At 37.9% G+C, this 144179-nt stretch overlaps 5 protein-coding genes, 1 long non-coding RNA gene, 1 other non-coding gene and 1 pseudogene across 16 annotated transcripts; 2 read left to right on the plus strand and 6 right to left on the minus strand.

Annotated features, from left to right (window-relative positions):
• The first annotated feature begins 6499 nt into the window (after nucleotides 1-6499).
• Nucleotides 6500-14701, plus strand: LOC147503194 (protein NLP5-like). Of its 5 annotated transcripts, XM_086607974.1 has the most exons (7): nucleotides 6512-6928; nucleotides 7029-7062; nucleotides 7219-7261; nucleotides 7497-8572; nucleotides 11475-11522; nucleotides 12021-12966; nucleotides 13591-14701. In XM_086607974.1, the coding sequence occupies exons 4-7, from the start codon at nucleotides 7652-7654 to the stop codon at nucleotides 14454-14456; spliced, it is 2781 nt and encodes a 926-aa protein (XP_086464100.1). In that variant the 5' UTR covers nucleotides 6512-6928; nucleotides 7029-7062; nucleotides 7219-7261; nucleotides 7497-7651; the 3' UTR covers nucleotides 14457-14701. The 5 variants fall into 5 exon arrangements, with proteins under 5 accessions (XP_086464098.1, XP_086464095.1, XP_086464100.1 ...); XM_086607972.1 differs by lacking the exon at nucleotides 7029-7062 and having other exon boundaries at nucleotides 6500-6928; XM_086607969.1 differs by lacking the exon at nucleotides 7029-7062 and having other exon boundaries at nucleotides 6503-6928; nucleotides 7452-8572.
• A 641-nt stretch (nucleotides 14702-15342) lies between these two features.
• LOC147503195 (U1 spliceosomal RNA) lies at nucleotides 15343-15504 on the minus strand. Its single transcript, XR_015194049.1, has one exon. It is a non-coding gene; the product is annotated as a U1 spliceosomal RNA (small nuclear RNA).
• A 1384-nt stretch (nucleotides 15505-16888) lies between these two features.
• LOC147503196 (uncharacterized) lies at nucleotides 16889-58139 on the minus strand. 5 transcript variants are annotated; one of them, XM_086607977.1, is made up of 40 exons: nucleotides 57999-58139; nucleotides 54493-54575; nucleotides 53552-53651; nucleotides 50458-50565; nucleotides 49148-49264; nucleotides 47840-47990; nucleotides 46576-46820; nucleotides 45943-46116; nucleotides 45265-45341; nucleotides 45065-45182; nucleotides 43631-43714; nucleotides 40057-40125; nucleotides 39833-39928; nucleotides 39573-39674; nucleotides 38766-38834; nucleotides 38551-38646; nucleotides 38375-38482; nucleotides 37441-37554; nucleotides 31748-31831; nucleotides 30724-30852; nucleotides 29625-29823; nucleotides 29402-29545; nucleotides 29239-29279; nucleotides 27652-27735; nucleotides 27476-27544; nucleotides 27320-27396; nucleotides 24503-24572; nucleotides 23965-24114; nucleotides 22005-22070; nucleotides 20925-21069; nucleotides 20546-20613; nucleotides 20412-20477; nucleotides 19615-19708; nucleotides 19420-19456; nucleotides 19265-19322; nucleotides 18376-18486; nucleotides 18182-18249; nucleotides 17553-17619; nucleotides 17406-17474; nucleotides 16889-17122 (listed from the first exon to the last, which is right to left on the minus strand). In XM_086607977.1, exons 1-40 carry the CDS (start codon nucleotides 58002-58004, stop codon nucleotides 17036-17038), a joined length of 3900 nt encoding a protein of 1299 aa, XP_086464103.1. In that variant the 5' UTR covers nucleotides 58005-58139; the 3' UTR covers nucleotides 16889-17035. The 5 variants fall into 5 exon arrangements, with proteins under 5 accessions (XP_086464103.1, XP_086464102.1, XP_086464101.1 ...); XM_086607976.1 differs by lacking the exon at nucleotides 57999-58139 and adding an exon at nucleotides 54771-54927 and having other exon boundaries at nucleotides 20546-20610; XM_086607975.1 differs by lacking the exon at nucleotides 57999-58139 and adding an exon at nucleotides 54771-54927.
• Nucleotides 25531-26460, plus strand: LOC147503197 (uncharacterized). Its single transcript, XR_015221925.1, has 2 exons — nucleotides 25531-25957; nucleotides 26043-26460. It is a non-coding gene; the product is annotated as an uncharacterized LOC147503197 (long non-coding RNA).
• Nucleotides 58004-62496, minus strand: LOC147503198 (Tetratricopeptide repeat (TPR)-like superfamily protein). Its single transcript, XM_086607981.1, has 2 exons — nucleotides 60023-62496; nucleotides 58004-58140 (listed from the first exon to the last, which is right to left on the minus strand). Exon 1 carries the CDS (start codon nucleotides 62350-62352, stop codon nucleotides 60127-60129), a length of 2226 nt encoding a protein of 741 aa, XP_086464107.1. The 5' UTR covers nucleotides 62353-62496; the 3' UTR covers nucleotides 58004-58140; nucleotides 60023-60126.
• Nucleotides 62497-62504: 8 nt separating this feature from the next.
• LOC147503199 (putative galacturonosyltransferase 3) lies at nucleotides 62505-66921 on the minus strand. 2 transcript variants are annotated; one of them, XM_086607983.1, is made up of 9 exons: nucleotides 66764-66921; nucleotides 66443-66492; nucleotides 66000-66060; nucleotides 65511-65564; nucleotides 65298-65435; nucleotides 65019-65156; nucleotides 64602-64936; nucleotides 63587-64532; nucleotides 62505-63004 (listed from the first exon to the last, which is right to left on the minus strand). In XM_086607983.1, the coding sequence occupies exons 1-9, from the start codon at nucleotides 66836-66838 to the stop codon at nucleotides 62729-62731; spliced, it is 2073 nt and encodes a 690-aa protein (XP_086464109.1). In that variant the 5' UTR covers nucleotides 66839-66921; the 3' UTR covers nucleotides 62505-62728. The 2 variants fall into 2 exon arrangements, with proteins under 2 accessions (XP_086464109.1, XP_086464108.1); XM_086607982.1 differs by having other exon boundaries at nucleotides 65511-65570.
• Nucleotides 66922-78258: 11337 nt separating this feature from the next.
• LOC147503200 (dehydrodolichyl diphosphate synthase CPT3-like) lies at nucleotides 78259-80193 on the minus strand. The gene is made up of 2 exons (XM_086607984.1): nucleotides 80025-80193; nucleotides 78259-79483 (listed from the first exon to the last, which is right to left on the minus strand). The coding sequence occupies exon 2, from the start codon at nucleotides 79469-79471 to the stop codon at nucleotides 78599-78601; it is 873 nt and encodes a 290-aa protein (XP_086464110.1). The 5' UTR covers nucleotides 79472-79483; nucleotides 80025-80193; the 3' UTR covers nucleotides 78259-78598.
• Nucleotides 80194-84481: 4288 nt separating this feature from the next.
• LOC147503201 (chaperone protein ClpC, chloroplastic pseudogene) lies at nucleotides 84482-85001 on the minus strand (annotated as a pseudogene).
• Between the last annotated feature and the right edge of the window lie 59178 nt (nucleotides 85002-144179).

Consider the following 144179-nt stretch of genomic DNA (forward strand, 5'->3'; position numbering starts at 1 on the left):
CACCTCTTTTTATAGGCGTAGATCTCCCTTTTGCGCTGTCTTGATGATTACTTTTACTCATTCCGTTACGAAATAATGATCTTTCATTAATGATGTTGTTGCCTAGTTTGCAGCGGTTACGTTTCCTAGGATGTTTGGACGACCTGACCTTAGGTCGTATGCACGACCTGCTTGTAGTCTGGACACGTGGTCTGCCATGAGTGGTTGAGAGTGGAGGGTACTGACATAACCCTTTCTTTATATCACTGTTTGTAGAATAGTGGTGTAAAGAAAGATAATAAAGGAGACCGCGTGTCTTACTTGGTTGAAAATGGAGATTGCTGTGAATTGAATTTTTTGTGTTTGTAGGCTGGATGTCATTTGTTGCTTAGAGCTTTGTTGGGAGTTGATGTGGTAGGTCCTATGTCGTAGTGCGCAGATCGTAGCTCGTAGTGTGTAGATTGTAAATCGTATGTCGTAGCTCGTAGTACATAGATCGTAGTTCGTAGGTTGGATTTGACTGATAATTAGCTTTTGAGTGGTAATTACAGTTGAATCAAGTTTAATCCTATCAGAGGCCTTAAGTTGTTTTGTGGTCCTTTTGGGGGTACCATGGATTGGATTTGACTGATAATTAGCCTTTGAATGGTAATTACAGTTGAATCAAGCTTAACCCTGGCGTTGGTGTTAAGTTGATTTGTACGCCTTTTGGGGGCGTCACTATGGTGGTTTCTCATTGAGCGTCCTTGATTGCGATCTGACATCGTAGTGTGTGGTTCGAACTTGATCCTTAGCAGGGCGTCAAGCTGATTGGTTGATAGCTAGCCTTTTGGGGGCACTATTATTGTCGTAGATGCCATTTGAGTTGGATGATTAGTAAGCCTTTTGGGGGCGTTACTATGATCATAGATGCCAATTTGGTTGGTTGATAGTAAGCCTTTTGGGGGCATTGCTAAGATTGATAGTTAGCCTTGAGATGGCGTGCTTATAGCTAGCCCTCAGTTCGTAGTAGAAGCAGCCCTTTGTGGGTGTTAATATTGTTTAGCCCCAGTGTTGGAGCTTGGTTGACATGTTTAGATAACAATAACTTGTCCCAGTTCGGAGATGGCTATGGCTAGCCCCTAGTTTGATTGGCTTGTAATAAACTGCAAGGGAGTGAGCTTCCATTTTGCAATTTGAGCGACTCATTGGTTTGTAATATATGCGAACTGTCGATGAGGGAACTTCGTGCTTTGGATTGTTATATCTAATTTGGGAACACTTGGATGCTTCTCGGTTTGGAATTGTTGACTCCTTGATTCGACAAAGTATTGTTTCCCCTTGTTTTGTCATTTAAATTGATGATGGATATGCTGATAACTTTTTGTGTGTGGTATAACTCCATGGCGAGTGAGCTTTTTTAGATTGATTGACATCATCGACGCGAGCTTTGCGGTGTGGTTAGTCTGGGATGACCTGGAATATTGATGTTTGTTCAAGCTCCAGTGAATTGATGACAACCTGTGTACAAGCTGAACTGACAGTGATTGTGTTCAAGTTGAACTGATAGTTGGAATATTGGTTGCTTCTTCTAGGTTGTAGACCTGCTTTGACCTGACTTGATCTGAGGACGACCTGACTGAGGAAGACCTGAGCTGAGGACGACCTGATCAGAGGATGAGTTGATCTGAGGATGAATTGACTTGAGGACGACCTGAGCTGAGGATGAGCTAATATGAGAATGAGCTGACTTGAGGACGACCTGACCTGAAGAAGACCTGAGTTGAGGGCGACCTGATCAGAGGATGAGCTGATCTGAGGATGACCTGACTTGAGGACGACCTGAGTTGAGGATGAGCTGATCTGAGGATGACCTGACTTGAGGACGACTTGAGCTGAGGATGAGCTGATCTGAGGATGACATGACTTGAGGACGACTTGAGCTGAGGATGACCTGAGCTGATGATGACCTGATCTGAGAATGACCTGACTTGAGGAGGACCTGATCTGAGGATAAGCTGACTTGAGGATGACCTGATCTGAGGATGAGCTGATCTTTAGCTAATTGGAGTAAGTCTGGACATGTTTTGGTATTTTGGCTATAACTTTGGCTACAGTTGTCAGAATCACGCGTGTGACCCCAATTCGGAAATATCTCGGCGGTGCGCACGTTGTCACCACCTAGCTCCGCTCTGTGGTGACCAGTTTCAAGGTTAAAATCCACTATTTCCTCTTGCAAATTCATATTTTTCTGTTTGTGTCCTGACCTGACGAAGACCATTTTTGAGGATGACTTAATCTGAGGATGACCTGAGCTGAGGACGACCTGATTAGAGAATGAGCTGATCTGAGGATGACCTGACTTGAGGACGACTTGACTTGAGGATAAGCTGATCTGAGGACGACTTGAGCTGAGGATGAGTTGAGTTGAGGCCGACCTGAGCTGATGATGCGCTGATCATCTAATGACGACCTAGTTGATGGACGACCTGGCAGAGATCTTTGCATGATATCTGGCTAAGGTTTTGATATAGTTCTGTGATGAGTTGTGCTGATGTGCAATTTTCTTCACTGATATAGGTCTATAAATTAGCATGCTCTGAAATTTCTGTTTGAGATTTGTTGAACCAACACCTTAGTTGACCTGGTAAGGAGTGACCTGTAAGCTGGATTCTTGGATCTGTATTGTCACCAATTCGCCATAAAGGAACGTGTGACATGGTGGTAGTTGTAGCCCTCGGGTTGGTATTGGATCGACTGCAAGTGATCTGTGAGTATGAAGTATATCTTGCAATATAGAGGTGTGCACATATTATCCTAACTGATCCAAAGATTAAAGATTATTATAAATGAAAGATAGTTGAATGTAGACTTATCTCTTAGAACACTGATTTTTCGCTTGCTGCCACTGATAGTTGGATGGAAGAATGCTGACTATTCTTCCATGGTGGTTTTACCAAGTTTTGTGGGCTTGAGAAAATGGTGTGAATGCTTTTTCTCAAGAAAATGAACTGGCAGATGGTGCCAATGTAGAGGTACATTTTAGTCACGATCTTACAATCTCGGAGAATAAGATTTGTATAAGATGTTTGACTGAACTCAGGTCGGTGTTCTGAGCTACCTACGTGTCCAATTCTCTGATGAATTGGAATCAAGTCAAACGTAATTCATCTTGAGTGATTGAGTTGGAGATAGAGAGAATTTGAGCCTCTCTTGAGAATGGAGAAGACGCCTCCTTTTATAGGTGTAGATCCCCTTTTGTACTGTCTTGGTGATTGCTTTTACTCATTCCGTTACGAAGTAATGATCTGTCATTAATGATGCTGTTGAGTAGCTTGCAGCGGTTACGTTTCCTAGGTCGTTTGGACGACCTGACCTTAGATCGTATGCACGACCTGCTTATAGTCTGGACACGCAAGGGCGGACCCAGGAGAGGGCTACACCAGGCTTCAGCCCGGGGTCCGTTTAGTTAAAAAAAAAAGTAGTATGTATCGCTCCAAACTGCCCATTAGCCCCAAAAAAAAAAAAAACCAAACGTGAATAAGCCAGTGAATAACAGATCTTTCTCCCTCGCGACTACGAACCCCCCCCCCCCCTCTCTTTCTCTGCGACTCTGCCTCTCTCTCTCTCTCTTGATTCTTCTATGATTATCATATATTGATTATAAGGCTCAAGCTTTTACACATTGACTCGTTCAAAGGTATGTTCCGCTTATTATTATTATTATTACAATATATATCATTGAAATTTTGAATTGCTTTTGTTTTTAGAGAGATTAAAAGTGTTATTGAATGGGAAGTGATGGAAAGATGGAGGAAGAGGATAAATGTTTAAAGCGTTCGTGTGATAGAAAAACCGAGCTGTTTGTTCAACTTGGGATTGAAAGCAAGTTGCCTGATAGTAATATAATTGTAATGTTGGGCTATGGTAGATTGATAGATGTCCTTGTAGTAAACAATGACTACTATATCTTTTCTGTCTTCTCAAGCATTATTTTTTATTGCTGAATGCTGATATTAAATTGGCATGGTTAATGTTGTAAAAGAATCGGAGCATCTCGATTGAGAAGTAAGATTGAGGATTGCAATGGGAATAGCATACTGTCTCGAGCACATTCATCAAATGAACCCACCTGTAGTCCATAAAAAATTGCACTCCTCGACTATATATTTGGCTGAAGATTATGCTGCCAAAATTGCACTCATTTCTTAGAAGGAAACAACCTTTCAAAGATATGGTAGATCCAACCCTGAAATCTTTCCAAGAGGATGACATTGAGAAACTATGTCAGGTGATAATATCTTGCATACATTCAGATCCAAACCAAAGGCCAAAAATGAGTGAGGTTACAACTCGGTTAAGAGAGATTACTTTGATGGCTTCCGATAGAGCAACACCGAGACTTTCTCTTTTTTGGTGGGCAGAGCTTGAGATCCTTTCTACAGAAGCGAGCTAATGGGTGAAACTATACTTTTACTGCAGTATGGTAAAAGTATTTTTCTAAGTGTTATGTGTGCAAAAAATTTAGTTGTTTGTAGGTAGATATTCCTTGTATCTCATGTGGGATGGTGATATGATACTTGTACATATCTGAGAGGGAGATGTTTTGTTTTCCTTTTACCTTTTCCATTTCTTTTTGTCCCTGAGTGTAAAGTGGATGCGGAAGCGTAACACTAAATAACTTACAATACTTGGAAACACAATTTCACCTCTCCTTTTAACGTTCATGATGTATGATGTCAGATGTTTAGCTCAGAGAGAGTTGAAATGCTGGGTTCGTCCTTGTGGATACGTGGTCTGCCACAAGTGGTTAAGTGGAGGGTATTGACAATATTAAAGTATTTTAGATGGCTCCCATTATTTGAAGTTGTGGCACTCACCATTCACTAACATCTCTATTAGGCCAAGATACATATTTTGTGGAAATAATCCTCGTTTAAACAAGCCAAGTGATCAGGGATGGAACCATGATTCAATGTCTGGGGGTGCAAGAGTATATACAATCCAGTAATTGAACTAGGTGGTGCGATAGTGGAGCTTTTGTAAAAACAAAATTGGAGGGTGCGAATACTTATAGTGTAGCAATTTTTCTAACAAATTACAAACACATTATGTGACTTTTACAAATCTTTGGGAGTGCGACTGCCTCCACACACACTCCCAAGATCCATCTATGCAAGTGATGCTGATGAATCTGCTATCACAACTTGCACAAGTTGGTGATTAATTATGAGCCATGATCTATAATGCACCCGCGTAGGCATTATAGTATTAGTGAATCTTAGTCCTTTTCAAGAGTTCGTGTGGAAAGCACGTACTAGAAACTATTTTTTAAGACGTAGCTTCTACATATCTGTTATATATGCAAATATACTAATCATGATTAAGCTAGAGTTGTGCAAGTTTTGGTCAGACAAATTACCTAGCTTCACAAATCACAATCACAATCACAATCACACAAGACTATGCACTACATATATTATACATCGTGACACTTTAACCAGGCGACTTGCATCCAACTTTAAAAAAATATATTTCCTCTATAAATTCATCATGGTGGGAATAAGAAACATTTTATTTCAATTTCATTAGCTATCTGTGTTCTGAAAATATATAGTTTTGGTTATTAAATTGGTCCATCCTTTTCGGCTTGCGTATGCAGTATGCTTATTAGCTAAAATACTAATTCCAGATCGGTGAGTACGGATAGTAAAACTGTTTGTACTTGGTGTGACCTTCATTCCAATCGACTGATACCACATGGTAGAATATCTTCTGGAAACAGATGAACCGTACCGACTTGCTAAGACGATGAAGCTGAGATCACTCATATCACCTATGATTTCTTAATATATATTCAGATAAACTTTTTTTTAATAATTCAAGTGATGTTAGTTGGTATGTGTTTCCCTGTAAGCAACATTTATCATATTATGAAAACAGTCTTATATTAGTAAGCAACAATGCAAGCTAACACTGGTTGCTAAGAGGAAGCTAGAATGCAAAGAAAATATTATCCTCCCAATGATTGTAGATATATAGTTGGAAATACGGTTTGAACTCGGTGTGTGGTGTCAAAATTCACCAAGTCAGCTCATATAATATGGAGATGGAGATCTAGATGTCCAACTATATGAAACCAGACTTAGCATGATGCCTAATTGATATGCGACTTGAGTCTTAGCTACCTCTCAAAAGAAAGCCAAGTTTTGTGCTGCAAGATCATGTGAAATCAATCAATATAATAAAGAAGATCTTCATTCATTGGCATGTGCATTCTTGGATGAAACTGATCTAATAAGCAAATTTAGAATTTCTCTTCTTTTATTTTACGTAGATGAAATTATATGCTTGCCTGCAATAGTCTATTGTGAATACCAAAAATATACTAGTCAGTTTCTCCCGAGTGTTTCCAACTATGTGTTCGATACACCGTACAATTACTACTGTAGCCACTATATTTATCACAGCTGGCACAAGATTCCTTAATTTTACTTTCACACACAATATCTATAAATTCTACCGGTAAAGAATCTTCGGACTAGAATAATTTAGAATCTATAATTGCAGACAAAAGCCAAACCCACTTGTTATATATGTCTTTGCATCTCCAAAAAGACAAAACATTATTTTTGTTCCGACAGACAAAAAAACAGACACAGCTTCATTTTACTATTTCCACCTCAATAACTGGCTAAGTAATCTGATACCTTGTTTCTCTTATTACTTAACATCCAGTTGTGTAGAAAAGGCCTTTGGTTTTAGATTTCAGCTGGGATTATTTCTCAAAAATATATATGGAGAGATGGTATAGCTTTTTTCTTAAGATATTGTACGTTACGTTGTCTCAAAGATATAACTGTGGATGAGTTTTAAGAGGGACCGATTGTCTTCTTTTATATTTCTTGGTCATGTTTGAGGGAACCAATAAGAGCTGCCCATCACAGATTCATTGAAGATTCTTTACAAAGTAAAGTTTCTTTCAGATTTGTTTGTTTAGTTCAATTAGTTATTACTGTTGTGATTGGCTGTGACTGAAGTTTAGATTTTTCAATTTTCATATATGTTAGGAAGATGGATGGTCGTTACTCTTTGTATTGTAAAGTGAGTTTTTTTTTTTTTGGGATTGTTTTAGGTCCTAGCTCACTTTTTGGTTGCTTCATAGAAAAATGAGTGGTCTGTACAAAACTGTGGTAACTGAGCTATATATTTTTCTTTGGTCTTTTTTTTCTTCTAATTCACTCTTTTTTGTGGTTTTAGTTCCTTTTTCTACAACTTTGATGGACTTGGCAGTCTTCTTGATGTGAGTTTTCAGCTGAACGTTTCTTACTAGTTTTGGTAGTTGTGCAAGTATCTTGAAGTTTTGATTTGTGAAAGATAGAGAAGATTTTATAGGAGCTTTTACTGTTTGATTCAAACTGGGGTTTTGTTTTACAATTTTTGTTGGGGTGGTGATGGGCTTTTTTCCCTCTGAAATGGTTTTTTGATTGCAGTTCCTGTAAAGGTTTTTGTTGACGATGTTTCTCCGACTCGGACAGATTGAATTTTTGAAGACCGGAGAAAGCAATCCATCTTGGAAGTTCCTCTTTCGGTTTTTCATCTTTTGCATTCTCTTGTGTTTTGGATCCTGAAAGTACACCTGCAATTCGAGTGCTATAGCTTTGTGTAATGAGATTGTAAATAAAATTCATCAATGGAAGATGGGGCTTTTCCCCAAGACAACGTTTTGGGGAACCTCTCAAATACTTCCATGGAGTATGATCTCATGGATGAACTCTTGTCAGATGGCTGCTGGTTGGAAGCTGCTGCTGGGTCGGATTTCTTGCAGCAAGATTCCTCTACTTCAAATGCGTTATTCAACCCCTCTTCATATTTCTGGCCTATTTCCGATAGTAACCATTACTTCTCAACCCCTGAACAACCTGAAAACAATGTGTTAGAGGAAAAGGAAAGATTAATTTTTCCAGACAATATGTCTTCCATTGAACTTGAAACCGAAAATTCCCTGGAACTTCAAGCCAATGTTTCAAGAACCACTGAAGTTGCAGAGTCTTCTGGCCGACCAGATTGTTACCAAGCTGAAGGTGTCTCTGAATTAAGCAGAAGTTGGTGGATTGGACCAAGGGCAAACCCTGGTCCTTTTGCTTCTGTGAGAGATAGGTTGTTCCAAGCACTTGGATATATAAAAGATTCCATTGGTAGTGAAGATGTTCTTATTCAGATATGGGTGCCCATCAATAAAGGAAATAAGCGTGTTCTTACTACCAATGACCAACCTTATGCGCTTGATCCAAACTGTCAGAAGCTTGCAAAATACAGAAGTGTTTCTTTGAACTACCAGTTTCCAGCTGAGGAGAACTCGAACGAGTCAGTTGGGTTGCCAGGGCGAGTTTTCTTGGAGAAGGTGCCTGAGTGGACTCCTGATGTTCGATTTTTCAGCAGTGAGGAATATCCACGGATCAAGCATGCTCAACAATATGATGTTCGTGGGACTATTGCACTTCCTGTCTTCGAAAGAGGGAATCGATCTTGTCTGGGGGTTTTGGAGGTGGTCACAACTACTCAGAAGATAAATTATCACTCTGAGCTCGAAAATGTCTGTCAGGCTCTTGAGGTTAGTTACTGAATTCTTGTGTTGAAATTGTTTAGTAGTTGGAATTGAACAGAAGGAGCCATAGTACATCTATTCTGTAATGACTCATTATCAAATAACATGATATAGTCCTTGTAGATAAGATCAAATGCGACTTTTTTATTTGTAGCAAAGGTTTGCTGCGAACCAATATGTGCTTTCTGGACTTCCTATTAGTAAAATTGTATCTATGTTAATGGAGAAGAAGTTTGGAGAGAAAGAGGATACAGCCTTATTAGATTTGGCCTTGTATCACGTCAATATATATATAACCCCAGTGGGCCACTGCACACAACTAAAGTAGCATTATCAGAGATGTCCGCTTTCGGCCCTAGTCTGCCACTCGGGAGATGTCCTCCTAAAACTCTTAACACTATTGCATGATACCTGTTTGTTGGAGAACACTTTACAAATATGTAGTTGTTGGATAGAAGGCTAACTTGATTTGGTTGTTTCCTGGTCTAGTGTTCTCAGTCCCATTCAAGAGGTATTTCATCAACATATAAACCTCGATTGAGAGTATTGCAACAGTTCAATTGTGTAATAGCTGACTTTACAACTTTTGGAGAAATGCTCCAAGATTTGTGGTTCTGCAAGGGTTTCCCTTTCTAAATAAAAAGCTAGAAACGTATACGGTGTTCATTCCAAGTGCCTTGTAGATTGTTTCTTTCACCTTGATGCTATTAAGGTTTTCTTAATGCAAGAATGATGTTTCCGTAAGTAGTTGTAGAGTATGCAGTTGATGTTTTGAGTGAAATACTTTTGATGTGATATAATCGGAGGAAGTTTCGATTAATCGATCCAACATTAATTTAATAGATAGAACTAGGGGTGCAAGTGGATATCCAAATATTTGAATCCGATTCGAATTCGTATTCAAAAAATCGGATATTATCCAAAAAATTTGGATATCGGATTTGGATTCGGATAATTTTTTATGTCCGAATTGGTTTCAAATACGGATTCGGATACTGCCATATCCGCATCCGATAATATCCGATCCGATTTAAAAAACTAATAGTTATTATATATTAATTAATTTATTCATTGTATAAACTATTATATAAAATCATAAACTAATAATATAAAACTATAATAACAAAATAATAATAATAAATGACAAATATATATATTTATACTAGTTTTTATAATGGTAAAATGAATTATTCATAAAAAAATAAAAATTTAATTAATATTAATTTTTGGATCGGATATCCGAAATCGGATTCGGATAGAATTTTTAATATTCGTCGGATTTGAATATCAGTAGAAATTTTCAGATTCGAATTCGGGTACAAGCATATCCGAACCTATCCGTTTGTACCCCTAGATAGAACCCTAAGTCACAATTAGGGAAAAGGGGAATAAACCCTAAAAGCATGAGCTTTAACACTTTTTCTGATGTGATCTAGGGTTCATAATAATTAATTAGGCTAGTTTCTTTTTAGTATATTTCCAATTACGAAATTAGGTATTGTTTTTAGTTTCTTTTTCCATTGGTTTCTAAATTGTAAGCTATCTAAGGCTATAAATAATCATGTAGGCCTTTAGCAATAGAGGTTTTGGATTGAATATAAATTGGTTTTAGTAGAGAATCCGTTGAATCTTTGTTCTTTGCAGTCGCATTATGAACCCCAAATCACATTATTTTCACTAATAACAAATCATCCCAATTCAAATCTAATACAAGCCCTCATTTCTTAACCTAGGGTTTGCTTGACAGCAAATCAAACCACTAGTATACGGACGCGTGGACCAACTAAATAAAAGTAAGAAAAACACCAACAGTAATAAATTAAAGACTTGGGTTTGACTTTGACAGCTCTTGTACGAATATAGAATGTTACACCTGGTCTTATGATAGACTAGCAATGAGTCCTAGTAGTTGCACTAGAGTCAAAATGTTTCCTACTACCAAATTGGATAATCCCTTTATCCACATTAATTGTGATCCAGAATTAGAGTAGTGTTGTGCTATGAAGCACCCATACGTCCCTAAGGGTGAAGTATCCGTGTCCGATACGTGTCCGACACGGATACGCCCTGATACGCGTCCGATACGTGTCGGATACGCGATTTGGAGTATTCGATTTTATAATTAATTTTTTAATTTCCGACACGCGGGGATACGCGGGGGATAGTAATCTCACACACACAAGAAATTTTTTTGGAACTTCAACAAAAAAAAAACAAGTGAAATAAAATCCAAGTTAAGAAGAGATGCAAGAGAAGAAAGATGAAGTGAATCCAAGTTATACATTTAAGTTGCTGCTTAATGTGTTTGAATTGGTCATTTTATGAAGTAGAATTGCCATTTTAATTTGAATTTGGTGAAAAATGCTCAATTATATAATATTTATATATATATTATTCAAACGTGTCCATGACATATCCGTGTCCTATATTTTTGAAAAATGTCGTGTCCGTATATCCGTGTCGCGTCGTATCCGTGTTGGGTATCGGTATCCGTGCTTCCTAGGTGTTGTGAATTGTGATTCTCTGTCTGATTGGTAATGTGCCTACTGCCTAATGTGGTAGTGTTCTATTTATTTTACTAGTAAACTACCCTTCCCCCCTTGCGTCACCCGAAAAAATATAAGTAAACATAAAAAAGATATTGAGGTAGTTGATATCAAATTGCATTCAGCTGTGTTTCTCTTCCAATCATTCTGAATCTAGTTCACTCTGAAAGGCGCAAAATGAGTTATGCCTTACCTTCCTGAGAGTGAGAGACCATATTACTTTCCGTTTTTTTCACATTTAGCAATACTGGGCGTTGCTCTTCTTTCCTTTCTTTGAGCAGACTTGTTAATGCCTAGTTGTGCAAAATAATGAACATTTTGTTCTTAGTTCTTTTTATTTAACAGATATTTTTCGGTTGCAGGCTGTTGATCTGAAGAGTTCCGAAGATTCAGTTAGACCCTTTGTGAAGGTAATTGATTTACAGTCCAATAATAATACAAAAAATTTTAGTTTATTTTCAATATAGAAAACACTCATACAGGGAATTACCCAATGCAAATTTTAAATTTTGTGATAATATTGTCTTTATTTAAATTTTGAGTGATCTCTGCCACAAACAGAACTTCTAATGATGGATGATGTAACACATCATATGTTTCATCGACTCTATGTTTTTACTTATCAAAACTTAGGTTGCATGAAGACTTATTTTTTCTTCATTTTATGTACTTCTATGTCAATTTGAAAGTGTTTAAATAAATAACACTCTTTATTGAGTATATCAATAAGAACCTGTGGGTTTAAGTTACGATATGAACTGTAGGAGGGTACTTAAGTTTCTCAGATTTCATGTTAAACAGCTTGTGAGTATGTAGGCACTAGACACGTGTCTGTGTGTTCATTCTCCTTAGGTTTATAACATTTAAAATTTTCTCTTTAAGTCATGATTGAGATTCTATTTTATCAGGCCTGCAGCGAATCCTACCAAGCTGCTCTACCAGAGATTCTAGAGGTCCTAAGAGCTGTCTGTGAGGCGCATAGATTGCCCTTAGCGCAGACTTGGGTCCCATGCATACAACAAGGTAAAGGGGGATGTCGACATTCTGATGAGAACTATACTCGCTGCATTTCCACCATAGATTCTGCTTGTTGGGCTACTGATTCCCTTCGTGAATTTCATGAGGCTTGTTCTGAGCATCACCTCTTTATAGGCCAAGGTGTTGTTGGAAGAGCATTCATGACAAATCAGCCGTGCTTTGAATCTAATATAGCTGCTTTAGAAAAGAAGGAATATCCTCTAAAACACTATGCGAGAATGTTTGGGTTGCGGGCTGCTGTAGCTATCCGTCTAAGGAGCATCTTTGCTGGAACAAATGACTATGTCCTGGAGTTTTTCTTACCTGTGGATTGCCAAGACATTGATGAGCAGAGAGTGATGCTTGATTCCTTGTCCGTCATTATACAACAGATTTGTCGAAACTTACGGGTCATCACTGATAAGGAGCTGCAGGAAGAGAGTAATTCAAGTGGGTTACCAACCATAGAAGAAATCCCAAAGTTGGGACCTGTTCTGTCAAAAGAGTCTTCTCAAGCATCTTGGATTACCAGCATGGAGGCCCAACAGAAGGGTAAACTTATCCAAAAAGAGGGATCCCCTGAAGGGTTCAAAGCAATAAATCAGTGGATTAAACCCGAGGAGGTATTGACCCATGTGCAAACAATCTCGAAGTTTCACCAAGTTGACAAGGGCAAGATCAAGGGTGATGTGGATTCTTCTTTTGGAGAAGGTAGCTTCTCTGGTGTGGCCAAAACGGTTGAGAAGAGGAAGACCAAGGTTGAGAAAACAATCAGCTTGCAGGTACTTCGCCAATACTTTGCTGGGAGCCTAAAAGATGCAGCAAAGAATATTGGTGGTGAGTGGATTCCCTCTCAAATATGATGATGTATACATGCTCTTTCTTGGTCAAGTGGGGTCAGTAGTTCTTAGTAGTGTCCTATATTTAAGAGCAAAACTTCTTCTTTTGTTTCTATATCTAGAAAATGAAAAGAGATATGCAAGTAGATATGAATTAGTGAAAAGAAGTTCATTTCTATTATAGCGAGCCATTGACTTTGATTTAAAAAGTTATTATCTTATTGTGGGGAATTAGAAAAATGTGTCATGCATCATAAGATTATTTGTGTATACAAGTGTACTTGCTACATACATATAGGGATGAGAAGACTAACACCTTGATATTAGCAATAAGTAACCAAGAACTATGCCTTGTCCTCAACACTCATAATTTGACAAGTCAGTGATTAATGTCCTGTACAGTGAAAATTGTTTGAATGCATCCTTGGGTGCTCTATGCAAATAGATAGTCAACATTCTGTTTTTTGTGTCAAGGATCGTGAAAGTTAGTTATGTTGCTTGAATAATGAGTAGTAGCACCCTACATTGTCAAGTTTTTTTTTTTTTTTTTTAATATTTATTTATTTTGTATCAGAATGGTAGCTTTTCTTACAGTGGTTGCCAACTTGGTTCTCATGTGCAGTTTGTCCGACCACTCTGAAAAGGATTTGTAGGCAGCATGGCATAAAACGATGGCCTTCTCGAAAGATCAAGAAAGTAGGACACTCCTTGCGGAAACTCCAGGTTGTTATGGATTCAGTTCATGGGGCCGAGGGAGCTTTCAAAATAGGGTCGTTGTATGCGAACTTTTCTGAATTGACTTCTCCAAATCAATCTGGAAGCAATCTGTTTTCCACATCAAAGGAGACTGATCAGCTGAAGCCGTTAAAAGCACCATCTGGGGGTCTAATAAATCAAGCTGTGGATGGTGTATTCAGCCCTCCAGCTGCTGCATCAAAGTCACCAACCTCTTCATGTAGCCAGAGCTCCAATTCGAGCCTCTGTTGCTCCAGTGCGAAACAGAAGCATCCACACATTGCCCAGTACCAATGTAGTGAAGATGCGTTGACAGTGGAAAACCTTGGTGGTGTACTGAAGAGAGCACGGAGTGAGGCAGAGTTGCACGTCTCAATTCAGGAAGAACCAACGCTTCTGGAAAGATCTCACAGCCACAAATCCTTCAGTGAAGATCATGGTCAAGTATCTCGTGACAAATATGCTTTTAGAGTCAAGGTCACTTACGGGGAAGAAAAGGTTCGTTTCAGTATGCCAACGAATTGGGGATATAAAGATCTACAACAAGAGGTTTCAAAACGGTTCCACATAGAATATATGAACAGAGTCGATCTCAAGTATTTGGATGATGACTCGGAATGGATCTTGTTAACATGTGATGCCGATGTGGAAGAATGCATAGACGTGTACAAATCTTCTCGGACCAATACAATTAAGCTTTCTGTCCACCAAGCTTCTCAGCCAAACTTGGGAAGTTCATTCGGTAGCATTTAGCCATCTTGATATACGTAGGAACTATTTTAATTCTTTTCCATGAACATGCAGCTTGGTGCTGTCAAATTGTTCTTGTAGTTCTTGCCTGAAGAGAGCTTTATAGTACAGTATAGTATAAGGTTATAAAGATTGAGCTGCACATATGGCAGTGCATGGAGACAATGATCAGTTGTCAGCTGCTTTGATTTGGAACTGTACAAACATTTTGTCAGCAATGATATCAGGAATAGCACAGTTAAATCTGATTTTGACCTGTTACTTCAAACAAATAAGGACTGGCAAGCATACCCTGCTTTATGAATGTTTACCTTCTGTTAATGTTCTATATTAAAATCAGCATTGTGCAGAATCTTAATGGTGCTTCTATGTTCGATGTAATGGTGTGCCAGCCCTGTGTGTTATGGGAGTAGAGGGTCCATCTTCCTCTCCGCTCACCCCCACTGCTTAGCAGTATACTAGTGTATACTTTCGCTGGTTTTAAGTTCTATAAGAGAGAACATCAATAGAAAGTTTGGCGGTATGCCGATCAAAATACTTTCGACCATTGAATTTAAAGTTAACAGTTAGTATGGAACAAAACAACTCGATCTCATCATTGCTAAACAAAATCAAACGATTATGTCACCCCCGTTTCTGGGTCTGTCAGTAGTTGTTCTTGTTAAATTGATTCAATATGGTGTCTTATGTTATGTATCACACCTGTAAGAATTAATTTGAGTTTTATTAAGTTGCACATCCATCCAGATCAAACGATGTAGTGGTCGGTAGAAATCTTACAAGATGACATCCCCTTCCAGATGAGTAAGGCAACCAAACAAGTACTTCAAAACTCTCAGTATTTACCATTTTATTGACCTTTAGATTAAAAAAGTTGATCTGATATTTGGCAGGGGCCGCGCGAACGCGTATCCCCCTCTACAACAAATTATAACGTAGACTATCCCACTTGGAGATATCTTAGGCGAGCACCCCTCCTAAGTGCAATGGAGGTCACTAGCCTAGGCCATAGACCTTCTTGATCGCCCATTGACCCCGTCCAGGTAAGTATGTTGTAATGTAGCTTTGCCTTCTTTATATATAGGCACATGTCTCGTTTAACTTCAGCTTGACCAGGAAATGTGGGACTAAAGAGATCAAGTCCTGTATGGGCTGTATGATATCTGCTGACATATGGTAGTAGCCTGAGGCTTTTCAATCTAACACCTCCAAATAACAACATTAACCAGAACCCGTACATGCTGCAGTTGCCAAGACGTCATTTACTGTAAATAGAAATTAATGTAGAACAGATTAGTAATGGCACTTGTGCAGTCTGAATGAAGACAATGACCAGCAAGATCAATCCTGATTGTGGTGACATGGTTTGTGCTCTATAAGCCTATATGATACCATTAAGCATCCCCAAATCCTTTGGCTAAAACGGCCAATGATGTCTATGTAGCTTGTGTGATCTTAGCAGTTTGTTAGGAAGATGAACACTCTGAAACGTGTAACTGCCATACGCTCATTACATTTTATTATAATCTGATATTTGCTGACACTGATTTAGCCCAGCTATTGCGAGTGATAATAGATGTAATTGATGTTTCCATAGGCATTAATGAATGATATAAATACAGTATATTGTTTTTGTTTAGCAAGTAGCATATGAAAGTGTTTGTATGCTCAATGAGAAAGTATGATTCTGTGCAGCATTTCCTTCTCTTTTTTAATAAATCTACAAGTAACTCTGCTATGCAGTTGCAGCTCCGATTAAAAATGCGACCACATCACAACGAGACTTAAAGTACTTGGGCTAATGCACTTCCAAAGTTTGATGAGAAGGCCTACATCTATAGACATTGAAGAAGAGAGGATGGAACTATGGAGGGGAGAGTAACGTGGTTGTCTATTCGTTTTCCTGAAAAGCCAAATCGGGAGGCTTATCTGCAAGCAAGATTTCTTAATTCACAAAGTCTTTCTTACAGAAATTTGGAAGGGAGTAGAGCTTTCATTTGGCTTGCTAGTTGCCACTGACTGGATTTTATTCCCAAACACCCCCACAGGATTTTGTCGACCTGGTTTGACCAAGGTTGCGTGACCGAATTATGTGAGAAATTGAGATTAAAGCGCCACAACTAGCTTTGGTCAACACCGGTGGTCTACTTTGCGCAATTCAAAATTTTAGTTGTCCTTTTATATTAGTAAAATCAAACCTGGCCAGTTCTTTGTATTTAGATTCAGATACATTAGGCTAGTAGAAAACTGCTGAAATGGAGTGATAGACTCCTGATTCCTCAAATTATATGGTGGAAATACCATCCAATTAGTGACGCTGTGAGAGTTTCTTAATGTAGGGAATACCGACACTGGTACTTAGATGTTATCGTGCGCGACATACTGAAACTGTGACCAGATTCCAATAGCAATTACAGTACAAAAATAACGTGATGGAGATTACAAATGCATCTTGGCATTATATAGAGTAAAATATAATTACAGTTGAAACTTATTTCATCTCATTTTACAATATACATAATGAAATAACGATACATAATTGCACTCACCCCAAAAATTAATTTGCTTTACAAATTGCTAGCTTATTGTGATGAAGCCAAAACTTGATCCTCTTGTCTCTCCTCAATGATGATGCATCTGGAAGGTGGACCACATATGCTAAGTACAACCTGCGAAACAAAGTCATCACATGCAAATGAATATCAACCAACATTATTTACTCTGTGTTCATGTGGCCTTTTACAGCACCTGCCTGAGATGATAGAAGAATTATGGATACAGAATAATTTTGCAGAATAATTTTGTGGACATACAACTATTTGCTGTCCACAAGTCCTCATGTGCTGATTGGTCTTATGGATACTATATCTACGGTGCATTCATAATTTCACATACTACAACCGCATCATGTTTTGTAATAGTCATAGCAATAACACATCAGGAGTAACTTACAGGCAAAAACACAAGTCCATGCAAAAATCCAATAAGAACCAATGCAAGGAACATTTGGAAGTAATAAACCTGCATTACCAAAGTGAAGGGTTTCAGACTATTGAAGCACACTACAGGATAGAATTGAAAGGTTAACTAATCAGAGACCACAAAAACTTCTGAATTGGCAAAGCGCAGGACAATCACTCCAACCAGTTTTGTAAGCGTGATCCCACTGCAGAAGCACAGTTAAAAAGAAATACTTGTTAGTGAAGCCATTACTCAGAAATATGAACACCCAATAACTATGACTTTAGGCATGCTGTATTTGAGGTTTTAAGGGCAAGTGAGTAACAGAGCTGTGATCAAGCGGCCTACTCTTTCTTTCAAATTTAGTTTCACATTTTATCATTGTGTTTCAACAGTTTGACTGAGAAAATAGGACTGCATTTAAGTACAATAATGGACACTCGTACTGGAGCATAACAGAGACACAGTTACACTTCCTGATCACAAGCATGGTACTGTAGTTAGTAGGGTAGATTGAACGAGCAGCACATCATAGGCCTAGAAAGTCGAAAAGATACAGTATGAGTACTGCAAAGCTCTTCATAAACTATATTTTGGTCGAAAACCATGTAAGTTTATCGTTGTAAGTATATCATGTTCATTAAATGTCAATGTGAAGAGTTAAATACATTCTCTCCTTCGACACAAAAGAAGGGGGTTCATAATAACTGAGATCAAATCCTGAACATTACCCTTCAATATAAAGAACAAATTGGATAGTAGCTAACCTGAGTACAGATGCCCCCATGGTATTTAGAGCATCCTTGGCTCGTTGCTCTCTATCCCCAGTGCTAACCTGTGAAAGAGCAGTACTGCATTAGAAAATTAAACCTGCAAAAGACTTGGGTAGTAGCAGTGTCCACTTCAAGCCATAACCAGTAGCTATCTAATGAATTCCAACCTCAAATGGGAACAAACTAACCGAAAAAGCATGTGTTATGTGCACACAGAACTCAACGGCTATCCCGATTGCCATTACAAGGTTTACAACTGAGACTGCGTTGAGCTGGATATTCAGAATTGCCATTACACCCTGTAGAAGTACATTTATTGAACAGAAGAATATATGAAACAGATACAATTAAATATCAAAAAGCATGACCCAGCAAGAGGTCTTGGTATTTATGTGGATTGAAAATTCCCCTTCACCCTAGCCTTGTAATATAATAAGGTTTAATTACAACATGAAGAGGCGCATCATACTGGATCAGATGGTCCGAAGTCGGAATGGATTAGAAAAGAATTGACTACATTATTTTGTTCACATTCTTGTTGGATATGGTTTCAGTTACTAGTATCTGCTATAGTATAATCCAATTAATTGTCTTCTTTGAATATAACAGTAAAAAGTAAAATAATTGGTATCTATATTATCTGTTAGTTTGCAACGAGTCAAAACACATTTTTTTAGCTTGTCTTAAATCCCACCATCAACACCCCTGTCTTAAAAGGTATTATTAGTTAAACTTAGCAGCCTAAATAGGATATTATCTGATGGCAATATTCACATATCAGAAAACCTTGAGTACCTTGTATTCAAGTTCAGTTCTCAAGTATTATTATTGGATTCAAATTCACATATTAGTTGGAACCCTTAGTTCAACCCATTGGGCGATTAATTGATAATACTGATGGATATGATTCACCATAGGTACAACACGCCGGTATATTACCAGCCATCATGAACATACTAAAATTTCTAAGTTACACAAGTGTGGGTTGCATTGCCAAGATATGACAGAAAACAGTTGTTTCAGCATCAGAAATTAAAACAGAAACGTAGAAGGATGCACATAGCTAGAGAAACCTACCAAAAGATCCACAACCATCATTGCCAAGACAAATAAAATGATAGCAGAACTCCATAAACTGCGATTTAAAATTGAAAGCAAAAAGAACATCACTTCCTCAACTCAGTTTATCATAGATTACAAATAAATCAAGGTAAAGAAGGAAGTATACACACCTGCATGTGATTAGCAGGCATACAACAAAAACAGCACCTGTTGAACCAAAGACCAAGAAATTTCAGTAAGCAGTCAGATGTGAATCACACTTCAAACTTAAGATTCTGTAAGATAGAAAGGACCACACTGCCCTTAGTATCTATTCTAAAATCTTAAATAATCAATTGACAAATTAAAGTTTTAAGAGTTCTCACCAAGAGCTATAGCAATGTTGATCAATGCTGTCCTCCATATATCCAGGTATTGTTCGAAAAATATGTAAAACACCGAATACGGATAAATATCCATCTACATCAGAAAGATAAAGTCAGGGGAACTACTGTCAAGGACTGCAGGATGCAAACGGCATCAAATTCTGTTAAATCGAATCTCTCAAAGCATTGGTAAAAGTAACATATAGAAGTCAACTTCCCTTTGGTTCATCAACTGTTCAGAACATTTACATATATTATTCTACCACCAATATATTCTACAGGGGCCCATTATGTTCCACTCTATCGGCTAGTACTTCATATATAATGCTAAAAGATGAACAGGGCATGTGATTATTTCACAAAAGATTACAGTTCTCTATTATCTTAATTAAACAGAAAAAAAACCAAACACAATAATCCTTGGTCGTTTTTTGCATGAAGTTGTCCATACTTCAGCAAGAAAAAAAACAAGCAATATCTTTAACAATGATCAACCTGTTTCACAGATTAATTTATTTCAACTTGCTTGTTTATTCACATAATCTTCAATATGATAGTTGACAACACACAAATGAAAGAACCAAGCAGCATGTATGCCTTGGATTCAACATATACAGAATATCTAGAGTTACAATTGTATTTTCAATATCTAAAATCCCTGGAACATTCTTCACCTAGATGAATAAAAACAAATCACAATTGGTCTTAAACAAATGCATGCAGACACCCAAAAATTATACAAAAATTTATTTACTAATGAAAAGAAAGTATGTCCTCTGACAAGCTTAAGAAATTACCCCCAATGAATCAGAAACCCTTGAACTAAACTCTCTTGCAGCCCGCATTGAATTGACAAAGTCACTCTGTAACACGAACAAATAAATATTGGGCAGCTAAAAAACATCACAATTTATCTAAAAATGTTGCTTACTTGCTTGTTAAGTGGCGTATGATATGTACGAAAGGCCGATGCTTGAATGATTCCACTGTCATAACCTGCTAATATTATGTAGTTAAGAAATATTTAGGCGAATTTTTTTTGACAATCAGATATAAATATAACCCCACCCAAAAGTTTCAAAATATTTATATACAGTAGATAGGCTGATAGGCTGATAGTTTCGAAATTATCTGATCTGTGTAGAGGACAAGAGGCTATTCTCACCAAAACACAAACTAGGACTCATCTCCACATATTACAAACAACAACAGAAATATTTGGTTTTCGCAACTGAAAATGAATCTTATTAGCACTATCAGGAATGAAATTACAGATCACACAAGAAAAAAAGAATTAAGTTACATCATACCATTAAGGTCCACATTGCTAGTGTAAGCCCCACGTCCACCCTTAGCACAGTCAGCAGAGGGTAGTGCACTGAGGAACCATGGAAGTTTTTCCTTAAACTGTGCAGTTGAAGGGCGGTCATTACTTAAATCCGAGTGGTGGAAGCACTGAAACCATTCCAAGATGTTAGGTCATAATATATCCTTTCAAATAGTATATTGTTCAGAAAATTACGACCACACATGATGGGGAAAAATAACATTCAGCAAATCAAATAAAAAGTAAATGTTGTAAACATGTCGCAGAAGGAAGAACACAGTTTACTTGTTTGACTTTCTTGGTTAGGTTTTTAATCTAGAAACCTAAATCTCTCCGAAGAAACAACATTCCAACACAAAGTACATGTTTCTCCCATAGAAACAATCTCAAGTTTCACAAACTTGTCAAAGTTCTCTAAATATAATCACTGATATGGTTTGTGGCTTTCAGCCATTTTTATAGAGTTGATACATGCTAGTCAAGTAACCATTCTCAACTAGGTATTACTTGCTTAACTAAACATTGTTGAGATTGATAATCCCACATTGGGAGATTAAATTCTACTCGATTCATTTATAAGTTCCTGGAGCGCTCCACTCATTGCCAATTAGTTTTGAGTTGGGTGGTATTAGAACAGGCTATTTTAGTGGGGGGCCAAATGGCCATCTTGATCCAGTTCGAATCATTTGGATGAAAAAATAATCATCAACTACAAATATCAAAGTCCACATGTTAGGCTCAACTCATGCCACAAGTGAGAGGGCGTGCTGAGATTAATAGTCCCACATCGAGAGATTAAAGCCTAGCTGATTAATATTTCTGGGACCGCTCAACTCATTGCCAATTGGGTTCGAGTTAAATGCTCCAAAATAAAGAATTCTAAGATACAAATTAGTAAACAATAAAACACTTAAAGTTGGAAATAAATAAATAGCTAAAACTTATGTGCCAACTACCCAAGATCCAGTGACTTCAGTTATACGCATCACGATGTGCCTCACATCAATAAAGAAAACCAAAAGGATATTTTTTAAGCAATAAGCAAACTCTAGAGTCTTCTTACCGTGGTACAATCTTTGCAAACTCCACCAAGGCCACAAGAACCTTGATCTGTTGAACAACAAGGAGGCTGCAGAGGTAAACAGTTCTGTTATAGAAAACTAAAATTGCACAAATTTATGAGAACAATAAGATAGAAATAAATTACAATAGCAAATTGACTAATTATAAAAATGAGTAACATGAAACTGAATCTCAAAAATGATTCAATAGCTACTGGATGATAATTGGCCTGGAAGGTAATCAGATACAGGCAAGCACTGTATATGTTGCCTTTCAATTTAGACATATAAATGACTTGCTTCTGATGTCTCACAGAGGTCAGTTTTCCAAAATTCCTTCTTCCGATTTCACACTTAAAAAGGAAAAAAAAAAGAAGTCTCACATTGTTCCGTCTTTCGTCTTACCTAATCCACTTCAAATTATGTTCAAGAATACTTAATTTCCTTTTTTTAACTGAAATAGGTTAAAGGATCTGCCACTCTAGTTGCAAGTCATCACATGCAGATAATAGATAATTTCTCGAACACACAAAAACAACTAAATAATAATAAAATAACATCATATTGTGGTGACACAAATCTAAGAAGGTAAAGCTAGATACTATTTCAGGAAATTTTATCAAAATCTGAGTTACATTCTTTATATGGTAAGTTGGACAACAACAAATATATGCAAATACCTTTTAAGTAAATTAGGACTAAAAAAACACCAAGGAAACCTCAGATTAAGGCGCAAGAATTAAAACCCTAAATGCATGTTCAAAGGCAGACTTTTCCTCATTGACTAACACTTTTTAGTCAGTGTTCTAGAAGCTTTTGAATGATATACGTTAACCAAAGGTTAAGATTTCAGTTCTAAATTGACACAAAAGGTAAGTTCCATAGGTTTCACTGACCCTACTCTTTTTGCCCAATCAATTACTTTCAGAAGTTTTCCAAGTGCTCAATTTTGTAGAAAAATCATAAACAAACAGGTAATTTTCTTGTGCATATGATTTTGATTGGGAAGAAAAGATCTCTAGAAACAAAGACCAAACAGGGATAAACAACAATGAAATGCAATTGATAGCGACTTCGGAATAAGGAGGATAATCTTATGTTGTTGTGAAGAACTTTTTCACAACGAAATAGTACAAAGAAAAGGCTTACAAAGAATATCATGTTTCCTATCACAAATCCCAATCCCAGATGTATGATATAATCAATGTCAATAGAAACAATACATTGAAAGAATGAACATTTAGAACATACAAACACAATCTATGACATATTAATTGTGGAATATCAATCCCACCATGTGGTACAATGCATGCAATTATTTGAGCAGTTAAAATGTAAACATGCTAAAATGCAAAAAGGTTCAAATAATTATCCTTAATTTTGATATTTAGGGAAAATTACATGTCATTTGACAAATGGTAGCATGACAATTATCACCCTTTAGTTTGAGCAGAACCATGAAGAGCATGCTAGACTATGCACTACATGTATATAGAAAAAACTGAAACAATGGACACATAATGGAGGGACACCCCTATGAACTTCAGGAGGCTAGAATCTCCACTGGTACATGTCAGCCAACAAATTCAAACACTGTTTCTGTTGTTGATTTAATACCAGGGGAAAAAAATAATTATGGATTAAAAACAAGCTAGAAGGAACATACAACACCACATTACTATGAGGAAAGAAGGACGAATCTAAAGACCAGTTTACCTATGTGCCATTCTAGAGAAATGAGGAAAAAACGAAAAAGTTTTCTCTTTTAGTAGATCATAATGACTCCCTCAACTGACATGCAGCACATTATCATGAGGGCATAGGTTGATCTCAGTTTAGAAAATGTATACTATGCAACTCTAGCCAGTTCCATTATGAATAAAAAACTGCTCATAGCATGACGACAACAGAATTGATTCAGTCTTAGTTTGAAATACAAGTAAGCACACTATAATTCTTGACCTGATCATCAGGTGGGCAGTAACTCTCATTCGTAAACTTCCTGCAGCAACCAAAAGCTTCTGGAGACATCCACACAAGATAATCATCGAGCCATGATGCTGCTGGCTTAGCAATGTAACTTGTTTCTGGTGTTAAGGATGCTCTTGCTATCTGCACAACAATAAACAGTTACCCATTTAAACCTGCAAAGTGACTGTATAGCAGAAGAATATAGAAAAACTATGATAACACATTAGGGAGCTGGTTACGTGGACTAATCAAGCAACTATTAAGCTGGTATCTTATTTCAGGGACAGAAAAATCAAATTAAGTTCGCTTTAGTTAAAAGAGAAAAATAGAAGATTAAGGGTTTTTTTTTTTATTGTGTGTTACTACACTCACCACACATCAGAGAGAGAGAGGAAAACACCAGTTCTTTTTACAGATTTCAGTAATTTTCAGATTTGCCTGATCATCTTGACTTGTAAGACAAATATAGGAAGTACCATCTGAAGCATGCGTATAGAAGGAGAAAAGGCTTCCAGCGGATAAGATGTACCTCATTTAAAAGAGATTTTGAATCACATTGACTGATAGAGCATAAGCGGTTGGTCTGTCTTGATTCCAAGCTGAGAATAAAGATAGAAGGAAATTCAAACAGACATCCCGAAACTTCAGCTCAACTATGAGTTGACATCACATTAAAACGATTTACATATATGTTTCATTCAATAATTCAATTGAATTTTGGAAAAATAAAGGGTTCAGAAATATTTGAAGTTACGCAAATAATGTCACACCTCATTCAACAAATTCATGAGGCCCTAAAAGGCACAATTGTCGTTATTGGCTTCTTGCTATTATGCATTCATGTGAACCCGATATTTAACACGTATCTTATTTTACAAAATGCAAAAAGTAAGTTTTTCGTTTATCTGGGGAAACATATAAATATCAACACGATGCTTTTTAGGTTATCTTGCAAATATTAGAGCTTGAAGAGGATGTAATAGTTTTGCTAGGAAGAGTCACCAATAAATATACACATCACTTAGGCTGTATTCAATAGTGACAGCCATAGGCCTAAATGAAGTATCTCCTGTAAAAATTATGCCCGCATCTGTAATAATTAATAGCTATCAACAGTCTACAGGCTACAGGTTATCATCCAATTTGAACCATTCATAGATAACAATTTAATGGAGGCAAAAGAATGCCTTGCATGAATTCCTAACTGAAGAAGTTCAGCAGTTCTTTGTTTGCCTTTCACAAGAGCATTTATGAGCATAAAAAAATCAATGGTGCACGAAAGTTTAACAATCTGCTGCAGTTTCAGCTTAAGTTAGAACCTAATTCTCAATTATCAACTAAAAGATGTATGATGGGGAAAAATCATTAATCGTAAAATTTATTCAATTTGGCTTTACAGTTACTGTGAAGTTTCATACATTTTCCAATATACAATTCTTAAAATTGAGTAACTGCACCATAATCAGTACATGCATGTAAAAATTTACATGACGCCTTATGTTTTAAGAACTGAAAGATTTTCAGAACAAAGATATGGCATGTTCTACCGAAGCCATACTCTCGATCTCTCTCAACAGTGAGGGAGTAGAGAAACCCTCTCCTGCGGGGAAAAGCAGCTCCTTTCCACCCTCTCCATCAATCCCCTCCCCTCCATTTCCAGATCTACCCACTGGTTTATACAACCCAAACCTCACTGTTTCTCTCCCCCCCATTGCCCAAATCCGTCCAATCTCAGTAGATCTAACCCCTCTGAGCCATGAAGAAGAAAAAGAAGAAAAAACCTCTCTTTTCTCCTCTCTCTTCTTAGTTTCCTGTTCACAGTTCAAGATCTATGCGTTTTTTGGCATGATTGGAGTTATGGAGGAGGGAATTCTCCGGAATCCTCTTCTTCTTTTGCAACTCCATCACTTTTGTAGTAGATATAATAGATCTTGGTCTTTTAGTGTTGGTGTTTTGGCTGGTGGCTTCAAGCCTACTCCTTGTTGTATGATTTCCCCTTTTGTGATCTTAAATCTCGGTTTGATTCGCTTGGGTTTGTCTCGCTTTTCCTCTATATTTTGTTTATGCAGGATCCAATCCTTCCTACTTCCCCATCCAATGCTATGGTGTATTGATGCCTTAGTGGATTACTTGATCAGGTCGCCGCGCTTCAACAACGCACATGGTGGGGTGTTTCTTTTGGGAAATACTAATCTGATTATTTGGACCTTCGGGTTCTTGTTATGGACCTTCGGGTCATTGTTCTGGACCTTCTGGTCTGTGCTCTGGAAGGAAGAGGGTTGTGGTTACTGTATCGACGGAGTTAACGCAGTTGAAGTTTGGTGGAGACAGGTGACGATTGCCGTGGATTCAAGATTCGACAGGGGATTGAAGCTGCCTGGAGAAATTGTTGGTTTTAGTTTGGTTATCTATGCAATGTATTTGCTATCTTTCCTTGTAATTTTCTTTGGCTGTGTGTTGTTTGTAAGTTCTGATTCTTATGAATAATATAACAGCAGTTCCTATCGGAAAAAAAAAAGGAACAAAGATACGGCATGAAAGTGCTAAACTTAAGAATCAATTCGAAAATAAACATGTTTTTTCATATATTGAGAGAACTTGTTCAAAGAACTTTAATTATTATTGTGTCACGGCCCAAGTCCCAGCCCGGTGGGGTAGTGAGGAGATCATGGATGCAAGTGAGGCCCAAGGAACTGAATAGTAACTTCAGCTAGCACTTTTGAGTGAGGGCCAGTGGTGTTACAAATGGTCAGAGCCTACCCGGTCCACTCTCATGTTGGTGTGTGCTAAGTTCCCAATTGGAGTACTATACTGTGGTGATCTACTCGATGTAAGCTTCATTGAGAATTATGAGAAGTTGGAAAGTGGAGTGTTCTACGTGATCTCCTACCTGGCAAGGACCAGTGACTAAACAGTGGGGGTCGAGAACCATAGTCCCACTCCCACATCGTTAGTGTAAGGGTGAGTGGGAAGTGGAGTACTGTGTATAGTCCTCTCCTGCCAAGGATGCGAGGGACCAAAGAGGGGGTCCCAAGACCATAGTCTGAGATCCGTGTAGTGTAATGGGGAGCAAGGTGAGTTAAAAAAAAAGAAAAGAAGAAAGGAAAAACAATGGTGGAAGCGGCGACATAGTGGTGACAGGTGAGGGAAAAGGGACCCCCACAAACATTTTGGGACAAGTAACTAACTTTCTTTTTAAATTTGGCAGCATACCACAGACTCAAATACACAAACGTAAATCAATCATACAGCAATTTAAATAGAATATGAAGACAACAGATGAGTAAAACAATAACAACAGGAAATAAATGAATTAAGAAAACACGGTATATATTTATATCCATACCTATAGTTGTAGTTTTTCACAACAAAATACAATGGTGGTCCTATTCTGAGATACTCCGAAATATTGTTAAAATAACCCTGCAATAAATGATAATATGTGTTGAGAGGCTGAAGCGAGGCCAAGAAAGAAAAGTTACCAGATAAAATACCAAGTAACCTGAAGATATGAGTCTTGAGGAAGAACAACTTTTTGTTCCAGACCAGGTTGAATTCTTGTGCAGAGTGCCTATATGGTTCAGAAAAATGTATAATTAGTTCAATATATCTAGGAAGATGTAAAATATATCCAATCACAAAATAAAACTGGAGAAACGTCATAAATGAGCAACTTACAATGCTTGCGAAACCAAAAGCAATGAAGACAGCAATAACAACTATTTTGACTCCCCAAAGTCCAAGAATAGGTGAATGGATTTCCTAAAAAGAGGAAGAATTATTATAAAAAATCATAATTGATCAGAAAAATGGAAAAGGCCAACGATAGTAATATTCATATGAAGGTAAGACCTCAACAAACCATTTTTGATATGCTTCTCACCAACAAATAAATAAAAAATATGGGGACGATTTTTTATTCTTCAAGCATAGCACCACAACATTGATCAAGCAGAGCTAGTAAGGACCATTTTTTTTTTTTTTTTTTTTAGTCTGATTGGAAAGATGAACCATATGTCCATATGTAATGCTGTTATAAACTTATGAACTAATGGCCCAGATCAGATTTCACCTGTGTTTGTCTTCTTGAAAAACCTAGAAACCAATCATTCTACTCAGTAACATTTTGTACCTACTCTTATCACCTAATCACACAGTTAATATGAACTCCATCAATCCGGTTTCTAGTTGTATGAATAAAAGGCCCCTAAGTCTGCTGCCCCACCTATCATAATTAATCAAAATTGAGCATACGCCATAGTCAGCGTACTAAATTTCCTTCACCAACACGTAAAGATAATCTATTCCCTTGGACCACCAAATGAAAATGGACTTTCAGGTCAGACTTATTCAATTGAACTACATTAGCCACTAGATATGGTTAATCACAACGGTTAGAGAAGAAATTTATTTGACCATCAATTGTCTATACACTGAGATACCCCTTGGCGTGGCCCGAGGAAGGGTATGTTGGAAAGGAGTCAAGCCCAACGAGGGCCAACGGTTTTGCCATGGTGAGGTTCCACCTAGTTTATGTTGTTGTCCTGGATCTTGGGGATATAGGTAATTATCCGACATATCCCAACGTCGAGGTCTTTTCAAGCTCAATTGGTTGCAGGAATGGTGAGAACTATGCAGTCAACTGCGTTCAAGGACGGAGCAATCCGAGGACGGATGACCTCCTGGGAATAAAACCACACAGTGCAGGCTGTCCGTTATGCATGGCTAAATGGGACAGTATCAACACGACAATATGGGGAGCAGCAGAAGCGTGGTCCCTTAACCCACAGGTCCCAGTATCGAAACCTGGCTCTCTACCACGTACCAACAATCGATACCGACCCACTTTGCCACCCAAAAGCCCAAGTCCAAAGTCTACCCATCTATGGTGTGGGGTATTAACTCAAAAGGTCTTGATGTGAGTAAGTGGTAGTGATCCAATATAACCTGGATCCAAGACAGCTTCCTGCCCAATGTGGGCTAAACCCAATCCAAGAAGAGAAAGTTCTATAACATAAGAGAAAGTGTTGAAATGAAAACAAAATCCCGAAGGGTATATCCAGTGATTCTAGACAAATTATCAAAACTTTCCGTACCATTTCATTTTTAGTGCTTTTTTTACAAGAAACATTTCATTTTGAGTGCAAAACCATAGCTAATGAATGGATTATCATTTTTTCTCTTAAAAAATAAAAAATAAGAAAAAATAATAATAATCAATTAGGATGGTAATAACCAGATAGATGAGTATTTATACAGACCAACCTTCATATAGCGAGTCAACAATCCTTCTCTCTGACCACTGCCTACACTTACAAATGACATTTTTCGGATTCAGGAAAAAGGGACAAAAAATTAGACACCGCAAAAGCATTCAATGTCTACAAAATGTTTCACATAATGCCAAGAAAATGTCCATCTAAGATACCTTTATCAGATTGATCGGAAGATACTGGAGTCTTTATGCAAGGAAAACAGTCGATCCTATGGTCCTCAGTCCGCAAGAAGTCAAAAACAATCAAGGCCACAAAAGCAGTGACTTGCAAAAGGAAGTCCAAAAGAACAGCCAATGCTGCGGAACAGCAAGAGAACCAAAATCAGCAAGAGAACTTTACACGATACGAGTTTCGAAAGTGGAGAAAATCTTCTACCTGCAAACATAGAAAATACCCGGCAAGCTGGCATTGGAATGAAACTCCCAACAGCAAATGCTAAAACCTCAGAAATACTAGCGAGAGTTATGGATGGCCCAACTTCAACCAATGCACTACTTATTCGTTCCTCCAAAGGCAACTCCAATGATTGTCGTTTGACAGCATGTACCAAAATACACATATTATCTACTCCGACCTGTACAACGCATATTGATACTGAGATTGTTTAGTAACAACTATGAAATTGTGCTTGGAGTTTATATAGCAATATCAAGATTTGTCAATAAAAGATCATAGTGCGAATAGATTGACAGAAATTTGGGCGTCTACAAACATTAACATTTCCTCACAAAAGGTCTGATTCATTAAGGAAAATTTTCATGCACCAAACCTTACTAATATCAAAATAAAATAAAAAGGAAATGATTAGACTTTGCTCAAGAAGTTGCGAAAACCATCAAAACACAACTCAGCATCGTGAGGAGCTCCAATGTTCAACCATTAGTATTGAAGTATTATGTGATGAGTTGCAGCCTTACACGAAAGATCATATGAGGCCGACTCTTTGTGTAAATTCAATTACTTTGAAGCAATACTATTGGTGTTTTTATCATGTACTATTGAAGATGGTGATAAGTGGAGCGGCCCCAGGATTTATATATTGATTGGCTAGGCTTTAGACTCTGGATGTGGGATTATAATCTTAACACGCTCCCTCACGTGTGGCATAAACTTGAGCCTAACACGTGGACAATTTTTAAACGGGGGAGTAGCATGGGCCCTTTGGACTAGAGAAATAGCCCGCTCTGATACCATATTAAAGATGAGCATCCAACTTAAAACCAATTGGTGATAAGTGGAGCGGTCCCAGGATTTATATATTAATTGGCTAGGCTTTAAACTCTCGATGTGGGATTATAATCTCAACCTGTAACAACAGCAGAATAGAGATTAGATTCCTCAATAAGCAATACCGATGATGAGGGAAAAGAGTGAAGACATCTGCTTCGTGCAAAGGAAACATTGCATTACAATCACTACTAACTTAATCGAAATAAAAACTGTAGTACAAATTATTTTTTTAAAAGGAACTTACAGCCAAAACGAGAAATGGGATGACTTCCATTATAATTAACGTGGATTTTACTCCAATTGCACTGAAAAATCCAACAGATCCAAGAACAGAGAGCATGACAACAAGAACTCCTGACAGACCAAGTAATACCTAGAAATCAATCCATCAACAGAAAACTATTAAGTGTCACCGATCGAACTGTTGTAAGCAAATGCAACAGAAGCATAGATTGGAAGAACAAATGAGTTGCCATATGCAAGACAGTAGAAACATGGTTTTGGCACAAAGAGAAACACGAGAATATCAAAGTTATAAACAGCTAAAATGCTTTTTAAAGAGCAATGTGGTCAGCAAATATGTCCTATACCAATGAAATGGATTTCAACAAAAAACCACAAAAGAATTGAACTTCAACCAAATATGAAAAAATCTAACAAAAATGACTTTGATACGATCCTGCTGTGTGCGCCTATAAAGTGTACCAATCTTGATTTACCCAATTCTCCAAGACGGGAAACAAATGTGGATTGGTATAATTGTAGGAGATGCAGCAAATTTCCTCAGTATATGATCATAGTGGAAAATCCACTCGCATTCTCCATTTTCCTTCAGAAACAGGGAATGCAAAAATTGCCTTCCGTAGAATACATATTTACTGATGATTTTGTTTACATAGTAAATTCAGCCGTAGTGTATAATCAATTATGGAAAAAGAATGCAAGGAAAAGACAACAGCGGAAAATTGTTACACTATCCCTGAAGGAAAATTCCACTATATGTTTGCAGCCGCTGTGTTTAATCATTTATGAAAAGAGAGTGCAAGGAAAAAGACAACAGAGATTTAACACTGTCCATGCAGGATAATTCCCACTACACGTCCAATACAGATGTCAACAAGAAAAAAGAACTACTAATGTTGCTCACAGAAATTTTCTGTGTACATGGTTCTCTCCCCCCCAGCAGAAATACATTAGAAACATTGGTAAATTATATCTTACCAAAATGAAGGAAACATGGAAAAGTACCATGAAGAAGAACTATTTACCTTAGATGAAATATAGAAGGAAGATAACTGAGGCGCATCTCCCAAAGTCAGAGATATGTAAGCAAACATCACAATATAGCTTATCTGAGATAAAAATTGAAAAAAAAGAAAAAGAAGAAAGAAAGAAAATGCATTAAAAGAATATTCCTGCATAAGAATAAATTAGCAGTGCCTATAAGAAAAAGGAAAAACCTAGGGTATAACCTCAGCTTCCCTATCCCCGACCGCAAAAAATAAGTAGAAGTCACTTAAACGCACACAAACGGAGATGTTGATCATCCATGAAAGAAACTATAAACAACCATAAAATTGCTATGCAGGCATTAGGCACTTGACTCTTTTATGATAATGCACGTTTCATAGGTAAAACTTGAACCAGTTATGTGGTTGACTATTGTAATATTAGTCCTATTGGGCCTATACTTGGGCCCAACCTATGTACACTGTAACTCTGTTATTATAAATAGAGGATGGGTCTCCCTTTGAGACCTAACTTTTACTGTCTCTCTTTCTACATGGTATCAGAAAAAACAGGAAGAGAGAAGTAAGGAGATCAAACCCTAGTCACTACCCTTAGCCACCACCCTAGCCGCCACCCCCTTCCTTCTTCCCTCGGCTCGGCAAATGACGATATTGCTACCGACCTGCCCATTGAGTCCGCTTCATCCGAAATACCGACTTGTGTTTGCCTCCTACTGTTTTCCGGTAGGTTTCCGCGCTTATCACACTTTTTTCCGTAGTTTCCTGCGTTTATCACATTTTTCCCAAGGGTTTTAAAGCGATTATAACTTTTTTCACATCAAGGTACTATTCTTTGCACTATATCCCTTATCATGACGGATAACGACTCTAAAGGTACGGATGATGTCTCCTTGTTGAATAATTTCTCTTCTTCGAAGAAAATTACTACCACTCTTCTTAATGGGCGGAATTTCCACTCTTGGACTCGTTCTGTTCGCTTATTTTTGGGGGCCAAAGGGAGGATGGATTGGCTTGTTCCCAACAAGATGATTTGTCCAATTAATATAGACCCTACCTACAATAGTTGGTCCATGACCAACTGTATGATTCTAAGTTGGTTGTTCAACTCTATGGAGCCTGATGTCTATGAGATGTTTACCTTTTATGAGACTGTTGATGGTTTGTGGGCTGCTCTCTCCGAAATGTATGCTACTACTTAACAATGAGGTTCGAATTTATGAGCTCTACCGTGAGTTAGGGTCGCCACACAGGGGGCTCTTTACGCCTTAGCTTACTTTGGGTACTTGAAGAAGTCACCGGAGGAGCTTTCTACTTACACTTCCCTATCCAGTATTACTGGTATGACACCTACTATTATGGCCGCTCTTCAGTAGCGTGAGGAGAAACAGAGAGTTCATCAGTTCCTTATTGGTCTTCACTCTGATTTTGAAGCCATTCGCACTCAAGTTCTCAATACTGCACCTCTTCCATCTCTTGGTGAGGCGTATGCCATTATTGAGAAACATGAGCGTCGTGTTCGGATTACTTCTTCTCCAGTGGTTTCTGATGCACCGTCTTCTCGCGATCGATGGCATTTGTTGCTACTACTTCGACCCCGTGGGTCTTCGTTGGCTTTCGTTCTCATCGTTCCATCCGGAACACTTTCGTGGGCGCTTTTGTGATCATTGCAAAGGCAAGGCCACCTTATTGATAGTTTCTATCGGTTGCATCCGAGCTTCGGCCCCAAGAGGGGGTCGAGGGGCTTAGGAGGCAAACAAGCCTCGTGATTGCGCCTATTGGCGATATTTCCGTAGTCATCATTCGTGGGGAGTTTCGAGGATTCCGGGACTTTTACCCAAAGACAGATTGATCGCCTTATGCATGCTATGTCTACGCGGGGGACATCTAGTACTTTTGCCATGATCCGCCACGTACACCTATCGCGTTCCATATTCGTTCCCCGCCTCCATCCGGTTGGGTCCTTGATTCCGAGTAAATGATCATACGACCGCGAAGTCTAGATTATTGTCGATAGCACACCCTTTTCACATCATGTCCGCGCCATGGATGGCTCATACACCACTATTACCCGTAGTGGTACTTGTTCGATTATCCCCTCGCTATCTCTTTAGAGTCGGGCCTTTACATGTTCCTCACTTAGCACTTAGCCCAAGTATTTGTTAGTCGCCTTGCTAAAGATTATCAATCGCTCGTTGTTTTCTTACCCCATTCTTGTTATCTTCTTAACCCGAAAGCACGAGGCAGATTTTTGGCGGGGCTATGAGCATCTTGACTATACTACTTTGGAGATCCCCCTTGTCCCAAAGACTGCTCCACCAAGATCGAAGTTTGCATGCTAGTGTGTTGCTCGTGTCGGGCCGTTATTTGTTTTCTCACCGAAGTCTTTGAAAAGTTGGCATGCTCGGTTGGGCCATGTCAACTTCAAGTATCTATGTACTTTATTTCCGAATTAATAAAAGCATGCAAAAATACTCTTTTTCATTGTGATACTTGTTCTTTGTCTAAACATGTGCGTAATTTTATATTCCTCGCATTTCTAGATCTCCTTGTATGTTTGATGTGATTCATACGGATGTTTGGGGCCCTTCTCCTGCGACTACCCTCTCGCCATAGGTACTACGTGACCTTTATAGATGACCATACTTCGGTGTACTTAGATCTATTTACTTCACAAGAAATCAAGTTCTCCCCTTTTTTCACTCGGTTTCTCCACTCATTAAAACTCGGTTCCAATATCGCGGGTTCGCGGACTTCGGTCCGATAATGCGAAGGAGTATGTTTCCAACGAATTTGTCGCCCGCCTTAACCAATGGGGTATCCTTCAAAGAATCGACTGTCCCTTATACACCGAAAGCAAAATGGTGTTCTTTGAACGAAAAAATCGGAGTCTTATGGATGTAGTTCGGTGTTTGTTGCAAGGTATGCATGTTTCTCAATCCCCATCGGCATTATCGCGGTTCTTACCGCCGCTACCTTCAAAACCGCGACACCCAAGTAGAGTTCTTAATGGTAAGGCCCCTTCAAGTCAGATACCCTACCGTGTTCTCGTTTCCCATTATTCCCGGTGTTTAGGTGGTTTGCTATGTTCATGATAAAAGTCCCACGCTGAACCAAATTTGATGATAAATCCATTCGGTGTGTCTTTCTAGGGTATTCCCTATGTCCGCGGGTATCGCTTTTATCATCCACCTAGTCGTCGCCTCTATCATACCTTGGATGTCACATTTGTCGAAAGTATAGTGCATATTTTGGTCCTTATACATCCGTGCGGGAACCTTTGTCTTCCCCAGGAGAGCGCCTTCCATTGCTTATCCTATTCCTATCTTTGATACTCCTCGGTGGTCCCTCCTACTAAACCTTTACAGTGTATACTCGTCGCGACTTCTCCTCATGCTCATGCTCACCCGGTTCCTCGGGTAACATTCCTTCACCTTCTAGTGATCTACCCATTGGATTGCTCCTACCGCTGACTCCCCATGATTGCTCCCCGGTGATTCTCCCGCTGTGTTGAGCCCCTCGATTTCCTTCCAGACCGGGCATCCCCCGCACAAATACGGTTTTCCCCACTAACCATCCTATTAGCGCAGGTTTGTCTCTTATCGTATGTATCCGCTTCTATCGACATATCCGACTTCGGTTTCCTCCATTCGGATACCGCGATCGGGTTCGAGGGCTCTGTCGATCCACATTGGGTAGCCGCTATCGCGGTGAGATGACGACCACCTCGAAAGAAATTAGACTTGGGAAATGGTTGCTTTACCTCCCAAGACTTCGCCTGTTGGATGCAAATGGGTTTTTACAGTGAAGTACTTGGCAGATGGTACAGTTGAACGATATAAGGCCCGTTTGGTTGCTAAGGGATTTACACAAGTACCTAGACGTGACTTTGGTGCGACCTTTGCTCCGTAGCTGCTAAAATCTGTTCACCCGAATCTTATGATTGGCCTCTTCATCACTGGATGTGAAGAATGCCTTCCTTCACGGAGATCTGGCTGAGACGATTTACATGGATCCCCCACCATGCTTTCGTGGTGAGGGGGAGTATGCTAGGAAAGTTTGTCGACTCCGTAAGTCCTTATATGGGCTTAAGCAGTCACCACGAGCCTGGTTCAAGATGGATTCAAATGAGGTTGGTCATTCTGAAGATGGATTTACCAGCCACACTCGCACCATACATTGTTTGTTCGGGCGAACTCACGGGGGCGACTTATCCGCTTGTATATGTGGACGACATTATTATTACAGGAGATGATGCATCAGGCATTGTACAAATTAAGGAATCCCTTGGGAAGTCTTTTGAGGTTAAAAACTTGGGTCCTCTACGTTACTTTCTTGGCATTGAGATTGCACGTAGTCCCAAGGGAATCTCTTTATCTCAACGAAAGTATGTTCTAGATCTTCTGACTGATACAGGGATGCTGGGTTGTCGACCAGTTTCTACTCCTATGGTGCCTAACAGCCGGTTAGTTGCAGACGATGGACCATTATTGTCAGATCCATCACTTATCAGCGCTTGTTGGACGTCTTATTTATCTAGTTAATACTAGACCAGACATTGCCTATGCTGTGAGCAGAGTTAGTCAGTTCATGCATGCTCCACGTCAATCTCATATGGATGCAGTGGAGCATATTCTGAAGTACCTAAAGTCTTGCCCTGGCTTAGGTCTCTTCTATGCAGCCGGTTCACAAGGTCCCTTAGAATGCTACACTGATTCTGATTATGGAGGTTCTATTGATGATTCGCTCCACTACCGGCTTACGTGCTTTTCGTGGGAATCACCTTATCTCATGGAAAAGCCAGAAGCAGTCTGTTGTCTCCAGATCATCTGCTGAAGCTGAGTATCGTGCCCTAGCTTTGGGCACTTGTGAGATATGTGGTTGCGATCTATTTTGGGAGAGCTTGGTTTTGCACAGTCTGGATCATCCGTACTTCACTGTGACAATCAAGCTGCCATCCATTTAGCTTCAAGATTCATCCTACATGAGCGGACTAAGCACATAGAGATTGATGTGCATTTTCTCGGGAGAAAGTTCGTCTCTGGGATTGTCTCCCCGTCCTTTGTTAGGACTAAGGCATAGATTGCTGATACTCTTACCAAACCAGTGGGACCTGCTGATCTTCGCTCTTCCATTGGCAAACTGGGTCTATTGGATATCTTCGCACCAGCTTGAGGGGGAGTATTGTAATATTAGTCCTATTGGGCCTATACTTGGGCCCAACCTATGTACACTGTAACTCTGTTATTATAAATAGAGGATGGGTCTCCCTTTGAGACCTAACTTTTACTGTCTCTCTTTCTACATTGACTGATGTTAAAATACAGCTGGAAACGGAATTTGTGAATCTACACTTAAAATAGCAATGACCTAAATTTTTATTTATTTCCTTGACGAAGTTCCCTAACCAAAACAACATGAATTTGCTTAATGCGTTAAAGTAAATGAACCTATTTTAAAAAATACTTGAGATTAGTTAAAAATTATTAATTAAAATGTGTGAGGAAATATAGAATGGGTGGACGAGACAAGAATTTTGGAGCACTTGGTTACATCAAAGATGAAAAATCATTACAAAGGAACCAATCTCTTAGTTCAACTGCTCCCCAAAAAAGACTAAAAAGGAAAGAAGCTGAAAATACTGTAACTCCTTCTAAGCAGATAGGAACACACAAAAGCTGTCAAAGGAAATCTGAAAAGACTCGCTCACTCACCAGAATGGTTATTACATCTGCAGTACTTTCTCTTTTCAATTCTTCCTGGACAGAGCTTTCAGATGAAAAGGAGAGTGTAAGGTTATGAGATTGCACCATTGTTATTAGCTCTTCCTGTCATGTAACTTGTTGTATCAGATACAATCTTAAAAGAACAGAGAATTCATAATGGAAAGTATATTCATGGAAAGTTCAATATGTGTTCAAACACGAAAAACCCCTGGCTGTTGTCACCCTTTTATTAATGTGATTTTAGATATAGAACTTACATTAATGTGCCCCATAATGTATAAACTCTAACTTATATAGAAACCCGCGGAATATGAAATTAATATTACAATATATTACTGCAAATACACTAATATAAGACTCAGAAAACCAAAAAGGAATCGACTAAAATTCAAATAAAATATAACCATGAAGCAAATCTAAGGCCCCTTACAGTAGGACAATGAGACACTGCAGTTCATATAATTGACTTTGTGTTGCAAACAATCTTTCCAAGAAGAGTAAATCATTGGTTGACTTTACGTAGTTCTCTATATTCTCTTAGGCTTCCTGTCTTCCTTCTAGTTCATGGTAAAGCTCATGGATAAGTATGGGCGGCCTATTAGGGAATAAAGATAATGGGGATTGCACTTGTCTGCTAATCTTGGTGATTACAAGCAATATTTAAGAAAACTGTGCCAAGATAATTGAAATTAGAGCTGCCAAGAGGATTGACCCTGATTGCATTTGTATCTTCTCTCTAGATTTTTTTGAGACAGAACCTACTTTTGACAACATTAGTAAGAATGAAAGCAATGAATCCTATCAAAATTTGTGAAAAAATGCCAGGAGTTTCAATAATAAATTGAGATTAAGAACTATTAGGATTTCTAATTTACTGACCTAATATCTTTCAAAATTAAGAACAGAAAGACAATAAACAAACCTTCACTAAATGAATAAAAGCCTTCTCCCAAGCTACAGCCTTTCCGTTCCCATTGCTTGTTTGGTCAATCTCATTGTTCACTGGATAGGTTATTACAAATGCGGAAGCCTGCCATAAAAAAGCTATAGTAAGTCACAGATACACTCCAATCATCATATCTAAGCCTATAATGTTACCTCTGAATAGTTATTCCCAGAAAAACCTCCTAATGCCGTGGTTGGGTCAAGTGGGCCCTGAAATGCACTCATACATGTAGTCGCAGATGTGTAATGCTGATGATGATGACAAAGCAACAAATGAAAGGAATAAGTACTTAGTAGAATCAGAAAACGTAAACACATATCAATAGAAGTCATTAACAAAGCCAAATAAAGAGAGAACTTGGATACACCTGAAAGCAGTACTCGACATGGTCAAGTCCTCCATAACCATCATAATTTTTTGGATCCATCTTAAAATACTGTCAAGAGAAAATAATTGTTGAGACGTTTAGTCCCACATGGGATATGTTAAGCCACACATAAATATAAATAATAAGTCTTGGGGACTATCCACTCCACTTATCACCAATTGGTTTGGTTTTAAGTTGGATCCCTATCTTCAATAATGAACACCTTATTACAGCTCAACAGTTTTATGTATAGTTAATGAAAAATAAGCAAAAGATAGAGAATTCCCAGCGGAAACCCAAGAAAAAGAAAAAGGATACCATCTTACATTCGGACAGCTGAGTTTATGTTTACCTAAAACAAAGGTGGGAGCCGCGTATCATGTTCCAAGCTTCACCCCCCCCCCCAAAATCCTAAGAATCTTAAGGAGAGAAGTAGATTAATAGATTATTCATTGAGTCTGTTATTTTTCGGAAAATTATAAATGGAACAACGTCCTTAATAGCCTTTTCTTTCTTATGAATCTAATTAAACGTTCCAGTTTTGTTGCGATTGAGGATTCAGTAATGCGTAGCTGTATCTGCTTGTATTAACAAGTATTGACACAATTTTTTTTCAATATGCCATGCCGATGTTACTCAGGTTAGGACATGTCCTAGATCCTGGTCTATCACATACTAATGTCAGGCATCTTGTGAGGAAAACCCCACTCCCATATGGGCCGTAGATATAGGTGACCAATTAGGAAAAGTGTCAGCAAGACAGTATTGTGAAATATTTATTTAAGAAAAAGAAATGAAGGACAATACCTGCAAAACACTTTGAGTTGCGCAATCCTGGCCTAGTGGCTTCAAGCAAATGTCAGTAAGAGACACAACTGATCCAGAATAATTTGCTTGAATTCCATCGACCTGCCACAATGAAGAAGCAAACTTTATTTTCAATTTTCATCCATGTCATATACAGAGTGCTTGTATTTAGCTAGTAGTTTATATAAATGACAACAAAAAAATTGCATCCTTTTCATCACGGGATGTTTTTAGTATGTAACATCATGTACTTGAAATACCTTTTTTTGTATTTCAAAGAGTAAATGGATGTTGTCATCTGTCACTATACGGGGTGACTTGCCATGCTCTGAATCTGGAATAGTTGCTAATATAAGCTGCAGAAACAAAAACAGAAAAGGGAAGGAAGATGATAATGAACATGTCATATCATTTGAAGTTGAAAATGACCAACATTGTGATATGAATAGAAAATTGGAACCAAAGGCATCTTACAAGTACAAACCAGTGAACAAATACGGAATGGTGATATGAACCTAGATGTTCCGAATAACGGTGAGAGAAGAATTTGCATCTGAGTTTAAGAGAATTAAGAGAATAATCAGGAGCTCTAAGGTTGACCAATAACCACACTCTTATATAGTCCTTACTTTGAAGGTGAAACCAGATAGAGTAACCGCTTAGCCTCACACCCACACGTGCATGCACACGAAGACTAGGCACAACAATACATGGTATTCCAAGGAAATCATAGTATATTCTGAAAATATTATGCCATAATTCCAACAAGTGACACTGTAGCATAATTATGAAGCGAAGATAAAACAAATACATTCAAGTAATTATGCATAAACTTCGCTTTAAAATATATTATTATGCGTTTTTCCAAAATAAAAAAGTACAGAAGTACTGAGATTATGAGTTGTGGAGATCTTCAAGTGTCAACGAGTGCATGGTAAATGTATTATTATTATCCAAAAACATACATGACAAAGACATATCTAAGAAACCTGAGTTACTATGTCATGGGCTATTCTTATATCCACGACATCTTTGTAAGCCAAGTGGGACCTACACACTAAGATCATTTCTTTTACGCTAGGTGCATTACCAAGACCACCTTGTCCTACAGATGGGACATCACAAATAGATACTTCACATATACCAATGCACTACCAACACCTTCGGTATGAGATATAGATATCACAAATGCTTTGACTTATCAACACAAAATTCAGCATACAAGGAACTGAATAGTTACTTCAAGCAGAAACTTTTAGTGAGGATCAGTAGTGTTACAAAAGGCGCTATATACCAATCCACCCCATATAACGATAGTACAATGTGGATTGTTGATGCAACCCCCATCTACTGACCCAGGCCGAAGTCCAAAACTTGGTTCCAGCAATAGATTACAGCTAGATATCCATGATTCCAGGGTTTATGACAGCTTCCTAACAATGCGGAGTTAAAGTTTGGTGCTACCTTCATCTCATGGCCTAGGTGCCTTACCGACATACCGTCATCAGGCTATAGTGCTATATCCATGGGGTATCACACCAAACTATATAATTCATACGAGAAATTTCTGAACGAAGATATGTAACTTTTTTTGTGTGGATAATGGGAGATGTAATTAAAACCTTATTCTCTAGGGCAAGGATCAAGGCCTAGTTAGTAAGAGTCAACCATTGAGTCAATATTCAAATGATAGTATATTCCAGTGTAGTAAAGGCGTTAAAGCACACCTAAGGCGCAACACCCTCCTGCCTTAGGGCTTAGGGCGGGCGCATGCTTTGATCGATCGAGGCGCCAGTAGTAATAAAAAAAATAGATATATCAAATAAAAAATAAAATAAATATTAAATATGACATGAATTATTACTGATTTGCTTAGCCAAACTTTAAAATTAATTTTATGTGATTGTAAACATAAAACCATTGTAGTCATTTAAAAGAAAAAATCTTAAGCAATAAGTAAAGAGCAAAATAAAACTCAGATCTCTCAATATAATTTAGCTCAACTTCAATAAACTAAAATAATGAACCGATAGAATTGAGTCAAATGAGTTTTTCATAAAATATAACACGGATTCAATTTTAGAATCCCGTAAAACTTCATTTAAAATTTAATCCATCTTTGTGTTTTCTCTCAATCCATACAACTTAACATAAACTAGTCAAAATTAAGTTTAAAGTGTACTCCACAATGAAACTTACTAAATTTGTACAATTTCTTATATCATACAACAATTGGATCGAGTGTAAATGTGTCAATGATAGCAAAAATTGTAAAAAAAAGCGAAAAAAAGCTGTAAAAGTTGATAAGTAGGCGCCTTTGTGCTTCGACAAAAAAGCAAAAAAGCGCACGCCTTATATTACCTCTCGCCTTGGTCAAGGCACTAAACTAAAGATTACGCTTTAGGGCGCCCTTGACTACTGACTAATCGTATATTCTAACTATTCACAGTTTTAGGAAAAGGAGAATAATTATTTCAATTGCTGACTGAATTTTCGCTCACAATGTGATATTTTTCCATCAATGACAGAGATAACTGAGGTGCTTCGTTGGTTCCTAGATTGCTGAGGAGATCAATTCCTACTGGAACCACTAGAACTTTAAGTATATAGTAATAAACTTAAAAGTATGTTCCCAATGCTACAAGGTTTGTGGCCAGGAGCAAGAGGCACTTGGAGGATTAGAGATGAAAGTCTATTGTGTTTATCTATCAAGGTTCTCTTCTTGTGGTCTAAGCTTTAAAAAGAATTCAGAAGAGTATTTGAGTTTCCTGTTTTAGCACATATCATCTTGTATAATATTAAAGATGGGCATCCAACTTAAAACTAATTGGTGATTAGTGAAGAGCCCCAAAGACTTATATATATTTATGTGTGGCTTAACATATCCCATATGGGACTAAACATCTCAACACGCCACATGTGTTACTTGAGCCTAACACATGGACAAACATACTTGGTTACGTGGAGTAAGCAACAGCCGATAGGCCCTTTGGGCCAAACACAATAGCCCGCTCTGATACCATATTGAATGTGGGCTTCCAACTTAAAACCAATTTAGCATTTGTCCCTCATGTGGGTTCCAACCAAGCTAATTAATACATAAGAACATGAAATTGCCAAAGAATAGCAATATAAAACTCTACCCCCAAAACGGTGAGAGATGACAACCTCAACCAGTAACTATTTACTGTCACATACAAAGAAGAACCAGAATGCCGGTAACTGTTTACTGTCACATACAAAGAAGAACCAGAATGCATAACAGCTCCAAGCTGATTTGGTCAAACTGCAACACACTTTCAAGGTCTGAAGTCTAAGTATCCTTGGGAGACCTCGTGTTATTGGAGGAGCTTAGCGAGAAGGTGTGAATTCCTAGCCCCCGGCTATGTGCCGGTTCCAGCACCCAGGGCTCATGTTCCCACCTACTGTTGTAAAATCTCGTTGACGGAAAAAAAAAGAAAAAAGAAAATCCTCTGACGATTTCTACGTACAATGGTGGAATGCAGAAACAGGAAACTCTTTCGCTTAATAAAGAAGAAAAATGTCTAAACCTGCCTCGAACTCAAACTCAGCCTCGTATCTCTTGAGATGCACCCCTCACTGACTTCAATCCGAACAAAGTATTACGTATTCAAGAGAATCAAAACTCCTAAGTCGGCCATATTTGGACGTCTAGAGTCTAGACTCTAGAGTACTTCCCCATCGGATGACTGTGAAAATGACGTTTTAGGACCATCTTTTATCTCCTTGCCAATAATACGATAATCATACTTCTTCTTAATGTCCCGACTAGCCTATGTGGACAAACGAAAAGAAGCACTGGAATCCTATAATCTTTGATAACCTTCTTCACCACACATATGCAGTCTACTTTAGAATAAACTATCATTCACCAACACATTATCCTCAACATAATCATTATCATATTTCTACATGAATATTTGCTTTTCTTAAGAAAAACAATATGCAAGAGTACACTCTAATGCTACACCAGAGTCATAATGGTTGTTGTTCACACAATACATCAAGACAGAAAAAATCATAAAAAAACATGATACCTGTTCAATTCTATAAAAAGGGGCAAGGTTTGTGTCAAAAAATTGTTTCTCCTCTGAAGCCTTACTCCCATGCCCTACCCATAGCTGCAACATAACATCAAGACTTTAAAAGTGGTATGTCACAACAGAAATGGACCCCATCATGAAAGTAAATTAATCAACAACCAGAAACGTTAATGTCACTAAACAGGTAAGGCAAGAGTATGCGCCTACAAAAACATTTTACATTTACCGTGTATGACTTCTTAACAGCATAGGTACATGTAAATTACTTAACATATGAGACTCAAATAAGTTGTACAAGGATGTCAGAAAGTGATCAATTTATAATTATTACTGCCGCTTCCTTTGACCTATTTTTTTGTACCCTTTTCTTATTTTGTGAGAGAGAAAGGGGGTGGGTACCTATGTCTTCCTACTGCTTTTGATGTTTTTTAGTCATTTCCGTATTTCCGTTCAATATTATAGTATGAAGACTAACTAACGATGATTTGCCTTAGCAAATGGAATGGTGTATGAATATCGTGCGTGTGTTAAGAGAATGATATCATTTGAGTTCCAAGTAAATCCAAGATTGTTGGATAACTAACTAGAGTAAAAGCCAAAGTAGCAGAATTAGCTACTTGCCTACTAGTCAGAGGAGGTCGTGTGGATGGTGGACGTATTGATGATATGATACATCTAGACATCTAGTGAGGGTTAAAGCGCCTCAATGATTTCAAACATAATTATTCTAGCTTCCACTTGATGAGGTAAGATGATCTGTGATCCCAAGTAGGGATCCCACTATTTCATTTTAGTTACTCTTTTGTGTCCTAGTCATTTCATTAACTACTGTTTAGCAGTGCTATTATAGTAGAAGTAGGGAGTTGTAATGGTTCTTTGCTTAACAAGGAATTCCCAAATATAAAAAATTCATCATGCATTTAGGCTACCATTATTAGTTGATTAGAATGACTGTGTCGATTCATAATAAATATGTGATTCTAGGGTGAACAATAAGGCGCACAATTTAGTGATGAGCGTTCATGGTGACTAAAGAAGATTCAACTTAAAAACAATTTTTGACAACTGGAGAGGCCCCAAGACTTAAGTATTTTTATGCGTGGCTTAACATATCAGATGTGGGACTAAACATCTCAACATGCCCCCCTCACGTGTGGCATTACTTGAGCCTAACACGTGGACAAACATACTTGGGTTACGTGGAGTAAACAACAGGCCCTTTGGGCCAAACACAACAGCCCGTTCTAATACCATGAAGAAAATAAGCATCCAACTTAAAACCAATTGGTGACAAGTGGAGAGGTCCCAAGACTTAAGTATTTTTATGCGTGGCTGAACATATCCCATGTGGGACTAAACATCTCAACAGTGACAAAAACGTTCCATATAATTGGAAACAACGGACTTCAGTTATTGATATGCCAATACCTTCTCAGGTTGTGTCTCCACCTTGAAACGGATTAGACCTAAGCATAACAAAAGAACAACAGCCAACGATAAACACAGAACAAGAGTTGGGTTCCGAGCAACCCACAACCCGTATCGCCTGAAAAAGGTCAAGGAATGTCATCACCATTTATACACCTCCAATATTTGTTAATAACAACCTCAACTACATTAAAACTTACCTATAGAAGCTTGACATGTAGCCTTGCACACGTGGAAGTTGGAGTCTTTTCATCACTTGAGAAGCATCTTCAGACATCTGATAACCATTAACGTACTCAGCTATTAAAAACCAATATAAAGTAAAACTTTTCAGTTTAGTTATCAACGGAAGGAGGAAAGTAACTTGGAATGTAATAATCTGCTGATTAGTTTACTATTAAATTTGGCATCCAATTCAAAACCAATTGGCAGTGCATGGAGTAGCAACAGGATTTATTTATTTTGATGCAAAGCTTTAGATACCTGACGTGGGATTATATATCCCCGCACGCCATCTCACATGTGGCATATCTTGATAAAAAAACATGGACAATTTCTTTTTTGAATAGGTAATGTTGAAGCACCTTAGGCCAGAGAATAGCCCTGCTCTGACACCATATTCAATTTGGCCATCAAGCTCCAACCATTTGGCAGTGAGTTGAGCAGCACCAGGATTTATTTATTTTAATGCAAGGGTTTAGATACTATGTTATTCTAAGTGTTATTGTTAGTCATGTTAGTCATATTAGTCATATGTTCTCTCCTTATTATGGAGATTGACCAAATGTAATTATTTCAACTTGCTTTTATCAATTCATTTTGGATTTCTACTTCAATTCAATATATATATAGCATAAGTAAGAAAATGTGGGCTGCACCTGCATTGGTTGGCTGTCAACAATTCGCTTGCTGAGAGAATGGTGTTCACCTCCACCCATGACATTCATTCTTGAAGCAGGGATCCTTTTTCGTCGATGAAACACTCCCCAACCAAAGAACGCAAAAACCAATACACCATACACAATCGCCAATGAAAATTCAATACATTTCACCTGCATTTTTCAATAAGAAACCAAGTTAAGCAACAGTCTCCACAAGGAAAGACCTAAGGAGAGGGCATCTAACAATCCCTACTAGAGAGGATAAGCTCCATGGACAACTAAAGCCTCAGGTCAAGCAATGCGTGGACACATGCCAAACTCCCCTTATGGTGAGGCGCCCACTCAACCACTCAACCACACACCTTCCACCCCTTTCCAGCTCTACTGCTGGGAACTCAAACAAGAATGGGATTAACCACAGCTTCCATGTTAACTACAAATATGTCCAAATGCCCATAGTTGCACCTCTCTCTAAACGCACAGGCTTTTGCAGCGAAGTGATAATCAGCAGGAGCTACACAATGTAATACACGTCCCAACAAAGTCCTCAATTTTCACATCAATGTGTTTGCAAGGAGCTTAGTGGAGACCCAAGAAATTTAGCAACATCTGCTGTTTCATGCTACGTACCCGAAGAGATCCAATCCTAATTGAGCAGGAATGCTTCTTGGGTGGGGGAGCTGCCGAACTAGAGCAAATGGGAACAGAAGGACAGTCACCACAAGAGCAGCCCAACGATGTGTCACTACATGAATAAACAGATACATTCATTGGCTTCATTCCAGATGATTGAGGAGTATTTGACAGAAACTTAATGCTGTATGGTGATCCAGGAACGCCAAGTGCAGCTTGCCGACCAATAAACGCAAACCATTCTACAAAAGTAGAACAAAGAAAGAAATCATTGTAAAAAGAGAATATACTTAAACTGGAAAAATAAAAAACAAATTACTAAACCAATCCCACTTTCTAGCTTTTATAAATGTAATGCCATTATGGTGTTTACAAAAAAGGAAAAGATAATTCTTTTAATGTGTCTCATATAGTCATATATAGCCTTGAAACTGTTGCAACTGAATATGTGATCAAGGATAAAAAAACAAAAATTTATTTTTCTCTTCCATAAAGAAACTAATATGATATTAGTTCTTTCTTATATATATCCAATCACTTGAAAACAACAAAAAAGATAAAGTATTGTTTCACCATCATAAATGAAAAGTTACAGAGATGTAAATACGAAGATCGCAAGTCCTTGTTAGAAATGCTACAGTTTAATATTGATATTAAGTTTGACAAGAGAATAATAACAATTTCTCTACAGCTAAGAGGTTGAACGACTTTAACCACTAACGAAACAATGAACTTGAGAAAGTGAACATAATAACTAGACTAAACTTCCAAAAGGTCTCATTTTCGCATACAATATCATACTGATATAAAAAGAAAATATCAAAAGTACTTTGGACACTAGTGACCACAATAGACATGCCAAAAGTCTGGCATAAGAGAATCTCAGAAACCATTTTTAGATATGCAGGCAGGTGCATCATATATAGATTACGAACCTAACCAAGCAACAAAATCCTCAGACAGAAACAGCATTATTTGTCCAGGCACAACAATCCAAATGAAAAAGAAAACAAGATGAAGTGGCAATTCTATGCTTTACGAGCATCTTTACTTTTGACCGGTAAAAGTTAATTTCATTGATATATTAACAATGTATAACGCAATAATGACAGGGATACACATCTGCATGGTAACTATGACATCCCAACATCCAAACAAGGTTGGTAACTTGGTACCCCTCCATTCTTTGCCATCCCACCTCTTGCTCCCTTAGCAAGGCACTAGGATACTAATTATCTTATATCTTCAAAGTATTCCTCACCTTGAAAAGTTTTAGCACCGGCACCAATAAATTCCATGGCTCGAGTATTCATTGTTCCAAACTTGACATCCTTGCACGAGTTGTATAACTCTTCACCAAAAGCATCAGTTACATAGAAATCAATGCCATCCACAGTTGAATTGTTCCCAACCTGGGGAAATTAAAAGAGAGAGTTGCCTCAAATGAAACTTTCATATTTAATGTAAATTTGAGAGGGGAGCTACCACTGTGACATGTAGCACAAACAGAATAGTATAATCAAATGAAGAAACATATAAAAAGCAATCATTTAGCCATGACATTGCGCCGACCATGGTCAAAACCTTGAATTTATTCGTGTTTTTTCTCAGAATATTAAAGTTTCATCTAATCTACAAAAATTTCAAAAGGGTAGCTACTAATGTCCATAGAATTTAGACCACCAAGATAGGAAGGGATTTAAAGATAAAAGAACCTCCTTTTTTTTTGTTGAGACTCCCTCAAAGGGTTTTCGACTCTGCTAAAGCCACATACCCCACTCCCTACTTCCCCAAACACTATAGCAGAATGTGGACACCTCCATACCCGATAACCAAATAAAGTAAAAGGACAAAGATCCCAACATTTTTGCAATCCACCATCCCACTACGGCACTTTCAAGAGACACTCAACAGGGAAGGCTTACCATATGTTACTGGAAAGAGGACAGCCAACAAAACATGGTTCATCGTCTCCTTATCGCTCCCTCACAATTAGTTATAATTCCCTATGAGCTTTCTCTGGATATAAGTTAATATGTGGTAAGAATATCCCCCAAAATTCCCACAACACAAAAAAAAGAATAAAAAGATTTTGGAAGCAACTTTAGCCCAAAATGAATTATGGACAACAACAAAAGAGTACACAAGTAAAAAGACTTGATAGAGAAGATGCCTTTCTTGATGGGTACCACACTCTCTTATTACAATATTTCCATTAGGGAAGCTAAAGTATCAAGAATACACTCTATGACGTTGAGAAGTTTCCATTTCAGTACTTATTTATCAGATGAAAGAATATTATGTTTCAATGTGCTGGTTTATGCTTTCTCTTTGTAATATACTTTTGCTTGTACCCTACAAGGCTACAACTCTAACAATCGCCTTAGTGAGATATATGACAAAATTTGTATATTTGCAGTACAAAAATGAATAATTAATTTTAAAAAATAAATAAAAAACAAATATAAACCTCCACTTCCACTTTTTCCACAAAACTCCTTGCAATGTCAAATTGAAAAGAATAACTCAGAGTTCAAAATATCATATAGCATCTGTCAGAATTTCTTACCTTCGCAACAGAAGTCAGATTAATGTATTGGCTTTGATTTGGAGAGCAAGAAAGCTCACAGAAAAGATTTAGAAAATTCCTCAAACATGCTGGGCAGCCTACTAGAAAAGGTATTGCCTGTAGAAAATTTAAACAGGCTATAAGGTCAGTAAATAGCATGCTTTATGAAAATAAGCATTCAAGGAATTAAAGACTATACCCAGCTATTCTGTACATGAATATGATACACAAACATTATCCTTTTGGTTTAGATTATTGGTCGTACATCAAACCCCTAATACATCATCTCTAGACCCCCACTGCCAAATTAACGTTGAGGTATAGTTTTCTAGCTTCGTGTGAATTTGTTTGTTTAGCACATCATAATGGTCTTTCTTTCTTTTTTTCTTTTTGAATGGTAGATGGAAAGTAGTCACAAAAGAAAATTCAGAATGTGCATTACTTGAATCGTCAGAATATACCTCCATGCTTAGACTATTTGACTCCCCAACTCCCTAGCACATATTTTCCAACCCCCGGCATTGAGAAAAGGAGGAGCCCTTTGTTTAAACTAGAACTATGGCATTGTCAATGACGATGATGACAACAGTGTCAAATAAAGGAACTCTTAGAAGGTTAGAAATATGTAACACAAACATGGGACTTCCTTGGATGTCATCAACAAGGCTGTTGAATTGAGATAAGAATGGCATGTGTGTAAATACATAGCATATGGAAGAGCAAAAACAGAAAAGGTAAATGGCAAAGTACAAAGATGGAAGAGAGGCATTGTTTACAATTGACGAAGGGAGAACTTGTTTTAATTTTAGTTATTAAAATTAAAAATGTTGTAACTTGGTACACAAGTAGGTTTCCGACAAAGTTTATACTTTTGGAGAACTCAAGAATAGTCTTAGCAAACCAGTGATGAATGCCAAGTTTCAATAAACAGATATCTTTTGGGTTTCGTGGAAGTAAAAGGGGCATGCAATGAGTAGTTTCTATGGTATGTACCATGTACTACATGTCTACATACATGTAATGTCTATTTTTAAGAATACACATTCACACAGCCAAACAAACACAAACGCTTGATGTTATGTAACTCATATGCCATTATCCACGCAAAAGCGCTGTTGAGATTATAATCTCATGTCGGGTATCTAAAGCCTTGCAATCAAATATATAAATCATGGGACCTCTCCACTTTTGACCAATTGGTTTCAAGTTGGAAACCCATCTTCTATAACCGGTTTTATCCCGAACAAAAAAAAAAGGAAAAGGATACAGTTGTAGATAGAGACTTCAGCACATTATTCAGTGACAATTACCTGTTGGACTTGTGATCTCAATACTTCGAACTGAGCATCTGTACAACAAACGTTTCCACTAATTGTTGGACACAAGCTCTGGATCTTTGAAGAAAGGACATCATCAGGCTGCAAAAGCAAATTCACCACATAAATCATCAATTATCCTTTTAATACAACAAATAGGATTAGTTTATAAGCAAATGAAATAGACTTCCACTTCTCCAAATAATCATAAGGGCGACAAACAAGAAGGGGCCAAAATACATAAAAACAATTATGTTTGAAACTCAATACCAGTGCGAAGTAGCTAAGACACTTTACTAAGTTGTTAATTTTATTTTCAATAATGCCAGGGTTATACTAACCAGTTCAATATATTGATGCCGCCCCCAAAAAATCTTGGCAGATATCACAGCTATATCGACAAATGTGTTGGCAGATTACAAAGTTTTCAATAGGAAAAAACTAACGTGACAAGTTTCAAGAAATAAAATGCTGATACAATACTTTTGATGCAAATCACAGAAAAATCGGCGGATTTCAAGATATATTGTAGCATTTTGTACAGTTACTAACTATAGAAAACAGATGGAAACAACTTAGTGATGCAATCACAATTGCAAAGAATGAAAATTCCACAAATTCTCTACTAAAGAAATCAATTTCAATTCAATCAAATCTAAATTGGCCAAAGGCCTACAACTCCTTCAATAGGAAAACAACCTCTAATTTGAGTAGAACTCACTAAATTCGGAACTAAAAATAACCCAAAATAACCCTATACTAAAATAGAAACAAATATGGGACTTGAACCCTAAATAAGTTCACTTAGTTAGAATAGCCAAAATATGTCAGTAAGAATCTAAAGCCAGAATTTGAATTCCCAAAAAAACAATTGAAGAAAGGGACCAGAATTGGAGCTCAAAACCCTAAAATAACAATTTTTATTAAAAGTCTCCAAACTAGAAGAAGCGATTACGAAGACACTCTCAAGCCTATAAATATGCCTGACTTCATGAACAAGAATCCCTACATGGCAAGGATACCAAATGAATTAAAATTATAACCTATCGAGGATACCGTGGAAAACAATGTATACAACAAAATAACAAACAATCAAAGGGGATCAGGGCTGGGCAGTGCACCCCAGACATGATTCACATCATTCTCGCCCATTAGAATATCACGCATTCCCACAAAACACGTCATCGTCCAGTCATTCTCCCAAGCAGGGCCAGCTCAACCCTATAGCAAAATAGGTAATTGCTTAGGGCCCCGCTTGCAAAAGGGCCCCAACCCACCAAATGACACTTAAGGTTCCAACTATAGATGGCCATGTGCTATGTGTTATAAAGTGAAAGGCCCCCCCAACTCACTATCCAAATTATACACAGTTAAGCAAACTCAAGATCTACTTGGTTCTATTTGTTCTAGGCCGCTATGATTACTCCAAGTCTCTAATTAATTTAAGTTTAACATCAAACAACAAGATAAAAATTACAATAAATATCATTTCTATGTGGCTGTCTATTTTTCTTCATAAAATAAATGTTCATTAATGTGTGTACATAAAATAATTAAGTCTTTTATACGTAATGAGCCAATACAAATTTAAACTAAACTTTAAGTTTTGAAATTTTCTTCGGGATTTTATATTTGTTGACATATATGAGCCTCTAATATATTAATAGAATTGACCTTCACATAAGTTCGAACTTATGAAGAAATTGACAATTTAATATGGTATCAGAGCCACTGGTTTCTGAGAGGTCTCGGGTTTAACTCCTACCAGGTGAAGATGTCCAGTTCTTCTACCTGTGTATTTCCAGCGTATCCCGCTGAGGGGGAGTGTTGACATATATGAGCCTCTAATATATTAATAGAATTGACCCTTCACATAAGTTCGAGCTTATAGAAAAATTGGCAATTTAACAATATTCAATATCACTGGTAAGGTTTTACGTTAAATTCGGCGCACTCAAAATATAATTCATTGATATGAGAAGGCCCATTTTTAACTTTCGCTTAGGGCCCCGGAATGGCTTTAGCGGCCCTTGCTCCCAAGGTTGAGAAGTATTAAAGATGGACATCTAACTTAAAAGCAATTGGTGATAAGTGGAGAGGCCCTTATATCCTATTATGCGTGGCTTAACATATCCCATATGGGACTACACCCCGGTGGCATTATTTGAGCCTAACACGTGGACAAACATTACATAAAGTAAACATCAAGGCCTTTTGGAGCAAACACAATAACCCGCTCTGATACCATATTAAAGATGGACACAGCTTAAAACCAGTTGGTGATAAGTGGAGAGCCCCCAAGACATATACTTTTATGCATGGATTAACATATCCTTTGTAGGATTAAACATCTCAACAAGGACTCATTCAAGAGTTCTCACCTTAAACCTACTTACATGAAGAACTATAAAAAGTTATAAACCCAAGCTATTTCCAAACAATTTGGGAAAGGCATGAACAATAGACACTTCGACAGTCTCATGTATTGAACTATTACAAACGCCAAGTCGAAGGGACTGGTTTAAAAGTGGTGAGAAAAAGGATCCACACAATGACAAATTAAGTCTTCAAATGGATTTCTTGATGAACAGGAATCCTTATATGGAAAGGAAAACAAATCAAATATAAGTATAAAACTCTAAACACCTAGGGAACAAATTAGCTAACCTGAAAAACAAAGTAAAATTTCAACTTAGGGCACATGGCTGAATGGTGGATCCCACATGTGATTCACATCAGTAAGGTGTCAACATGTCAAGCATATATTGTGACATAAAGTCTGAAGTATGTTGAACAGAGTGTTATGAGAAGCATCCTTAAAATGTGCAAAACCAAAAGGCTACGGACAAAATCCATTACTTTGTCCTTTCTAAAATGTTTGCACAAGTCAAAATTTAATGCATCAGACTAGGGTTTTTTTCCTGTTGACTTAACCCAATACTGGAATGTGCTGTGTGAGAAGTAAAAGCTTGAAAACATACGTTACAGTTGACCTCTATTACTTTCTCTGTGTTAAGTGTGAGAAGTAAAAGCTTGATAAAAAAAACAAAATAGATTACACCTCTAGAACCAAAATTTATGCAGATACCTTCACGGATGGGGAACCATAAGGGCAGTTCAAGGTTTTTCCATCACTGCGCTTTCCACAAATATCATACATTGCACAGTATTCATTGGAATGTCTTACCCTGGTCATAAGAGAAAGGTATATTTATGTCTCATAAATAGAGAAAAAGGGAATATGAAAATGATACAACTTCCCATTTGAATTATTCCAAAGAGAATCAAGAATATGATGTGATGCAATGTGAGCAAACTATGAAGTGGGCAAACAAACGAACACCATCTGAATAAATGCATCCACAACTTTCATCGTTCAAGATTTACAAAAGAAGTTTGTTATCAGGTATTCAACACAATAATGTATCTAACCCACATTTGAATGCAAGAGAGGTTTGGGATCAAATGTTACACTCCACAATGAATGAAATGACATCCTCTACAAGCAATGACAATCCATTCTATCCTATCTACATTCGATACAGAAATGTAATTTTCTTCTTCTTACCCTAAAATTCTCAAAGCTGTTTCAGTTTTTAGCTAGGGAAAATGTGATAATCATTCATCTCTTGTTTTATTCTTAATTTGTTTAAAAATAAATTATTGGGAATGTCACTTCAGGCAGCCTTGCACCTAAACGGGTTATGCCAAGTCAATAAAACCATGTTGCTGGCTTTTTGATAGAGCAACGTGGAAAACCATTACCACCAGCCCACCAAGGATATCTACTTCTACCACTGCTTATTCCTTTTATTAAGTGAGCTATCAAGAATGATTTACAGTCAAGGAAACCACAAAAGTCAAGACAGAAATCTCCAACAGCCTTTCCACTTTGAAACCATATTAAACAAGATAAAAGGAAAACTATAAACAAAATAAATGCATAAAAATTGCAAGAAACAACAAGCTGGTGTTGGAACATTGCATACACTATGCCCAGTTTTATCAAGAGAAACAAGGAAATCTAACCCTGATATCGTTGCGTTAGATGATGTCAAAAGAAATCTCCAATCAGACCTTTCTGAGCTCACCAAAGACACAACTAAAATTGCCTGCATATATAATGATTGCATATACATATATATATCAAATAAAGCATTCAAAAAAAAAAGAGTCAATGAGCTTAACAAAGAAAAAAGAATTATGAAGAACAACTTTTAATTCGAAACAAGTATAACAAACCAAACAAAGAGTTTACATGAACAACAGTATTATCAACTAGAATATGAAACAGCAAATATATATACCTGTAACAGAAGTAAGTTAGTTACAAAACTAGTGAGTTTCCGGTCCATTTCCATAGTGTGAAGAACAAGAGAGAGAGAGAGAACCAGTGGAGGTGTGGCTAGTAACTGAGTTTTTTATACTCGTTTTATACTACTAAATAAGTTGGCAAACGGTACTCCATTTTTCAAAGACTTTCCATACCACTGACGTCACTGTCTTTTTTGGATTTACCGATGTTCCTTATTTACGTTTGGGTTATTTTTTGTCGTTTTGTTTCAAGTTCGGTGAGAATTTTATTCTGCTAGGCCAGGTTAGGTTTTATTTAAGTCGTGGAGATTTTTTTTTGTTTGCTATAGGAAGTTATTAGAACTTGTTTATATTCTCTAATTCGGTGTTTAGTATGAAGTGTATTATACTGTGTAGTTCGTAAAAACTAAAAATTAACAATTTTTCAGAGGCATTGTTAGTTGGTATAGGGGGTAAAGACGGTTCCGATAGAACTAAAAGAGGCATAAAAGGACATGGACAGGAACATATATCTAATTCTACTAAAGAGACAAATTTGTAACAACAAAGTCATCAATGAGCGCTATTAGAATTAAAAGGACTATAGGGTTGAACTGGCAAGTCGCAACTCTCTTAAACTAACAGCTGGTCGCAGTGTCAGGGTTTATGAGGATGTTTCTGTCAATCAAAATCCCAATGAGATAAAAGGTAAAATTAGAGGGGACAGGTCACAGGAGAGATGTGGTCAGTGGAGTTAATGATGTTAATAATAGGAGTGTGATAAGGGACCTACAAGCTTTAAACAGATTCTGTTGTGGCGCAAAACTTGAAGCCCCTTGAACAACGCACTTAAAAAGGGACCATGTCCCATAAGTCGTCATCATTGCTTAGCATCTGACGAAATCATAACTCTTACCTCCACGCCTCTCTATGCAAATCTCTAGTCCCTAGTCCCTACTACTATAACAGCAGCATGCACGCAGGTGAGAAAAGAATGACTAAATAAAAGAGAGTGGACGGTAGAACTTATGATCTATACTCGAAGTTGCAGTGTGCAACAGTCTAATTTTCTATTGTTTGGTTGTGCGACAATTTCACGTGTGAACTGTGAAAGTGTGAACGCTGAAAGTATGAAGTTTGAGAATGGAAAGTAGATACCAGGTGTGAGGTCTGCATTCGTATTCGACTAGATTTACACATTAAACTGCCTGATATTGATGGGTTTTGTACTTTTTGTTGTTTTGGGGTTTTGGTAATTGGTAGAGCAAGCCGAAAGCAAGTGATAAAGTCATCTTGATAAGTTTATAACAATGGGGACAAACTCCCAATTTAATGCAACTGCTATTCCTTGTGCGATTCTAGCATGTGTTAACACAGGAAAAGCAATCATGCTAGAAGGAATTGACGCACTTAACTGGATCATTTGATAAATAGACTTTATCAAATTTCTTATGCCAAAATGTAGAGTTGGTCGACTTAATGAAGAAATTCGCAAAACTATATGCCATGTTGAGTTCAACATGTGTCCCAAAATATTTCACTAGTGCACTCACTTGATTAGACGAAATAACCTGGCTTATGGAGAACACATACAAAACACGATTTTCCAACAGTGGGCTCTATAGAAGAAGAGTGCGGTACCATGAAATAAGGTGGTATACGGTATACCGTCACAAATCTATACAGCCGCTTCAGTACGTGGTAACGTTAAAATATCGATGGTTTCTTCAGAGTTCAATTCCATTTATAGTTGAGACCTGAGACTCTGAGAGTCACGTCCACTAAATTCAAATCGAGGTTATGAGTAATTCTGAGTGGCACCAAAAGGATTAAAGGAGTATCTAATATGCCATCACATTCCCTGGCCTCTTGATCCAATCATCCATTCAAGTATTCAACAACTGCTTCATTAGACTGAATACACTCTCTAACATTTCTGTTGTCCCATCCAAAATCACTAGCTCCAAGCCGAGGCGGACAGCCAGCAATGCAGCTACTTCATCGCCTAGAAATTCTGTCGCTCAGCATCAATTGCATAGAATCTCTAAGCAGTCCCAATGATGGCTCTATATAACTCCATCAGCTGTCCTGCATGCTGCTGAAGGCCTCCAACAGCTCCAGAACCTGTACTTCTGTCAAAATTAAAAATTTACTAGCATCAAAGTTTATCTTATCCCCAAGGTTGCCAGGAAAATTGTTGCAGATGGTTAAATGCTTTGCCCAATCATGTAGTCCTTGTTTTTCCTGCTCAACTTGATAGGCTTCAATACATTTCCGTCTCCCAAGTCTAGTTCTCTGCAAGTCTGTAAACCTTTAACTCTTTGCACTCAAATTTGATTGCAGTCCTATTATCCCAAATCTTAGATAAAAGAAACAAACATTGGAATTGAAACTACATCCTCAATACTGTCTTCTAGATATTCTCTCATGTTCTCAAAATTCAATGGCATTCTTGAGTTCTAGTTGTAAAGAAGGTAAACATATTTGGACACTATGCAAATCTATGCGTTTTAAAGTGTAGGTAGACTATAGTGATCTATTTCTATTATGTATCTGCGTAACTTCAGTTTAGTTTACTATAGTGATCTATTATGTATCTATTTCTATTATTATCGTATAGTTTAGTTGAGTAGAGATATGCTCTCTTAATCTTTATCCTTCTCTTGGATAGTTGATGCATGTTTAATGTCTTAGATATATCTTGGCAACTGCATTTTAGTGATGACTCATTTGGTGCGCAATATACAACAAAATTTTGTAACACCATTTCCATTATGGTCTGTAGCCACCTCTGTCCCACTCCACCCCTCGCTCATATTCATTTCTTCAGACCATCTCAACCTTATCCAAATGGACTGATGCGTACCCATAGTGTAATCAATGGCGGCTAACTTTCTGATCAAGGCACTTGACAAAAATTTGGAAAATTTATGTGGTCCCTTGTGAGTGGATCACATATCAAGATGTTGTTGCAAACCGAAAAATTAAGGTTCGGAGAAATCAGTTCCCATATGACGAGGAATAATTGATTCTAAAGGGTGCTGAAGAGTTATAAGCATTTATCTAGTGTGCTGCCTCCGTGCGACTGTGCTCCTATCTACTCGTTATTTTCAACAAGGTACAGTTGGTCATTCTTGGTGAGATGCATGATAAAGTCAGAGTTGGATTCAGAACATTAATTGAAATGGGACTTAGAAAATAAAGGGTTAGATACTATGATGTGCACGGTTTTGCATACGCACCTGCATACAAGGAGAATTTTGCTGGCCATCCTTGAGAGGATGTCAAAGACTGTCATGTGGTACTCTACCATCCATAGTTTGCCAAACATCAGCTAGTTAATAGTTGTGACGCAGTGGGATTCGGTTTTCCACCTTTGAATATCTGAGGATAAAGGAGAAAGAGAAACAAGAGTTCAGTTTTGATGTTGGGACTGGTTAGTTTGCACATGTTAAACTTTATTCTACAAGAAAAAAGGGAAATAAAACAGTGAGAGCACACATGAGCAAGAAATAAAACAAAAACAGACACACAATACAAAAAAAAGAAAATAAACAATGAGGGTGATTTTTTCACTCCAAAAATTTAACCTGAACTTCAAGATAAGTCTCATCTACTCTCGTTATGAATTCTGCACCTCACATGTAATTCAGTTTGAGCACCTTTCTGAATCATGACCCTTCTGGAAAACTTCATGTGGAATTCATCCATCTTAAATTAGTTATTTTAATTTTTTATAATTTTCTAGTAAATTAAACAAAAGTAAAGGTTTCAGTCCGTCGGTCCGTCCAAGTTTTGAAGCGGAAGAGATAATATCACCTACACCAGGGAGGCGAATTCCAACCCATCCCCAAGTATATTAATTGCTGGAATGGATAAGAACTCCATGATGGTGCACTGGAAACCAGCATAAGGGATTAAGTGCAAAGTGTTTGCTATTGGTTTAATGGCAAACATAAAGATGTGTTGTTCACTTATCTCTACGCACTATGCGACAGTGAAAGCTGCACTCTAACGTGTTTAGTGAGGAACTCTTAATTCATGAGTCACGACTCTTTGATTAAGCTGTTTCAGCGTGAAAGTACATGCAGGGAGGAAAGTTTCCACCCGAGTCCCTGGTGTAGGTGATTACTTTATATTTAAGAGTTTCTTAGATGTTATTATAGCACACAAGAGAGGAACATATCAGGCTTTAGCACATCAGCTTTAATCAATATATTCTACACTGAAATTGGACATTAGTAAGGAAGAATTTAGATGTAGATACCGAGAACAAATTGCAAATACAATTTCAATCAGACAAGTTTATAAACTCCAGTTCTTGCAGTGTAGATTACAAATTTTAGCATGTTGTTCAGAAAAGAGGTACACCTCTCTCATTCTCTCCACAAATTAGCGCAACCTTTACCGCCTTGATTTGGTCAGAAATAAAACAGGGGATGACTCTAGCAGAGAGATAATAGAAATGAGGTTGTGTACCAAGCTAATGGTGCTACCAGGCTCCATTCTCCAAGCATAACACGACGTACAAGGTGGTGCTACTTGGGTTTTCTTTCCAGGATGGAGAGAAAGGGTTTCCACTTCACTAGGTTCACTTAAATTATCCTTATTTGTACCAAGTATCGATTTAACTACTAATACCCACAGCATAAAATCTGCATGGATCATAGTATTTTTACCGCCAAAAGAATACTGCACTATAAAGAGGCACCTTCCAAATGATCCTAATTTTTTAGAAAAAGAATCAACATACAGGTTTAAAATTTCAGATATTTGGATTCTTGTTGCCAAACTTAATATAAAGTAGTAATTGTCTATTATTATGACGTTGACTATGATAAATTACTCAATTATTTGTTTCCAATATTTGCTTAAAACGCTACATATATACCAAAAATTATATATACTCTGAGCAACTTAAAAAGAATGGGTAAAAAGAGAAAAGGATAATATATAAAATTTGAATCCGATTAATGCAATTAGCGAATTAGGGAAATCAAATTAGATCTGTCACACTCTTAGACTGTTTATTAGTAAGCACATGTCTGACCTGGATAAATGACCAATTTCTAGTGCCCATGCAACCCAGAATTTAAACGTTCATAAAAGTAATTTTACGAATTTCCTTTTCATTGTTATTCTAAATTCGAGATATATTATATACCTACTTTGGTAAAACTAAATAGTTCATAGTTCATACATACGAACTTTGCACAATCACCAGGAGAAAAAAAGCAAAATCAGGTCAAACTTTCAGATTACGAACCTGGACTTTTTTGGGTCAAACTATGCAGTACGGATTTCCAAGCTTGTATGCTTGTCATTGTGTAGGACAGGACAGTGGCATCTTCCCATCCTCCATTCTCCAAGTTAAGATTCCATTGCAATGCACACATCATGTACCTTATCCATCTTTATATAACTATGCAATTGGTCAGTTACAGCATGCACCTCTTCAAAATGTGGATGAGAACTATCCTCAGCAACAAATTTATATGCTCTATTTCCTACATGCACCATGCTGTAACCAGCCACCACCCTTACCGCCTTATCCTTAACCATTCTTCTCATTCTTGCAGCATCCTCCCACAATCCGCTTGCAGCAAACATGCTCGAAGCTAGCAGATAACCTGCCGAGTTAGAAGGCTCCAACTCAAGAACATGTGATGCAGCTCCTCCACCAAGCACACTGCTTCCATAGTTCCTACAAGCACTCAAAAGTGCACCCCAAACACTAGCACCAGCAATAACTTCCGCAGGCATACTATTAATCATTTCCGCTGCACTATCAAGGTTCCCAGCCCGAGCCAACATGTCTACCATGCACGAGTAATGCTCCATACTAGGCTGCAACCCTTGATCTCGAACTATCTTTCTGAAACAAGCACGCCCCTCTTCAATCAAGCCCCCATGGCCACAAGCCGACAATATCGATATCATAGTCACCGCATTTGGCTTCAAACCATGCAATTCCATCTCTTTCAGCAGAGAGAGGGCATCATGCCCACGGCCGTGGGTTCCATATGCTGCTATCATAGCACTCCATGATACTATGTTTCTATCGGGCATTTGAAAGAATACTTTTTCGGAGGCATCAATTGACCCACATTTAGAGTACATGTGTAAAAGGGCAGTTCCAATAGCCACTTGTGCAGCCATTCCATGTCTAATTGCTACACCGTGGGCCCATTTTGACCTTCTTAAGTCAGCTATAAGTGCACAAGCTTCCAGTACACTCAACATGATAATTGAATTGAACTTGTCCTGTAACAGAATCATCTCTTGGAATAGGGATATTGCTGTTTCAGGTTTGCCAGAGTGTAAGAAGGCTGTGATCATGGTGCTCCAACATATTGTATCCCTTCTCTCCATTTGTCGAAACAATTTCCAACCTAGTTCAGCAAGATCACATTTTGCATAAGCATCAATTAAAGCATTTTTCACAAACTCATTGGCTTCAAATCCCCATCGTATCACCATGGAATGGATGGACTTGCATTTAATAGGATCTCCAAGGTTCTTACAAATTTGGAGAAGACTGACAATAGTCACCGCATCAGCCTCAAATCCAGCCTCCGCCATCGAAGGAAATAAGGTCAGAGCTTCCAAATACCGTTCATTGTGGACCAAACCTGACAAAACAGAATTCCATGAAACTATATTTTTTTGGGGCATTTCATTGAAAATTTTAAAAGCAGAATCGGCATCAATACACTTTGAATACATATCCACTAGAGAATTTCCCACAAATGTATCCGAACTGAAACCTCTACATATCACGTATCTATGAACTGCTCTTCCTGAATCTACATCCGTAATGCCAGCGCAGGCTTTCAGAATGCTGACAACAGTCAATTCATCAGGTTCAACCCCATTACCAGAGAGCATTTCCTTGAACAAAAGAAACCCACCCAGACCTTCTCCACTTTGTACATATGCCACAATCATCACACTCCATGAAACAACATCCCTCACAGGCATTTCATCAAACAATTTTCTCGGAAACTCCAACCCACCAAACTCACTGTAAAACCCCAACAATGAGTTCTGGACAGAAATATTAGCCAATAACCCACTTTGTATCAAGAACCCATGAATGCCCAGACCTTCATAAATAGCTCTAAGATTGCGACAAGCTTGAAGAACAAGAACCAAAGTGGAAACATTGGGTTCAAACACTTGACCCCTTGCTTTCACAAACATACACAATCCTTCCTTATAAGGACCACTATCAAGACACCCATGTATCACAATATTCCAAGAAACTGAGTCCTTGTTCACCATGCAAGCAAAAACACTCAATGCAGAATTAATGTCCCCACATTTCATGTAAAAATTAATAATGGAATTTCCAATAGAAGTGTATGGTTTCAAACCTTGCTTAATTACACATGCATGAAAAGAGGTTCCTTCTTTTAAGCAATGAAGGTTTGCACATGACTTGAAAACATGAGGAAATAAGGTTGGGTCTTCTGATTTCTTCAGTCCAAGATAATGGGTAAGTACATTTTGCCAGTGTCCTTGAAATGATGATTCTTTCATCTTTTGTTTCAAGTTGTGGAGTTTTGAAGCGGAGAGAATGTTTGGGAAACGCATGCAGGGTGTTTATCTTCAATCGTCTTGACAGCTAACGAAAAAAATTCTTATACGTATGAAGGGTCATTCTTCTCAGACAAATCGTACAATTCAGACGTAGTATCTTACTCGAAGCTTTCTGTTTGCAGCTGAGTGGGTGAACACCACTAAAATCTCAAAGACTCAAAATCTTTGTTTCTGAAGGTGAACTATGGATATTGTTGGTATACCATTTATATACATGTATGTATAGTGGCTTCTCAGGGTCCCGCGTTCACACTGATATCTCCCATGCAGCACATTCTTACAATTTGTAGATGTTTCCAAGGACTATAGAGGCCTATTCCGCACAATAGTAACAACAAATTTACAACAAATAATCTAAAAAAAACTGTCACTATCCACTAAGGTTGCACTGCTGAAGGTACGGGTTATCAAACATTACATATCTGGACCAGTAGGACTTGTATTTAGTGACTGCGAGATCCAGCCATGGCTTGTAGTTTCCGTTGTAATGTACAACTGCTCCATTCTCTATCTCTGTTTGGTTAAGTGCGGGGTCATAGCCAAGCCCCAACACATGCCAGCCCCGATCCAGTGGGTATGTTAGGTTGTAAAATGTTATGAGTCCAGGGGGCAATGTCCCAAGCTTCCAAAGAGTGCGGTCTTCATTCTGCACAAATAATTTTAAAATGAGAAACTGCAACTACAATAAATCAGTAAACATGATGTTATCATCCAAGAGCACCAAAAAAACACACACGCGTAAACTTGTGATGCAGAAGGGATGATGTGAGGGTATTTCTTCATCATGAACAATGATGATCATCTACATCTCTTATGCAACAATAATGGCTTAATTGAAATATCGACAGTATGAGATCTTTTACTTTTGCAATCTTTCAACAATACAGAACATTAAAAGGGGAAAAAAAGGTCATGTCAGTAGGTGCTTAAAAAACAAAAACAAAAAAACCTATAGTTGATGAATATGATGCTTTTTGGCAGTTGATGTACATTATATGACGGAAGGGGAAATAAACACTCTTGCTCTACGAACGTTGTAGACACAGAAGTCATTTGAGCAATTAAAAAGAGAATAAAATAGCAAAATTCTGATACACCATCTTAGATTCTTAATTTAACAATGTTCATGACAAATACCATATACATCACATGCAATATTTCAGGTAACCCACAATTTTTATACTCGAGGAAAGTAAAATGTGGAAAAGTACAAGGTTAGGACAAATACCATGTCTTGCCAATGATGATATATTCCAGTAATATCTTGCTTCTTCCACTCCTTCAAATCAAAAATATTCATTCCAAAAGCCCACCCACAGGCATTTGGGTCAAAGTTCTGAGATATCTTTGGGTTGGAGAAGTTTAGATACTTGTCAAACCTATGAAAGCTCTCTTTACAAGTCTCCACTGCACCATTGACCATGCCTTGCAGGTTGATAGACCACAGAGGTGTTAGATCCTTCTGAACTACAATATCATCGTCCAAAAATAGGACCTTATCTAGTTTTGGGTAGACTTCAGGAAGGTAGAACCTTAGATGATTCAACATGGACAAGTACTTGGGATTCCTATACTTGAGATTGTCAGATCCATCAGACAGAGAGGATGGGTGATCTGCTTTAAAATAGTACTCTTTAATTCTCGCGGATTCAAGTTGACGAAGAACTGAGCAGTAAGATGAATTGAGCCACTTAAAATCATCAATGTTCTCAACCTGTATTGTGGCACCTGCAGGAGGACTGACAAGGAACCACATCTTCATAGCTGCAAAGTTCAGCCTGTCTGTAACTATGTGGAAGACATGTTTTTCTGGTTCTTTTGCGTGTAAAACAGTAGAATTTACAACCACAGATGTGGCAAGTACATTATCAGAGAAAATGGCATAGTGGTAGCGAGTCGGATCTTCAATCTTTTCTATGTTTTGTACTTCTGTGCTTCCATAGTCCTGCAAGAAATAGTCATTTGCAAGCCGAAGAGATAGGCAATGCAACGGTCTAGGAAGAGTTTTTGCAGCAAGCTGTATCAAGAATGCGCTTTTCTTTTTCAATGCATTTATAGTATCCTCAGTTGACTGAATCATGGCCCTCAGCTTCCTTGCCATGACAAAACAGTCATAGAACTTGTCTTTGGCAAGAGATAGAACATGGCCCATTGCTTTTGCTCGATCAAGTGCCCTGGATCAGCCCCATATTAGTATTGAGGAAGATAGAATATGATAAACACGCAAACTTGAATACCAGTACCTTGGGCATAGCTCAGCATCTGAACTTGCTTCTCCAATAGCATGTTGACTTTCTTTGATGTGTTTTACAAGAGAATCATACAGACCAATCTCATTTTTCATTTTTGCAATGCTACCATATGCTTTGGCCATTATGATTTGATCACGCATGAGTTTCAAAGCAGAATCAGAGTTCAGATTTTCATAATCTCTCCTCCATATACTGTACTTTCCCCTGACTGTGGTATTAAACCTTTTTGACCTTTCAATGGCTTCAGCTTGCATCTGAGTTTCAGCATCCTTGTCCAATTGCATGAGTTCAGAACTTCGAGCTTCTCTCCTTTCTTGTCGAAGTTGCTGCAGTACAAGAAACTTTTAGAAAAACTTGCAGAAGTTGATCAAAATGCATGGAGAGATGAACTATGATAACGTAATTCACCCGACGTTTAAGCCTCAATGGATTAGTTGGAGCTTCTTCTTGATATTGCACTGTTTCCTCGCCAGCTCTATATTTATCAGTGGGCACTGAGCTTTCTTCTGTTTCTTTCATTCCTGGCTGGAACAGATGGTCCTTTGCCTAAGAATCAGTGAGAGTTATAAAAAGAATCATACAATGCCAATATTAGCCAACACAAAACGTAACAGTTCCTTAAACCATATGGAGACGGATAAACAAGCATATCAGACATTCGAAGAAGAGGACATTTGATGATAATACCTGGTCACTGAACAGTTGATCATGGCTTTTATTATCAGGGTTTTGCCAGACCCAGGAAGCAGATAAATCCTTAGATTTGACTGTACTTATTTGAACAACCCCAGAAGCATCAGTGTATGTTGCAATTATGTCAATGTCCTGCATATGATTTTAGCAAAATGCATAATGCAACTTAAACAACAATATTGTGTGTGAAAATGGATTATTTAGTACCTCTTCCAAGAGATGGCTGTCCAATTCTCCAGATTTACGTTCTTTGTTATAAAACTGCTCCTGCACGGATGGCATACAGTTCATACAGCAAACAAGATGGAGCAAGTTTACATTATCGCACACTATACCCAAAGAAAAATATAGCAGGAAACTAGTAAGGTAATGGAAAAACTACTATTTCTACATATCTCAGCTCTCAAGCATTCAATCTTCAGAAATATCTATCTGAACTTACACGTCAATCCAAAAGGCGCGGGTTCAAGTTTTCTAAACTGTATTTCTCTTCTTGTTTTTGTTTTTCTTGTGTCCACCTCCACCTCCACGTGTGTGCGTGTGTGGTGAGGTGTGTACCTACAACATGTCTGACCCAGGATCCAGTAATATATATTGTTCGTGCCTCTCAACAAGTTCGAGAGTTTAGACGAAATGGTTCCCAACGGTTTTGAAAGTACATTAAAAATTAATTGAAAGGCATAGGAAGCAGGAAACCTTGCTTTTGACGCATTGCTCACAACCATATTCAAGTCCATATCCTTTGATATTCCTTTGACTGTAAGGAACAAGAAGAACAAATACACAAAGATTAGGGGGTCAAAGGAATGTACCATAACTTGTATTATACTATTATGTATGAAAGTTACCTATTCTGTTTGCATGGAGGTATACACAGTACCCTACCATTTTGTTCGTCATATATCTAGGGGTCTCAAACAAGATATTACAAACTCAACTAATTAAAACCTATTTCTACATTACGTGCTTTAGATTAGCAGATATAAACTGGCGAGTTTTGTTTTACTAAACATCATAACTCATTAAAAAGTGTGCAGTGTGCACTTTCCCTCCAAAAACTGTAGCGTGCAATGTCTCATCTTGTATTAATTAATATTGAAATTTGTATATGAAGGAACAATCCCAATAAGTAACATTACATTGTAATATCCGGCACGTCTGCTCCCACTAAATGCATAAGAAACATTATCTGCAATTACGAATCACAAGATATGAGAAGTTAGTTTGATAGGGAAAAATAGATGTCCCCAAGCAGCAGTAGAATTATTAAGAAGAATAAACAATTGTGAAATGAAATACTTTTGGCAAGATACCAATTGTGTCCATATTATCAAAATGATTCTATTTCTACATCGTTAAAACCTAATTGACAAAATATTAGTTAAAGAAACAAGTTAGTCATTAATAAAAAAAAAATAGTCAATGAAAATGTAGAAAGAAATGAAGATGGAAAAACTCACCTGAAAGAATGAAACGATTAAAAAGAAACAAGCAGAGCTCCAGAAGAAGAATCTTGAACGATCTTTCGTCATCATCTCCGTTTCTTGACTCGTCGCTACTGGGTTGGTTTGTTAGTCTGACCAGTCGGGTCCTTTTTATATGCTCTTCCTATTTATTTATTTTTTTTTTTTTTTTTTTTTTATGTGTATGTAATTATGTATGCACCTGAGACTTGGGCCATTTGTTTTTGCCTCTTATAACCTCTTTATAAGATGTGGCCAGTGATTTTTGACATTTTTTTTGTTTGTTTTTTATCTCTTATAAGAGGCATTCTACTAGAAATATCTTATAAGAGGCTCTAATTCTATAAGTATTAAAATTAGATCTACTTCAATTCTATAAGTCTTATAACTTGAAAAATGACTCAAACACCCCCGTCCATATACCCCTAACCTCATTTATCTCTTCTTTCCTTTTCATTATCTTATTATCCAAATAACTCCATTGCCCTAGCCACCACCGGCTACCACCACTACCACCACCACCACCAAACTATTAAAACCACCACCACCACCACTGCCGCCACTACCACCACCATCATCACCACCACCACCATCACCACCACTATCACTTTATTATTAAGACAATCACCACCACCACCACCACTACCACCGTGCTATTAAGATCAATATCATCGCCTCCACTACCACTACCATAACTACCACTACCACCATTAAGACTATCACCACCACCACCACCAGTGCTATTAAGATATCCACCACTTCTACTACTACTACTACCACTACCACCACCGTGTTATTAAGACTAATATTATCACTTCCACTACCACCTCCACCGTGCTATTAAGACCACTACCACCACTGCCAATTAAAGTAGTTTCCTAAAATCGATATTCTAATTATCAAAATTGATTTGAAATTGAAAATCAAACTATATCTTTGTTTCAAATTAATCTATTCATGTTAAATGTGATGTAAAGTAGGGTTATATTTGTCAAATAACCCTCTATAAGATGTTATGTATTTGTTTTTTCTATTTTTACAAGTGCTTATAAGAGGAACTTAAAATGAAAAACAAACCACTTTATAAGACCATCTTATAAGACCGACCTCTTATAACACATGGTCTTATAAGACCCTCTTATAACTTAACCCAAAAAAACAAATAGCCCCTTGTTGTCCAAATTATAATAATTAAATCATTACTGGATTTGGGCCGAGGTTAAATGTTTGGGACTCGGCCCAGAACTAATCAGTTCTAAATCTCGGTGCCCTATGTTGGCAGATTGATTAAGAATGTCCATCTGTTGTTTTTTTTTTAATTCAGCATTCTGCATTCAGATGCTCAAAACTTAAGTTTTAAGCATTCAAAGGCCTCAAAACTTGTTTGTTTAAGCATTCAGTGGTACTTTCATCATTCAGCACCAAAGTTTTTCCTGAATGCTGAATTCTAATACTTGAAACGAGAAAGTCCCTTCTTGCCCTTTCTTAAGAACCCAATCTCGAGAACCCATCTGTTGGGATTTATACCAATACCAATCGATTCCCCACTACACATATAATTTGTATTTAAACAATAACAACTCCAGACAACAATCTAAATATTCCCTACAACCAACTAACATGCCTAACTCGCTAAACAATTATTAACAACAGATAATAATGTAAAGCAGTAAAAGCATACCACAACACAAAAATATACCGTGGTTCGACCAATGGTGCCTACTTCTACAAGAGCTAATCATTTTATAAAGTGAGAAAAAAAATTACAATCACTCCTTGCAGTCTCTCACCTTACTAGATCACTTTTCTCTCTTTACAAGTTTGTCTCTCTGTAAAAGTTATCTCTCAATCTCGATTGCTTTCAAGATTGGGTTTCTCTCTCTATTCTTGTGTATTTTCGTGTCTTCTGACTTAGTTAGGTTTTGCCAAAAACCCCAACTTGTATTGCAAACTCACTGTTCACAAAAATTAGAATCCTGCCGAAAATAGGCATGGGAGCGCGGTGCGCCTTGGGTAAGGCCAAGTCGAGCGCAGGTCGCACTGAAGGTACTGGAGGTCGACCAAGGCATGAGCGCGGGTCGCGCTCAGGCTTCTACACGCAAGTAGGACTCCTTTTCTCCTCATGTGAAGGATAACTCCAACAATCTCCCCCTCCCGAACAGTGAGGGGGGATACCTCCATGCAATTTCCAAATCAACAGAAAGAGTCTGCTACCATTCCAGCGGTAGCACAACAAACATCAAACTTACCTTTTGGTAAGACTTTGGTCATCATATCTGACCCGTTCTTGTCGGTATGGATCTTCTCAATACATAAATGCTTGTTTTCGAATATTTCTCTAATCCAATGATAACGCACATGTATGTGCTTAGATCTAGAATGAAAACTCGGATTCTTGCTTAAATGGATGGCGCTCTGACTGTCACATAGAACTACAAATTGTTTCTGTTTTAGCCCTAGTTTGTCGAAGAATCTCTTCATCCATAGCATCTCTTTGCAACACTCAGTAGCTGCAATATACTCGGCTTATGTAGTGGAGAGGGCAACATACTTTTACAACTTAGATTGTCAAGAAACTGCTTCCCCTACAAAAGTAACCAGATAACCGGAGGTGGGCTTCATCGAGTCAACATCACCTGCCATGTCTGCATTAGTGTAGCCTTTAAGTAAGTGCCTTTGAGATATCTCAATATTCACTTAACACCTTCCCAATGCTCCTTCTCCGGATTTGATAGAAAACGGCTTACAACGCCAACGACAAAAGCAATATTCGGTCTTGTACACACCATTGCGTACATCAAGCTGCCAACTATGGATGCATAAAGAATCTTTTCCATCTAACTCTGCTCATGCTCACTGATAAATGATAAAATTGAATAGTCTTACCTACGAAATAAAGCGATGAAACTTACAAACGTAAGTAAAACTAAACTATATTATGATGCCTATGTTTATCAAAGATTCTACTCTCAATCCTATGAGATATAGTGGAGTAGAGTGATTCGTTCCACTCTTTGTCCTTCCGCATGCTGTGTTCTCACGTGTACGTAATCTAAACTTAAAGTCTAATGAGATATTTACGAAAAAAGTAACTAGACTACAATGTAACTACCCACGAAATGCAACTAGTCGACGATGGGAATAACTAAGGGAATGCTACGTTGATTCGATGATAAGGAGTTAGAGGGGAATTGATTCCACCTTAACTCGACTTAATCCTATTAACTACAAATCGTCGTAATCCGAATTGAACTGCTTCGCAGAACAATTGGTTCTTCTTAATCCCTAATTACACATGGCATTTCTACCAATTAATAACTAGCATGTGAACGATTAAACCCATTCTCATGGTGAACTAAACGTTTCTAGAGTGGAAAGGAAATTACGACGAATCTACGTTAATCGGAATCAAGCTTTCATCAAGGCTTCTCAACCCCCTCTAATGGAGGTTTAGCCGAGAATCATTACGCAATCATTTCCAATTACATTTAAACTAAACATGATATAAAGAATTGAAATTTACTTAATTAAACAATAATGAAATCTAATTTAATGACTCAAATGAAATAAGGACAGGAATTGAAATTAGATCTAGAAATGGAAATGACAAAATCGAAATTGATAAATATACTACTTTATTGATCTAATCAAAATGAAGAACAAGATTCAAATGTTTAATCTAATACAATAATTGAAATGGAACTAAACTTAATTAATCTACATGAAAAACTAGATCTAGAAGCTATTTTAATGGCTACTTTCTATTCTAAGCTACTTTTATTTTCTAACCTAAAAATCTACCATTAACAAATAATTAAGCTTTTGTTTTTATACTTTCAGATCCAAAAATCGTGCATGGGCTTGGAGCCATGTTTTGGGCCAGATAATCAGGCCCAAAACCCAATTCTTTCAGTCCAGAAAGGCCTCTTCAACTGCAGTTGGCTTCAACAGACTTTCTGTCCACTTTTGCTTCTCTGATTGGGTCAAGGCTTAAACCATTGGAAAGCTCTTTCCGAGCCGGTCGTTTTGACATAAGGTAGGCCCCATTCCGAGGTCTGAGTCCAAAGATATGTCCTTTGGAAGTTCTCACGACTTTGTGTCTTTTTTACGCCCGCGTCGACTTTTCAGACTTTTGGACCGGGCTTTTAGAAAGGCTTTGTCTTCTCGAAACTTGGCCTTTAATCACGGAACTCCTTAGTAACCGACCTTTGCTCCTTTATCTCGCTAAAGTGGCACATTTCGCACATAATGGACTTTGAAGCCCGAAATGCATAAAAACACGTAATCAGTGTTAACTCTTAATTATTACTCACATAATTGGTCTAAAAGTATGACTGTTAAAGGGTTAAAACTATAGTTTTGGGCTCTTATCACTCACCCTTTGGACACATCTCTTTGGTCATGCGGAATTGGCCACCAAGTGAGCAACTGACTGGCTTCGCTTGATCCATGTTGAATCTCTTCAACACCTTCTCAATGTAGCTCTCTTGAGAAAGCCATAACTTCCCACTCTTTTTGTTATGAGTGATCCGTATCCCAAGTATTTGCTTTGCTTGATCCAAATCCTTCATCTCAAAGGACTTACTCAAGTCTTTCTTCAGCTTGGATATCTTGTTGATGTTTGGGCCAACTATCAACATATCATCCATATACAGCAAGAGCACTATGAAATCCCCATCTGGAAATCTCTGAATAAACACACAATGAATGGAAGCAGACTTCTTATATCCTTGCTTCGCCATAAAGGAATCAAACTTTATCTACCACTCGTCTCAAGATTTGTTGCTTCAACCCATACAAGCTCTTTATCAGCTTGCATACTAGGTGCTCCTTGCCTTTGACCTCAAACCCCTCTGGCTGGTCCATGTAGACATCTTCTTCAATGTCTCCATGAAGAAAAGTTGTCTTAACATCTAGCTACTCAACCTCCAGGTTCATACTTGCGGTCATACCCAATATCACCCGGATAGAAGTCATCTTCACTACAAGAGAGAAAATCTCATCAAAGTCAATACCTTTCCTTTGACCAAATTCCTTCACAACAAGGTGAGCTTTGTGCCTTGGGTGTGGATTGTTCTCCTCATGCTTGACCTTGTAGATCCACTTATTTTTGAGAATTTTTCATCCTTGTGGTTTCTCAACCAACTTATAAGTGTGATTCTTTTACAAAGAATCCATCTCGTCATGCATGACCTTCAACCACTTCTCTTTGTCTGTACCTTCAAAAGCCTCTTGATAGTACATAGGTTCTCCACCAGCAGATAGTAAAACATACGTATATGGTGGATACCTAGTTGAAGCTAGTCTCTCTCTGTCTGACCTCCTTGCCCCATCTGCTGGTGCCTCAGGAGGATGCACTTCTGCTTGCTCTAGTGGTGGTTCATGCACTTCATTTACATCTTCTATACCAATAGATTCCATCCCATCATGAGCAATAAGATTCTCATTATGAGCTTCAAACTCATGGTTCTCTGCATTCTCAATGCCTTCTGCATGTTCCATTGTAGGAACTTCTGGTTCTAAATCAATAAGATCATTAGTGAAAGCCTGTAGCTTCTCAACCTCCTCAAAGTCTGCTATGGTTTAGTCTTCCAAGAACACAACATCTTGACTTCGGAATATCTTCTTATTAATCGGATCATAGAGTTTGTAACCAAACTTTTTATCTCCATAACCCAGAAAAATGCACTGCTTGGCTTTGTCATCAAGCTTGGATCTCTCATCCTTCGGAATATGCACAAATGCCCTGCACCCAAATACCCTCAAATATCCATAATCAACATCTCTGCCTGACCATACTCTCTCTAGATAATCACTATTCAGAGATTTTGACTGCAATACATTGATCACATGCACGGCTGTACGCATTGCTTCTATCTAGTAAGTTCTAGGTAGCTTAGAGTGAGATAACATACATCTCATCCTCTCTACAATGGTACGGTTCATTTTCTCTGATATTCCATTCTGTTGTGGTTCGCTCATGATGAATCCCATAACTTTGGCAATACTCTTCAAACGGCCCAATGTATTCACCCCCATTATCTGAGCGAATACACTTCAACAACTTCCCTGTCTCTCTTTCCACCATGCTATGAAATTTCTCAAACACGCCAAGTACTTCATCCTTGGTCTTCAAACTATATGCCCATACCTTTCTTGACACATCATCAATGAAGGTCACAAAGTATAAAGCTCCCCCGTGGGACTTCACTTTTATAAGACCACATAAGTCTGTGTGCACTAGTTCAAGGACATTGTCCTTTCTGTGAGACGGGAATCTTTGGAAAGACACCCTGTGTTGCTTTCCTACCAAACAGTGAGTACATCTATTTAAATGTGTACCTTTGATGTCTGGCAAGACCTTCTGCTTAGCAAGAACTTTCATCCCTTTTTCGCCCATATGACACAATCTCTTGTGCCACAGTTCGGAGAAAACTTCTTCTTCTTCCTCATTCACTTCTGCTTTACACAAACTAGCCTGTGTTTTGTAAAGAGAGTAAGTTTTCTTCCCTCTGGCTACTACAATGGAACCTCTGCTCAGTTTCCATACCCCGTTACCAAACGAGTTTACAAAGCCATCGTCATCTAACTTCCTAGCCGAAATTAGGCTTCGCCGAATGTAAGAGACATGCCTTACATCCTTTATGTCAAGGTGTAGCTGACATTGGTTTCTACATGAATATCACCAATGCCTATAATCTTCGAGACCCCACTGTTACCTATCTTCACCTCACCATATTCACCACAGTTGTATGTAGTGAAGAATCTCCTATGCAGTGTGACATGATAAGATGCTCCTGTATCTATCACCCACTCTATATCCTAGCCTAAGGTACTAAGATAGCACACACCATAATCTGACACAATTCCCACTAGGTCCTCGACTAGTGCGGTAGTATCTCTACCTGTGTTTTCGTTCCTTTGCATCATGTCTTCATGTACACAGTTATTCTTCTCATCCCTCTTCGTTTCTCATACTCATATCCGTGACCCTTGGTAGCACAATAGTAACATTGCCTCTCTGCCTTAGGAGTTCTAGCTTCACCCATAGATTTACTTCTGTCATCATCTCTAGAACGAGATGGTTTTCTATTTCTACCTCTGCCCCGTTTCTCTGTGACAAGGATCTCTGAGTGAGAGGAGATGCCTTTTGAACTCCTTCTAGTCTCCTCATTCAACAAAGACGCGGTAGCCATCTCCATGGAAACGATTCCATCTTTGGCTGCTCCGTGTAGAGAGACTGTTAATGTCTCCTAACTTTAAGGTAGAGAGCCTAAGAGAAACAAAGCCTCAACTTCGTCTCCTAAATTAATCTTCATCAAATGCATCTGATTGATGGTATTCTGTACTTCGTTAAGATGCTCAGACATTGAAGAACCTTATTGGTACTTCGTGTTGGCAAACTTCTTAATGACCAACACTTTGTTTCCGCCTGACTTCCTCTCATAGAGGTCTTTGAGTTTCTTCCACAAGCCAAAAGCTGTAGTCTCTTGGGATACATGGTGAAAGACACTGTCGTTAATCCATTGTCGAATGTACCCAATTGCTTTTCTGTCAAGCTTGCTCCACTCAGCCGCAACAACTGATTTCGGTCTTTCTCCTCCATTCTCAATGAGTTGTGTCAAGTCCTTGCAATAAAGCAAGTCTTCCATCTTGGCTTTCCAAATAGTGTAGTTCTTCCTATTCAAACTCGTCATGCGAGTGTTCACGGAATTGTCCATCTCTACAAGTTATTTAAACTCAAATTTTTTCTCAGGAGTTTTGTTAAACACCTTCCGACCAAGATTTGGATAACACCCTAGGTTAATCTAACCTAGCTCTTATACCACTTGTTGGGGTTTATACCAATACCAATCGATTTTCCGCTACACAGATAACTTGTATTTGAACAATAACAACTCCAGACAACAATATAAATATTCTCTACAACCAACTAACATGCCCAACTCGCTAAACAACTATTAACAACATATAATAATGTAAAGCAGTAAAAGCATACCACAACACAAAGATATATCATGGTTCGGCCAATGGTGTCTACTTCCACAAGAGTTAATCCTTTTATAAAGTGGGAAGGAAGATTACAATCACTCCTTGTAGTTTCTCACCTTACTAGATTACTCTTCTCTCTTTACAGGTTTGTCTCTCTGTAAAGGTTATCTCTCAATCTTGATTGCTTTCAAGATTGGGTTTCTATCTCCGTTCTTGTGTATTTTCGTGTCTTCTGACTTAGTTAGGTTTTGCCAAAAATCCCAATTTGTATTGCAAACTCGCGGTTCACAAAAAATAGAATCTTGCCTAAAATAGGCATATGGAAGTCAACAATCAAAGGCAAGAGGATGGTCCAAAAGTTCGAGGTTTAGAAAAACAAACAACTACTTGACAAGGCAAACTCCTTTTCTCCTGTGTGAGGATAATTCCAACACCATTTACTTTCTTTTACCTTGACCTTTCTAGCTTCAAAATCAATAATTACATTTAAACAAAATATGAAAATAAACGTCTATATTTGTGAAAGCATATTTTAAATAAAGGTAACATTTCTTTTATTTGATAATCCATCTCCCTCCTCAAATATTTTTTGTACAAGTTAGTGTTTAAAATAGATAACATGTTTATATTCACCTTTAGTCGATTATTCTAACGTAAAAACAAACATGTTTTTAGAAGTCAACAACTCCTTTTCTCCTCATGTGATAGGATAATTCCAACACCATCTACTTTCTTACCTTTTATAGTGGGAAAATATGGGATTTGCTTTTGCCATGGTTTTTTCCCATGGCAAATAATTTTTCAACTTTTTGGAAATATTCTTATTTGGTTTTCAAACTTGGAAAAAAAATCTAAACAAACAAACTCCAACTTCAAAATGAACAAGCACCTCCATTCTTCAAAATTTGATGTTGGTGTCAAAATCTAGTCCAACATAAGTTTTTGCATTTTTTTAAGGCATGAACCTCAAATGATATCCAACTTTGTATAAAATAGAATTACATATATATTTTATCTTGTCTAAGTAAACAAAATATGAAAATAAACCGTTAAAATATATTTGTGAAAGCATATTTTAAATAAATTTATTAACATTTCTTTTATTTGATAATCCATCTCCCTCCTCAAATATAATATATATTTTGTTTTACAAGAAATCAAGTTAGTGTTTAAAATAGTCATAACATGAATCTCTTTAATCGTTGACTTCCATGTAAAATTGTCCAAATAATTTATATTCTCTTCCGACAAATTCAGTTTGATTAACTCATTGTTTTCATGAGTGGATTTCAACTTCCTTGAGTACCTCGCATCCTATTCCAAGGCAACCAAAAATGACACTGTAATTATAGAGAAAGAGAATACAAAAACTTTATAACGCACAAATATGACATGTTTTGCAATTTCAGAAAATTATCTTATCTGTTTCATACAATCCATTCTTTTGTAATTAAAACACCAGTGCCACTCTTTTTTGTATTTTCGTGTTGATATAAACAGCTAAGTTTAGTTAAGCATTAACCAAGAGAAGAATTAGGCTCATTTGTTGACATAAGACATGAAAAGTCCCATATGATGCATATACATTTAACAAAATTAATAGCTAACAAATATCAAGAGTCATTGTAGAAAACTAATGGGCCTACTTTTTTTTTCAATAGAAGTCAATCAAGTAAGGAGGCCTGTCACTCTCTTAAAAAGCAAATGCAAATGTACAGAGGAACAGCACTTTCGAAAATCCAAGATCAAGAGGGCGATGAACAAATTCCTGTTTACCAAAACAAGGGTCAAATGAGAAAGTAAAAAAAGCTTTTTCCAGTTTCATGTTTCTGATGCCAACACTGCAAAAGAAATCAGAATAAAAATTAACAAACAACCTAGAGTTCATAAGTTCGTGCCTATAAAGACATAATTGAGTCATAATTAAGACATTAAACTGTGAATATCAGATTATGAAGAGAGAGATGCGAGCATCATTTGGCAAATTTTTTTTGCCCGTAGGGGCATTTCAATGGGCAAAAGAGTTTATGGATTCTATTTTCCCACTTCTAGTGGGAAAATATCATTTGCCGGCTAACAGAGAATTTTTGCCTCCTCTTCCGACAAATGGTGCATCTAGAGAAAAATAAAATTTGCAATTTGCTTTAGATATCCAGGCAATGAGTGGGTTCATGAAAGAATGCAAGTTAGTAATGAGGAGCTGAACTTATGCTCATTTATTAGGACAAAATTTTATTCAACAAACTTATAGTGAATGGCAAGGCAAAAAAATGTTGATAAAGACGGGAAATGACTCGGTTCACCCAGCTCTAAACAATGCCCACTTAAATTAGTAGTAGTATATGGGGCGCGGTATTGGCACCCCCATAAATGAGACTAACACCCCTTTGACAAAAAGTAAAACAATAATAGTTATTTTTTAGATGTCCTTTTACACTCCACATGCCCATAGTTCTACGGCAGACAATTGCCGCGAGATCTCATATCCCACGACAGGCAGTTGCCGCGATATCGCACAATCCACAGTATTGGATTGCTGCGAGATCCTATATCCCACGGCAGGCACTTGCTGCAGTATATTTTTTTTGCGTTTTTTGTTTTTGTTTTTTTTTTCCACTTCAAATTTTGCATATTGAACACACACAATATATAGATAACTCATTTTCTTATTTAAAATTTCTTTATACACTTCAAGAATACACACCAAAACCATGACAAAAAAAATATACACTCGAACCATAATTTTGCTATCTCACGGCAAATATTTTCGTATGTTATAAGAAAATTTTGTGATCAAATTAATGAATAAGAGTTTTGATAATTAACACAAGCAAAGACTCCATTTTTAGTAAACAAAATCATTTCGGCAACTAACTTTTTTTTATGGTGGCTATTAAAAAAAAGAGATCCACGACAACCACCTTCCGTGGGATATAGGATCTCGCGGCAACCCAATGCAGTAGATTGTGTGATCCCGCGGCAGCTACTTGCCGTTAGTGTTTTTTGTGTATTTAATGGAGGGGTGCTAGTACCGTTGAATTGGTCAAATGGGTGCTAGTCTGGGAGTGCCAATACCGAGCCCCAATACTCATTTCCTGTCTTCATCTAATCATCTTCATCAACATGCGGAGACAACAACTCAAAAAAATGTACACATCGAAACTTTTTTTAAGTTTATACGGATCAGTAACTAAAAGAGGATTTATTTCTTTTTTCGATGCAAGTTTAAAAAAGGTTCAGAACTGTCTTCGTAGATATTGGACTCGTGGACACAGGGAGAACATAGAGGACTATTTGTCTTTTGTTTCTGAAGATAAATTCCAGATATCATTCCATCCACTATATCACGTCGCCTATCAAGTTGGACACCAACGGTAAAATAATTACCATGTTGATAAAGATAGGACCGATCACGTATACTGTCCCTCCCTACCAGAGAATGTTAAAAGCCTAAAAGTATATTTTCTTTAAATGGAAAAAAATGGAGAAAAGTAGAAGAATGAAGAAAGAGAAACAATTTTTTTTATGGGATCACTGAAGAAGAAAAGATTCTGCACTCTTATCACTGAAAGAGCATATTGGGTTTTGGGTACAGACTCCTCTGTGTCTGTAGCCATTCAGTAAAACAGCAAAGGAAATAAAACTGATACACAATCAATATACTTGTATACATTAACCTGGATCACGGCTTTCTTGGAAGAAGAACCAGCGACTGGAGCCTACAGAAAACTTCTTTCCACAACTTCGCCAAAATCCGTTCCAGTTGTACATTACAGCTTAAGCTCAGCCAGAAAGAGATTACAAACAGTGGAGCCATACCACAATCTACATGTATAAGTTTCACAATTGCTTCTTTTTCTTCTCTAAGTAAGGCTGGACCCGTTGGTAGCTCAATATACCCCACACCAGGTGCCGTAGGGAGATTTCTGGCCAAAGAGCAGAAGGTGAATACAAGTAGCAGCACGTAGTCTGCCATAGAAGGAAATTGCTCAGACGGGCTTCACCAGATGTACGGACTAAGATGTCCGGGTCTGGGGCCATCGCCATATAGAAGTGCTTCTCAATGTCAGCCAACTTAATAGGACACTCATTATCAATCATCTGCCTAATTGCTCTACTTGCATCTTTGTTGACCTCCTTAGATTTCAATCCTTGAATCTCAGACCTTCTCTCATTGTAAGTCTCCTGCACAGCATGTACAATCTCATCTGTAGAACTATACGCTATACAGACAAAAAGAACGCACTTATCATTTTTGGCAGTAGCAGCCATAGCCTTCTCAGCAGCTAATCTTACAGACTCGCGCAAGAGCTGCAGATTTCCCACAAAATGCACCCTAACTCCAAAACTCTTCACTATGCTCTCTTCTTTGAGCAAATCTTCGATCTTGTCCTGCATCAGATTCATCACACTTTCGACTTCTTGAGGCTTCCGTCTGAAATTGTCAATGCTGAAGGCATACACAGTCACGTACTTGACTCCCAGTTCGTAGCAATACTTGAGCATCGACATGAGAGCCAGGAACCCAACCCTGTGACCTGTCCCTTCATTTACATTGCCTTTACGAGCATATCTCCTGTTCCCATCCATGATGAAGGCAATGTGGTTTGGAATAGGGCCCACAGAAAGCACACGGAAAATGCACTTTCGCAGGAAGATACACATATTCTTCTGATCAAAACAACTCTGAAGTGACCTACACAAAGCCTCCATTTGAAAATGGACCTGTTATTGTAAAAGAAAACTTTAGTTAAGACTCTGAAATCTTAATATATGAGAGGAATAGCAAAGTCTACCAAACCTTGCATACATATACTTGATTAGATAAGAACAATACATGACTGAGAATGACTACAACTGTCCACAGGGATTTGAATGATCATAACAAAAAATACTCTATTAAAGTTAAGTAGTTAAAAGCATTACAACAGGTCCTAACTACACTTAATTAATTGGCACAGGACACACACAGTTTTCAACGATTTAACAATGACAACGGAACGAAAGAACATAACAGACAAAAGATGAAGAAATGGTCATACACATTAGCAAGTTAGGATAATCTAGGTTGTATTAATTATTGTTTCAAAATAAAAGATTTTGCCTTAATCTCATTGTTTAAAAATGCACATAGTAAGAAAACACCCAACAAGAGTTTCTCATTTTTAGGCATTTCATCAAACAATTATTTGAAATCTAGATTTCTATAAACGGAATTTGACTAAGCTGATTAGTTGTAGCTTAGTATATGAATAAAGAAGCTCACCTGATTAAGCACGACAACCTCGCTATCAGACCAAAAAATGGTAACAGATCAACAACAACTTTGAACACTTGTAGACCCGTTTAGTCATGTGAGATGCCTGCCCATATGGGTAACTATCAATCCCCCAAATCACGATATATATCGCTCGACATTTTACATTTTGGGGACTACGTAAAATTCGACAATATATCATGGCATATTCTAATATATCGATGATAATCGAAATATCATAGCTATATGCCAAAATATATCAACATGTAAAAAAAAGGAAATCTAATTAGATCCAAAGATTTATTAATTTCCTTTAGAAGGATTTATTTGAAAAAGATCCTCATTGATTCACAAAAAAGTAATTTGAAAAGAAAAAAAATAATTTAATTGAATAATTAACATTTGTTCCGTATTATCCGCTCAAGGCAACTTGTGTGGGTATGCACACTCTCATTGGATTAACTTTGGGATTGAGATTAATAACGTTAGGATTAACCCTGTCCACTTTACATTTTACCAAAAACAGCTTGTCAACTAAACAAATCTGCATTTTCTTCCTGCCCAAACTTCTTTGGGAGGAGAGTTGTAGAACACATGCATAATTGGATTAGGTTACAAGCCTTATATCATGGTTATTCCCCACCAATAGAATGTTAGCAATGGTCTTTTCCATGCTTGAAGTCTTGACCAGTCAACGCACCTATATAAGATGGACGAGACTACACAAGAAACATGTTCTGGTTTTTCTTACTTGTTTTCGTTTGATTATTGAAAAACAAAAAAAATCTTTCACTTTGATTGTTAGCCGGCTGCCCGGCTCAGTTCGAAGTGAAAACGAAGTGATCGTTATGAATTCCTTTCCATCTCCAGTCTTTTCCATTTGTTGGTTATACAAAAGCAAGGCCGAAAGTTTTGGGATTTGAAGCTATTTCGGACCCTCCCAAAACCGATACATATCGGAAAAATCAAAAAATCGGATTAATATATCGTTTTTGCCCATTTTGGTGATAATATTCAAAAAATGAGGATATATAGGAAATATCGCCAATATATAACGATATATATAGAGTGATATAACGATATATATCGGGATATATCGGTCAACAGTCAACAAAATCGGTAAAAAATCAACCGTCCAACCAAGTCAAACGATATATATCAAATATATCAGAATATGTCAGAATATATCGCCGATATATATTTTTATATCAGTTTAAAATTAATTTAATTTTCAGAGTCGATATTTCAAATGTTTCGAAATCAGTAGGCTGAAAAAACGATAAATATCGGCAAAAAATCGATTTTTCGAACAATATTTTCGGCCCTGGACAAAGGTAGTGAATAATACGTATACAGTATGAACCTCGTGTCAGTCGAGTGTTTCTGTGAAATTCTCTTGGGATCCATCAGGCCTAACAATCTTTTATTTCTATGGCTTCTCATTCCCGTCAACAAACATAAATTAATTTAAAGTCGAACAAGTTAATCAACTGGCGTTGCTACAATCTAACTAGCAATATACAAATTACAGAATTTCAATCAAGGATGAAAGATTTTTCATTTTTGCAGCTTTAGCACAATTGAATCAATATGTGTAGAACATATGAATAATTCACAAACATAAATGGGGCGAGTGAATCATGTACTTAAACTTGGTAGAGTAGAAATCACTGAAATATAAAAGATTGAAAGTGAATTTGGTAGAAAAGAGAAAGAAGATAGGCTGGAAGAAAATGAGTTTTCTTCCCTAAATTAAGTCAATCGATACATTCTCTCTCTTTTGACTTTTAAGATTGGGTAAATTCCCTAATCACCCGTGATAATGTCATTTTGTTCCAATCCGGCGGCCATTGTTAGCAACCCACTAGTTGCTGATAAAATGTGCTTTGTTGCTATTTGTGGCCAAATTAGAAATACATTGACATTATCATGGCCGAATCAAGAATTTACCCTTTAAGATTTGTTCATATTAATTAGTTACCAAAATCAAAGATTTTGACTGGCTGTTTTTGGTAACATGTAAAGTGGACGGTGTTAATCCAAACATTATTAATCTCAACCCCAAAGATAATCCAGTGAGAGTGTGCCCACCCACAACCTCTCTGAATCCGAACTCATTTTTCAAACAAAGTAAAAATGAAATAAAATTGAATTAATTAAAGTCTATTAAGTATTTCAAATTTCATATCAGATCCAAAAAAAAAAAAAAAAAATACATAGACATATAATGAGAAGATGGGAATCAATTAAGCTCTTCAGATCATCAACAAACCTTACACCTCATCTTCATTCAATCAAACACAATTTATTCTCCTCTTAAGATCAATAATTAGTAGAAGATGAAGAAATTTTGACTATTTGAGTCTAATGAGGAAGATGAGTTGAGAGGGTTTTGAGGTGTAAAATCTAACTAATTTAAAGAGACCTAGCATTCTGACACTGCGCGATGCGTCGGTTACACTCTTATTTGGTGCTAAAAAAAATAAAATAGGGGTAATTTCATAATTAACAATACTAGCAAAATGCACGTGCTCTACACATGAACGACACACAAAATTTATTGAAGAGAATGTGAACATAGTTATCAAGAGGAGAGCTATGTCAGATTGTTACTAAGGGGTTGTTTGTTTTTTGGTTTTTTAGCGTTCAGAGGCGCTGAAACATAAGTTTTCAGCGTTCAGCGTTCTCAACAGTTGTTTGTTTTCCCAATTGTCTTAAGCGTTCAGCGCCAAAATCGTCTTCAGCGTTCCGCGGTCTCACAGCTCCTGAATGCTGAAATGAGAAACGTGAAGCACTTGTTTTTTAGAGTTCAGCAATCAGCATTTAGCATTTAGAAGGTGGGTTATTCAGCATTCAGAGGCTCAAAAAAACAAACGACCCCTAATTAATTTATTATTAATTTATACATGAAATTCAAAAAATCTAGCAAAGCTGCACGTGTAACAAATACTACAATTTAAAAATCATGTACATTACATTACATTCATAATACATATTATTGTTTAAATATAATTTTCTGTTTACAAATAATTTCTAATGCACTTGTCATGAGAACAATCTAAGTACATGAAAAAAAAAATGGGAGGAAAAAAAAGATGAATGTATATGGTCCTCAAAGTCTTTGTGACACATTTGAAGGACGTGATCTGCACGTGGATAACAAATAGATCATGTTGACAGGTATTTATATTTGAATATAATATTGGTGTCTACATTTAATTTTTATCAAATTATGTTAGCATACTAAGTTCATTAGCTTCTGAAACGGGCATGCTAAAAGAATATAGAAGCCATTAAATATCGTTATAGCATATATCTGCCCATACATACAAAAAAAATCACATAGTGGCAACATATATATTCTTAGAAAAAATGTTACGTAAAATGTTACGTGGTTTTAGAGGTGGAACTTAGAAGTGTGGAACACAATTAGGTAATGTTGTGTAAGTTCATAAAACAAAAATGCAATTGTCCATCATAGGTTCTAAGTTGAATTGAAGTCTCTACGGCATGGTAAACATAGTCACAAAGAATAATTGTTTCCTCTAAATTTGACGAAGAAAGATAGTAATTGCCCCCTCCATTCCATAGACATAAAAAAAAAAAAAATAATAATAAGTAAAAACTTCTACTAAATTAGCAATCTGTAAGAGGTGGACTTTCCTTAAATACAACAGACACCTTAAAGGGTCTTGACCATAATAATTAAAATAAAAAAGACGTGAATACTAATCATTAATGTTTTCCTAATGTTCACAATTTTACAGTATTACAAAGATTTTTTTCCCCGACTTCTAAATGTACATGCTGAAATGGCAATATGCAAGGTACATCCTTGAATGACACCCAAATCTTATAGAGCAACTTTAGATACGGGAATGAGACCCAGAGATAACTTGATTATTAGGCCAAGAAATCGAGGGGAACAAAACATTTGCAACACTCCACGCAGTGATGCAAGTTTTGCAATGTGACGGCATGTTGGTGAAGGAATTTTGTGCTTCACCATATTCTTCTTGTAAAATATGAGTAGGGCAGCGTGGCCTAAAATTTGCTTCCCATCTGAATCACGATACTTCCAAGTACCTCAAGGTGCAGAAAATGCACCAATCCTTCAAAGAGTAATCGACAAACGGTTTGAGCACATGCACAATAAACTTCGGTTTGGCTAGAAAAAGAAAAGATGACATACTATTAAGATATGAAAGTGATGTCGGAACCCCGAGAACAAAGCGAGGGGCCGGGAGAGATAGAATGTTCACCTAATCCATCACACAATAATTTATGTCTATATTACAATGTTATTTCGGAACATTTGCTCTCCCGATAAATTCTCCTGCCTATGCCTTTGAAATGCATTCGAAGATAGCGTGACAATACCTGTATGTATATAACAAATAACTAAATCTATCTAAATGTAATTAAAAATACAAATAACATGCTTGTGAACATCATATGCGGAAGAGCTATTTACCGCAGTAATGCTGGCTTTGGGGCAACGATTCCAAAGTCCCACTACTTCCGTTAAGCCTTTGTAACATTTCCATCGGCATCGGCGTCCACGATAACAGAATCCCCTCCTTGATATCTCCAGCATCTTCTCAGCCATGTTGTCCTCTAAAAGCCTCATTATTGCTCTCCTTAGAGGTCTTACTCCATAGCTTCGGGCCGTATCCTTCATCAACAACTCTGTCTCTAAATCGTGCAGTAGCACGAAGCTCTATTTCCTTGGCCTTTAGCCTCTCAAATACCTCCTTCAACATTATATCTGCAATATCCTTGACTTCCAACTTCGTAATCTGCTTGGAAGACAATCATCTCGTCTAACCTGTTCGGGAACTCGTCTCTAAAATCTTTGCTTCAATTCCTCGGTAACCGTGCTCTTTATCCGGTTGTAGTCTTGTCCCTTCTCATCATAGTCGAGATTGAATCAATCGACGGGCCTCCTTTTTTCAATTACACTTTCCTACCAACATTGGAGGTCATTATCGGTGGCGTATTTTTTTAAAATCAACGGTCGATCGACCCTTGCTATCCATTAACCTCCCATCTTCTAGAATCTGAAGCATCATATTGAAGACATCGGGGAGCCTTCTCTATCTTGTCAAAGAGGACCACGATTATAGGGTAAATGAAACGGCTTTAGTAAAAGACCACCCTCGATGTAGGCGACATAACCCGGTGGTGAACCAATCAGCTTGAGACGGTATGCCTCTCCATAAACTCACTCATATCAAAGGTTGGATCATGGCTTCCTCGGAGAACCAAAGTAATAGGTAGCCAGCGTTTTAGACTCCAACTTTCCAACACGGTTGGACCTGAAAATATGAAACTTCGCGATAGGCGATTTGGATTCTTCACCCCAACACGGGCTCGGCAGATGGCACGGCTAATAGCTTTGACGGCTTCATCCCGACTAATGATTCTTCGGTGGAGTGTGTCTTCCATCTTGAGGAGTTTATCGGACTCATCACTTGATACTTTGTCAACTTGGATTCCACCATGAAGACACAATATCTTTGTTAACTTAACCACATCACGAACCATTCCTCAACCGGTTGTAGTTCAAAGGGCCATAAATGTAGACCGGTCTTATTGAAGTCCAGTTCACATCTCTCGATAGTAAGTTTTTTCGTGTCAAGCTTTCCTTTGTGCATACTCTTTGGATCTACTTGCATCAACCTATCATACAGATCCACACAAGTTAGAAGAAGATCTAAGGATCGAAACTTCGAATATAACTAATTGCTTTCGGTTCCACTTTGCTTTCAATGAGATAAAAGCCAAGGGTTTTGTCAACTATGAGTTTCGAACAAGAAAATAATGTCCCGAAAGCATGTCTTACGCCACAGTTACATCCGAAAGCAGATTAACTGCGGATCGTTAAAGGGATATTTCCCTAACGTAAAGGACTAAAAGGCTCTTCGATGTATCTATTGAAAGCTGAAAATATGGGCTTCTTTTTTTTCAACAACCAAATAGACTCCCAATATTCTTTGAAGACCTCAGGACTCATATTTAAGATTTTGAGGGAAACATTAATGGGCTTAAATTAATTGGCGATGAAAACGGTTCCGCCTTTTGCTTCATACTCAAGAACACCATCTTATGATTCTTGTTTGAGTAAAGTTTCGCATTACATAAACCAAATTATAGCTAAACAGAATCGAAAGTGCATGATCATAACTCACCTCAACATGAGGCAAATGAGATCGATTTGAGATATACACTGCCGATGAACAATATATGTACCCTAGATTGTACGTAATCAGTTATTAGTGCATATACTTAAGACTTCTTTGGTTGACAATTAGAGATTAAGTAGATCAAATGTTGTCCAATCACAAAGGTGAAAAGGCTATTGGGATTTAGGATCTTACCGTTCAAGTTTTGGTAGCGCATCCAAGAGATTGGTTCTACTTCCTCTGCCTCTCGTCCTAAATTCCAAAAGTTATTAATTGAAAATGGGAAAGAAATGAATTCTTATTGAAATGTAGTAAATGCCTCCTTGAAAGCCATGGAAATGAGCATATTATCAATAAAAGGTTCTGAGGCATTACCATTGATATCATATACAACATCGGCTCTACGGATGGCACGGGCTAATAGCTTTGGACATGCTTCATCCCGACCAATGATTCTTTAATCCAACCAATGATTGAAATTCCTAGGACTGAAATACAACAGTTAATACAATTGAAAAAAAGTAATCTAGCCTCTTCCGTATGGAGAAGATGCATAGCCTAAAGGAGGAGCAGGGATATTCTTACCATGGTCGCATCAAATGCATACTGTTTCTCCCGGTGGAAATATGAATTGTTTTGGGACCAACTTTTCCCTTCAAGAACTTATTCACAAAGGCTTAATGTTGGCAAAAGTACCCCTACCATCACCTCGTCATTACCACGATGACTTCCATAGGAATTGAAGTCTCTCCTATCAACCCCACGTTCCATGAGGTACTTCGCTTCTGGACTATCTTTGTGGATGCTACCAGCAGGTGAAATGGGATCAGTTGTAATACTATCCCCAAAGTTAAGCAAGTAGTAGGCATCCTTTACTTCATGTGGGCCAGGAGGAGACATGGACATGCCCTTGAAATAAGGAGGCTCGTGTATATAAGTTGACGTTGGATCCTAGGAATAGAGTTTGCCCGATGGAATGCATACGGTTGATTCCACATTGAATTGCCTTTGGTGATTGCTTCATACATACCCTTAAACATGTGTCCAAAGATTTTTGGATTGCACAACCCGCAAAACCCCAAAAATGGAATTAAGAAATAAAAATAAAATGCTTGAATCGAGCTTAAGATTTCTTACCGCTAGGTTAATGTGAAATACTGCAGAGGCAAAATCTTGGTTTGTTATGATGGGATAATGGGTCCGGGTGTCTTTCCAAAGCATACCCTACAAAATGAGAGCACGGTAACAATAGAATTCCGGTCAAAAACTTTATGGAGGGGCTTACGCCTACTAAATTCTATTATTTTCTCGATGGAAACCATGTACAATGACATAAGGGACCATTAATTTGGCAAAACCATTTCAGAATTTAATCTACAATCTTTTGCATCTCACCAAGCAAGCCTAAAAAGTGGAAACAATGGAATATCTTACATCCTCAGGCTTTCTTCATTCGATGGCCATATATCCCCTGAAAAATATATCTTTCCGTTTTTGCTTACAAAAGTCCATACAACATTTTTGAAACTATTTTAAGCATCTCAAAAAAAAAATGATCATCAGCATTCTAATGCAATTGATACCTTAACCAAATGAGTTTATTTAAGGCGAGTTCAAAGTTATGGAATGTGTTTTAAGTTGTTGAATTCAATTTTTTTGAATTGACATCATATAAAGAAGAATGGTAGTGAAATCCTACATTGTAAGAGACTTCAAATATAAAGAAGCACGTGCAGTAAGAAAGTTTTGCATTGCTTTTATTCAACAATATTGCAATCCCATTGCATTTACAATAAGAAATAAAAAAAAACTAAGAATGTTACAACAATGAATTCTTTATGTGAACCAAGAGTAGATTACCTTAGATATATAGCTAAAGCATTTCTATAAACAAAATCCGATGAGAACAGAGAAAGTGAAATGAATCAAACCTTTGCAAGCAGGCCTCTAAACTATTAATTCTATGGAGTCCTCTTTTGCATGCTGGTAATCCACATACACATCTATTTATCTTTTCTATCAATATTTTGAGATTGGGCCCCTTGCAAAGAGATTAGAGACAAAATGGTTAATAAAATGAGACGTAACATCAAACTCAAAAACATTGGAATGATATATGAGAAAAAACAAAGGTATGTTAAGAGATGAATTTACATGAACTGTGGGCAATAAGATCAAAATTCTCGATGACAATCTTCATGGTAGACTATAAAAGTGATGGTCAGAATTCACTCACCCAATTCGCATCCATCTGTTAAAGAAAAAACTGATTTTATTGATTTCAAGGAGAGTGGCTTTTTCAGGGGATTTGCAAGCAAAGAGTTGGGAAAAAGTTTCAAATCTAGGAGCGAGCTCTCTTTTACTGTAAATTACTCTATTAGGCTAAATAGAATGGCAGAAAGCGAACAACAAACTCGTTATCTAGCTTCTATTTGTATACATTGGATTACTTTCATAGATAACAGAAATGGCTTACTTAGCTGATGAATATTCAAAAGTCACACCCTCACTACAAATAATCACTTGAAGAATATAACTGCGGTATTAAGAATTAAGATTCAACTATGACGTTAGTCTGAAGTTTCATATTAAACCCGTGCCTTTCTTTGGAGAAACCATGTAGCCACCAGCAGTCGATGGAATTTCCCATCCAACATCCGGTTGAAGTTTTGTTGCACAACCGAATTTTCAAAGAACATTACATCCTTTAGAATAGAAAATCGCGACCGGAGAGAAGTACCAAAAGAACTATAAAGGAAATAATCTAAACCGTCTCTCTTCACATACCAGCGGTCAGGATCAAATCTCTAGCTAAAGCAGAAAAAGGATGTTGATCATGCGTGTCCAATCAAAAATCAAAAAGAGGTTTTCCTTCAACGCACTACAAATCAAATGAATATGAGAAGAAAAAACTATGGAAATAGAAACTAAATGTATCGAGAGAGCCTCAAAGAGTTACTGCTGCAATCCAATCTCCCGTGAGAGTAGACTACGCCACTTATCATCATTTTAGCTAAAAACAGGATTTTCTCTTAAAGCTTCTTCATAAGCAAATTCAGTTTGTACAGTGGTGCATATCTTGTTGTCTCCGAGAAAATATGATTTTTTTTTTTTTTTGTTATTTTTACTGTTGGCAAAAGAAAGTGAGAGAGAGAGAGAGACGGAGATTGAGAGGGAGACGGAATGTGAAAAGGACTATATGTATTTATGGTAATTAAAGACACGTAATTAATATTAAGTGGACAAATGGTACAATCGAGGGAACCAAGAGCAACAGAGCCAAGGCTGTGGCGCACGAACCGCCGATGTGAAACCATTGGAAGATACTGCATTTCCTTCTTTAAAAAAAAAAATTCCAAAACATATCAAACTCATAGAGTACCCAAGGACTATTAAAATCAATTTAGCTCAACCAACAAAACAATTCTTCAAAGGGCTTTTGTATTTGAGAAAACAAACAAATCTTTTTCCAAACAAAATTTGAGTGAATAGTAAAGTTTCGACCATATATTATTTCCCATCGATCCCTATATAGTTTCTATCTAAGGTCACATAAAGCTAGGTTCTTATAGAAATTTACTTTGAATATGGAATTTTTTTTCCTCGATGAACGTTAAAACGGCTAAATAGCTTATTGAAACAAAAACAGGGACTAAAGTTAGTGTACCTCGGTTTTTCCTATAATAGGAGTAAATGTCTTTAATGTATTCAACAACGGCAAGTGGATAATTCAATCACAAAGGTCTATATCAATAATGGGATCTGGCGATCGTCCTCCATTTCAACCTCCTCCTCCTACAATAATCCCAAGAAGGTGTAAGATCATCGGGCTAAAATTTTTTAAAACCGTTTCCGAGAGCATCTTAGTTAATCAACAACATAGATAGTACATACAATCTCAACTTCTGTGAGTTTTGTGAACATCGGCAAAGGCAAGTCATTAGCTGCCTTGTACTCATCCACATCTATGATAGTATAGTCTTCCGTAAGTATCGGCAGTTTTGGTTTTTAGCTTCTGTAATACAAAACAATCTCATTAAAAGATTTTCATGACAAATCGATTGAGTTTCTGCTCCATTGAATGGCAATCTCTTTGTAGCTCTCACTATTGTTCTGTCTAATAAAGGCTCTCATGTAGATTCTACTGATGCCGATGATCCATTCCCATACGGTTGGTACCCACTTTTGCGATTAACTCAAACGATACCACTCGTGGACCAATGACAATGTCATCATTTTGGGACCCATTGTCTAAGTTTGCAAGTGATGCAACCTCCAAAATCTGATTCTCCGTGATGGAAATTGTCTCCGGAAGGTGGTGTCCGCGGGATCTGGTGTTATGGAACGAGAACCTTGATGTGGCCCCCTAATTGGTGTAGAGAACCCATCAATACTCGAGCTTAGGAGGTTCTCCAAGACACGAAACTTCGAGAAAAAGATGTCGGTGAAGTGAACTCATTATCCGTGAAAGGAGAAGAAGTGCCCGAATTAGAGATCACTAAACCTGGGTGATAAGGTGGCTAACCGGGCTTCCCGGATACGATAATAGGACTGAATTCATAGTGAGAAGGTGGAAATTTCGACTGGCTACACTATTTCGCAACTTGCATCCAAACAGGATGTTAGTAGTCGAGCAAATGGCACCTCCGTAACGAAGGTGTTGTCCGATGCAAAGGTTCCGGAGGGGAGTAAAGGGAGCAGTGGATGGTTCAAAGGTGAAGGTTGAGAAAACAGGTGGAGAAACTAACGGGTCTGCGTGGCGATAAGGCCCAATGGCAAAGATGGAATTGGGACCGGGGAATAGACATTTGCGATAGAGAAGTGAAGGATAAGAATCCCTTTGGTGTCCTAGCGTAAGGGGTTCCGGGAATGAAGAATGAAGCAGGGAAGAGGGAGGCGCCGGGTAATACAACAAGAGGGATGGGCTGAATTTCCGGTGGAAGCCCCCCGAAAGTTTCGACAACTAATCGCAGTTCGGGGACCCAAAAAAGGCGAATGGCCAATTCGGCTTCCTATTTCTATGAGATCCAAAACACAAATACCCACTCCAAATAATCCCCCATCTTCTTTTCCGCAATGCCCCAAAGACATTACATATGTAAGCTTGTAAAGAGAAATTTCAAGAAAGCTAGCACATACTTTACGTAGATATATAAATCTTGAAAATGAATATTTAAAAAATAAAGAAAAGAGATATCAAGAAAAGGTAGACTTGCACCAAATCATCCAAAAAGAAAGGTTAAAGTTGAAGCAAAACTAAATGAAGGCTGAATCCTACATCCCCGTGCTAGCCACATGCAAGAAACTAATAAGTCTAGTAACAATTTATATTTACAATAACAAAACGGAAGCGGATCAAAAGCATATATAATTAAGAGCATGCCGAACGACCTCAACGGCAGAATTTAGTTCTCATGATCGAGATATGAAATAACTTTTCAGCTATACAACTAAGTTACTTGAAAATCTTCTGATGTATTTTGAACAAAGGAAAAAAAGAAAAAACCAAAACACCAACTTAATTTCCTTTTAAACAACCGATGCTAGAACGAAACTAACATTCCTACCAAAGTAGCGAAATAGTTGCAGATCCTCGAATCAGTAGTTTCCAATATATGAAATTCTTGAATTGGTTAAATGAAATTTTGTGTGTTCGCTACAAAATTGTAAGAAAGTAAAAGATGAAAAGAATGGACAATCACAATTCATTCACTCTTTGGACTATGAAGATGCTGTTCACAACATTTTTTTATCACTTCACTACTATTTGCACTATATTGTATAAAACTCACCCACAACAACGTCTGAGGAGTCTATTACTTTATAAAGCTCACCCCAAATACGTTTACTTTGCCCCTTCTCAAACATTGTATGCCTAACCCGGTCCCTTAAACCATCTTCTTAACCTCCTTCTACAATTTGATTAGCTAAGATCTTCTCGTCGAAAGCATCTACACAATAAAAAGTACACATCACGAACATACATCAACATAAAAAATGCTGGGTTCTTCATTCGGCAGTAGAAAGACAATTAGAAGCAAGGAGAAAAGTCGGTTTTTAGACTATAAAAGAAGTTCAAATCCTTCGGATTGAGAGTTTGAGTTTTTCCCAAATTCCTTCTGTATAGAGTATTTTGATAAGCCCTTGGATGTGGTTTCGTCGGATAAAAGCTTTTCAAAGAAGACAACGTTCTAGGACATGGTAATAGAAAAAAATTAACGAAAAATCTTATTACTTTTAGTTTCTATTGCCTCGAACTTCTACCGAGCGGTTGTTTTTTTTTTTTTGATGGGAAGAGAGACTGCATGTTGGGTAAGAACTAAATAAAAAAATGAAATAGGAGAAGAAGAAGAACTTACCTATTATCTTACAACAATTTTTTTTTCCTTCACAATGCTGTTGTTTTGGGCAAAGCGATCGGAAGAAACTTTAGTTGATAAGAAACTGGAGGTTAAGTGATTAGAGTTTTTAATTTAAGAGATAGAGAAGAGAAGGCTGTTGATCCCAAGTATTTTACAAGAGGGGCAAGAGATAAACCGATTTTTATCTACTTGCTTGCAAAAAAAAAGGGATATGAGATTGAGAGGGAGACGAAAAGTGATTGGATTAGTATATTTATGGTAATTTAAGTCTTAATTTATGACTAATAAATATAGGCGCATAATTCATATAGTCATATAGTGCGTGCATTTGGTTTTCAACCTGAATTTACACAAACTCCTTTGTGAGTGTGTTTATAACTTAAGGGTATAAATGGAAATAAAAGTTGAAATGACGGAATAGTCCTTTTAAAGGCATTGAATATTTTTTAATATCTAATCAAAAGGGTATTTAATGGGTAGATAAAAGGTTGGTCTAATTTAAAAGGTCAGGTTAATTATAGTGTACTTTACTAATAGAGAATGTTTTCGCGAGTCAAACAACTTCCACCGACTTCATCCAAGCGGCTTTCCTTGATTCTCGACCGTCCCACAGGAGTTGACGGTTTGTCCTTGTTCTCAACCGTCCCGGTGAGGCGGTTCATGCGCCCGATTATCAACTTCATCCGCGGTAGGCGGATGTCGCCCGGTTCTCGACTTCATCCGAGCTGGCGGTTCTCCGCCCGGATCTCAACTTCATCCAGGTAGCCGGATGTCGCCCGGTTCTCGAGCTTCATTCCCACATAGTTGTCCGCCGGTTCTCCAACTTCATCCACGGCTGCGGATGTCCGCCCGATCTAACTTCATCCCGCGGTGGCGAGTTCTCGCCTTAGTTCTCGACTTCATCGCGGCGGTTCTTCTCCCGATTCTCAGCTTCATTCCCGCGACGCGGATGTCGCGGTTCTCAACTTCATCCCCACGAGTTGGCAGATGTCCTTGATCAACTTCATCCCAGTGGCAGTTCTCTCGCGGTTCTCGACTTCATCCCGCGGTAGCCAGTTAGTTCGCCGATTCTCAACTTCATTCCACGAGATGTCGGATGTATCCCGATTCTCAACTTCGTAGCGAGCGCCGGATGTCCCGCGGTTCTCAACTTCATCCACGAGTGGCGGTTCTCGCGAGTTCTCGACTTCATCCACGGTGGCGGTTGTCCGCCGCTCTCGACTTCATCCATGATTGGGCCGAGTTCTCTGCGCCCGGTTCTCGAACTTCATCCCACGATTGGAATATTGGAGAGCGAGGGTAACTATCAACAATGCTACCTATAAAATCACCGCCGTCATTTTTTTCGAACTTCGCCAATCGAGACTTGATCCCAAGCAATATCTTTGGGTACATAGGCAACTTCAAAACCGAAGTCGGTCTAAATCTTTCCCCAATCACCATCATCTTCACCATCTCCGAAAAACATTACTTCCAACCACCGGCGGTGTGTTTGGCAAATCTTCTTTGAAACATATTTGGCGCCGTCGTGCTCCTACCCTCAACCCAAAACAAAAGTTACGTTAATGGCTTCTACCGAAAAACAAACAACGGTGAAAGTATCGCTTTTACGCCTGGGTTAGCATTCACCTGGCGGGAATTCACTTTTCCAAGTCCGATGGTCCTCGGCCATCTGCGGGTGAGAGAGTGGGTATTCATGTATCGATCCATCAACTCGGGTAGACCGTTGTCTCGACAATTGGAAAGCAAGAATAACAATCTAAAGAATAGGCTGCGACAACTTCGAAGATGATTGGGGTCTACGGCAAAAAGTGTTTGGGATCGTTTGAACCTTTGAAGCATCAGCATCAAAAGACTCCGGTACAAACTCCCGCGCGAAGAGAAACCGATGCGAGTAAACTATTTAAAGGCTTCGCCAAACAAAAATCTGCAACGCCGAAAAGCCTACACTTTCTAGTGTAATCGTGGCGAATCCACAAACTCCTCTGCCGACCTTGATGCCGACCACCCTACATCGGGGGATCACCAACTCACAAAAGATCTTCATGGCGAAAACCGGTTTTACCCGATTTGAACCGTACTAAGGGAGATTGGCAAAATATTCATATAGGTCGGCAAGATAGACTACCCAACCAACGAAAAACCAATGAAGTTCTACCTGAGCTATAGAAGGGGTAGGCAAGCTTACAAGTCCTCGTCGCTTAACAACGGTATCGCCCGATCTCGGCAATGACGACTATTCACCAAGCGGTTCAGTTCACAACCAAGTCAGCTCAAGTTGTAGTCCCAATCCAAGAGCTCATTTGTCGGCCAAAGTATGTTGACAATGGTAGCCATGGAGATGGAGACTCACTTGCATCAGTCAAGAAAATGGTTGTGACGGATCCGGCCTCCGTCCAGTATTCTCCGATGTTCACCATAGGAGGCGAAGGAACCGAACTCCTTGGCTCGGTCACCTTCACCTACATGGACTGGTCGATGAGAACTCCTCCACCTCCTCTGAAGAAATCTTGGCCAAAACGTCCACCGGTTTGGTGCGTGACCATCGTCGAAAATGTTCCATTTTCTGAACGACGCGTCTATTTAAAATAATCTTGAAAGGTTTGTAAATGATAAGGAGTCACGAGAAAATAAAATCTGAAATCTTGCTATCGAGTGGTATCGATTCTCCCTTCTCTCTCGAATCAAACAACCTGTTCATCCACAAGGACTTTGACGAGTCGAAAAGTATGATGAGATTGATGGAGATCCTTTGATGCATCTTGTTAATTCTGAAACAAGATGATCTTATGGACTTTCGACGATGCTTTTCTTTGCAAGTTATTCCGTCCACACTCATTGGAATTGAGTCGATGAGATGGTTTAACATGCTTCTAGAAAGATCCATCCACAATTTTCTTCGATCGGCTTACAAGTTTTGCGAGCATTTTAAGTCCTAACTGGAAAGAACCGAAACATATTGATTCTCTATTCGATTATTAAACAACAAAAGAAGAAAAACTTCGATGAAGTTTGTTCGCGAGATTCCCGGAAAGCGGTACTGTTGAAATCCCGGATCATCGATATTCTTGTCATTTATGCCTTGAGGAAGAGGCATTAATTATGATATGGGCGGCATTTACAACTCTATTGTAAAAGGCGTCCCAATAACTCGTTATGAAATTTTCTCTCGAACTCAAGCGGTTTATTCGAGGAGTTAAAGATGATGCATCGCACGCGAGTTCACCGAGATAGGGATCTAATAAGCAAGCCGAGGAACAAAGTCAAAACCGAAGTTTCAACAAACAAGCGATCAAAAAGTCCAAGAGTGATGGTAGGCCACAACAATGGAGCGGCAAAGAACAAAAGAAACTTCGAGTTAAAACTGCGCGCCTTTGGCGAAATGCTATTTGTTATCTATCTAGAAGATTAAGGGAAAGAATATCTTATCTCCACCTTTTCCTCTCTCAGAAGATACCAAAGGCCGCGTGACAAATCCACGTGGTGCAAATTTCCGCGATGATTTTGGTCATGAAACTGAACAATGCCGATCTCTAAGGGGTAGAATCCAAGGTTTGATCGAGAAGGGTATGCTCCAAGATTATGTGCTGGGTAAAACGAAACAAGCTTTAGTCGTTACCGCACACAATGTAATCAAAGTCGGTCATGCTAGAGTTGATTCAATGTCTAACACCCAACGCAAGAATTTCAATCACTCTAAGATCACTGATCTCAGCCACCACTATGTTTATAGTGGATATGATTTTCTCCATAGAATGGGTACTGAAACTTATGAGGAAGGACCTCTCAGTTGAACTGACAATGACCTGATAGGAGTGCACCATCCTCATTATGATGCCGTTGTAATACAAGCTTTTGTTGGAATTCATCGTGTGCAGAAAATCATGATCGATATAGGTAGTTCGACAAGTGTGATCTACAAGCGTTGTTACAAAGGACTCAACCTCCCCGAGAAAATGATAGTTCCCTATCCAAATCCTATCATTGGCTTCGATGGGACAGCAGCAACATCAGTTGGTAGATGCTCTCTTCCGGTGACATTAATGAACAAGGAAGTTACAATTGATTTTCTTCTCTTGGATTGTAACTCCTCCTACAATGTCATTCTGGGAAGAGATTGGATTCACTTAATGGGAGCTGTCGTTTCTACTTTCCATCAGGCTATCAAGTTACGGTGTGATGGTAGGGTATGCAAAGTTGAAGTGATCGGATAGCGACTTTGAAGTGCCATGAGTGCGTACTTTCGAAGATTATAAAGATTCGGAAGTCAAGGGTAACACCATCCTAAATGTCGATGGGAAAAAGTAGCAATTACAGAATTCCATTGGCGGGTAAAGCGCTATGGAGCGGCGTTTAGGTGGCCCCCGACCATCGGCGGATTCCTTTGAAGTCTGGTCGGCAACAAGGAAGAAGAAACCACTTTTATTTTGCGGAAATTTCCAAGAAAAACGGGATAATCTCATTGAGCTTTTGAAGAAAAATTGCCGATGTTTTGCGTGGGCCGGTCAAACAAATGCAGGATTGATCCTTCACTTGCATGTCACGGTGGATATCGACAAAACACAAAAGCCGGTCGTCCGGAAGCCGCGCCCGAATGGCTCCCGATCGAAAGCTCAAAGTGAAAGAAGAAATCGACAAACTTCTAAGTGTTAATTTTATTAGGCACGTACTATATCGAAATGGATATCAAATGTAGTAGCATTCCCTAAGAAAAATGGGAAACTTAGAATTTGTGTTGATTTTCTTGATGTCAATAAAAATGTCTGTTCACCGTATCCCTTGCCTCGTATTTCTGAAATGGTTGATGCCACTTCAGGGGTTTAAATGAATTTCTTTTATGGATGCCTCAATGGGATTTTATCAAATTGCATTAGCGAAGATGAACAAGAACTTACAACTTTCATAACGGACCAAGGCTTATTTTGCTATAAGGTAATGCCTTTCGGTCTAAAAATGCACGGCAACAACATATCGGAAATTCATTAATACATCATTTTCAGACTTCTTAGGCAAGTTTATGGAAGCTTATATTGACGATATGGTCATCAAGTTAAGCATGAAGAGTCATCACACCTTCATCACTTGCAAAAATATTTTGATCGGTGATGCATATTGAATCGTCTAAATCCATCAAAATCGCATTTGGATTAGCATCGGGGAAAATTTCTTGGATATCTTATGACCAAGCGAGGCATTGAAGCTAACCACGATCAAATTCATTACAATTCTTGAAATGCCCCTCTCCAAAACCAAGAAGCAAATCCTAGCAACTTACGGGTAGGATAGCGGCTTTATGTAGATTTATCTCAAAATATTCGGATCGGCTCCACCCCTTTTTTCCAAGCCATTAAAGGGATCCCCAAAATGGATGGATGAGTGTGGCGTAGCTTTTGAGAAAATGAAAGAATACCTAGTCTGACCGCCAATTCTTGCTAGTCGACCCTTTGGACAAACAATTGGCATCTATTTGGCGACATCGATCGAAATAGTTTGTGAGTGCCGTCTTATTCATTGATGATGAAAATGAACAACCAATTTTCTTCATAAGTAAGACCCTTGCAACTCCAGAAACAAGGTATTCACAGATTGAGAAAATAGCTCTCTCACTTGTCCATAGTGCACGAAGATTGAAGCTTTATTTTCAAGGACGTATCATTAATGTCTACACTGAATACCCCTTGAGAAAAGTTCTTCGAAATGTTGATTCGAGCTGATTAGCAGAATGGGAAACATATTTGAGTGCCTACGAAATTATCTACAAAGCCGATCATCACGAGAAAGGCCCCTTGATGGCATCACTTATGGCGATTTTCTGTCGATGACATACCGACCTTGGAAGAAGCGGTTTGTGAACCTCCTCCTAATCCACAACAAGGATCGGCCGATCCATCCACAAGTGCCGACCCTACTTTATGGACAATACACACGGCCGGTTCAAGAACAAATCGGGTTCGGGCCTTGGTTGTGTTTTGATCCGACGATGGCAAGAAAAATTGAAAAATCTGTTAAGCCTCAGTTTTTGCGCATCAAACAATGAAGCTGAATATGAAGCGGTTCTTTATGCAATCGAAGCGACACTTGACTTGGGGTGACAAAAATCGAGTTATTCACGACTCAAAGCTTGTTGCGAATCAATTTGGTGGATCTTTTGTTGCTTTCGAAATGATAGGATGGCTGCATATGTCCAAAAATGCATGAGCTATCCACTCATTTCAAATCCATTCTTTGTTCACCGGTAGCTCTCATAATGATAATCGTCATGCCGATGCCTTAGCCTATCTCTGCATGCAGGTTGATGTTAATAATGAAAGAAAAATCTATATTGATTTCCAACCTTTTCCAAGCATAAGCTGTCATAGAAGAATATGTTCAAAACTTATATATTGCTCATCTATGCTATTTCAGGGCGACATCATCCGGAAGTGAATTTGAGCAAGTGAATGCCGTAACAACAAGGAAAAGAAAGAGAGAAGAGCTAGCTCAATCGGCCGGCACAAGTTCAGAATCTCACTCGAGGAAAGCAGCTCAAGAAGATTTAGCCGACCATCAAGGTTTGGCCGATCATCGTGTTGAGAGTGATTCTCCACCCACACATGATGCCGACCAAATCAATGTTGATATGGAAGATGAGTCCCACGAAGCAGATAATTCTCCAGAAGTACCACATTTGGATCTCAATCTATCGGCGGTGACACTTCACCCGGATGATTGGAGACCTATTTATTAGAATTTCTGCAACATGGAACTCTGCACGAGGATTCGTCGCTTTCCTACAAAATTAAAGAGATGCACGGAAATTTGTCATAATTCCAAATTCTAAAGGAAATCTCCTACATTATAGGAAAGCAAATAATTTCGATCCTCTTTTCGGATGTCTTTCCAAAGATCAAGGTCATCTAGTTTCGAAGAGATACACTCGGACTTTGTGGAAACCATGCGGGGGCGTAGTCTTGCACATAAAGCCATGACTCAAGGATACTGGTGGCCTAGCATGCAAAGACACTCGACAAAATTTGCCCAAAAATGCATACCATGTCAAAAACATGCAAATATGGGCAAACTTCCAGCAATGGAACTCCACCAAATTCTAAGCCCTTGGCCTTTTGTGAAATGGGGCTTGGATATTGTGGGACCCCTACCAAAGGCTCCTAGAAGTGTATGATTTTTATTGGTTGTGACTGATTATTTCACTAAATGGGTAGAAGCTCAGCCGCTTGTCAACATCTCAGCAACAGATGTACGACATTTCTTATGGAAAGACATCATTTCTCGCTTTGGAATTCCATCTAACATTGTCTCTGACAACGGTAAACAATTTGATGCGGAAGAAATTTACAAATTTTGCGCCTCACTAAAAATTCAGCATAATTTCTCCGCTCCATATTATCCACAAGCAAATGGACAAGCGGAAGCAACCAATAAGGCGATTCTCTACCGACTTTAAAGAAGAAGCTTAATGAAGCAAAAGAAATTGGGTTAAAGAGTTGCCGTGATTGCTTTTGGGCTTATCGCGCCCACTCCAAAGCATTCTACCAATCTTTCCCTTTCAATCTAAACTTATGGCATGGATCTTTGTCATCCGACAGAATTAATTGCACCAACTACTACAAGGACGAAGCGGTAAACCTGGTAACAATGATCTTTGCTCTAACTTTGGTGGCCGACTCAATTGATAAAACTTCGAGAAGAAGCTTTACAATGTCTAATAAAATATCAGGCAGCCATGAAGCATAAATATGATGAAAGCTTTGCCTCAAGAGTTTTGAACCGAGAAGATTGGGTACTTAGCGCAAAGCGAAGCTCATTGAATGCACGGGAAGGCTGTCGAGGAGAATTGGGAAGGACCGTTCATTATTGATAGACCGGCATCCAAAGGGTCTTATTTCGCCGTCGATTCACGGAGAAAAATTTGCCAAGCCATGGAATGCTTTTCATTTGAAAAAGTTTTATCGTTGAATGTTTGTTTTTCATTCATTATAATCATTTTATAATTCAATAAAATTCGATCCATCTTTCGTATTAACTAACCATCAAATATCCCAAATTTTGTTATCATTACACTATGGGGGCGGCGACTCCCCAAATTTAATTATGTTATCATTACACTATGGGGGCGAGGACTCCCCAAATTTCATTATGTTATCATTATACTATGGGGGCGGCGACACCCCATATTTCATTATGTTATCATTACACTATGGGGGCGGCAACACCCCAAATTTCATTACGTTATCATTACACTATGGGGGTGGTGACACCCCAAATTGCATTACACTATGGGGGCGGCGACACCCCATATTTCATTATGTTATAATTACACTATGGGGCGACCCCAAATTTCATTATGTTATCATTATACTTCGGGGGCGGCGACACCCCAAATTTCATTATGTTATCATTACACAATGGGGGCGGCGACACCCCAAATTTCATTACGTTATCATTATATTATTGGGGCGGCGATACCCCAAATTTCATTATGTTATCATTACACTATGGGGGCGGCGACACCCCAAATTGCATTACGTTATAGGGGTGGCGACACCCCAAATTTTATTACGTTATTATTATATTATGGGGGCGGCGACACCCCAATTACGTTATCCTTAATACTTAATTATATCTATTTTGCCGACCTACCTCAAGGCCATATTACCCAGCTATTATATATTTTGACCAACCTATTCTGATTACCAATCTAATAAAAAATAGATAAAAACCAAATATCATGAATATAGAGGAAAAAATAAATATAATCGAGAAAGAAAAAACGGTAACCTAACCTCACATCATCATAACAATAAAAAATAAAAACTTCACTCAAGAAGTTGCGGCATAATGCTATCCTCCACTGGAACTGGAACACCTAATAGATCCGACGGAGATACATCTTCCAACTTCCTATAACACATAGTATAATAATCGACGGTTGGTGCAATTTTTCCCGTTTCTCGGAATCTCTTGATTTCCAAAGTCCAACACTTGCGCGATGCTAATGCAACAATAGCGCCCCAGATTTCTTAGTTTCAACTGTATGTTTCTCAATTATATCATCCTTCTCTTCACACCTACTCTAAAATTTTCCACCTTCTCATGACATTCATCTAACTCCTTTTTTCAAAAATGCATTCTCTTCCAATAGTACCTTGTAGTCTCCTCTAATCCCTCACCCTCGCAAACTTCGTTTTGCCAATTCCAATTTCTCACATTTTAAAATCGCAGAACTTCATCACTCAAAACCTTACGCTCCTTGAGAACAACAATTTCTTGATTCTGTTTCGACACTTCAGCTTTCATGGTATTCATTTTCATCTCATAGTCGTGCAAAACTACTTCATTTCTCATAAGTACTCCTCTCAAATGTTCATTCTCCTGAAAGATGAGCTCTCTCTCCTTCCAAATATTTCTCAATCTCGCATATTCACTGGTTTTAATCTTATAATTTTCTTTTGTTTCTAAGATTTCTTTAGCACAATCCCCAAGCTTTGACGCCTAATAGAAAAAATAATGTGTTACTAAAAAAAAATAAAAAATAAATAAAAAAATAAAAAATCACACACACACAGACACACTAAAAATTACCTCTGCAAGCTTTGAATTCAACATCTTAACGGTTTTCCAAAATCTACGCCGTTGATAATCCAAACACAATAACTCGGATCGATATATTAGACAAAAGGATTTAAAATAATAATATATAATAATCGGTAAATACTATTTAAATAGCTATTCAACATCTAACCTTCAATTGCCAAGGCTTGCGTGCGGAGGTGATGAGCATAGGTGTTGTAGAACTACCGCTCATCCACGGCTGCAGCGAAGAAGATGCAGTTGAGGCAACAATGATGTCGGTACTAACAATGAGACACTTACGTTGACACACCTGCATCGGTGTCGTGAAGTCGGCAATCCGGCATTTGTACCAACAATCGTTGACACTACGTTAACATACCTGCATCGGTATTAACAGCGAAGTCGGCAATCCAAACACTAGTGCAAACAGCGAGTTGATACTAAACTTCGACACACCAGCAATGGTGCCATCGGCGAAGTTGCTACACCGGCGTGGTGCCAACAGCGGTGTTGGAACTCAATACTACTTCCACCAAAAGGAGTTGGCACTCAAAATTGATCTTGACAGCGGTTTGAACCCATTGTATCTCTACCATCGTCAACTTTTTCCATCTACATTACCAAAAGAACCATTAAACAATCAATACGAATATTATTCTAAATCCGCGAAACAAGATCAACACTAACATCAAGTCGGATATCTTTGTTAGTCATCGGCTTCCCCACCGATATCATCATCATCATCATCAATATCAAGAACATCGGTAGTTTTATATGCGGGGAAGACAAAAAACCTGTGACAATGAAACATCATTCCAAAACATATTATAGGTATTACATATATGATATTTTAAAAGAAATATTATATACGTACCAGTTCTCGACTATCAATCCCTTCCTCAATTTTACTTGAGTTATCCCCAGTTTTCTTTTCCTTCTTTTTTGGACGTACACTTCTTTTCTTCTTTCTAAAATTTTCTTGTCCACTATCCTCGAGTCATCTCCTTCTACTTAGCCGTCATCTTCTTTGCTATCATCCACAATAATATTCTTTCTCTTCTTTGAGCCACGGTAAGGTGCTAATTCCCTAGGCTCATTCGTGATCTAGTTTCTATATCATGATAATAATCTACTATATCGATGCGGAAGCGAAAGATCATATACATCTGCATTATGACTAAACAAACTAACAAATTTCTTTTTATCATCTCATTTGCTAAAACCGATTTATTTGGAAACTTCAGAAAATCCCCTATAAAAATTAAAAAAAAAAAAAAAAACAAGATAATCAAAATGTGATGCTAACTATTTAAAATTATAATTATAAGAATATTAAGTTAATATCTTACCGATATATTGTTAGGATAATCAATATCTTGAACCTCCAATTGCCTTTAATCTTAAAACCATACAATTTAGCATTCTTGTAGTTGAAGGCATCCCATAAAACCGATAATTGGTTGTGATGGTTATGATATCCCAATGCATAACTTTTTTAGAAGAGGCCTTGTTTTGCGAGAGAGGCTTCAATAACTCAAACAAAAGGTCTGACGACATACTATTTTGATAAACCTTACAAATTCTCGCTACATGGGCAAATATAGCCCAATAGCCAGGAGATAATTGTAAGGGATGTACTCTCCATCGAGCTAATAACTCGGAAACTGATTTCCGAAATGGAACACTACAACCAAGCCAAAAATGTGAAAACAATAAAATTATCTCATCCTTTTCACATTTTTGGCCGATATCGCTACTAACATACTCAATAGAAACATCATCTCCAATATCATACTTTGCTCTCAAACTATCATCATCAATTCCCTTCGCCACCCTATTCATATTAAAATCCCCCTTATCACCCCATCTCTTCTTCAAGTTATAATTCCTCTCCATTAAACAAATATTTTCAATACTGTCAAAAACTAAACAAAATAAAAATCTAACCTTTTCACAAACCTCAATTCAATTGATCAAACCCGCAAACATGTAATCACCTTGGTAAGCACTAGAGTCTCTAGCGTGCAAACCTTCTTGAAGCAAAGACGAGCGAAAAGAATTATAAAATCAGAACTTTGTTTTATTTTGATTTTTGTTTTTTCTCTTCTCTCTACGTATTATGGTGATGAAGAGCATTGCGTTCTTTTTATATCAAGGACTAATAAATAGCGTAAACCAATAGGTTTCCATGTGTTTCACAACCAATAAAATTCATTGGTTTCTTGTGTTGGGTCTTTCACAAACAATGGGTTTCTATTGCGCTCTGAGGCTGGTTGGGTCTTTCACAAACAATGGGTTTCTATTGCGCTCTGGCGAGAAAGAAATAAAGTCGCATGAGTTACCGATCCCAAACCAGCCAATCCATTAAATTGCCGACCCCAAGCTATGTTGAATATCATTCATTTTGGAGTTTGAAAAATGGCATGGCCGGTTGGGTTGGGTCGAATCGCTATCAAAGAAAATTTAAATGGCATCGTGGTTGGGTTGGAATCAATTTGCCGATCCTTTTGAATTGAAAGAATATTCTTGTTTTTAGAGATTGAGATAAATATCATTATCTTTCTTTGTCGCCCATATGCTGTGATGTTCTCTCTTTGTTTCTGTTGATCCTAATATCTAATATCTAATCCTAATATCTAATCAGCCCCTAAGTAAAAGCCCAATACCAATACTCTTAGAAAACTTTTTTGTATGGGGCGGCAAAGGTGGTACTCAGGTTGAGAATACGCTGGGCTGGGCTGTGATTGGCAACACATTCTGAGATGGAACATTATCTGTGTATGGGTGGGATTTTATATTCAGATTTTCGATGGCTATCTACACTGTTTTATTGCCGCTCGAGTAGCCGATCCAATAATGCCGCTCGTATTGTTGCATTGCCGCTGGCCATAGTAACCTTGATTTGCCGCTGCCAATAGTAAACTCGAATTGCCGCTGCTTGATTTGCTGCTTGTTGAATTTGCCGCAAAGCATATTCTTCTAAAATAGTGGTGGCTGATGATTTGCATCAACTTAAAGTGATGAGCATATTCTTCAACATAAAGCATCCTTATCGGTTCTAGCATCCGGGGTTTAGATTTTTAAATTAAGCCATTTGGAGTTCTTTGGAATAAACCATGTTTTTAGCTTTACGAGCGACAAAGCCAAGACTTTGATATTCATAAAACATAAAGTACGGATAATAAACCATCCAGCTAAACTTATATTGCAAGTCATAAGATCTCTTCATATTGTCTTGAAAGCAATCTCGAAGTCCGTCTTACGGTTTTGGAAGAGGAAGCCCGTGACCAAATGATGAAGAAAAAATGGCAAGTTGAATCCTAGCAAGCATGTTGCTGCACAAAGCCTTTGTCTGCTCCAAATGCTTGAATCGGAGGAAGGCGTTTGGTGTGGATAGTGCAGGAGCAGTTCATTCATAACACCAGGGTGCAGTTACCTTTGAAGATGAGCTCCAAAAGCTTGTGGCAATGGGTTTTGAAAAGACACAGGCATAAGTCGCTCTCACAGCCGCTGATGGAGATTCGAATTGCCGACCCAATCTTTGCCAAAACACAAGCTCAATATAATTTGCTGATCCCTGAATTGCCGACCCAAAGTGTTAGATATGCCGCTCAATGCCGCTGCTATTTTTTTTCGAATTGCCACTGGTTTAAAAAAAAAAAAAAAAAAATCTACTCAGAACTTGTGCAGCTGGTTTCAAAGCTTGTGTGTCAAAGATACTGCTAATGGGACCAAGATATGGTCAGATGGTTGGATATGTTGCCGCTTGATTGAAATGCCGCTGTATTGAAATGCGTTGGATGTGTGTTTTCAGAGCAATTCAAATTTTCCACTGCTTGAATTATCAGCTTCGGATCGCATAAATGCCGCTCGCATCGCAGATCCCATAAATACATTTCGCATTGCCAATCCAATTTGGCCGATCATTCTCTATCAAAATAAACCAAATTCAAAATTTTCCGATCAATATCCCACCCAATTTGAGTAACACCTACCTAAAAACCTTTGTCACAGTTGAGTAGCCGCTGGTGATAACTTCTTCTTATTTTTCCAACTTTCGAATTAGACCGATCCTACAAGCTCTTTTAGCCCCTTGCTCTCGTATTTCTTTAAATATTGTAGAGCCCATTATCAAATCCCAATTCCAATTCCAACCATATTTACCAAAATACCATCTTTTATCGAACAAATTTGATTTTTTATATCGATTTCATGTCAAACTCTTCAAGACATTTTTCCGACCACTTTTATATTTCCCACGAATACAATCATTATTACTTCTTTGCCACACGGGCCTTGCCCATGTAACAAAGAGAGGGCGATGTTCCGGCCCCCACAAATGTGGCCCAATAAAAGCCCTATTCAATATAAAGCCCACGCTCAAAGTCCATGCTACAAAAAAGCCCACGCTCAAAGCCCATACTTAGAGCTTTGCTACGAAAAAGCCCACGCTCAGAGCTTATCTACAAAAAGCCCACGCTCAAAGCCTACATCCCACGATGTTTTGCGAGTCAAACAACTTCCACCAACTTCATCCCATGACAGCTCTCCCGCCAGTTCTCCAACTTCATCCCTCCGTCCCGATTCTCAACTTCATCCCACAAGCCGGTTCATGCGCCCGGTTCTCGACTTCATCCCACGGTATCCGGATGTCCCGCCAGTTCTCAACTTCATCCCCACAAGTTCTCCGCCGGATCTCAACTTCATCGCCCGGATGTCCCGCCAATTCTCAACTTCATCCCGCGGATGTCCCGCCGGTTCTCAACTTCTGAAGCGGATGTCAACGGTTCTCCAACTTCATTCTCAACTTCATCCTTGGTTCTCCAACTTCATCCCGGTGACAGTTCAACTTCATCCTGCGAGTTCTCCAACTTCATCCCGGTTCCAACTTTATTCCACGAGGCGGCGATGTGTCCCGGTTCTCAACTTCATTCGGACAGATGTCCCGGTTCTCAACTTCACCTTCATGATTCTCCAACTTCATCCCGGTTCTCCGCTAGTTCTCCAACTTCATCCCACGATTGGAATATTGGAGAACGAGGAAGTAACTATCAACAATGCTACCTATAAAATCCAACCTTTGTCATTTTTCCAGAACTATGCAATCGAGACTTGATCCCAAGCAATATCTTTGAGTACGTAGGCAACTTCAAAACCGAAGTCCAGTCTCATCTTTCCCCAATCACCATCTCCTTCACCATCTCCAAAAAAACATTACTTCCAACCCTCAACTGGTGTGTTTTAGCAAATCTTGCTGAAACAGTCCTCACATATATGTCAAGACAAAAACACTCTGATTTTTCCACTCAAGTTTCGCTCACTCCAGTGCGCAGTGGGTACACTTTACCTTACAATATCAATGACACACAAGGAAGCTGAAGTCGATCAAACACATCTGCCACTTACTATCACACTAACCTATTCCTAATTGAGCTAGAGGTCTTTATTAGGTGTTGCGGGGATTAGGAGATGATTTAAGAAGGAAGGAAATGAATATTTAAAAGGACAAGTCTGAGATAATAGAGTCTTCATATTATGTAACTAGAGAAAACATTGTTTTTACTTTGCTTCTATATTTTGTTTCCATCCTTAGTCATTTTTTCTTTTTCTTTTTTCTTTTGGCTTTTGACTCATTTGATTCTATTTTTGGAGTTCTAATTTTTTATTTTATTTATTTATTTATTTTGGATGGAAACTTTCTTTTCTTATTTGAAGCAACTAACAAATTCTTGGTTTCACTGGTCTTTCTCTTTTCTATTCTTCATTTCATCTCTATTCTCAGACTCATTCAAAAAAGGGTAGGCTGATTTTTATTTTGTTTTGTTTTTTGTAAAAGGGTAAAGGATTTGCGGTTTATGATAGGCTAAAGAAAGGCTCAGAGGGGCGACTAGCGGAAAATAATTTCATATAAGTTTGAATTTCTGGCTATATCGATAAAAAAAAGGCCTAAATTCTCGTTTAGGATATGGTATAGTGATCAACCAAGTGGATGTGTGATTTCTCTATTCGAAATTTACTTCTCCATTGTGTCATTTCTCAAATATTTCACTCATATAGGACTTTAGGCTATATTCTCACAGGATTTGTAAATTAAGTACTCTAGCCTAGATTTCAGAAACTTACTGCCAATACAAACATAGATGCTCATGCAAAATATTTATGGAAAGATGTAATGATTATTACCTACATATTAACCTAAATTTCTAAAAACTATTCTAATTTAAAAGCTAACGTGAAACTTATAGATTAATATCATCATGGAGAAAGAAACAATATCAGTATTCCTAAGTGTATAACATAAACTTTTTATTTATATTTTTGAATTTTATGATTTTTTACTAGAAAACAAGTGCATATTAAACATATATATATCCTAATAGGTGCCTTAATTTATGCGTGTTTCTATGCCACCCTCAAACATAGACATGCTTTGTCCTCAAAGTATAGAAATATGAAGGGTAGGAAATACCATGGAAACGCGTGAAAATTTAAGAACACCTGCAAAACAATTTAGAACATATTAATATAAAAACAGATGCAACTCTATATGAGTTTCACCCGTTATGGGAATAACAAAAATTAAATTGCTTGGGACATAAGCAGACACTAACAAAAAGTAAAACTTACCTCATATCCAGCATTTAAGCGTTGTCCTCCTCTTCTATGAAGAAGTGAGGTTCCTTGGCATCCTGCCACGCCATGATAATTTGTCAGGTCTCATGCCATTTATCATCTACCTTTGCTAACCTGTTAAGCACCACTTGGTCGGATTAGGTGTAAGGGGCAACCCAATTAGGTTGTAGCCTCCACCCCCACCAAGTCATTGCACGAAATGAACGTATAATGCAGTTGGTGGGTCTCATAATGTCAACCCCAACCCAATCCGTGAAACGGGCACAAAACTCAGGAAAGAAACATAATATTATTCAACAAACTAAGACAGGCATAAGAAGATACTTATGCCTCATACTATGGGCTCGTGCTAAACTAGAAACTAAGGTTTGGGGAAGGTCATAGAGCATACGTCCCGTAGCTAGAGCAAGGAAGACGTTACAAGTGGCGTCATTCGTAGAAGAAAAACGCCATTCCCTTAAGATATTTAGCATTATAAAGAATATAACAGTGCCCACGTTAAGGGACAAGCTACCAAGGGCTATGTTATATTGCCCTTGGTCCTCGACACGAAAAATCTCTGCCCCATAGGTCTTATGCAAAAACTCATAGTTGTAGACATACATATTATTTACCCAATAACCCCATGAGTTTTGGATTTCAGCAGGCATAGACAGTTCAAGAGCAAAAGCCAACAAGAACTTGGTTAAGTCCATTGTGTCATCCTCAATGGTGACAGAGAACACTTGTTCTCCATCCGGTCTTTCAAAGAACTTACAATGATCATAAAAATAAGTTGTAAGTGCAGGAGAGTATAGTTCATCAGAGCTTACCATTAGAGGCTGCCATCCTGCCTGTATAATCAAGTCATGGAACCAAGACCCATAGGTGTCGCTCGCGAACAAATCTTCGAAGGACTGCTCCGGAATGATTCTAGGAGACTTCATATCAAACAAACTCACCACATAACTCCTAGAAGTGACTGCGGAAGAATAAAATATAACAGAACTTGCGTTGTGATGAGGTGAAGGCGCGGGCGCGCTTTTGATAGCCTATATAAAGGTGCGGGCACGCTCTTGCTTGACAAGAATTCCAGTACCTTGGGGGCGTGCACGCTCCGTGTATTAGAAGTGCTCTAAAGGGAAAGTAACAATAAAAGTGAGAGATGTAAAGTGAGAGGTGTGTGTTAAGTTGAGAGTGAACCATGTATTTATAGAGGACTAGTTTCTAAGTTCCACAAATTGCCCAAATAGTTAAGGCAACAAGATGGAAAAAGAAAATTTCTAAATCCAAAATAGAAACAAACCAGATGCATACTCCAAAACCAAACCAATAGCTTTTTGGCTGGAATTCAAATAGCAATCATCTAATCACTACTCCTTAAGGTTGCACCAAACAACACTAGCTAATTCTAGCTACACTAATTTAGCAACATACGCACATAAACCGATCATTATCAAGCAGGCAATAATATTTCGAAAAAAAAATACATGGATATGATTAGAGGCATTTCTAAATAAATAAGTCCACCCCCAAACAAGTTGGAAGGGTGGGATTCACGATACAAAACATAGCATATGTCGGAATTTAAAACAACTTCAAATTTAAAATAAAAAATACAGAATTCAATATTAACTACTTAACTAAACAATTTGGAATCAAAATCTACTAAAAATAGGGAAAATAATCCTAACACAACAATAATACAATAAAACTAGCCACGAGATGAGGATGGGATATAGTCATCCATCCTGTGTCGGCGACGCTCATGCCTCCCAGATTCATCAAAAGAAGAACCCTTGTGAGGTGGCAAGCATCGTAGAACTTCTACTTGAAATCTTCGTTGCTGCTCCATAAACGCATTCATGGTTTCCCCACACTCATTATCACGTTGGACGAGAATCTCCATGTTAGCGTAGAGATCCTTATGACTATCAACTAGCAACTGAAAATTATTCTGAAGCTCGGTTTGGTTACAAATAATGTTATCCTGCCTCATCTGAATCTCCTCATACTGAGTATGGAGAGTTCGCAGGCCACGATGTAGTAAGGAAACATGGGCTACATCTGTAGTAGCCCTTTCCAAAGCTCCGACATCAAAACATTTTGTGTTGTCCTCATCCTCCTCATCCGATTCCCTCTCAACAGCCAAAACCTCAGGCACATTCCACCTCTTATGAATACATTCCTTGTAAATCCGTGCATTCTCATGCAACTTCAAATTAATCTTATCAGTCTTCGGAACACAGCCTCATAGCATCATAATCTTAGTAATCAATGTAGGTAAAGGGGGTAAATACACAAACTGATCTAATCTCACTTAGCAGAAAGTCGAGGATACAAAACTCATACCTTTTCTTTTGAAGGATCCAGAGAACGTGCAGGCAATTCGTATTGATGTCACTCACTTTCGTGGAGCTAGTAATATTCCTACCAACCCACTAAGTGATAGCTAACTGGTTCTTTCTCAGAGACGCCTGTCGAACACAATGTGAGCCAGCATTGTACTGTCCTTCTAAAATAGTCTCCGTCATCAAGGGACCGATCCCACCAAATTGAGTGGCCGTTGCTCAATGCCAAGAATCTCAGACAACACAGCTGTATCCAACTCCCTCCAATTACAACCCACCTTCACAAAAACCCGACGACCCTCAGTCTCCCTCTTCTTATAAAAGTTATACACCAAATTAGTGTGATAAAAATCATCTGTTGAATACCACAAACTTCGCCACTTCCTACTAATCATCTCGTTACCGTAAAAGGGTGAGAATTGTGCCCAAGTAAAAACTTGTTATGGAAGAATCTTTGGTTGTGTAGGAGCCATTGAGATTGGATTTAAAAAATTGAGGTTAATACAAAGAGGGGTTTAGTGAATTAATCACTCGATCGAGATTTGAATAGGGGTTGTGTGGAGGTTAAGGCGCGGGTGCACTTTTGTTGGTCAAGATACGAGGGCATGCGCGTGTAAGCTTTTCTGGGTCAGTTTGTTCTTGAGTTTTGGTTTGATGGAGGCGTGGAGAAGAAGAACAAAATCGCGATGGGGTTTAAAAAGGGTCACGTGACCGCGTAGGTTTTTAACTCGTTGGGCCCAAGCCCAAAACAATATAGATAATACCCATCCTATCTCGTGCCTCGTATATCTTAAAACTGAAATACCCGATTCGTTAACAATCCGATTTTTGCGAATGAGTGAAAACAATAAGCAAAGAGAGTACAATCTAATGATTTATAAAAAAACTCAAATCTAACCGTGGCTGACATATAAAAAGATGGAAAATACCTCAAAGTGTGTGAATGACATAAGTTATGTGATCAAAAGAAATCTAAATTCATAGATAGTGTCAACCCGAATCAAAATACGACTAAACATCATAAACAATAAGAAGGGAAGTTGAGAGATCAAGAATGGAAAGACTCAAACACCCCACCCCAAACAAATTTTTGAAAACATGGTTAGAAAATTTGTTTAAACACGTGGGTCTTTTAAAGTCAGATTCCCGAGACTTGCTAGATTACTATTTTTATGGTTTAATATTTTTTATTTTTTATGAATAAGTTTAATATAAGTAAAACAATAAAACAATAAAGACATAAATCACTCCATAGAGAAACATGACTTAAAAACCGAGAAAGCAAGCAAGAGTGGGTGATTAAATATTTCGTTAAACGTGGACTTAGGATCCGGTACTTACAGCCACACACTCCAAAGGAGGGCCCGGTTACCTGAATGATGCACTCACTAATATATGGAAAGGAAAGGAAGTACACCAAACATCAAAGTCAATCCTCATAGACAGGGTCCTGTAAAAGGACATCCTCCACATCTGGGGATATTAACTCGTGAAAATGTTTTAATCGTTGGCCATTAACTTGAAAGGTATTTTTGTCCTTGAGATTTACCAAGGTGATTGCCTCGTAAGGGGTGACTTAATTAATCAGAAAAGGACCAGACCAACGGGTTTTTAATTTTCCATGGAAAATATACAAACGGGAGTTGTAAAGCAAAACCTTTTGACTAACCACAAACTCTTTATGCAAAATTTGTTTATCATGAATACGTTTCATGTTAGCTTTGTAATCCTTCGTGAGATCATAAGAATCGCTAAGAATTTCTTCAAGCTCATTTAATTGTAATTTGCGCTTGACACCTGCCTCATATATATTGAAGTTAATGCTCTTTATAGCCCACATAGCACGGTGCTCTAATTCAACAGGCAAGTGACAAGGTTTTCCAAACACAAGTCTAAAGGGAGACATTCCTATAGGAGTTTTAAAAGCTGTCTGATATGCCCATAAGGCATAAGTTAGACACTTAGACCAATCTTTCCTATCAGGATTTACAGTCGTTTCTAATATTTTTTTTTTATTTCCTTATTAGAGACTTCTACTTGGCCACTAGTCTGTGGATGATAAGGAGTAGCCGCCTTATGGGCCACTCTATACTTCTTAATGAAGCAACAATTCGATTGCAAAAATGCATGCCACCATCACTGATGATGGCTTTAGGGATGCCAAAACGATAGAAAATGTATTCATTAACAAAAAACACAACTGTCTTATGGTCATTGTTACGACAAACCATGACTTCTATCCATTTGGAAACGTAGTCCACAACAACAAGAATATAAATAAAACCGTGGGAAACAGGAAAAAGACCCATAAAATCAATGCCCTAGACATTAAAAATTTCTACCACCATAATGGGATTTAAAGGCTGATAGGGTTATATACTAAAAGCATTACTTTTGTATTAACTCTAATTCTTTATATTTTGAATGAGAATCATATGGGCAAATGTTATGCATATTATATATGTTATTAGTTATATGCATGCGTCTAATACTTTATGTTGTAGATGATATAGTGTGTGGTGACACACAGAAGATCATATCACCAGTACCTTATAAAGTATAAGTAAACGCTCACAACCTAGATGGATTTGGACAAACCATTGATACGGTTGTAGTATAATCTGGTATTAGTCTATCTTGACTACAAGATTACACTAGTACACTTTGTGTGTATTAAACAGGACCAAGTGAGGTTGTTTCTCTTTATACTGACTATATAAGAGAACAAACACCTCTGTTATTATGGATGCTTGTCCTCTTAATTTGGATATAATAACGGGCACTTACGTGCATTGTACATTACTTTAAATCATCAATGAGTGAGATTCATTTGTGAATCAATAAACTCGATGGATTGGGTAATGACATTATATGTAAGGTGTGTTGTTGATTATAGAAGGAATCCGTGACCCGCAGGAAGTCGGGCTGATGATGTCCCCTTGAGAAGCTCATAAGGATTGTCATGTAAACCCTGCAGGTGGATTTGATCCGACATGACAATGAGGTTGAGTGGTACTACTCAAGGACATAAGAAGTTGATTAATGTAGTTGTCAGTAACTTGACTTAATCAACGGGCATTCGATATCTTAAACACGGGGAGATCAACAAGCATGTAATATGGAGCCCATAAACGTAATACGTAATTTGGGATTAGGGCGGTAGTGCAACAATGACCTTTAGTGGAATAAGCCATTTGTTGACGAACTTGGGCCGTGTGTTCTGGGCGAACATGGGAAGCCCAAGCCCATCAAGAGGCCCAACCCTAATTTCTTCTCATGGTCCTTATTGTAGCCTATAAATAGAAACCTCTTTCTCTGGCCGTTTTTTTTACACAAGAAAAAACTCAGGTTTTGCTCAAGGAAAGAAAGATCCAAAAATCGGTTCTAACTTTGTGAGTGAGAGAGGCCAAGAGAGAAAGAAGAGGCTTGAAGATCATTGCCCACACAACGACCGTTCTAAGGATAGGAATACAACAGAATATCAAGAGGTTGCTAATTCATAGATCTTGTATTCTCAGAGTTATCTTAGCCGATCTAAAGGTATGATTTCTAACCAAACCGTGAACACCCTTTATTCCGCTGCGCATGGTGTTTCGCGGTTCGTAGTCATTTGATGCAACCATAACGGTTCCTACAAGGGTATCATATTGCATTTAGTGATACGCCCAAGTTGTTGGCAGCAGACACACATCTTGGAGTGAACTTGTGCATCTTTAAAAAGGGTAGGCCAATAAAAACTACATTGTAGAACTTTAGCTGCCGTTTTCATACCACTAAAATGGCCACCACACTCTTTGTCATGGCAGAAGGATAAAACTTAATTATATTCCCACTGAGGAATACAACGACGAATAATCTGATCCGCACAATACTTAAAAGGTAGGGCTCATCCCAGTAGTATAGCTTAACTCTGGCCAAAAACTTCTTACGTTCATTTCTTGACTAAACATCAGGAATAATATCAGAAGACAAATAATTTACAATGTCGGCATACCATGGTGCAGAAAAAATAGAATAAAGATGCTCATCAGGAAAAGAATCAGGTATGGACTCAGAATCACTATCACTGTCGTTTGTTAGTCTAGATAAGTGATCAGCAACTATATTGTCGACCCCTCATTTATCGTTAATTTTGAGGGTAAACTCTTGCAGGAGAATAATCCATCGGATCAATCTCTGTTTAGCATCCTTCTTGGCGAGAAGGTATCTAAGAGCTGCATGGTCTGTGTAAACTAAGGTCTTTGTACCAACCAAATAAGGATAGAATTTATCTAAAGCATAAACCACAGCTAAAAATTCCTTTTTCCGTAGTAGTGTAATTGCGTTGAGCATCATTTAAAGTTTTACTAATATAATAAATAACGGTGGACTTATCATCTAGTTTTTGGCCTAACACAGCACCAACAACATAGTCGCTAGCATCACACATAAGTTCGAAAGGTTTAGATCAATTGAGAGGGTGTATAATCGGTGCAGATGTTAAAGCAGCTTTTAAAGTTTTAAAAGCCTTTTTGTAGTCAAAATTGAAAACAAAGATGACATCTTTTAAAAGCAGATTAGTTAAAGGGCTAGCTATTTTGAAAAATCCTTGATAAAACGCCTATAGAAACAAGCATGGCCTAAAAAGGCTCTAATGTCACGGACAGTCCGTGGTATAGGTAAAGACGCTATCTTATCCAATTTAGCCTTATCTACTTCTATGCCATCACTAGGTACAATATGACCTAATACTATTCCTTTCTTTACCATAAAATGACACTTCTCCCAATTTTAAACAAGATTTTTCTTCTCACACCGTGTCAACACCTAGGAAAGGTTAGACAAACATGCACTAAAAGAGTCTCCATAGATAGAAAAATCATCCATGAAAACTTCCATAAAGCACTCTATCATGTCACTAAAGATATGAAGCATACACTGCTAGAAGGTACCAGGAGCATTATAGAGACCAAAAAGCATCCGTTTATAAGCATATGTTCCAAAAGGACATGTGAAGGTAGTCTTGTCTTGGTCGTTAGGATCAATAATGATATGAAAATAGCCAGAGTAGCCATCTAAAAAATAATAATAAGCATGACCAGCTAGACGTTCGAGCATCTGATCTATAAAAGGTAAAGGAAAGTGAACCTTTCGTGTCATAGCGTTTAAGCATCTGTAATCAATACAAATCCTCCATTTCATAGGAACTTGTGTGGAAACATATTCACCTGCAGCATTACGAACAACGGTAACCCCCGATTTCTTAAGAACTACATGAATGTGGCTTACCCATTCGCTATCGGAGATGGGATATATGATACCCGCATCGAGTAACCGTAAGACTTCTTCCCTGACCACTTCTTTCATGGCAGGGTTCAAGCGACGTTGAGGTTCACATCAAGTCTTCGCATTATCCTCAAAATGTATATGATGTGTGCATACACCAGGGTCAATCCCTTTAATGTCGTCCAGGGACCAACCGATCGTGGAACGATGTTCCCTAATCACCCTAATCAAATGTGCCTCTTTATTAGCAGATAACTGAGAAGATATGATAACAGGATGACTACCATCCGAATCAAGCTGGATATATTTAAACTCAGTAGGAAGAGGTTTAAGCACAGGTGTGGGAGGAATGGGTAAAAAGGAATCCGGAGGGTCCTCGGCCTGAGTAGTGAAAACCTATTTAGGTAAGAGGTCTTCAAACTCAGAAGATGGAGCTACAGAGGGATCTAAGATAGGAGTAGACTCAAAAAGGGCATTGACTTTCTCTAAGTAGGAGTCATCGTCGAAGTCGGAAATTCCGAAGGAAAATAATTGGTACATCTGATTTTTTGGAAACGTATTGTTAAAATAATCTTGAGCTATGCTCTCGATCATGCTAACTTCTCCATCTATAGACTTATCGGGTAACTGTTTCATCATTTTGAAAACATTGACCTCAACAGAAAGATGGCCAAAGGACATGGACATCGAACCATCGCAGTAATTAATGAGCGTGTTGGCAATTGCCAAGAAAGGACGCCTTAAAATGATAGGAACAGAGTCGTTAGCAACTTTTGTGTCTAGGATAACGAAGTCGGCAGGGTAGTAAAAATCTTAAATTTTAACAAGCACGTTTTCAACAACACCCTTAGGATACTTAATAGAACGATCAGCTAATTGCAACGTCATTTAAGTTGGTTGCATCTCTTGTAGACCTATTTGTTTATATAGATAATATGGGAGTAAGTTAACACTTGCCCCCAGGTCTAATAGAGCAGTTGTCGTGTGAGTATCCCCTAAGGTGCATTGTACAGTAGGACGACCAGGGTCCTTGTACATAACGATTCCATTATGTTCAGATAGAGTGGGAAACTGTTTAGTTAAAAAGGCGTCCTTTAGAATGTTTGTTTTCTGCCTAGTAGTGCACAACTCTTTAAGAAACTTAGCATGTTGTGGTAATTTTTTAATAACTTCAAGAAAAGGCAGGTTTATCGTTAGATTTTTAAAAACTTCCCTAATCTCGTCAAAATTTGTATCTTTATTTAACATGGCTAGCCTCTTGGGAAACGGTGGTTTCTCTCTATATTTTGCATATGGATAAATAGGATGTTTAACCTTACCCGTTTTCTTTTTAGGTTGTGGTTTAACTGGTACTTCTACAGGGGTAGGATCTTTAGTTTCTATTTCAGTACCTAGTAAATTTTCATTTTCATTGACCACTGGTGGTGGAGCAATGGGCATAGTTAGTTACAGTGTTATCAACCACTCTGCCAGAATGGAGAGTGGTGATGGCATTTAACTCACCTACGTTAAAATTATCATTACTAGAATTACCGGTTACTTCAAAAGCTGTGTTTGACATTTTCGGATTTGGTATAGCTTGACCTAGAAACACTCCTTTCAGTTGGGCTTTCTCTTAGTTTAACTGTTGTATGGATTGTTGTATGGCTAGTAAAATATGTTGATTAGTTTGTATGTAGGCTTCGAAATGATCCGGTTGTGAAGGTGTAGTGGCCACAGGTGGTGTGGCAGGAACTATCTTACGTTGATTATTAACGAGTGGGTTGCGATAGTTGTTATTAACCGGAACGATACCTCTGTTATTATTATAATTATTATAATTACCTTGTCCTTGTCCTTGTCTAGGTGGAGCTTAGTTGTAGTTGTTTGCTGGCCTAATATTTTGATTATTAAACCCTGGAGGTGCAACTTGTTGATTATTTCTCCAACTGAAGTTGGGATTTTGTCTCCAAGGTGCGTTAGGTTCGCTATTAATGGAACAAACATTGTCCGGCTGTGCGGATGGTTGTTCATAGACAAGAGGACAATAGGAGTCGGGATACTCAGGACTCAAACATAAATTACATGGAATAGAGTTGACGTTCATGACAGGAGTATGCTTTTGTTGAATAGAAATAGCTTCTACCTTTTTAGTAAGAGATTTGATTAAAGTTTTAAGCTCTAGATCAGATTTAACCTCAAACATACTGGCAGCCTTAACTGTGGAAGAAAAATTAGCGGAGTGGGGGATGTCATTACCCCCCAGTTATTTTGACGCTTGATATTCTAAAAACCTATAAGCCTCGGAGGCACCTTTACTAGGGAAACTACCCCCATTCATTATATCAAAAACCTCTTTATGGTGATGTAAAAGCCCTTTGAAACAGACATGAACAAGCATGTCTTTCGCAAGGTTATGATGTGGACACTCGATGAGAAGATCAGTGAAATGATTCTAGGCCTCTAAAAAGGATTCATGAGGATTTTGGCGGAAGAAATGAATCTTTTGAAGCATTTCATCTGTCTTCAGTGGTGGGTAAACTGTTCCATGAACAATTGAACAAGTTTGGCCCACGAGTCCACAGAATTAGGCGCTTGGGCAGTTAACCAAGATGCCGCTTTATCGGCTAGGGTGAAAGGAAACACCCTTAATTTAAGGAAAAACCTCTTTATGGTGATGTAAAAGCCCTTGAAATAGACATGAACAAGCGTGTCTTTCGCAAGGTTATGATGTGGACACTCGATGAGAAGATCAGTGAAATGATTCTAGGCCTCTAAAAAGGATTCATGAGGATTATGGCGGAAGAAATGAATCTTTTGAAGCATTTCATCTATCTTCAGTGGTGGGTAAAACTGTTCCATGAACAATTGAACAAGTTTGGCCCACGAGTCCACAGAATTAGGCGCTTGGGCAGTTAACCAAGATGCCGCTTTATCGGCTAGGGTGAAAGGAAACACCCTCAATTTAATCTGTTTTGAACCTACGGTAGGATGATGAAATGTGGTAAGAACTTGTTCTATCCTATGCATATGCTGATAAGACTTCTCGTGGTATAACCCATGAAAAACCGGTAACAAATTAAATATAATTAGGGGAATTCGAAAATCCCCCACTGGGTCTGCAAGAACGATGCATGACTTAGGGCTATCGTTCAAAGCTTTGTAAAAATCAGAGAGAGGAGTCTCTATTTCTTCAGCCATTGATGTAGGTGTAGTGTGTGGTATTCTAAGTAGGTGTGTGCATTGACATTTACAATAGATCACGTTAGACAGTTTTTTTCTACCAGACCTTAATCTCATGCAAGGCTAAGTTCAATATCAAAGAAACATGAACAACAGTCAAAACAACCCTGATATGCTAGAATTAAAAACTCGATCCTCTGACAGAAGAGGTGAGGAGTGGAAGAAGGAGTACCTGAATGCCTCCTTGCTACGCATTTGAATAGCGTCTTGTATACGCAATCTCAGTGTATGTAAGAAGTTGGAAACACTGAATAACTTCAACGAAGAGAGTTGGAAATTAACCTATGAAAATTGGGCTTTCGTCAGAAGGGGCACAGGCGCGCTCTTGCTTGTCATGAATTCCAAGTAACCTGAGGGCGTGTGCGCTTCCGAAATAGAGTACCTAGGGAGCGGGCGCACTCAACGCAGTATTTTGAAAAAAATTATTTTTTGAACCAAACAAACACAGTTAGAACCAAACAAGGGTGGGTGGGGTTAATGGGGTTTTGGTAGGATCGAAAATACTAAAGGAAACGAATCTAAACAAAACTAAGATAGCAGCGGCGCCATTTGATAAAACTAAAAACAATCGTTTTACCTACTCTTAACTAATTATGCTATGAATAAGTAAAAGCTTGAATTTACTCTATGATCAAAATTCTACTCTCGTTTATCGTGCAATATGTGGAGTAGAGAATTCGTTCTACTTCTAGTTGTTTTAGACGTAAGTTTCACTAGTTTAATCAATTCTAACAAAATTAATGAGAGTAATAGATTGTAATTATACTAATATGATAAGCAAACTAATTTCGAAGGTTTAATGATCTAGTTTATACTAAAGCAATTTAATACTAAGATGTGAATATGGAGAAGGAATTAGAGGGATTTGATTCCACATTGATTTATTCTTAACATGCTAGTATAGATTTGTTGTAATCCTAATCTTTATGCTGTCACATGAAGGTTAGGTATTTTTAATCCCTAATTATTCATAGTAATTGTTTCGACAAGATTTGCCAAAACACACTAGTTGGGTCGGAAGTGATATTTTCGGAAGAGATTGCGAAGGGGATGGTTGTTGTTGAGAGTTGAGACTGGATTTTGGTTGGAAGTTGCCTACGTACCCAAAGATATTACTTGGGATCAAGTCTAGATTGCGTAGTTCTAGAGAATGACGAAGGTTGGATTTTATAGGTAGGATTGGTGATAGTTACTTCCTCGTTCTCCAATATTCCAATCGTGGGATGAAGTTGGAGAACTGACGGGAGAACTGTCACGTGATATGAAGTTGATGGAAGTGAATATGGAATATGGACGAAGTTGTGAAAGTTGTTTGACTCGCAAAACATGTGCGCAATTGATATTGATTTTACGTGTAGGTATGTAATCTTTGAGCATAGGCTTTGAAAATGGGATCGATCTGAGTGTAGGCTTTATTATAGATAAGCTCTAAGCATGGGCGTTGAGCGTGGGCTTTTTGGGCTCTGAGCATGGCCTTTATTATAGATAACCTCTGAGAGTGGGCTTTTTGGGCTCTGGGCATGGGCTTTATTGTAAGTAGGTAAGTAGGCTAGTTCTGAGCGTGGGCTCTAAGTATGAGTTTTGTATTGAATTGGACTTTTATTGTAGCAAAGAAAAGAAAGTATTTTTTTTTTTGTGGTGGGTTTTTATTAAATTGATCGGTAAAGTAAGAGTTATTGGTAGGATATTATTGAATTGGTAGGCAAATAGATTGGGTTGATATTTTATTTTTCAATTTTGGAGGAAATTGTTTAGGTTTGGTGAAACTCAGTTTGTGAGAATACCAAAGGTGATCGGCTTAAATTGGGTATTGGAAATAATTTGAATATATCAAAATATAAAGGGGTTGGCCAAAAGATATAAGGGTCAGCTAATTTGATAAAAATGACCGGAGCAGTTTGGTAGAATGAGATATTAGATAAAATCATCGCAATTTTAGATGTTGGGGTAGGCAAAAGAAAAAGTTCATTTATTTGATAAATATAAGACATAATGGCACTTTGGTAAAAAAAGAAAAGAAAAGAATAAAGTATTGGCAGTATTAAGAATTGGTAGACTAAAAGTGAAAGACCATCAAAGAATTGGGGATTTGGGGCTATTGACGTTTTAGTTGGTTTTATTGGTTATCTTTGTCTTGGATATGTAGACTTGTGATATCAAAATTTAGATAAGTGGTCTGGAGTCTAGATATTAAATGAGGCATTGAAGTGGGCTTTTGCTAATGGGCTTAGTATATATATAGATTTGCTTTCACCAAAACTCCAAAAGCATCAGCAAAACAATATGGGTCCTGTATTGGGTGCCACTAAAATTAGATTGGGTAGCCTCCAGCCCAAGCCCAAACAAAAGCCCAGTACACTTGATAACACGATAAAATTGAATATAACTATACTTACGAATAAACGATGAATTCTAAACGCAAGTAAAACTATTTCTTTTACGTAACAGTTCTTATCAAAGATTTCTACTCTCGATACTATTGAAGTAGAGTTGGAATAGAAGATTCGTTCCACTCCTAGTTCTTTAGCATTCAAGTTTTCTACGACTATCAATCCTACCAAAGTCAATGAGAGTTTTACGAAGGGATTATACTATGATGTGAATTCTAAGAACAAGATACTAACTATAATGATTTAACTACGAAATGCTACGAAATACTAAGGTTTGAATCTAGAATAAGAATTAGGGGGGAATTGAATCCACCTTGAATCCAACTTAATAAACTAGCATAGATTGTTGTAATCCAATTCTTACATTCTTCCGGTAAGAATTGGTCGTTCTAATCCTTAATTATACATGACATCTCTACCAATTCATAACTAGCATGTGAGGAAGTCCAACCCATTCTCATGGCGAATCAACGACCTTCTAGAGTGGAATAGACTATTACAACGATTCTACACTACACAATTAAGTTTTCATCAAGGTTTCATCAAACCCCTCTAATAGAGGTTTAGCCTTGATTCATCAAACTATCATTTTCATATGGATTAAAACTAGACATCATATAAAGATTCTAACTTTACTAATTTAACTAATCAATAGATTCAAATATAAATTAACAACTAAAAATGAAATTGATAACTAAATAATTAAAACTAGATTATGATTAACTAATTAGCAATTGAAGACAACTAATTTATGAATTTAACAATACTAAAATTAAACAAGAATTGAATCAATAAACTAAATCGGAATTAAAGATGAATACTTTATTATAAAACTAAATGTGATTCTAAATTAATCGTTTACTTGTTCTAACTAATCTATTGCAAAGTAAAAACTAGATCTAAAACAATAATTGAAAACTAATTAATTGAATAAAACTCAAAACTAGATCTAGATTATTCTCTAATGGCTACTTTCTATCCTAACCTAATTGGTACTTAAGAGCTAAGTCTTGTGTGTGGAAATGGAGGAGACCAGGTCCACATTTTCGTGCATGGGCTGAGGGTCTATGTTTTGGGCCGGAAAATCGAGCCCAAAGCCTAATTTCTTCAGTCCATAGGGCCCTTTTCAGCTGGCTTTGAATTCAATAGGCTTTTTGTCCACTTTTGCTCCTCTGATTTGGTCAAGGTTTAGACCATTAGAAAGATCTTTCCGAGCCGGTAGTTTTGACATAAGGTACGCCCAATTCCGAGGCCTGAGTCCAAAGATACGGTCTTCGGAAGTTCTGCTGACTTTTGTGTGCTGTTTCTACCCGCGTTGACTCTGGCTTTTCAGCTTCTGATCGGGCTTTACAAAGGCTTTTTCTCCTTGAATCTTGGCCTTTAATCACAAAACTTCTTAGCAACCAACCCTTGCTCCTTTATATCGCTAAAGTGGCACATTTCTGCACATAATTGACTTCAATGTCTGAAATACATAAAAGCACGTAATTAGCATTAACTCTTATTTATTACTCGCATAATTGGTCTAAAAGTATTATTGTTAAGGGGTTAAAATTACAGTTTTGGGCTCTTATCAAACCACCCCCAAACAGTATTTTGCTTGTCCTTAAGCAAATATGAGAAATTAGCATAAGTGACCAAAAATGGAGTTCTAATTAATCTCGTTTCGCCGAGTGCGATTGCATTGACCATATGCAACAAGGCCTTAAACCACTAGGAATTCCCTAGTGGACGAGTTATAGCCTCATGAAAATTTTCAAGTGAAGGTACTCACAAACTTCATCTATACTACAATGACTCAGAAATAAAACTATTGTTTCCTTATCTATGTCTTAATTATCTATACATCTCACTAGCAATGAATACAGAATAATCAAGTTGAAACCTAAGCTAATATATGCATAATAATCAATCGTCTACGAATAAACATATATACAATGAGTAATACTATGAAATGCACTAGCAGGCCCGTTTCTAAAAACTCGGAATAACGTCCTTAAGTAGGTCCTAACATAAATGTCAAGACAAAAACCATTCTAATTTTTCCGCTCAAGTTTCGCTACTCCAGTGTGTAGTGGGCACACTTTACCTTACAATCGTAATGACACACAAGAAAGCTGGAGTCGATCAAACACATCTGCCACTTACTATCACACTAACATATTCCTAATTGAGCTAAAGGTCTTTATTAGGTGTTGCGGGGATTAGGAGATGGTTTAAGAAGGAAGGAAATAGATATTCAAAAAAGACAAGTCTGAGATAATAGAAGCTTCATATTATGTAACTAGAGAAACCCTTGTTCTTTACTTTTACTTCTACATTTTGTTTCCATCCTTAGCCATATTTTTTTTCTTTTTCTTTGGCTTTTGGACTTCTAACTCTTCATTTTCTTTTATTTATTTATTTGGATGGAAACTTTCTTTTCTTATCTGAAGCGACTAACAAATTCTTGATTTCAAAGGTTTTTCTCTTTTCTATTCTTCATCTCTATTCTCAGACTTATTCAAAGAATGGGTTTTTTTTTTTTTTTTTTTTTTTTTGTAACAGGGTAAAGGATTTGTGGTTTATGAAAGGCTAAAGAAAGGCTCAGAGGGGCGACTAGCGGAAAATAATTCATAAGTTTGAATTTCTTGCTATATTGATCCAAAGAGGGCCTAAATTCTCGCTTAGGATATGATATAGTGATCAAGCAAGTGGACGTGTAATTTTTCTATCCTGATTTTACTTCTCCCTTGTGTCATTTATCAAATATTCACTCATATAAGACTTTAGGCTATATTCTCACAGGATTTGTAGAATAAGTACTCTAGCCTAGATTTCAGAAACTTACTGCCAACAATCATAGATACTCATGTAACATATTTATAGATAGATGCAAGGACTATTACATACATATTAGCCTAAGTTTCTAAAAACTATTCTAATGCAAAAGCTACGTGAGATTTCTAGATTATCAAGGGCCTAGAGAAGGAAAACAATACTAATATTCCTAAGTGTACATCATAAACCTTTTATTAATATTTTTAAATTTTTTTGATTTTTTTATCTAGAAAACAAGTGCATATTGTACATATCTATATCCTAACAGATGCCTTAATTACACGTGTTTCTATGCCCCCCCTAAACAAGAAGGATGCTTTATCCTCGAAGTATTTAAATAAATAGGTTAGAGAAATACCATTGAAACACGTGAAATTCTAGAACATATGCAAAACAAGTTTAAACATACTAATATAGAAAAGAAAAACTGACACAACTCTATAAGAGTTCCACCCGTAATGGGGTTAATGAGAAATAAATTGCTTGGGACATAAGCAGACACTAACTGAAATAAAAACTAACCTTAACTCCCGTTTAAACATATTTCTCATTGTCCTCAATAAAGAAATGAGGTTCCTTCGCATCCTGCCACGCTATGGTAATTTGTCAGGCTTCACGACTCTTATCGTCTACAATAGCTAACCTGTCAAGCGCTACTTGGTCGGATGGGGTGTAAGGTGCAACTTGATGAGGTTGTATCCTCCACCCTTGCCAAGTCATTGCACGAAATAATCGAATAATACAATTGGTAGGTCTCACAATGTCGACCCCAACCCAATCCGTGAAATGGGCACAAAAAATAGGGAAGAAACATAGCATAATACAGCAAATTAAAACAGGCATAAGAAGGTACTTATGCCGCTTGCTATGGGCTCGGGTTAAACTAGACATTAGGGTCTAGGGAATATCATAGAGTGTACGTCCCCCAGCTAAGGCAAGGAAAATATCACAAGTTTCGTCATTCACAGAAGAATAATGCTATTCCCCACTAATGTTTAGCATGATCCAAAACATAATAGTTCCCATGTTCATAGACAGACTACCAAGGGCGACGTTATAATCCCCTTGGTCCTCTATCCTAAAGATTCCTGCCCCGTAATGCTCATGCAAATCATCATAGTTATACATGTACATATTATCTACCAAATAGGTCCATGAGTATTGTATTTCGGCGGGCATAGCAAGTCAAGCACAAAGGCTAGCAATAACCTGGAAATTTCCATTGGTTCATCCTCGATGGTGATGGAGAACACTTGTTCTCCATCTGGTCTATCAAAGAACTTACAATTATCATAAAAATATGATGTAAGTGCGGGAGAATAAAGTTCATCAGGACTTACCAATAGTGGCTCCCAACCTGCTATAATGATCACTTCGCAAAACCACGCACCATAGGTGTCACTTTGGAATAAGTCTTCAAAAGACTATTTTGGTATGATATGAGGGGATGTCATCACCAATCTACTCGCTGGAACAGCTGCAAACGATCCTGGAAAAACCCACAAAAAAAAAAAAATTGGAATTTTTCGTGCCCATTGAGGGTCGAGGGCGTGCTCAAACTATGCAGGATGGGGCTGGTCTTCTCTGGTGAATTTCGAGTTCTAGGCACTTTGCGCAGAGGCTTCGCTTTTTTGCTGGGATGGGCTGGTCGCGCTTAGGATGAAAACAGGAATTCCAGTGTTTTTTTTGGGTCTTTCTTTCAGCTCTAGGCTTGGCGGCTGGTCGCTCGATGAAATTCTGGCTGATAGTGCCTAGGGCGCAGGTGGCGCTCCACTAGGGCGTAGGCGCGCTCGGAGTTGCTGAGTTGCTAAAATGGAGAAGAAAAATGGGAAATGTGGGAGTGAAAGGTGAGAGATGAAAGTGAGGTGTAGTGTGGGTTGTGAGTGTAGAATGAATGAAGTTTTTATAGGTTTTAAGTTGTTAAAACGAATTGGGAAGTTGCCAAAAAATTTTAAGGCAATTGCCGGAAACAAAAAATTTCCAAAACCGAAAACGGAAACAACCCATATTCTCTATTCCAAAACAAACCTAATATCTTTTAGGTTGAATTTAGGATAGAAACTGCCTAACTCATCGAGATTTCATCCTACCACAATATCTATTCATAGCCATGCCCATATTGGCAATATTCCCAACAATAATCGCAAAATTATATAATAAATTTGTGGATCATATAAAAATCATGCTAGATTAACTAATACCACCCCCAAACAATTCGAGAAGGTGGGATTAACAATAAAAACAATGCACAATTTGAAAAGAACCATATTATATTAAAAAATGAAATTCAAACAACATTTTAACTACCGAATTTAAATTTAACTACTGAATAAAAACAATAAAAATAACTAAATAACATCGAAACACCTAGCCACGTGATGAAGATGGATCCTGAGATGGAGATTGGGCCTGGGATGAAGAAGGGCCCGAGCCATCCGTCCTTTGACAACAACGCTCATGCCTCTCAGACTCATCTGAAACAGAACCCTCCAGGGGTGGCATGCGTTGTAGAATCTCTACTTGGAACAGGCGTTGTGCTTCCATTGCTGCTTTCATCTTTGTATATTGCGCATTGTGACGCTGAAGGAGTGTCTCCATGTTACACAAGAGACCCTCCTGACCCTTTTCAAGGTTTTCAAAACTCGTCTGAAGGTTCTTTTGTTTATTTTGAATTATAATCTGCCTATCCCGTACATCTTCACAAATAGCATAAATGCAACGCACGCCAGTATGCAACACTGACATGCATTCTGACTCAGACGTACACTTCTCTAAGGCATCTTCATCCAAACATGTCATGTCCTCCATTTTCTCATCCGAATCAACCACCCTATCCTCCGGCAACATCCAAGTCTTTTGGATGCACTCCGTATAAAAAATTTCATTTGAATGTAATTTCAACATAGTCCGCTCAGTTCTTGGTTCCCCCCCCTCCCCCCAAGACAACATTATCTTCGTAATTAAAGCAGGGAATGGTGCAATACTCTTCCCAACTCCTCTAATCATATTTATAAAAAACTTGAGGATACAGAATTCATACCTTTTCTCTTGCAATATCCAGATAACGTGCAGACATGTCAAACCGATGTCGCTCACTTTCTCCTTCCCAATGACATTCTTACCAATCCACTAAGCTACAGCCAGTTGATTGGTACGCAGAGATGACTGTCGAGCACAATGAGAATTCGGATTGTATTGACCCTCCATGAGAGTATCTTTCATCAAAGCAGGAACTCCAGTATACTGGGATTCCTGCACGGTGGCTTCGAGGTGGCGTGCAGGCGTAATGCCTACAATCTCAGCAGACTTCTCTCTTGATAATTCTCTCCTCATCTCGGCCACCTTCATGAAAATTTTCTGTCCATCCAACTCTCTCTTCTTATAAAATTGTTCTACTAAATTAGAGTGGTAGAAATCATCTGTCGAGTACCACAACTTATTCCAATTCCTCCTAATCATCTCGTCACCGTAAAACGGCGCGAAGCGGTCGGCCGTAAAAGCTTGTTCCGGCAAAATTCTTCGTCTTAGAGCCATTGGAAGTTTTGAACTGATTTGAGGGTTTTTAGAAGGTGTAGGAAACAATGTGAAACAACCTTATTTAAAAAAAATGATGGTGGTGGCGCGACAGTTCAATTTTTTTTAGGTTTTTTCTAATTTTCGGTTGTTGCAAATGTTGGGAATGGTGGTGGGAGTGTTTTAGGTAAGGTTTTGAATTTGGGCATGGTTGTATTTAGGTTTCTCTTTTTTGTAGGTTAGGGTTTTAAATTTGGTAATGGCGAAATTGGAAAGAAATCGCGATTTTGTTTTGTTTGGAGGAAGGAGACGCACTTAGCGTACCTTGGGCCCAAGCCCAAATCGATTTTAAAATTCGTCGATTTTTCGCTCAACTTCAACCTAAAATTGCCGCTTCGTTACCGGTTCGATTTATGCGAATGAGATATGAAAATGATCAGGAGAGAATTTTCAATCCAATGATACATAAAACACTCTATTCCAAGTTAGGGTGACATATAAGTAGATGGAAAATGCCTCGTAGTGCGTGCATGATGTAAGTTATGCAAACGAATGAAATCTAATTTCATAGATAATGTCAACTTGAATCGAAATACGATTAAACGGCCTAAGCAACTCAAATGGAAAGTTGAACAATCCCGGATGTAAAAATGAATACCTCACCCCAAAGAAATTTTTGGCAATGAAGTTTGAAAATTTGTTTTAACGTAGGTCTTTTAAAGTCAGATTCCCGAGACTTTAACAAATAACTGGATATATATATATCAACAACCTTGCATATATATATATATACCTTGCAGTTTTCCATATATCAACAACCTAAAGAGTTGTGGGTCTTTCCATAAATAAATAACATGGACTGCACCCTCAAACAAAATTAAGCACTAAGATTTTCTATGACGCAACTTATTGAATGGAAAGTGAAGTCTGATGGATCTAGAACGTAACCGCCCATGCACCTTCTTTTTTGCCTTTGAACGAGAGAGTGTCCAAGTGAATGATCGTGAGAAAATCTATGTTTGTGGAAGATATGTTCGATATTGATAAGTTTTAGAAGGAACGAATGGAAAAAATGAGAATGTGGGTACTATCTCAATTCTGAAAATGAAGGTGTTAAGTGCTTTTCCCTTGGGAATTATTTTCGTATTTGGAGGATTTAGAAAATCATTAAGCACAGAAGAAACAAAAGGGTCAAGCGCAAACTCCAGGTTCCTTTGAAAAGGTGAAAGGTAGAGAATATTGGTGAGGGAAGATGAATGAGTGTCAGCTAGAGCTCTCAGGTCTAGATCATTAGAAGTCTTGAGATATGCCAGACATTCCTCAATAGGTGGGTCAAAAGAATCACTGGGATAGAGGGTGAAAAATTCATATTCCATCATAGCGTCAAGGGATAAATGGATGTTGGCAGGGTGGGACTCATAAGGTGGCAGGGAAGAGTTGCAAATGAGTTGAAGGAAATCTTCCTCAATTTCCTCTATGTCCAAGGAGTATTTGTCGAAGTTGGAACTTCCAAAGGAAAGGAATTTGTGCATCTGGTCATTCGAAAATGTGGTTTTGAAATAATCATGAGCTAAGCTCTCGATCATGCTAACCTCTTCATCAATATTTGTATAAGGCAACTATTTGATCGTTTTAAAAACATTTACCTCAACGGAAAGATGGCCAAAGGATAAGGACATCGAACCATCACGGCAGTTTATAAGCGCGTTGGCAGTTGACAAGAAAGGGCGCCCAAAAATGATCGGAACAGAATCGTTAGCGATTTCTGTATCGAGAATAACAAAATCCGCTGGATAGTAGAAATTCTGAACCTTAACCAGCACGTTTTCCACTACACCCTTAGGATACTTGATAGACCTATCGGCTAATTGCAACGTCATTGTTGTAGGTTGCATTTCTGTAGAACCTATTTGTTTATATAAATAATAAAGGAGTAAGTTAACACTTGCCCGAGGTCTAATAAAAGCGTGGTCGTGTGAGTATCCCCTAAGGTGCATTATACTGATGGGGCGACCGGGGTCCTTGTACTTAACGATTCCATTGTGTTCCGTTAAAGTTAGAAACTGTTCAGTTAAAAAGGCGTCTTTAGTAATCTTTGTCTTACGTCTAGTAGTGCACAACTCTTTAAGAAACTTAGCATGGTGAGGTAACTTTTTAGTCGCTTCAAGAAAAGGTAAGTTTATCGTTAGATTTTTAAAAACTTCTCTAATCTCGTCAAAATTTATATCCTTGTTTAACATAGCTAATTTCTGAGGAAACGATGGTTTTTCTCTATATTTAGCATATAGATCAACAGGATGGTTAACCTTGCTTTTATGTTTCTTAGGTTGTGGTTTAACTGGTACCTCTATAGGGGTAGGCTCTTCAGTTTCTATTACGGTATCTAGTTCAATCTCGGTGTAGGGACAACTGGTGGGGTAACTATAGGCATAATTACTTTGTTATCAACCACTCTCCCAGAACGGAGAGTGGTGATGGAATTTAGCCCACCTACGTTTGCATTTTTCGTACTAGTATTACTATTCACCTCAAAGGCTGTGTTTGTTATTTTAGGATTAGCTATCGCTTGACCTGGAAACACACCTTTGGGTTGTATTTTCTCTTGAACTAACTGCTGTAAGGAAAGTTGGATGGCTTGTAAAATCTGTTGTTGAGATTGCATAAAGGTATCAAAACGATCCGGTTGTGGAGTAGTATTTGTTACTGGTTGTGTGACAGGAACTATGTCATGTTGATTATTAATTGGTGGATTTTGATAGTTATTATTATTAACCAGAATCGATACCTCTATTAGCATTATAATTATTATTGTTATAATTATTATAATTACTCTAACCTTGTCCTTGTCGTGGTTGAGCTTGGTTGTTATAATTATAATTACTCTGACCTTGTCCTTGACCTTGTCGTGGTGGGCCTTGGTTATAATTGTTTCCTGGCCTAACATTTTGATTATTAAACCCTAGAGGTGTTACTTGTTGATTATTTCTCCAACTGAAGTTGGGATGTTGTCTCCAAGGGGCGTTAGGAATAGGATAACTATTAATCGAGCAAACATTATCTTGTTGTGATTGTTGTTGTTCATAGGCGAGAGGTTAATAGGAGTCGGGATGCTCTTGACTCAAACACAAATTACATGGATTGGAGTTAACATTCATGACGGGGATAGGCGTTTGTTGAACAGAAATAGCCTCTACCTTTTTAGTTAGAGATTCGATTAAATTTTTAAGTTCCGGATCGGGTTTCATCTCAAACATACCGGCGGCTTTAACTGTTATAGAAGAACTAGCGGAATGGGAGAAATCGTCACTACCCCCCCAGTTATTATTATGCTTAGTTTGATATTCTAAAAATTTAAAAGCCTCTGAGGCTCCCTTACTTAGGAAACTACCCCCATTCATTATGTCAAGGACTTTTTTATGGTGGTGTAGAAGTCCTTTGAAAAAGGCACGAACAAGCGTGTCTTTCGCGAGGTTATGGTGTGTACACTCTATAAGAAGATCGTTGAAATGATTCCAAGCCTTTAAAAATGATTCATGAGGATTCTGTCGAAAGAAATGAATCTTGAAAAGCATTTCATCGGTCTTCAGTGGTAGGCAGTTGAACAAGTTTAGCCCACGAGTCCACAGAATTAGGCGTTTGGGCAGTTAACCAAGACGCCGCCTTATCGGCTAAAGTGAAAGGAAATACCCTTAGTTTAATTTGTTCAGTACTAACCGTAGGATGGTGGAATGTAGTAAGGACTTGGTCAATCCTACGCATGTGCTGATAAGACTTTTCATGGTCTAACCCATGAAAAACAGGTAACAAATTAAATATATTTGGGAGGATTCGGAAATCCCCCACTGGGTCCGATAGAACGATGCAAGATTTAGGACTATCGTTCAAGGCTTTGTAAAAGTCAGAGAGAGGATACTCTCTTTCTTCAGCCATTATTTCAGGTGGTGTGTGTGGTATATTAGCTAGAGGTGTAGTGAGTGATATACTAGAAAGGCGTGTTTGTTGACGTTGCCGGTTGATTACGTTAGGTATTTTTCTTCGGCCTGACCTTAATCTTATGCAACTCTAAGCCAATCTTAACAAAACACAACAACACTCCAAACAATCCTGATATGCTAGTATGAACCTCTAACAGGAGATGCGAGGTGTGGAAGAAAAGAGTACCTGAATGCCTCCTTTCTTTGCTTATGAATAGCGTCTTGTTTACGCGTGCTCAGTGTATGTATAACAAGTTAGAACACTGAAAACTATGAAGAAATGGAAACTTGAACAAACTAGTGGAAATCGGGCGGTTTAGAGAGGCTTATGTCGCACTCGAAGAAGCTTAAGTAGGGCGCAGTCGCCTCGAGTCAAGCCGAGTTCAGGCGTTTGGGGCTCAATTTCGTGCTCCAATTTAGCCTTGGTAGTGGTCGAGCTTTAGCCAAAAAGTGGAGTTCGGGCATTTGGGTGCGGGTGGGCTCAATTTAGGTTGCCGAGTGCTGGTGGCTCCGTGTAATTCTCATGAGGAAAATTTTCAGTGCTAAAATAGACAACCACAGTGAGAATCAAACAAGGGTGGGTGGGTTATGGGACTTTGGAAAACTAACAATTCTAAAGAAAACAATACTAAAGGGAAACTAAGATGGCAGCGGCGCCATTTGATAAAACGATAAAATTGAATATAATTCTACTCTGAATAAACAATGAATATCAAACGGAAGTAAAACTAAAACTTTATCGTAACAGTTATTATCAAAGATTTCTACTCTCGATACAATTGAAGTAGAGTTGGAATAGAAGATTCGTTCCACTCCTAGTTCTTTAGCATTCAAGTTTTCTATGACTATCAATCCTACCAAAGTCAATGAGAGTTTTACAAAGGGATTATACTACAATGTGAATTCTAAGAACAAGATACTAACTATAATGATTCAACTACGAAATGCTACGAAATATTAAGGTTTGAATCTAGAATAAGAATTAGGGGGGAATTGAATCCACCTTGAATCCAACTTAATAAACTAGCATAGATTGTTGTAATCCAATTCTTACATTCTTCCGGTAAGAATTGGTCGTTCTAATCCCTAATTATACATGACATCTCTACCAATTCATAACTAGCATGTGAGGAAGTCCAACCCATTCTCATGGCGAATCAACGACCTTCTAGAGTGGAATAGACTCTTACAACGATTCTACATTACACAATCAAGTTTTCATCAAACCCCTCTAATGGATGTTTAGCCTTAATTCATCAAACTATCATTTCCATATGGATTAAAACTAGACATCATATAAAGATTCTAACTTTACTAATTTAAGTAATCAATAGATTCAAATCTAAATTAACAACTAAGAAATGAAATTGATAACTAAATAATTAAAACTAGATTATGATTAACTAATTAGCAATTGAAGACAACTAATTTATGAATTTAACAATACTAAAACTAAACAAGAATTGAATCAATAAACTAAATCGGAATTAAAGATGAATAATTTATTATAAAACTAAATGTGATTCTAAATTAATCGTTTACTTGTTCTAACTAATATATTGCAAAGTAAAAATTAGATCTAAAACAATAATTGAAAACTAATTAATTGAATAAGACTCAAAACTAGATCTAGATTATTCTCTAATGGCTACTTTCTATCCTAACCTAATTGATACTTAAGAGCTAAGTCTTGTGTGTGGAAATGGAGGAAACCAGATCCATATTTTCGTGCATGGGCTGAGGGTCCATGTTTTGGGCCGGAAAATCGAGCCCAAAGCCCAATTTCTTCAGTCCACAGGGCCCTTCTTAACTGGCTTTGACTTCAACAGGCTTTTTGTCCACTTCTGCTCCTCTGCTTGGGTCAAGATTTGGATCATTGGAAAGATCTTTCTGGATAAGGTACGCCTAATTCGAGGTCTGAGTCCAAAGATACGGTCTTCGGAAGTTCTACTGACTTTTGTGTGATGTTTTTGCCCGCGTTGACTCTGACTTTTCAGCTTCAGACCGAGCTTTACAAAGGCTTTTTCTCCTTGAATCTTGGCCTTTAATCACAGAACTTCTTAGAAACCAACCCTTGCTCCTTTATATCGCCAAAGTGGCACATTTCTGCACATAATTGACTTCAATTCCTGAAATACATAAAAGCACGTAATTAGCATTAACTCTTATTTATTACTCGTATAATTAGTCTAAAAATATTATTGTTAAGGGGTTAAAACTACAGTTTTGGGCTCTTATCAACACCCCCCCCCACTAAATCGCAAAACTGGGAAAACCTACCCTAACCGGTCATCTCTCTCGCGCAAACCCTTCAAAACCCTAACAAAAAAACCCCAAATTCGAGTTTCAATTCGAGTGCAAACCTTCGAGTGCTCGATTGAATTACCACAAATCTCCAACAATTCGAGTTTCTCACCGTTATAAAACCCCAAATTCGAGTTTCAATTCGAGTGCAAACCTTCGAGTGCCCGATTGAATTACCACAAATAAAAAAATCTAATTAAAACCATTTGAGTTTGACCAACAATTCGAGTTCCTCACCGTTTTAATTCCTGTTTGGACAAACCAATCACCACTTTCGAGCTTTAGCAAAATTGAAAGTTGGGAGAGCGGTGAAAGCTTGAAATTTTGCCATTGAAGCAAAAAATACAATTCAATATCTTGCATTTATTTCCAATTTGAAGGTAAGAACTTTTGCTTTCTTTGTCCCTTTTGATTTTTGTATCTGTTTATTTGTTGAATTTTGTTAAGCTTGGTGTTTATTTGTTGCATTTCGTTGCTGTTCAATTTGTTGTTGTTAAATTTTGTTGTTGTTCAAAAGAGTTAGGGAGGAGTTTTTTAGTGGAGGTGGGGAGATGGAGTTTGTTTGTTTAGGTGGGTTTAGGAATGTTAGAGGTGTGTATGGCTGGAATGGGTTGAAGTTGGAGTTAGACGAGATGCAATATGATTTCAGTATTAGTTATGAGATTAAATGTGAGAGTGATGATCCTAAAAATGTTAAGATGGTACTTGAGAAGTTTTTGAATGAAAATGGCGTGGAGTATTCGTATTATGAGGTTTCGAAGTTTGCTGTTTGTCGATTTGGGAAGCTATCTGAGGATTGTAGTAGATATGGAAGTGAGAATGTTAATGATAACATTCTAGTTAAAGTTGCGTCTGTATATGGTGATGCTCGTATTCATGTCGAGAAGGAGCAAGAAGACTTGAATAGGCTGTTATCTTCGCAGGTCAGATATGAGTATAATGTTGCTTTCGGTTTAGTATATGTTTTATGGAGGAGAATCTTACAATGAATTAGTAGACTAGAACTTCCTTAGCCTCCAATAAGAGACTCCAGAATCCTGTGGTATGTTTCAAATTTTAGTTACAGAGGAGAGATCAATATGATAAGTTGCCCTTTAAACATTATTCTTAGTACTATTGGATATTGGTGTATTGATCTGAGAGATAACAGATGTCACAAGGAAACTCTTTAAAGTTGGTACCTAATAAGTGGTTAGACCTAAATGAACATAGTTGCATAAAAGATGAGAGATAACTAGAAGTGCTGGTGCTTTGAACTTAAAAGAAAATATATTGTGATGTGATAGAGCATGGCATGTATGATGCTCACGAAAGCTACTATTTTTGTGATGTGATAGAGCATGGCATGTGATAGAGAAGAAGAGAAGGCATTGAGCATAGTGATAAGATTTAGGGGAAATAGTGAAAACGGCTTCATAGGTACTACACTCTTCACGGCACATATCACAATCTTACCCGACTTGCCCTATAAACGCTCTTAAGTTAGGAGCTTGTGTTGATGTTCTTGGAGGATTGATTCACATTAGTTTAGGGGATCCAGTTGAGAACGTTTGCTGTCTAGTTCTTGGAGGGATTGTTAAAACTGAAGCAGCTGTCTGTCTTTGCACCACACTAAGGCTTAAGCTTCTCAACCTTAATATCTTCATTCCCCTTGCTCTTCAAGCTCTTATTACTTGTGGGAAGACCCCTCCACCTGGCTTCATTTGTTCTCCTCTTACATGATTGTTTAAATAACAACAAAAGAGCTTGTTTGTTAGTCTTTTTATTCCTGTGTGTTGGTAACTAGCAGTACGTAGTTTTCCTTTTCTTTTGTAAGTGTATCATGACTGTTGTGTCCTCAATAATAAGTGTCATTGTGACATGTTATGTTGAGTATAATTTAAAAAAAGATACTTGGTCGGGTTGTTGTTGTCACATATTGTTAAGTAGACTTTTCAAGTACCCCTATGTTTCCAATTCTCTTTTCATGTAAATAAGTTCTAAATAGAATGTCTGCACTCTGCAGCCCTTGATTGAGCTAAATGCTTTACTAAGAAATCGAATCCACAATCTCAGTTTACATACACTGTTAGTTTACTTTAAGTTGAGTTATTCCAAGGTAAAAAAACAAAACAAAAGCCCAAAAGGAGAAGAAGAAAAAAAAATGTGGGGTTGGCTTGGTTTGGTCACTCACCACTTTGCAGTGGTTCAAACATTTGTTTTTGGATGAAACGAGGTATTTTATGAGCACCCTTTTGTTAATGAAAGGAGGGGCACAATGTAGTTGTGTACATTGACATGAAAGAAGTAGAGTAGAGAAACGGCAAACAGGTTGGAGCCAGGCAGTATAGTTTTTTTTGTTTCTCTATTTTATTAGAGTTCTTAATGAATAGAACAAGAACCATCTTATTTCTTACTTCTAGTTTTTGTTTAAAGGAGGACACTCTTTGTCGTCCGTAGAAATGTCGCCGACGGCACGGTAAATGGAGTATCTAATGTATTTATGTAATGAAGAAGGTGAACCATTTACATTAATATGAGGATGATGTATGTTTATCTCCATTTTCTATAGATTTTGATTTTTGTTATATGGTTATACACATTTCTTTTGTTGCATCTTCTTGTGAACCTTTTTTTTTTGTTTTTTGTTCTATGTTGAGTTGAAATGTGATTTGTTTAGATAAACTTAGAAAGATTGGAGCTTGGTTTGTGTTAATTTAGTAACACCCGGTGATGGTCGAGTCAGTTTACTTTAAGTTGAGTTAATTTGCTATGTCTAAGCAGTGTTTCTAATCAATGTTACAAATGATGGCGTAGTTTTCAAGAGTGTCAATTTCAGATAGATGATGATCATAACAAAGGAATAAAAGAGAAAAAAAAAAAAGTTTTAACTTGAGTATTGTTAAAATCTTGTTATTTCTCCGCCATTGGATATCCAAAATAACTTTTTATGCCTTATTCTATTTCTTCATATATACTTGGAGTTATCATAGCAAGCTTATAAGTATATTAGTTTTACGACTGGGATGATCTCCCTTTTCTAGTGTTTTTCTTTGTACATTGTTTCTTTAAATATGGTTTACTAATACTTGTTTTATTTTTCTTTGTAGCGATGGGTCCTCGATCAAAGAATGTGAAGAATGTAGCAAAAACTACATTCAAGGGTGTGAAGAAATTGTTTGGTGGCGGTTCCTCTAGTGGTGACGCAATTGGAAGAAAGAGACAAAGTGCAGAGGGCTTAACAACATCAGCGCGTAGAGGGGACCATTTGGAAAAAGAGGTTCCTGAGGTTGATTCATCGAGTGAAGATAGTGTAGATAGTGTAGATAGTGATAACAATGTAGGTTTAGATGTAAATATAGACAAAGGGAAGAGTATAGTGGAAGAGGAGAGTGAGGATGATGATGAGGAGGGTGATGAGGAGGATGAGGAAGAGGATGAGCAGGATGATGATATGGAAGAATATATGGTAGAAGACGTACCACCAGTGGAAAAAGCACCTCCGGTATTGGATTTCATAAGAAAATCCAATGATGATTTGGAGTTTCAAAGAGGTGTGTATGGGGGTGGCCCGTATGAGTCAGAGTTGTTGTATGATTATGCGGTGCATGTCACTCGTGATATTTGGAAGAGAAGGGTAATATTTTGTTTTTCTTGGGTACTTTGATTTTCTTTTACAAAATCTTTTGTTTTTGTTCATATATATCTAATGCGTGCTCGGTTGTTTCAGGAGGATCGCGGAGCGTTGAAGTGTGTTTCGCACTTAGCGAAGTTATCCCAATGGGATTTCAAGAATGAATGTGAAAGGTCTCCGAGATTTGCCCAACAGTTGAGAAGGACTGGGTTGTTTGATCTCGTGGAAGGTTATCATGAGCATATGGATCCACCATTGATCTCTGCATTTGTGGTCTCCGGCAAGACCTTCCATATGCCAGTTGGGGAGATAACTGTGACTTTGGATGATGTTGTCCAAATCTGTGGAGTCACAGTTAGAGGAAGAGCGGTGCAAGGGGACAGTGAGCTGAACTTAAACGAATCGATAAATCTCCTACATATTGCCCTGGGTCTCCCTATTGATTTGATTAGGGCGGAGATGGAATCTAGCAGGTTCACTTCAAAAGTAAGGCTAGAATTCATCTGGAAGCATTTTGCGAACAAGGTTCATGATAGCCTTATATGTGACGCTGCTGGGAAGGTGGTGGAGAAAGCCTCGAGTTTCCAGGAAGTCCAACGGGCTGTCAGAGCTTTTATCCTGTTTTTCTTTGGATGTGCCATTTTTACTGACAAGTTTGTGACTGGAGTGCCTATATGGTATCTGAGGCCGTTGTTGAAATTTAGTGAGATAGAAGAGTATGGGGTGCAGCAATTTTGGCGTTTTTGTATAGAGGTCTTGGGGCTGTCACATGTGTGAAGGTGAAAGGGGTTACATGCTATATGACTCTTCTACAGGTAAAACTTGAGTATTTTAGAGTTATTTTTTTTTAATATTAATTTTATTGCTCTATCAATATGGTAACTATTTGTGTATATCTAGGCGTGGATCTATGAGTAGTTTCCGGTACTCAGAGCAGTCCCAAATTTCGACTATAGCTCGTCTCACCCGTGCTCATGGACACACAGTAGTCGCTCCATACTATTACGATACAACACATGCATTGCAGTATTATCGAGCGATAATTGATGATTTGAATTATTTCAATGTAAGTATTTAAGTTTAAGTATTTAAGTTTGTTTATATATTTTTTTAGTAATTGATCATTGGAGTTGTTAATGACACATTTGATTTTGTTTTAGGTTGATTGACATCCCTACAAAAATGTCAGAGATACAAACCCGATCGATGACATTGCATTTTTTGAGGGATTGCTATGTTTTTTCAACATTGTCGAGCTTTACGCTGTCGCAAGGGTGGTGCGTCAGTTGGGTCACGTGCAGCTTGTACCTGTAGATCCTCCAATACAAAATTGGAGAACAAGAACTGTGGCAGGACGTGGGTATGAGGTGAACTGGACCAATATTGGGCCACTTTACTGGGAGTCATGGCAGAATCACGTGATCCAACCATGCAATCGAGGACCTATCTTGTCTTATCCATGGGAGTATCATCAAAACTACATGACTTGGTATACGAGGAATTCTCATGTAGTTTTGGTGAACCCTGAGCGTCTTCCTATTCATTCCTCCCTAGAGACACTGCCTAACTGTTCACTGATTGTAAGTATTGTGATTTTTAATTGAGTTTCTCTAACTGCGATTTTTGCATTCGATTGGTAACTTATCTTGATTTTCCTTTTTTTGACAGAACGACGTCATCGATGAAACCAATCGTTTGCTAGAGAGAGGTCTGCAATTGGCTGGGAATAATATGCCAGAGGAAGCAAGGTCCTCCTTCAAACGGGCGAACAACTTGACTAGGTGCAAGTACATTGGTGGGTGTTATAGTTCATGATTTGTTTCAGTTTAGGGTTTGTAACTTTGTAATTTGTTTGATGGATGGATTATTTGAAACTTTGTTAACTTTGTTTCAGTTTTAGTTTGATGGATGTAATTTGTTTAAGTTTAGGGTTTGTAACTTTGTTAACTTCGAATGGATGGATTATTTGATTTGGAACGAATGGATGAATATGATGTTTAAATGATGTTTGATTAAGTAGAATTTGATGTTTGATTAAGTATGAATATGATGTTTGATTAAGTAGAATTTTGATTTTGAATGATGATTAAGTGGAATTTGATGACTATGAAAGTGTTGTAAAAACGAAATGAACTTTCCAAATTTTTTTGTCCAAATGACCCAGCCACATCGTTTGGTATAAAGGCCAAACGACCTCGTCAGATCGTTTGACCTTTATACCAAATAACTTCGGCAGATCGTTTGCCTTAAAGCCCAAATGACCCAGCCACATCGTTTGGTATAAAGGCTAAACGACTTCGGCAGATCGTTTGCCTTAAAGCCCAAACGACCCAGCCATGTCGTTTGGTATAAAAGCCGAACGACTTGACCATGTCATTTCGGTCATTATTGACAACATTCGAACATTATTTCAAATCACTCAATTGCCGTCCGAATCAACTTAGTCGATCATTCGATTGCCATCCGAATCAACTTAGTCGATCACTCGATTACCGTCCGGATCAACTTAGTCGATCGCTCGATTTCCAAATCACTCGATTACCATCCGAATCAACTTAGTCGATCACTCGATTTCCAAATCGAATCAAATAAAATCCCTAACATTATTTCCAAATAACATTAAAATAAAATCAAATTACACTTGTTCCAAATTACATCAAAATATCAATTAGTCGATCGCTCGATTTCCAAATCACTCGATTGCCGTCCTAATCAACTTAGTCGATCACTCGATTTACAAATCAAATCAAATAAAGGCCCTAACATTATTTCCAAATAATATAAAAATAAAATCAAATTACATTTGTTCCAAATTACATCAAAATATCACATAGTTGATCGCTCGATTTCCAAATCACTCGATTGTCGTCCGAATCAACTTAGTCGATCACTCGATTTTCAAATCCAATCAAATAAAAGCCCTAACATTATTTCCAAATAACATAAAAATCAAATCAAATTACACTTGTTCCAAATTACATCAAAATATCATATCGACAACATACAAACAACTTAGTCGATAACATGTACTGTTGGGTCTTCAACGGGCTCAGTTTCTCATATTAAATTGGGAATGTTCAATGCCATAAATTGCAATTGCCTTGCTGTCAAGGCCAAATTCTAACTTTCAGCAATATCATATCGAGCTCTAAGCTATTGGCGCATTACTGGAGGAATCAGACAATCTTCAACAAGTTCAACATTGACAAAATGATTTCCGCCAACATGTGCGCTACCTAACACTTGGATCACTCTTTCAGGATTTGCTTGGGTTCTCAGCGACATGAGAAAGAAGCACTGACGAGCTCCTAAATGCAGGAGGACAACATTAAATCTTGAAGCAAATAGGTATCCAACAAATGACATGCTCATCCACTTATTTAAGGGTGCATAATCTTTTTCATGTAGGATTTCCTTTATCGCATAAACAACCTCACTTTGACTGTACAAAGTACAATAAAGGGGGAGGTTATCAATAAGCTCTTGGTATAAGTCCTTTCTCATCTGCGGCCAATCTTCTTGACTTCTTCCTAATACAATGCAGAGAGCTCTATAACTGCAGTTGCCATCGCCAACAGGGTCATGGACTCTAACAATGTATTTATGCATTTCTTCAGGAATATCCAACCCGTAATCCTTAGGACCCCTCGTTTTTCCAAAGTCTAACCCATCTCTCACATTTCGTGGTGTGGCTGTTTTTGGAGAAGGCTTATTTCTTGGTGTGGTGTGGGTGTTTTGGGTTGGTATTTTTGGAGAAGGCTTCTTTCTTGGTGTGGTGTGGGTGTTTTGGGTGGGCGTAGTATTTAGTTGTGACGAGACCCACTCCTCATGGTCATGTTGAGAATGTTCAAAATGAGATGGATCTCGCTTTAAAGAGTTCTCATCTTCAGTTGGAAGCTTTTTGCTGCAACTACCTTTCGACCGACCTTTGATTTTTGCTTCCTCACGAGGCGGTACTAGCCATGTACTTTCTGGTACGGCAATCTCCATAACCTTCCTAATCATAACCCTTTGCTCTTCTTCAGAAACAATTGCAAACCTATTCATGAACAAGTCCATCAAAGGTGTAACATCGGGACCAACACCCACTGACACATTGGGAGAAGCAGACAATATTTTCCAAAAAGGGTCGATAGCAGTCGAAGGGATGGACCGCTCTTGCTCTTCAAACTCAATTAATTCATGAGCACATGACAGTCCATGGCTCGTGCGCAAATAACACCAACACCTGATCTCTCCATCTTTAACACGCTTTATGTGGGTATCTATTTCTTCAAATAGCAAGTCCAAACACTTGCGTGAGACTAAGGCCTCTGAGTTCATGAAACAAAGGAATCCGGTGGTGGTGTTGAGTTACAATCATACTTTTCTCGAAGGTAGCTCTAATCTCGGACATCTGGATCTCTAGAATCGGGTGGATTAAGTTAAACATACTCAAAAAATTGTGACAGTTTGCATTTCCTATTACACGCTTCACCTGAGCATGAGACCCTTCAACTCTATTGATCGTTGTACTCCCAAAGTGAATGTGTTGGTCAGTCCAATAATATACGAATTGATCCCTATGAGGAAACCAAGTCTCTCGCAAATAACTAACAAAATTGGAGTACTCAACCCTGTAATATTTTTCCAAAGCATCCCATCTACGCTGGAAAATAACCTTTGTCTTTGATTTGACTATAGTGTTCCACGAGAACTGGGCCTTCTCTACAAGTTCTGTAGTTGGAAAAATATCGTAACATTTTGAAAGGACGCACGTAGTGATATGCCATCTACATAGATGCTTGTGTGCTTTAGGAAAAACTTTGTCAGCGGCACTCATCAGGGCCAAGTCCCTGTCAGACACGATCACGAATGGGCTTATGTCACCAAGCAAGCCACTAAAATGATGCAGGGCCTACTCATAGTTGACTGTTGTTTCAGACTGAAGTAACACCTGACACACGGTGAAAGACTTCCACGTTGAACTCACCCCAACAAACTGTACAAAAGGCCACCGATACCTGTTAGTTTTGTAGGTAGCGTCTAACATGAAAACTGTTGAAAAAGTCCGAGCCAACTTAACACCTTTTGGATGGGCCCATAATAACCCCGTTATCTCATCGGTATTCTCATCCTATCTCAACTCTTCAAAAATAATGTTCTTTTGCTAACAACTCACGCAATCTTTGCAATTGTGTGAGACCGTTCATATCCAATTTCCTCACCTTCTGCCTTGCAGTGTAGACTAGGGATATACTAGATATGTTTTCATGATACCTATTCTTGATGGAATCCAAAATTTGTTTAGCTTTATTCCACACTTACTCATCTCTGACAAGTACTCGAACTCTGGAACGGTCAGACAAGTAGCAAATGCATGTCCTTCAAGGGTCTTCGCCAATACATGGTTGTGAATACCATTTCTAACTTCTACTTTCCAACTATCGACAGTGCCTCATTGAAAAACACCTTTTAACTTAAATGGACATCCCGATTTCTTGGTTCCCGACCTTCTCTTATTAGCCCTCCCTTCGCCTTCCTTCTTGTGTGACCGATACACACCCGAGCACTCGCAAGCCAAATTCAATCTTGCTACTCGGTTTTCCTTGGCACACTCCAACTTTTCAATGACCACAACAACATTAACTTGTCTTCCTGTAGCGGTTACCCAACCGATTGCCTCGCTACATGTATGAAAGACCTAAACACATAAAAAACAACAACTATTATTATTAATACACTAATAAAATTACATTTAGAAAATTAAAAAAAAAATGAAATCAATGCCTACTTAATCATACCTCTTCCGTAGTAAAAATATCTGTTGTATCACTTAAAATCGGTTGACAATCCACATCATTCGAGTTTGCAGAGGATCGGTTCCCAGATATCGGCAAAGAATTCTACATATAGAAGAATAAAACTAGAGTCTCAAACAATTTGTATTTAGTTTCAAAGTCAAAAAAAAAAAAAAAAATTTAACTAAATTTAGTCCGAA

Source organism: Coptis chinensis, chromosome 4 (assembly GCF_015680905.1).
Source record: "Coptis chinensis isolate HL-2020 chromosome 4, ASM1568090v1, whole genome shotgun sequence".
Taxonomy (NCBI): domain Eukaryota; kingdom Viridiplantae; phylum Streptophyta; class Magnoliopsida; order Ranunculales; family Ranunculaceae; genus Coptis; species Coptis chinensis.

Coding starts and splice junctions, on each gene's coding strand:
- LOC147503194 (XM_086607972.1), top strand. CDS start 7,652: ATGGAAGATGGGGCTTTTCCCCAAGACAACGTTTTGGGGAACCTCTCA. Junction 8,573..11,474: donor ATGTCTGTCAGGCTCTTGAG/GTTAGTTACTGA, acceptor TTTCGGTTGCAG/GCTGTTGATCTGAAGAGTTC. Junction 11,523..12,020: donor CAGTTAGACCCTTTGTGAAG/GTAATTGATTTA, acceptor CTATTTTATCAG/GCCTGCAGCGAATCCTACCA.
- LOC147503196 (XM_086607975.1), bottom strand. CDS start 54,824: ATGGAAATGGACCGGAAACTCACTAGTTTTGTAACTAACTTACTTCTG. Junction 40,126..43,630: donor CTTTTTATAGAATTGAACAG/GTATCATGTTTT, acceptor TCTTAAACTCAG/ATGCAAATTCTTCTCTCACC. Junction 17,620..18,181: donor ATGGGGGCATCTGTACTCAG/GTTAGCTACTAT, acceptor GTGCTTCTGCAG/TGGGATCACGCTTACAAAAC.
- LOC147503198 (XM_086607981.1), bottom strand. CDS start 62,352: ATGCGTTTCCCAAACATTCTCTCCGCTTCAAAACTCCACAACTTGAAA.
- LOC147503199 (XM_086607982.1), bottom strand. CDS start 66,838: ATGATGACGAAAGATCGTTCAAGATTCTTCTTCTGGAGCTCTGCTTGT. Junction 66,493..66,763: donor TAATCGTTTCATTCTTTCAG/GTGAGTTTTTCC, acceptor TCGTAATTGCAG/ATAATGTTTCTTATGCATTT. Junction 65,436..65,510: donor ACAGCCATCTCTTGGAAGAG/GTACTAAATAAT, acceptor AATCATATGCAG/GACATTGACATAATTGCAAC.
- LOC147503200 (XM_086607984.1), bottom strand. CDS start 79,471: ATGGAGGCTTTGTGTAGGTCACTTCAGAGTTGTTTTGATCAGAAGAAT.